Consider the following 144179-nt stretch of genomic DNA (forward strand, 5'->3'; position numbering starts at 1 on the left):
AGGCGGCTGGGCCGGGCGTCGTGGCTCAAGCCTGTAATCCCAGCACTTTGGGAGGCCGAGACGGGCGGATCATGAGGTCAGGAGATCGAGACCATCCTGGCTAACATGGTGAAACCCCGTCTCTACTAAAAATACAAAAAACTAGCCGGGCGTGGTGGCGGGCGCCTGTAGTCCCAGCTACTCGGAGGCTGAGGCGGGAGAATGGCGTGAACCCGGGAGGTGGAGCTTGCAGTGAGCCGAGATCGCGCCACTGCACTCCAGCCTGGGCGACAGAGCGAGACTCCGTCTCAAAAAAAAAAAACAAAAAACTTTTCTCCAATTTATCAATTATTTTCCTAGGTTCCTTGTGCTTTAGGTACCATATTTAAGACATCATTGCCTAATCCAAGGCTATGAAGATTTACATCTATGTTTTCTTTTAAGTGTATAGCTTTACTCTTTATTTTTTTTTTGAAACGAAGTCTCGCTCTTGTCCCCCAGGCTGGAGTACAATGGCATGATCTCAATTCACTGCAACCGCCGCCTCCCGGGTTCAAGTGGTTCTCCTGCCTCAGCCTCCCGAGCAGCTGGGATTACAGGTGCCTGTCAGCACGTCTGGCTATTTTTTTTTTTTTTTTTTTTTGTATTTTTAGTAGACATGGGGTTTCACCATGTTGGTCAGGCTGGTCTTGAACTCCTGACCTCAGGTGATCTGCCTGCCTTGGCCTCCCAAAGTGCTGAGATTACAGGCGTGAGCCACCGTGCCCGGCAGCTTTACTCTCATATTTGGGTCTTTGATGCACTTTAATTGTTGTATATGGTGTGTAGTGCAAATCAAGATTCATTTTTTCCATATGAATATCCAAATATTGCAACACTAAGTGTTGAAAAGATGCTTCCCTCCTTCATTCGCTTTTGCAAGTTTGTAAAACAACAACAACAAAATCACTGGCCTCACTCTGTAACTGAGGGCTGCACATACAGTCTTCCTTCCAAAGAGTACAGTATGGAAAGTGGGGAAATGGTAACATCACAGTAGAGAAATCTGACAAACACTATCTCAGTTAGGTGATCAAGGTTGACATCAGCAGCGATAAGCGATGCTGTTGATAAGTACCTTTGATATGATGTGATGAAAATGACACTTTATCTCTATGATCTTCCTTCCCCAAATCCATATCCCCAGGCTAATCATGAAGAAACATCAGATGAATTCCAGTTAAGGGATATTCTACAACCAATGCAGTGGCTTACACCTAGAGTCTCATCTACTTGGGGGGTTGAAGCAGGAGGACTGCTTGAGCACAGGAGTTCAAGGCTACAGTGAGCTGTGTTTGTGCCAATGCACTCTAGCCTAGGCAACACAGCAAGACTCTTTAAAAAAATTGAACAAAGTATGAATTTTAATTACTCATGTGTTGATATTTCATTAATTTTAACAAATGCACTATACTAATGTAAAATACTAATAATAGGGAAACTGGATGTAGAAACTGGGTATAGGGTATGTGGGAAATTTTGGAACTATCTATAATTTTTCTGTAAATCTAAACTTTTTTAAAAAAAAATTTTAAAATACTGGCTGGGCCCAGTGACTCACGCCTGTAATCCCAGCACTTTGGGAGGATGAAGCAGGAGGATCACGAGGGCAGGAGTTCGAGACCAGCCTGGCCAACGTGGTGAAACCCCGTTTCTACTAAAAATACAAAAATTAGCTGGACGTGGTAGCGGGCGCCTGTAATTCCAGCTTCTCGGAAGGCTGACGCAGAAGAATCGCTTGAACCCGGGAGGCGGAGGTTGCAGTGAACCGAGATCACACCACGGCACTCCAGCCTGGGTGACAGAGCGAGACTCCGTCTTAAGAAAAACACACACACAAAAGTTTAAAATATCAATTAGATATATTTGTATTTATTTAACTGTTTCACGAATCTTTGTTTCTATCCTTTCTCCTATAACCCATTCTTTTTTTTTTTTTTGGAGACAAGGTTTTGCTCTGTTGCCCGGGCTGGAGTGCACTGGCGCGATCATAGCTCACTGTGGCCTCAAACTCCCGGCTCAAGTGATCCTCCAGACTCCCAAGCAGCTGGGACTACGGGTGCGCGCCACGACGCCAGGGTAATTTTTAAAATTTTTCTTTTGTGTAGACAGGGTCTCGCTATATTGCCCAGGCTGGTTTCAAACTCTTGGGCTCCAGCAATCCTCTAGCCTCGCCTCCCAAAGTGCTGGGATTACAGGCGCGAGTGGTCGCTGGGGTTCTTAACTTGGGTCTTTGAATTGTCTCAATAAGTGTCTCTGAATCTGGGAATTCCAAGTAATGTTTCTGTGAGAACCTTCACACCGTTCATCGACTCTTCGAAGAAGAGTATGGACCGAAAAAGGCATAGAGCACTGCGCGTAGAGAAAATCAGCAACCCCTGCTCCCCACCATCAACCTAGAGGTGCCTACCTCCACGTGGGTCAGGAGGCGGAAGCGAAACCAGACAGAAAAAACCTTTAGATATATGAGGCAGTTCAGGTCCCCAGTGACATGAGCTAAAGAGAACTTGGACGCCAGGAGGATCCCATCACTGTACGGACTCTAGCAGACAGAATCCAGCTTAGGGGTTCAGATCAATCGCACGGAGGAAAGAGCCCACAAGTTCTACCCCGCCGCGGTCTTCCCGCAACAGCGCAGGCGCTAGGACTGCTAGGACGCCGCGCGCCTACCGCGATGCCCCGCCCCGGCGCGAGGCAGGACGGGAAAGTCAAGATGGACGCGTCCATTTGAACGTCTCGCATGCCTTCCTGCCATTAGCACTCGCGCCGGGTGCTGTTGCCCATTCTTCCTCCGGAATAGGGGAGGGAGAGGGAATGAGAAGCTGCCGCGGCCGAGGAGTCACTGTGACGGACCCCGCCGCTGCCCTAGGGCCTCCTCGGCCCCTGCGCCTCCGGGGAGCAGCCGGGGCTCGCCGCGCCTGACGCGTCCCGAGTTATACAGGTGCGGGCCCTGTACCGCAGCACTTGGTGGTCTGTCGCGCGCCGCGTGACTCTTGCATCCGCCCCGAGGCCTATCCTCCCCTCGTGGCCGTAGGTCTGGGAACCCGGGGGACTGGGAACCTGAGAGAGGGCGTTGAGCTTGCCCCGGGGCTGAGGGGGCTCCTTCCAGCTCATTGGTTGCCAACGTCTTTTATGAGCTGCGCGCAGCATATCCATGTGCAGCCTCAGCTTCTAGATTGGCCCCCAGTCCCTCTGAGCTGATTTTCTGAGGCCCGAGCTCTTAGCCTGTTTTCACCGTCCTCCAGAACGGCTGGCGAAGCTCTTCCTTTTTTGTGGAGACTGGAGACTTAAGCTCCCGTTAGTGTGCATTTGGGACTTTTTTTTTTTTTTTTTTGGCAGGGTAGTGTTTGTAGGAATCATTGCTGATACTGTTATTTATAGCATATGAATTTAATAGTATTTTTATGTATAGCTGTTTATGTTGCCCCTAATAAGTAAAAACATGTCTAAAAGTTTGGGGTACTGTAAAAGTATTAAATATGTGGCTTAATAGGTACAAAATGATAAATCTTTAACCATTCTGTGATTTTCTCTCAGTTATAAGAAAATAACATAAAATTGCAGAACTAAAGTTTCATAAAGTCAAAAGTTTGTTGATGTTGGTTGTCCTGTTGAATAAAATATAGGAAGACCAGCTCAATTTTGTTGTTTTCTTTTAAGTTTTTTTTTTTTTTTTGAAACAGAGTCTTGTTCTGTCGCCCAGGCTGGAGTGCAGCGGTGTGATCTCGGCTCACTGTAACCTCCCACCTCCGGCTCCCGTGTTCAAGCAATTCTCTGCTTCAGCCTCCCGAGTAGCTGGGATTACAGGTGCCCACCACTAGGTCTGGCTAATTTTCGTATTTTTAGTAGAGATGGGGTTTCACCATCTTGGCCAGGCTGATCTTGAACTCCTGACCTCGTGATCCTCCCGCCTCGGCCTCCCAAAGTGCTGGGATTTACAGGCATGAGCCACCGCGCCCGGCCCCTTGTAAGTTTTATAAGGCACTTTTTGGTTGTGTTCCAAGTTCAAGTGTTCCCAGTACTCATTTATTTCTAGCAGAAAGAAAAACAAAACTTGTATCATGTTTTGTGACATAATTATATCAAGAATAACTTTTTTTTTTTTTTTTTGAGACAGAGTCTCGCTCTGTCGCCCAGGCTGGAGTGCAGTGGCTGGATCTTAGCTCACTGGAAGCTCCGCCTCCCGGATTCACGCCATTCTCCTGCCTCAGCCTCCTGAGTAGCTGGGACTACAGGCACCCGCCACCACGCCCGGCTATTTTTTTGTATTTTTTAGTAGAGACGGGGTTTCACCGTGTTAGCCAGGATGGTCTCGATCTCCTGACCTCGTGATCCGCCCGTCTCGGCCTCCCAAAGTGCTGGGATTACAGGCTTGAGCCACCGCTCCCGGCAACTTTTTATTTTCGAGAAGGATTTTCGCTCTTGTCCCCCAGGCTGGAGTGCAATGGCGCGATCTCGGCTCACTGCAACCTCTGCCTCCCAGGTTCAAGCGATTCTCTTGCCTCAGCCTCCCAGGTAGCTGGGATTACAGGCGCCCACCACCATGCCTGAGTAATTTTTTTTTTTTTTTTTGTATTTTTAGTAGAGTTGGGGTTTCACCATGTTGGCCAGGCTTGTCTCGACCTGACCTCAGGTGATCCGCCTGCCTTGGTCTCCCACAGTGCTGGGATTACAGGCATGAGCCATGGCGCCCAGCCAAGAATAACATTTAATTCACAGTGAAAATAACTTGTGGCTTTGGAGGAGCTGCAAAAGAACTACATAGGCTTTGGGTGGTTTGTGTAACCATATAGGTCTCTTGCCCTATAAGCAGCAAGTCAATACACGGAAACAACGGGGATTGCAGCAGATAAAGTGTTTTACTTGCAGGGCCACTGAACTAGGAGACAGGAAACTTCAAGTCAGTCTCCCCAAAGAGTTTTTTTTTTTTTTTTTTCTGAGACAGAGTCTTGTTCTGTGACCCAGGCTGGAGTTGGAGTGCAGTGGTGTGATCTTGGCTCACTGCAAGCTCTGCCTCCCGGGTTCACGCCATTCTCCTGCCTCAGCCTCCCCAGTAACTGGGACTACCGGCGCCTGCCACCGCGCCTGGCTAATTTATTGTATTTTTAGTAGAGACAGGGTTTCACCGTGTTAGCCAGGACGGTCTTGATCTCCTGACCTCGTGATCTGCCCGCCTCAGCCTCCCACAGTGCTGGGATTACAGGCGTGAGCCACCGCGCCTGGCCCCCAGTCTCGAGGTTTTAAAGAGTTTGGAGGGTAGTGGGCTAAGGTATTGATTGGTCAGAGAATGAAGGATGAAGTCATAGGACAGAGAGATAAATCACATTCTCATGCTAATGTGGTTCCTTGATGGGGTCTTAAGACTAGCTTGTATCAGCTCAAAAGTCTTAGGCTCCTAACATTAAAAATACTATCTGTAGGAACGTGGTATATATAAGCAGGTACAGGAAAGTGGGTCAAAGGGTAGTCTAATTATGCTTATCTGTACTTTTGTCTAAAGCCTGACTTCTTCCTAACCTTGTGATGAAGGCTTTAACAGTTTATCCACGTTTTTTTTTTTAGTAATAAACTGTACTGTAATCGATTAATAATTAGATTAATTAGATATAATAATTAATTAAAACCTAGTACCCTTAAATCTACAAGCATAACTGTTCCATGGCTAGAGTTATTCATGCCTCAGTTCTTTGGGTTTTGACCAATAATTGAAATTGATTGTAGTTATATATTTAGGTGGGATTGGGGGTATCACAGCTACTTACGACATTTGATAACTTATGTCTTTTGTAGATTGGTCACCTGAAAGCAGTTCAACCTCTGATGAATTAGAGTAATATGTTATTTTTTTATTGTTTTATTCCAACATGAGAGCGATCCCTTAGATGTACTTTTCAGATGAGGTTCTGGCATCTAACCAGAAATGATCTTAAATGTTGAGAAGCCATGTAGTTATGGGACTATAGAATACAACTTGTCTAAATACTTCATATATAAAGTATGGAAAAATTAGCATATAGTAGTAGGAAACATGGGATAGGTGGTGCGGGACATAATTACTTGTCGCATCTCAGTGGTTTCCTATAGTGGTAACTGTCAGTCTGTGACTAAAATGTGATAATTGCAGTTGTCTGAAAGAATCAGATCTAAAACACCCTTTTATGTCATGATCACTTATGTACTTACCAATCTGATATAATTACTTGACACCCTTGTAAGGATTAATGACTTACGTGTTTATGGTATTTTTATTCTAGTTTTGAGTCTGGAAGCTGACCAGAATGTGTTTGAATTCATACAGAAATAATGTTGATATTTGGAACCCATGTCGAACTTCTATGAAGAAAGGGCAACGATGATTGCAGCCAGGGATTTGCAGGAATTTGTTCCTTTTGGTCGAGACCACTGCAAGCACCACCCTAATGCTTTGAACCTTCAACTTCGCCAGCTGCAGCCAGCCTCTGAATTATGGTCTTCTGATGGTGCTGCTGGCTTGGTGGGATCCCTTCAGGAGGTTACAATCCATGAGAAACAGAAGGTTCCATTGAGTTTCCCATTGCGTTTTTGAAATGTAGAGTGATATAATCTACTTGTAATTTAAGGCTACTGAGAGGCAACTGAGGGATCAGTGTGATGCCACTTCTAGGGTAGAGTTAAGGTGTGGTAATTTCAATACATGTTGAAAATAATGACTTTATTATATTGTCATAGCAACTTATTTAGATACCCTCTATAACTTGTGATTTTATAATGTGAGGTTCAGTAGTATGATTGTCCATTTTAAACCTTTTTCTTTTCTCTTAGTATGTGGGGACCAGATTTCATGTTATTTAATGATTAAATGGTAGAGATTAGAAATAGTCCCTGCTGCAGAAGATTTACATGTTTCTAAAGGAGAGAAGAAATGCCACAAAACTAGGTAGAGTAATCATTTTTTTTGTTTTTTTTTCTTTTCTGAGACGGAGTTTCACTCTTGTTGCCCAGGCTGGAGTACAATGGCACAATCTCAGCTCACCGCAACCTCTGCCTCCTGGGTTCAAGCGATTCTCCTGCCTCAGCCTCCCGAGTAGCTGAGATTACAGGCATGCGCCACCATGCCCAGCTGCTTTTGTATTTTTTTAGTAGAAGTGGGATTTCTCCATGTTGGTCAGGCTGGTCTCAAACTCCAGACCTCAGGTGATCCGCCCCCCTCGGCCTCCCAAAGTGCTGGGATTACAGGCGTGAGCCACTGCGCCTGGCCGAGGAATGAGTAGTAAGTAGGGGAATGAGATGTAAGTGTGTGGCAGAAAATGTATACCTCCTGCCTTATTCCATTTTCATATCCCTTTGGGATACTAAAATCTCAGGAAGGGAAAGCCTGTGTAGTTAAAAATGGAAACTTCTTCTTATCCATTCATTTTGGTGGGTGGGACAAAGGAAAAGAAGGTGAATATATATGTGGCTGCGAAGCAGGAAGTCTGCCTTGTTCATAGATTTGCCGAGTGATTCCCATGTGCACCTCACTGTCCTTTATCTGCCCTACCTCATGTACTTAATATGTCCTTTTAGTCTCCCAAACATGTGATTTGACTTTTGGAACGGTAGAGAAGGTGTACTTTTTGTTCATTTTTGTTTTTGGCAGAGTAATGCAGAGGAATAATATAAAACATTCAATATAGAGAATTATTGAGTAAATTCTTCATGAAATTCTGTAATGTAATGCCTATATCCACATCCTCTGTTAAACAGTATACGAAACTTTCTAGTTGTGCTTACTCCATGAGCAAATAAATTTTGTTCCAGATTTTTGAAAAACAGAGTGCTTGAATATGTTTTACATGTGTTAATTTTTAAGGAAAGCTGGCAGTTAAGGAAAGGAGTGAGTGAAATTGGAGAAGACGTGGACTATGATGAGGAACTCTATGTTGCCGGAAATATGGTGATATGGAGCAAAGGAAGTAAAAGCCAGGCATTGGCAGTTTATAAAGCGTTTACAGTTGACAGTCCTGTTCAGCAGGTGAGTTGATTTGAATTTTAGCATTTGATTCACTATTTAATGCAATTTAAAAAAAATTCTTTTTTTTTTTTTTTTTTTTTTTTTTTTTGAGATGGAGTCTTGCTCTGTCGCCCAGGCTGGAGTGCCGTGGCCGGATCTCAGCTCACTGCAAGCTCTGCCTCCCAGGTTCACGCCATTCTCCCGCCTCAGCCTCCCGAGTAGCTGGGACTACAGGCGCCGCCACTTCGCCCGGCTAGTTTTTTGTATTTTTTTAGTGGAGACGGGGTTTCACCGTGTTAGCCAGGATGGTCTCGATCTCCTGACCTCGTGATCCACCCGTCTCGGCCTCCCAAAGTGCTGGGATTACAGGCTTGAGCCACCGCGCCCGGCCTAAAAAAAATTCTTGTTTTAAAATTTAACAGAAATGATAAAACCAGCATAATGATCTCAACAGCTGGATGTACATTGTAACATGACATAATGTAATGTGAAGATAATGGCAGGAAAATAAAAATTTAATTTTATATATCATTACTTTTTTTACACTTTCCTTTGTCACTTAAATGATAATCTTTAAACACCCTGTCCTTAAGTAATTCAATTTGTTATTGCCAGCAAAAACTTATAAAACATTAAGGGTACAGAAATATTTTAACACGTGATTACTATAATTGATTGCAAAGATTTGAATAAATAAAAATTATGGGGTTCATAATGATAGAGAGAAAGGAAAAAATCTGCTTTGCAACCATTGCAGTTGACTATTATAACCATTCTGAAAGTTGATAATGAAAGGGAGAGAATTAAGCGTTTGCCATATTTTTTCAGGAAGACATGCAGTTCATCTCCATTTGAGGAAGGAAAACACTTACAGAAGAATGCTAGCTAATAAATGTAAAAGGAATTGTAGAATTAGAAAATCACCATTTTGTAACCTCCAGTGCAATAACTGATTCAAACAAGGATTGTAAATGGATACTAACACTGTTGGTCGAAAGAATATTACCATGGCACCAACATACCACCCTGTGGATTACTTGGTAAATGTGAAGGAACAAATGTACCTCTACTTTGGAGTTATTTGTCAGTCTCCACCTCAATCAAGTGATTGAGTTTAGCATAATTAATAGTGACGTGAAGGGATATTATGTGCTTCTAGCTGTAATGCGGAATGAAGTACATGATGTCATCTACTAAGTTTTCTTCCCCAAAATATGAATATTTAGACCTAACTTCCTGTTTAAGGAAATATAGGCACTAGAGGATTATATTTTAAAATATCATGAGATGAGGAAATAGATGAGATAGGAATGGCTAAAGCTTGATTATTATTTATTTATTTATTTTTTGAGATGGAGTCTTGCTCTGTTGCCAGGCTGGAGTGCAGTGGCGCTATCTCGGCTCACTGCAAGCTCCGCCTCCTGGGTTCATGCCATTCTCCTGCCTCACCCTCCCGAGTAGCTGGGACTACAGGTGCCTGCCACCACGCCCAGCTAATTTTGTTTTTGTATTTTTAGTAGAGCTGGGGTTTCACTGTGTTAGCCATGATGGTCTCCATCTCCTGACCTCGTGATGTACCCACCTTGGCCTGCCAAAGTGCTGGGATTACAGGCGTGAGCCACCATGCCCTGCCAAGCTTGATAATTATTAAAACTGGCTGATGGGGATTCATTATCCTATTCTATTTACTTTGTATTTATTTGAAATTTTCCACTATAAAAAGTTTATAGTCTACATTTCGGTTTCTTTTAAAAAGTCATGGAGAAGGAGAAAAAGGTGGAGACTGTTCTACATTGAAAGAGACTAAAGAGACATCACCAAATGCCGTATTTTTTGAATCTTGTTAAATGAACTTTGATTGAGTCCTGGTTTTAGAAAACTGGCTAAAAAGATATTTTTGGGGAAAATTTGGGAAGGTTGAAAATTACTGGCCAGTAGCTGATGTTAGAGAAGTGTTATTTTTTTCTTAGGGATGATGGTTTTATGGTTTTATAGGAGAACATCTTTATTTTTAGAAAAGGCATGGTGAAGTATTTAGAAGTGAAATGTCATGATGTGTGTGCGATTTGTTTTTAGACAGTCAGCATTCCCGTTCCAAAAATCCCATATATACACAAATGCACACACATAAACAAATACGGCAAAATTTTCATGACTGTTGGATTTAGGTGAAATATGTTTGCTGCATTATTTCAACTTTTCTTACTGAAATTTTTATAACAAAAAGTTGGAGGAAAAACTAATGCATTTATAGTAGTTGAATTAGGATTGACAAGAGGTTTTGGAGGCTTTGACTAATGTTAAGTTTCATTTTTGTAAATGCTGAAATCTTTGTGTCTGGACACTGCTTCCTTCCACTCCTCCCACCTGCCATTAACTCTTTCCTGATGAGCACTGTATTCTAACTATTTATTGGAAAGGATAAACTGAATCATTATTCCAACATTTGAGGGCGTATGTAAAAGCATTTGTGTCCTGGAGTGTTGAAGCCAGTGATCTTTTTGATGGTAATTTTTTTCCCATATAATTCTTATAGTTAGTATAGATGTGAAAAGTGCATTTGATGATATCCAAGTAGTTCTTTGCTTCTATATTTTCATCTTAATTTCTCCAAGAACAGTTGCCTATTTACTTGATTCTATGGAAGTACAGTTAGATGTATCATCTCCTTTATCTTAAGATCACTTGTAAGTGTAATTGTAAGATTTGGAATTTCAGTCTTGTTATTTAATTTTCTTGCTAATATGGAGAAAGGTAATTTTCTATTTTGTTTGTGAAATAATACCAGGTATATGTGACTCAGATTTTATCTATTCATTGTTTTACTTATCCTGCAAGTATTTTTTTTTTGGTGGTTCTTTTTATTTTTTCATTTATTCTTTTTACTTTTCAATAGAGATGGGGGTCTCACTATGTTGTCCAGGCTGGTCTTGAACCCCTGGGCTCTAGCGATCCTCCTGCCTTGGCGTCCTAAAGTGCTGGAATTACAGGCGTGAGCCACTGTGCCTGGCCTTCTGCAAGTATTTAGTCTCACTCTGTTTCAGATTATGCTAGGGCTACAAAGGTGAATGTAGTTTCTGCCATTGAAGGACTCATCGCCTAGAAAGGAGAACAGACAGATCAACTGAAATGCTGTATTCTGAATACTCTATAATAACTGCATGTCCACAGAGTGATGAGCGCCCAAAGGACTGCACGCCAAAGGGAGGGTTTTTCAAAGAAGATGCTATTTGTATTATAAAATGGTGGCAGAAGGGCATTCTAGGCAGAGGAAATCGCAGCAAAAAGATTTATGGAAAAAGATGACTTTTTAAACTTCAGAATGGCTGTACACAAAGTGTGGGTGTGGAGAGATGCAAGTGGATGCTGGCAGGATACAGACCAAAGGGCCTTGTATATAAACCAAGGAATTTGGATTTTAAACTGCATGCTGAAGGGAGCCTGCTGAGGATTTTAAAATGGAAGTGATCAATTTTGTGTTTTGAGAAGAGATTGCTTTGTTAGCAATATATATATAGGATTGACTGGAGAGTAGGGAGACTGTTGTCAGGGGCATTATTTTGTGATTGTTCAGGTAAAAGATTGGTGCCTTGGCAAAGAAGAGGTGATAAAGCAGAGGGAGATGTGGGAGGGGTTAGTGACCTCTTAGATATCAGGGATAAAAGAGATGTTAAAATATGTGCTTTTAGAGGCTGAGGGGATGGGATTTCATGAAAGGAAGTTGAGACTGTAATAGGTGCAGTGTAGATTTTGGACATTTCAGGTTGGAGCACAGCTCTTATGCATGGTTTTCTTCATGAATTTTCATTTTTTTTTTTTTTTTTTTGAGACGGAGTCTTGCTCTGTCACCCAGGCTGGAGTGTAGTGGCCGGATCTCAGCTTACTGCAAGCTCCACCTCTCGGGTTCACGCCATTCTCCTGCCTCAGCCTCCCGAGTAGCTGGGACTACAGGCACCCGCCGCTTCACCTGGCTAGTTTTTTGTATTTTTTAGTAGAGATGGGGTTTCACCGTGTTAGCCAGGATGGTCTCGATCTCCTGACCTCATGATCCGCCCGTCTCGGCCTCCCAAAGTGCTGGGATTACAGACTTGAGCCACCGCGCCCGGCCGAATTTTCATTTCTTAACCATTAAAATCTCCCACAACTCAACAATAAAACAAACTACCCAATTAAAAAATTGGGCAGAAGGACTTAAATGGACATTTTTCTAAAGAAGGTGCACACATGGTCAATAAGCACATGAAAAGATGCTCAACTTCACTAATCATTAGGCAAATGCAAATTACAGCCACAGTGAGATACCACTTTACTAGGTTGGCTATTATTAAAGAAACATAACAAATATTGGTGAGGGTGTCCAGAAGTTGGAACTTCTTTGCATTGCTGATGGGAATGTAACAAAGCTGCTGTGGAAAAATTTGGCGATTTCTCAAAAAGTTATACATATAGCCAGACGTGGTGCATGTCTGTACTCCCAGCTGTTCAGGAGACTGAGGCAGGAGGGTCACGTGAACCCAGGAGTTCTAGGCTGCTGTGAGCTAGAATCATGCCTTGCACTGCAGTTTGGGTGACAGAGTGAGACCCCGTCTTTTAAAAAAAACTTATACATAGAATTACCATTATGATCCAGCAGTTCCACTTCTAGATATATGCACAATTGAATTGAGAACAGGGACTCACAGATACTTGTACACCAGTGTTTACAGCAGCATTATTTATGATAGCCAAAAGGTAGAAATAACCCATGTCCATTGACAGATGAATGGATAAATAAATGTGGTATATGCTAACAGTGGAATATTGTTTAGCTTTAAAAAGGGATAAAATTCTGATACATGCCATAACATGGATGAACCTTGAAAACATTATGTTAAGTGAAATAAAACAGATATAAAAGGACAAATGTTGTACAGTTTCTCTTACTTGAGATACCTAGCACAGGTCCTTTCATAGGGAAGGTAGAATAGAGGTTACCAGAGCTCAGGGCATTGGGAAATGGGGAGTTACTGTTCAGTGGGCCTGGAGTTTCTGTTTGAGATGAGGAAAAAGTTCTGGAAATGTGCAGTATTTTACAGGCTCACAAATTGTACTAAACTCGTCAATTTAATGTTGTTAATGCCACTGAATTGTCTACTTAAAAATTGTTAAAATGCTAATTTTCATATTGTGTATATTTGACCACAGTTAAAAAAAAAAACAAAATGCTATTAAATAATTTAATAAGTGATTGTCAGGTTTGTCAGTTAAAGTTTAATAGCTTTTCCTAGTTTATATTTTGTAAGATGGGCCTTTAAGAACGGGAGGAGTTAATTTTTCTAAATAGTTTTTCAAAAGTCAGTCTAGAGAGAGTCTAAGAATAAGAGCAATTGTTTAATCTAGAGATTATAAAGTTTGAATAATCTTTAGTTTTGTATAGGATGTAGGGTTTAGTATGGTTTGAGCCACTATTTGAATTTTTGCTGCAAGGTTTCTCTCTGGCGGGTTTTTTGAATCTGCTCTTTTTGTAAAATTTATTTTTTTAATTTGAAATTTTAATTCTTGTGGATCTTTTCATAAAATTTAATTGTAAGCATATTGTGTCTTTCCTTATTATATTTATCATTTATTACTGTAATTTATTTTTTCTTCTTCTTTTTGTTCCCATGATTGTACATGTTGAGCTGAGGAGGCAAAGTTACTGCATAGATGCTATTATTATTATTCAGATGCCATTAGTTAATAGATGATTATTTAGATATAATTTTCTTAGGTAAGCATTTTGTTTTGATTTTAGGCATTGTGGTGTGACTTCATTATATCACAGGATAAGTCTGAAAAGGCCTACAGTAAGTTTCTTTTTGAAATTTTATTTTTCTTATGATTATTCCAAATGTTTATCTCATTGTATTTTTCATTCAAATGAAGTAGCCACTAGTAATAGTGGTTTACCATAAGCATCTTTATATTGTGCATTAAATAATTTGTGCTGTAAGGATTGAACTCCTTTGGGGGAAAAAAACATAAGTATTGTTGTACCCTTTCTTTTCAGGTAGCAATGAAGTAGAAAAATGCATATGTATATTGCAAAGCTCATGTATTAACATGCATAGCATAGAAGGAAAGGATTATATAGCTTCCTTACCATTTCAGGTAAACAAGTGTTTCAAATTTTGGGGGGGTTTTGTTGGAGAACATTTTTGAATTAATTGGTTTTAGAGGCATGTCTTATGTTTCATGTTTCATAGTAGTCAAAAATGTTATTTTTACTCAAAATAACTAAATTTTGGCAGCTTTAGTGGCTTACCATTTTTCTGTACTTCACAAAAAAATAAGTTATTTAATGAAGTGAATTAGGAAGCCTTCTGTGGTATGTGTTTGTCGGTTTAAATGATATGTAAGAACTTTTGGTTATATTAAATAAGGCATATGAATAATATTAGTCTTTTTTTGTTACTTGTCGTCTTTTTAATGCCTAGTGCTATTGTTAACACATTGTCATTTTGTTCCTGATACTGGCCAGTGGCAGGAATTTCACATTGAGCAACTCCTCTTTATTAGATTTGATTTTATCTTAGGGTTGCTTATTTGAATTACTTTTTAAGAAAATGCTGTATTTAATGATTATGTTACTTTGTAAAGCTATTAGTAAATTGGAAAATAAAACATTCTGTAATGTTTCTTTAAAATATTTTATAAAGGGGTAGGTTCTCTTACTTCTGTCTTTTCCCACCCTTTTACCTGAAAGGTTGCCAATGTTTGGCCCACTAAATATGGATTGTTGTTTGAGCGAAGCACTTCTTCACATGAAGTACCTCCAGGTTCACCCAGGTATTCATTTTATTCACTTCAGAATATTACTGCTTGGGATTTGTGTGTGTGTGTTGGTTCTGAGGTTTATCTGAAAGTTTGAGATGATGATAATTTTCATGCTAACAGTGTAGATATATGCCATTTTCTCTCATCTCAGTACAAGTTGAGTATCCCTGATCCAAAAACCTGAAATTCTCCAAAACCTGCAACTTGTTGAGCTCCAGCATGACACTCAAAGGAAATGCTTATTGGAGCATTTCAGGTTTTGGATTCTCAAATTAGGGTTGCTCTCATCAAAAAGATAATACATCATGATCAAGTGGGTTTCGTCTCAGGGATGTGGGGATACACAAGTCAATAAATGTGACACTTCACATAAACAGAATTAAAAACACATGTGATCATCTCAATAGATGCAGAAAAAAGCATTGGATAAAGTTCAGCATCCCTTGATGAGAAAAACAAACTAGGCATAGAAGGGACTTACTACAAATTAATAAAAGTCATGTACAACAAACCCACAGCCAACATCATACTGAATGGGGAAAAGTTGAAGGCATTCCCCCTGAGAACTGGAAGAAGAGAAAGACGCCTGCTTTCACCACTTCTGTTCAGCATGGTACTGGAAGCTCTGGCCGGAGCAGTCAGGCAAGAGAAAGAAAGAAAGGACATCTAGATTTGAAAAGAGAAAGTCATACTATCACTATTTGCTGGTGATATGATTATATACTTAGAAAACCCTGTAGACTCCTCCAAAAGACTCCTAGATTTGATAAATAAATTCAGTAAAGTCTCAGATTACAAAATCAATGTACACAAATCAGTAGCACTGCTATACACCAACAGTGACAAAGCTGAAAATCAAATCAAGAACTCAAGTCTCCCTTTTTTTTTTTTTTTTTTGAGACGGAGTTTTGCTGTTGTTGCCAAGTCTGGAGTACAATGGCGTGATCTCGGCTCACCACAACCTCCGCCTCCCAGGTTCAAGCGATTCTGCTGCTTCAGCTTCCTGAGTAACTGGGATTACAGGCATGAACCACCACGCCTGGCTAATTTTTTGTATTTTTAGTAGAGACGGGGTTTCTCCATGTTAGTCATGCTGGTCTTGAACTCCCAACCTCAGGTGATCCGCCCGCCTTGGCCTCCCAAAGTGCTGGGATTATAGGCATGAGCCACTGCGCCTGGCCAAAAATTCAGTCCCTTTTACAAGAACTGTAAAATACCAAAAACAAAAAACCTGTAAATATACTTAACCAAGGAGGTGAATGATCTCTATAAGGAGAACTACAACACACTGCTGAAAGAAATCATAGATGACACAAACAAACGGTAACACATCCCATGATCATGGATTTGAAGAATAATATTGTGAAAATGACCATATTGCCAAAAGCAATCTATAGATTTCACCGTAATTCTCGTCAAAATAAGATCATTTTTCATAGAATTAGAAAAAACAATTCTAAAATTCATATGGAACCAAAAGAGCCCAAAATAGCCAAAACAATCCTAAGCAAAAAGAACAAATATGTAGCCATCACATATACTACAAGTCTATAATTTCCAAAACAGCATGGTACTGGTATAAAAGTAGGCACATAGACCAGTGGAACAGAATGGAGAACCCAGAAATAAAGCCAAATACTTGCAATCAACTGATCTTTGACAAACAAGCATACAAAAACATAAATTGGGGGAAGGACATCATCCTGTTTAGTAAATGATGCTAGGAAAACTGACACCTTTTTTAGAAGAATGAAACTGGATTTTTTATCTCTCACCTTATACAAAAGTCAGGTCAAGAGGGATCAAAGACTTTAACAAGCCCTGAAACCATAAAAATTCTAGAAGATAACCTTGGAAAAACTCTTCTGGACATTGGCCTAGGCAAGGAATTTATGACTAAAACACCAGAAGCAAATGCAACGAAAACAATAAATAAATGGGACCTGATTAAAATAAAAAGCTTCTGCATAGCAAAAGAAATGTCAGAATAGACAGATAACTCACACAGTGGGAGAAAATATTTGCAAACTCTGCATCCAACAAAGCACTAGTATCCAGAATATATAATGAACTCAGATCAGCAAGAAAAAAACTCAAAAAGTGGGTAAGGGATGTGAGTAGACAGTTCTCAAAAGAAGATATACAAATGATCAGCAAACATGAAACTGCTCAGCATCAGTAATCATTAGAGAAATGCAAATTAAAACCACAGTGAGATATCACCTTACTCTTTCAGGAATGGCCATTATTAAAGAGTCAGGAAAACAATAGATGTTGGCATGGATGTGGTGGAAGGGGAGTGCTTATACACGGCTGGTGGGAATGTAATCAATGTGACATCTGTGGAAAACAGTATGGAGATTCCTTAATGAACTAAAAGTAGATCTACCATTCAATCTAGCAGTCCCGTTACTGGGTATCTACCCAAAGGGAAAAAAAAGTCATTATATGAAAAAGACACATGCACATGTATGTTTATTGCAACACAATTCACAATTGCAAAGATAGGGAATCAGCCTAAGTGCCCATCGACCAATGAGTGAATAAAGAAAATGTGTATAGTCGGGTGCGGTGGCTCAAGACTGTAATCCCAGCACTTTGGGAGGCCGAGACGGGCGGATCACGAGGTCAGGAAATCGAGACCATCCTGGCTAATACGGTGAAACCCCGTCTCTACTAAAAAATACAAAAAAACTAGCCGGGCGAGGTGGCGGGCGCCTGTAGTCCCAGCTACTCGGGAGGCTGAGGCAGGAGAATGGCGTGAACCCGGGAGGCGGAACTTGCAGTGAGCCGAGATCCGGCCACTGCACTCCAGCCTGGGCGACAGAGCAAGACTGTGTCTAAAAAAAAAGAAAATGTATATATACACCATGGAATACTAATCAGCCATAATGAGGAAATGAACTAATGTCTTTTGCAGCAAGTTAGATGGAATTGGAGGCCATGATTCTAAGTGAAGTAACCCAGGAATGGAAAACCAGATAACTGCATGTTCTCACTTAGAAGTGAGAGCTAAGCAAGGAGTATGCAAAGGCTGTATGCAGAGTGTTATAATGGACTTCGGAGACTCAGAAGGAGGAGGGTGGGAAGAAGATGTGGGATAAAAAAACTACATATTGCGTACAACATACACTAGTCAGGTGACGGGTGCACTAAATATCGGAATCCACCACTATATAATTCTGTGTCACCAAAAGCCACTTGTACCCCCAAAAGAATTAGGGTTGCTCAACTGTTAATGTAAGGCAAATAATCCAAAACACTTCTGGTCCCAAGTATTTCAGATAAGGGATACTCAACCTGTATGTACACTCATGAGCTCTACGCACTTGGCACTCAATTAGCCTTTTTTCTTTTTTCTTTTTTTTTTTTTTTGGGGACAGAGTCTCGCTCTGCCGCCCAGGCTGGAGTGCAGTGGCGTGATCTTGGCTCACTGCAAGCTCCGCCTCCTGGGTTCATGCCATTCTCCTGCCTCAGCCTCCTGAGTAGCTGGGACTACAGGCGCCCGCCACCTCGCCCGGCTAGTTTTTTTGTATTTTTTAGTAGAGACGGGGTTTCACCGTGTTAGCCAGGATGGTCTCGATCTCCTGACCTCGTGATCCGCCCGTCTCGGCCTCCCAAAGTGCTGGGATTACAGGCTTGAGCCACCGCGCCCGGCCAATTAGCCTTTTTTCCAATCCAAGTGGTAAAATTGAACATGCAAATAAATGGCTTAAAAAAAAGATTTGGCCAGGTGTGATGGCACACACCTGTAATCCCACCACTTTGGGAGGCTGAGGCGGGTGGATCACCTGAGTTCAGGAGTTCGAGACCAGCCTGCCCAACATGGTGAAACCCTGTCTCTACTAAAAATACAAAAAAATTAGCCAAGCGTGGTGGCGGGCACCTGTAATCCCAGTTACTTGGGAGGCTGAGACAGGAGAATTGCTTGAACCTGGGAGACGGAGGTTGCAGTGAGCCAAGATTGCACCACTGCACTCTAGCTGGGTGATGAGCGAAACTCCCTCTCAAAAAAAAAATAAGTAAATAACAAGATTCAATTCTTAGCTCTGCCATTTTCTCATTGTGCTAGTTTGAGCAGATCATTAGTGCTTTCTTCGCTATAGTTTCCTTATGTATTACAGGAATATTATCATTTACCTCTTAAAACTATCATTTACCTCTTAGGACTTATGCAAAGTTAAACTAGCTAAATGTGTATAAGCTTTGACACAGGGCCTAGTAGGTATTAAGTATGCAATAAATGGTAGATGTTTATTAGTAGTGTGTTTATCTTGTCCTATGAATTGTGAGCACACCGAAGGGCAGCAACATACAGCACCTGTCATGTTGTGGTGCAAGAGGTAGACACTTGCTAAGTCTTAAATAAATTGCTTATAGATTTTAATCTCTTTCTGCTTTGAAAGAAAGCCTCTCTTCACTCTAAAAAATATCATTCCTTAAAAAGTGTAGGCTTTTGGCCAGGTGCGGTGGCTCACACCCGTAATCCTAGCACTTTGGGAGGCCGAGGCAGGTGGGTCACCTGAGGTCAGGAGTTCAAGACCAGCCTGGCCAACATGGTGAAACCCCGTCTCTACTAAAAATCCAAAAAGCTAGCTGGGCGTGGTGGTGTGTGCCTGTAATCCCAGCTACTTGGGAGGCTGAGACAAGAGAATCGCTTGAACCTGGGAGGTGGAGGTTGCAGTGAGCCGATATCATGCCCCAGCACTCTAGCCTGGGCAACAGAGTGAGACTCTGTCTCAAAAAAAAAAAAAAAAAGCAGACTTTTAATTTACTTGAAGTAGTTTTTTTCTTCCTTTTTTAAAAAATGCACTCCTTTATCAGCAGGTGTGGGAGAATAAATTTCTTTGTTAGCTGCCAAAGAAACACTGCCAGTAAGAGAGGAATAAAAAAAGACTGCTTTATGTACATGACTCCATTTGTTCTGTAGTGTGATGACTGCTGTTTGCAGAAATTCCCTGGGCTATATTGATTTCCCTCTGTTCGTGCATTGATAGAATTATTCCAAGGGGAGAGATTTCTAGGAGTGAAATAGAAGAGAATGTGAAAAATAGTATGTACAAAGTTTAGAAGATTGCCTTTTGAGATAGTAGGTTTCTAGTTGCTTGTGTAATCTGGAGAAGACACTTCTTTGCAAGAGACGTGCAAAATTTGTGCACAGACATATTCATATTGTATTGGTAATTAATTGATTATTTGTTTATTGCTAGAGAACCTTTACCCACTATGTTCAGCATGCTGCACCCACTAGATGAAATAACTCCACTTGTTTGTAAATCTGGAAGTAAGTGTATTTTTATATTCTTTTAGATAAGCTCTTTTTTTTGACTTTGGTGAGGGAGATTATAAAGGCGCTTATATGAAAACTGACTTATAAAAATAATACAATGTAAACATTTTACAAAAGTAACTTCTATTTTGAATTTCTTGAGTATCATGGTATTAACTGCTCAACAGTAATTTTGAGTAAAAATAAGGCATGTAAATCAATGAGGAATACTGATATATTTATTAACCTACCTGTAGATCACTTTGTTCTTTAATAATTAATAAGTAAATAAATGATACTTGGGTGAAGTAAAGTTTTTTGTTGTTGTTGTTTTGGGGTTTTTTTTTTTTTTTTGAGAGGGGTCTTGCTCTGTGGCCCAGGCTGGAGTGCAATGGTGCGATCTTGGCTCACTTGCAACCTCTGCCTCCCAGGTTCAAGAGATCCTCCCATGTCAGCTTCCCAAGTAGCTGGGACTACAGGTGCGCTTCATCTCACCTAATTTTTTTGTATTGTTTGGTAGAGATGAGGTTTCCCCATGTTGCTCAGGCGGGTCTCAACCACCTAGGCTCAAATGATCCACCCGTCTCAGCGTCCCAAAGTGTTGGGATTACAGGTGTGAGCCACTGCGCCTGGCTCAAGTTTTTTTCTGAGGGGAAAAAAAAATAGAGCCTTACATGTATGCTGTGTAATTTTTTTTTTTTTTTTTTTTTGAGACGGAGTCTCGCTCTGTTGCCAGCCTGGAGTGCAGTGGTGCGATCTTGGCTCATTGCAACCTCTGCCTCCCGGGTTCAAGGGATTCTTGTGCCTCATCCAAGTAGCTGTCTGTAGTCATGTGCCACCATGCTGGCTAATTTTTGTATTTTTAGTAGAGACATGATTTTGCCATGTTGGCCAGTCTGATCTTGAACTCCTGACCTCGAGTGAACCGCCTGCCTCAGCCTCCTACAAATATTTCTACATGCTTATCTCTAAATTTTTAAGTTTGGCCAAACGTAGGACAATGAGGACTTGAAGGCTGAAAAAAAATTATATTCTTTGACATTTTTATTTTAGGACTTTATTCTAAGTACATACTCTGAAATTTCACTGGGGCTTTTTATGTTTTTTTTTTTTTTTTCTCCCCCGAGACGGAATCTTGCTCTGTCACCCAGGCTGGAGGGCAGTGGCGCGATCTCAGCTCATTGTAACCCCTGCCTCCCAGGTTCAAGTGATTATCCTGCCTTAGCCTCCCGAGTAGCTGGGATTACAGGCACATGCCACCATGCCTGGCTAATGTTTTATATTTTTGGTAGAGATGGGGTTTCATCAGCCAGACTGGTCTCGAACTCCTGACTTCAGGTGATCTACCTGCCTCGGCCTCCCAAAGTGCTGGGATTACAGGCGTGAGCCACTGTGACCAACCAGCTGCTTTTTATCTTCTATACTATATCTGGGCAAACTGCAGGCCATGGGCTAAATCTGGCCTGCAGCATGTTTTTGTAAAGCTTGTGAACTAAGAATGGTTTTTTTTGAGATGGAGTTTTGCTCTTGTCGCCCAGGCCAGAATACAATGGCACGATCTTGGCTCACTGCAACCTCCGCCTCCCGGGTTCAAGTGATTCTTTTGCCTCAGCCTCCCAAATAGCTGGGATTACAGGCATGTGCCACCACACTCAGCTAATTTTGTATTTTTAGTAGAGATGTAGTTTCACCATGTTGATCAGGCTGGTCTTGAACTCCTGACCTCAGGTGATCCACCCGCCTCGGCCTCCCAAAGTGCTGGGATTACATCGTGAGCCACCGCACCCAACATAAGAATGCTTTTTACCTTTTAAAGGGTTGTAGAAAATAACAAAGATGTGATAGAGTCAATACGTGGACAGCAAACTAAACTATTTAGTCTTTGATCTTTTACAGAAAAAGTTCAAATTTTACATTATTACTAATTGCAGACAACCTGAATAAACATACTAGGGCCTGGGATTAAATGGCATGCAGCCCTTTCTTTTCTTTTCTTTTCTGTTTAAGTACAATTTCCGTTTTACTTTTTTCTCTGGAGAATAGTCTGTCTTCAGTCTTTTTTTTTCCTTTTTTTTTTTTGAGATGGAGTCTTGCTCTGTCACCCAGGCTGGAGTGCAATGGCACGATCTCAGCTCACTGCAGCCTCCGCCTCCCAGGTTCAAGCGATTCTCCTGTCTCAGCCTCCCTAGTAGCTGGGATTAGGCACATGCCATCATGCCTGGCTGATTTTTTGTGTTTTAGTAGAGACAGGGTTTCACCATGTTGCCCAGGCTGGTCTCGAACTCCTGAGCTCAGGCAATCCACCCACCTCGGCCCCCGAAAGTGCTAGGATTACAGGCATGAGCCGCTGCACCTGGCCTTGTCTTCAGTCTTTAAGGACTCAGCTCCTTACATGGGCTTTGGTGAGGGTTGTAGGGCAGCACCGGAAGATCTAAATCAGGGTGGGCGTGTTTGGTCCTTGTGGGCTTTATGAGATGGATTCTTGACTACTTTTCTGTGAATTGCACATCTCACACAGTAATTTAGCTTCACATACAGCTTGGGAAGCACATAGGCATTGAAGACACTTGCTTCAGAAATGTCCCTGACTACTGCATCCTCTACTACGTTTCGAATGATGAATTTCTTTCTTTTTTTTTTTTTTTTTGAGACAGAGTGTCGCTCTGTTGCCCAGGCTGGAGTGCAGTGGCGCAATCTCGGCTCACTGCAAGCTCCACCTACCGGGTTCATGCCATTCTCCTGCCTCAGCCTCCTGCGTAGCTGGAAGTACAGGCGCCTGCCACCACACCCTGCTAATTTATTTTTAGTGGAGACGATATTTCACTGTGTTAGCCAGGATGGTCTTGATCTCCTGACCTCGTGATCCGCCTACCTCGGCCTCCCAAAGTGCTGGGATTGCAGGCGTGAGCCACCGTGCCCAGCCTCGAATGATGAATTTCTTAATGGCCTTGTCCTTGGGCATGCGTCGGGTACAGTTTGTGCAATGAATAGACTGCACGTGGCTGTGCCCCTTTTTGGCACAATTATTGTTCATTCTTTTCTTTGTCATCTTGGAGGCATGGACTGGAGAGAGGAGTGCAGCCATTATTGATCATATTTTTGAATAACATTTAGTTAACTAGAAGTTGCTTATTTGTAATGTCAAGTAGGATACCAAACTTTAACACAGTGTGATTATAATTTTGTAAAAATGTATAAAGTGTGTATATATGTATGAAGAAAACCAAAAATTCTCTGATGTATTAATAGTAGATATTTTGATATGGTGGCATGATTTTTATTTATAAAGTATTTCTTATGATTATAAAATCGCATTTTTAAATTTTTCAATATTTTAACTGAGTGGGAAACATTTCCTGTTAAATAAGGATATGGAGACCAGTCCATGGTACTTTAGATTAAAAGCTGAACTCACTGGGAAAAACCTTGTTTTGCATGTGTAACTAGTAAAGCAGCAACAACAGTGTACTGTTCAGCACTGTCTGAATAGTAATTATAGAGTACAGCTTTCATACAGAAGAACAGAACCAATAAGGAAGTCAAACTTGACAGAATAGTTTAATGCAATTTATAAATAAGTAAGTTGTTGAAGAAGTCATCTACCTTTTACCCGTGGCTGATTCGTTTAATGGTGAGAGTCAGCACAAGTCTTAACATTTAACAGCATGTATGTGAAGCTGAAACTTGTGATGCTGTCATCTTTAATGTATTTTAAGGAAGTTGATGCCTAAAGTAAATTTATTAAAAATTCAGAGTTAATTATTTAAGATATTAATAGATTTTGTGCTCTCTTTGCCTTGGTTGTTCTTTAACAATTTTAAGAGCTCTGTTCATCAGTATCAGTCTTGTAAAGCCTATTGTTCTATACCTGATTTTTCTATTTTATTTTTAAGGTATTTTTGGTTCATCACGGGTGCAATATGTTGTAGATCATGCAATGAAAATTGTTTTCCTCAATACTGACCCCTCTATTGTAATGACTTACGATGCCGTTCAAAATGTGCATTCTGTGTGGACTCTCCGGAGAGTCAAATCAGAGGTAAGGAGAAAGGCAAGTCACTTCTCCTTAATAGGAAGGGGTAGGCCGGGCGTATTGGCTCACACCTGTAGTGCCAGCACTTTGGGAGGCCAAGGTGAGCTGATCACTTGAGGTCAGGAGTTCAAGACCAGCCTGGCCAACATGGTGAAACCCCATCTCTACCAAAAATATAAAAAATTAGCCAGGTGTGGTGGCTCCTGTAATCCCATCTACTCGGGAGGCTGAGGCAGGAGAATCACTTGAACCTGGGAGGTGGAGGTTGCAGTGAGCCAAGATCGTGCCACTGCACTCCAGCCTGGGTGACAGAACGAGACTCCATCTCAAAAAAAAAAAAAAAAAATATATATATATATATATATATATATATGAAAGAATAGTTAATACTTCATACCCTCACTTTTTTTTTTTTTGAAAAATCACTTGTGAATAGTTGTTTTATTATCATCATCATCATCATCATCATCACATCATCATCTTTAGAGATGGGGCCTCACTCTGTCACCCAGGCTGAAGTATAATGGCACAATTATAGTTCACTGCAGCCTTGAACTCCTGGGCTCAAGTGATCCTCCTGCCTCAGCTTTCTGAGTAGCTAGGACTACAAGTGTGTACCACCACTCCCAGCTAATTTTTAATTTTTTGTAGAAATGGCATCTTGCTATGTTGCCCAGGCTGGTCTTGAACTCCTTGGCTCAAGCTATCCTCTTGCCTCACCCTCCCAAAGTGCTGGGATTATAGATGTAAGCCACTGCACCTGGCCTCATTTGAGAAACAGATTGAGCTTCTTAGGAAAGAAGAAATACTGTATCTTTAGTAACTGACTTCAGCTTGCATTCTTACAAGGAAATTGCTATTTTATTCTAATTATTGTCTTTTTTTTCCTTTTTCTCTTTATTTTGACTTAAGGAAGAGAATGTTGTTTTAAAGTTCTCTGAACAGGGGGGAACCCCACAGAATGTGGCCACTAGCAGCTCCCTCACAGCACATCTCAGAAGCCTCTCCAAAGGAGATTCCCCTGTGACTTCACCTTTCCAGAATTACTCCTCCATTCACAGTCAAAGTCGCTCAACCTCATCACCCAGTCTACATTCTCGCTCACCTTCTATTTCCAACATGGCAGCTCTAAGGTAGAAGGGTTTCCTGGTTTTTCTTTTTAAGCTTTCTCTTTTGTTTTGAAGGATTTAGAATTTCTGTTGACAGCTTTTTTTAGGGGAAATATATTTAGGGGAGATATTTTTTAGGGGAAATAGCCATTATCCCAATTGAACCACTTTTTTTTTTTTTTTTCTTTTGAGGTGGAGTCTCGCTCTGTCACCCAGGCTGGAGTGCAGTGGCACGATCTCGGCTCACTGCAAGCCCCGCCTCCCGGCTTCACACCGTCCTCCTGCCTCAGCCTCCAGCTGGGACTACAGGCGCCGGCCACCATGCCCGGCCTATTTGTTTTTTGTATTTTTAGTGGAGATGGGGTTTCAGTGTGTTAGCCAGGATGGTCTCGATCTCCTGAGTTTGTGATCCGCCCGCCTCGGCTTCCCAAAGTGCTGAGATTACAGGCGTGAGCCACCGCGCCCAGCCCTGAGCCACTTTTACTATGATAGCTAAGTTTACCATGCCACATTCTTTCGAATGTGTCTTTCCTGAGTCGTATTTGAAGCTGCCACATTCTTTCCTGAGTCATATTTTGAAGCTGCCTATGCTCGTCCTAAGATTAGTTGCCTCGTTTCTACCACTATGTGGGCAACAGTTTGATGAATATTAATTCCCAAAATATTGTGGCACTATTTTACTTTTGCCTTAATTTATGTTCGTTTTTCTTTTTTCTTTTTCTTTGTTATTTGGTACCTAAATGTATCTGTCCTCTATATAGATATATATTTAAATCACCAGCTATCTATGTCTGGTGCTACAGGGACATTGGTTTGCTGATATATATATATGTCTGACTATACAGGGACATAGTTTAGAGCTTTTTGAATAATCAGTTCGTTTTCTGAAAAAGAAGATGATCTAAGTTTTAGTTTTAAAAGATGAGTTCTAATAAGAATTCTAAATCTTTGGAATATAGTAAAGCACATTGACATAAACCATTTAAATAGCTACTCCTTTTTGAAAAATTTTAATTTCTGACCTGGATTATGCCATGAATGCTCTTCTGTCTGTGGAATTTTGGGAAGTGTCATTGGAGTGTGTGTCATAGAAGCCTGCCCTGCTAACTGTGATGTACTCTGTCCTCTGTTTATTTTGCAGTCGTGCTCATTCTCCTGCCTTAGGAGTGCACTCTTTTTCAGGGGTGCAAAGGTTCAACATTTCAAGCCATAATCAGTCTCCAAAGAGACACAGTATTTCTCATTCTCCAAACAGTAATTCTAATGGCTCCTTTCTTGCACCAGAAACTGAGCCAATTGTTCCTGAACTGTGTATTGACCATTTGTGGACAGAAACGATGACTAATATAAGGTTCGTTGTATATATTATTGTATTCAAAGAAAAATGTTGCTAAAAGTCTTGGGAAATATATGGCATTTTGTTTACAGTTTCCTTTTAATATGATCAGTTGTTTTTTTTTTTTATTTTTTTTTTTGAGACGGAGTCTTGCTCTGTCGCCCAGGCTGGAGTCCAGTGGGGCGATCTAGGCTCACTGCAAGCTCTGCCTCTCAGGTTCACGCCATTCTCCTGCTTAAGCCTCCGGAGTAGCTGGGACTACAGGTGCCGCCACCATACCCGGCTAATTTTTTTTTTTTTTTTGTATTTTTCGTAGAGACAGAGTTTCACCGTGTTAGCCAGGATGGTCTTGATCTCCTGACCTGGTGATCCGCCCGCCTCGGCCTTCCAGAGTGCTGGAATTACAGGCATGAGCCACCGCGCCTGGCCATGATCAGTTATTAATATATGTAAAAATATATAGAGATATGTATTAAGGTCACCTCAGTTTCAACAGAGGATATTAATGATATTAAAGTGATCATAGGCTGGACGCAGTGGCTCATGCCTGTAATCCTAGCACTTTGGGAGGCTGAAGCAGGTGGATCACTTGAGCCTAGGAGTTCGAGGCCAGCCTGGCCAACATTGTGAAACCGTGTCTCTACTAAAAATACAAAAATTAGCTGGATGTAGTGGTGCACACTCGTAATCCCAGCTACTCAGGTGGCTGAGACAGAATTGCTTGAACCAAGGAGGTGGAGGTTGCAGTGAGCTGAGATCGTGCCACTGCACTCCAGCCTGGGTGACAGAGTGAGACTCTATCTCAAAAAAAAAATAGTCATCATAAAAATATTATTTTGTCATCTGATATTTCTTCCTTTATAGTAATAATCTCTCAGATTTCAGGTGTTTTTTGTTCTAGGGAGAAACAATTTTTTTTTTTTTTTTTTTGAGACAGAGTCTCGCTCTGTCGCCCAGGCTGGAGTGCAGTGGCCAGATCTCAGCTCACTACAAGCTCCACCTCCTGGGTTTACGCCATTCTCCTGCCTCAGCCTCCCGAGTAGCTGGGACTACAGGCGCCCACCACCTCGCCGGGCTATTTTTTTGTATTTTTTTAGTAGAGACGGGGTTTCACCGTGTTAGCCAGGATGGTCTCGATCTCCTGACCTCGTGATCCGCCCGTCTTGGCCTCCCAAAGTGCTGGGATTACAGGCTTGAGCCACTGCACCTGGCTTGTGTTTTGTTTTTTAGAGACAGAGTCTTGCTCTGTTGCCCAGGCTGGAGTGCAGTGGCCGGATCTCAGCTCACTGCAAGCTCCGCCTTCCGGGTTCACGCCATTCTCCTGCCTCAGCCTCCCGAGTAGCTGGGACTACAGGCGCCCACCACTTCGCTCGGCTAGTTTTTTGTATTTTTTAGTAGAGACGGGGTTTCACTGGGTTAGCCAGGATGGTCTCGATCTCCTGACCTCATGATTCGCCCGTCTCGGCCTCCCAAAGTGCTGGGATTACAGGCTTGAGCCACCGCACCCGGCCGGGAGAAACAATTTCTATCAATGAGGAAATTTTAGCATGTTTCCTAAGTTTTATGTTCATATTAGTTGAGTGCCAGCTTTACTTTCTGGGAAACATAGCTTAGATCTCTGTTCTGGGTGACCTTTCTTCTTTTATATTCTCTTTAAGAATTTATGTGTTAACTTATATGCCAATGTATATGCTAGTTAACAATCTGATAACTCACTGTCCCTGTCCTCAAAAGGGACTGAAGGATGGTGACACTGGAGGGACTACTTTTGCTGGTAGGGCTTTGAAAGATGAATAGGTATTTCTAGGCAGGTAAGTTGGGAAAGGCCACAGATGGCAGCTGAGATCAGAACAAAAGTGCTGGTGAATGCGTGGTGTGTTTAGGGAATTATAAGTACTCCCACTCTGGTTTGTGCAGAGGGAGGGAAAAGGCTAATGAAGAGGAGGCTTCCTAGGCGCAGTGGCCCACACCTGTAATCACTCACTTTGGGAGGCTGAGGCGGATGGATCACTTGAGCTCAGGAGTTCAAGACCAACCTGGCCAACGTGGTGAAACCACATGTCTACTACAAATACAAAAATTAGGTGTGATGGCGTGCATCTGTAGTCCCAGCTACTCTGGAGTCTGAGGTGAGAGAATCATTTGAACCCGGGAGTTGGAGGTTGCAGTGAGCCAAGATCATACCACTGCACTCCAGCTCAGGTGACAGAGTGAGACTGTCTGGGGGATAAAAAGAAAAAAAAAAGGAGGCTTGAGAGATTACTGATTGTCCTTTCGGCCTCTGGTCTATTTGATGACAGCGGTAAGAAGGCACTTTATAAGTGTGTTGGAAGTTTGAGAAAGAGCAGAACAATAAATGTGGAATTGTCAGCTCATAAGTGGTGATTGAGGTAAGAGAATTGGACTAGAATTGAAGAATTATTGTATTCAATAATTGTGTGTACATGTAGTATATAGACCTTTTCCCAAGGAGAGGGTTTTAACATTCCTTAGATTCTCAAAGGGATTTGTGGCCTCCTAATAGTTAAAATCCAGTGGTGTAGAATTAGAAGAGGGCTAGGAACTGAAGTCCTGGAAACTTAAGATTTGGGGAATGGAAAGAGACAAAACTGGCACAGAGAGACAAAGTAAAAGAGGTCAGATGGGAGAAGGAGCAGGAAATACAGAACACATAAAAGAGAGAGCATTTCAAGAATACGGAGATGCCAGTACTGCCAGGTACTGGTGAAGTGTGGCCATGAGAGTTGAGCCCAGAGAGGAGGTGCCTGGGTGGCAGTGGGTTCCTTGGTGACCTTGGCCAGAGCATTTTAAGCTGGGAGGATGGCGGGGGAAAGTGGGGTAGAAAAAGTAAATGGGGACTGAGAAAATGAACATAGGCATACGGACTATTTTAAGGAGTTTGCCTTTGAGTGGGATTGAAGATACAAAATTAGAGGGAGTCTCGGTCAAGGAGAGTTTTGTTTTTGCTGAACTATAATAGAATTAGTTTTCATGATGTCTTGCCCCAGTATTTTCTTTTTCTCTTTTTTTGAGACAAGGTCTCACTCTGTCGCTCAGGCTGGAGTGCAGTGACTCAATCACAGCTCACTGCAGCCTTGGCCTTCTGGGCTCAGGTGATTCCCCCACCTCAGCCTCCCGGGTAGCTGGGACTATAGGCACACACCATCATGCCAAACTAATTTTTTGTAATTTTTGTAGAGAAGGGATTTTGCCGTGATGCCCAGGCTGGTCTCAAACTCCTGGGCTCAAGCAATCTGCTTGCCTCTGCCTCCCAAAGTAATGGGATTACAGGTGTGAGCCACTGTGCCCCCGACCCCCAATATTTTCTTACTTGACCACAGTATAAGTTTTATATCCAGTCAAATTGACAAGGTCTTTTATATACTCTAATGTTGAGTCCATTTTATATTTTAAGACTTTTAATGTGAAATAGTAGGCAAATGGACTATACTCAAGGGAAAGCACTGAAAATGCAGATGAGAGGAAATGATTGATGGAACAAGTAACCAGAAAGGTGCACAAGTGGTGAGATTAGGCTTGGGATAAAGAAGTGAAGGTTGATCAGATACGTAAGGCAGGAGGTTGAGCTCAAAGCTTAGAGCCTCGTTTTATCTGAAATATAAGGCAAATGCATCCTCTTAGAGAGAATGGAATGGGGGATAGGTAGTCTGAAGAAAGTAAAGATGTGGATACAATGTTGAAGTAGTCTCTGGTTTGTTTCTCATATATAAAATAAAAGTATCCTACAATTAAAAATCATTTTTCTTTAAACTTATTTGTAAGTTGAATATATTATAGATTCTTATTTTTTAGATTTATGGGTCTTCTGTAGCACTTTATTTGTTTATTTTTTGAGACGGAGTTTCACTCTTGTTGCCCAGGCTGGAGCGCAATGGCATGATCTCGGCTCAACACAACCCTCCCAGGTTCAAATGATTCTTCTGCCTCAGCCTCCCGAGTAGCTGGGATTACAGGCACGTGCCACCATGCCTGGCTAATTTTGTATTTTTAGTAGAGACGGAGTTTCTCCATGTTGGTCAGACTGGTCTCAGACTCCTGACCTCAGGTGATCCACCCACCTTGGCCTCCCAAAGTGCTGGGATTACAGGTGTGAGCCACCACACCTGGCCTTCTATAGCACTTTAGAAGGAAAGATTTGGGAATTAGATGATTTCAAAAAGAGATGTGAAGGAGGCCTAATCTGAGAAGGAGAGAGGGGTAGATAGGAGAAATAGCATTATGAAAGATCTGACCCTTTGAGGGATAGGAATTCAAGTTTGCATGCATTACTTTACAAGTAGTAGCTTAGTTTGCATTACTTTACAGGTAGCTAGCTTACATTGTATGTAATTTAAAAGTTCATCAGTAATTGTTAAATTTATTGTAGATTTCCCCAACAAAGCTGTCTAATGAGCTCATAATCAAAGAACTGAAAGGATCTTAGAACATGATTAAAACATAATCAAAGAACTGAAAAGATCATGAAGTTTAATTCTTTTTTTTTTTTTTTTTTTGAGACGGAGTCTCGCTCTGTCACCCAGGCTGGAGTGCAGTGGCCGGATCTCGGCTCACTGCAAGCTCCGCCTCCCGGGTTCACGCCATTCTCCTGCCTCAGCCTCCCGAGTAGCTGGGACTACAGGCACCCGCCACCTCGCCCGGCTAGTTTTTTGTATTTTTTAGTAGAGACGGGGTTTCACCGTGTCAGCCAGGATGGTCTTGATCTCCTGACCTCGTGATCCGCCCGTCTCGGCCTCCCAAAGTGCTGGGATTACAGGCTTGAGCCACCACGCCCGGCCTGAAGTTTAATTCTTAGAAATGTTTGTGTCTTCAAGATTATTGCTTGACCTAAGTAGTTTTTAGATTTCTTGCAGAATATTTTCAAAGACTTTTTTTTTTTTTTTTTTTTTTTTTGAGATGGAGTCTTGCTCTGTCACCCAGGCTGGAGTGCAGTGGCGTGATCTCAGCTCACTGCAAGCCCTGCCTCGTGGGTTCACACCATTCTCCTGCCTCAGTCTCCAGAGTAGCTGGGACCACAGGCGCCCGCCACTGTGCCTTGCTAATTTATTTTGTACTTTTAGTAGAGACGGGGTTTCACCGTGTTAGCCAGTACAGTCTGGATCTCCCGACCTCGTGATCCCCCCGCTTCGGCCTCCCAAAGTGCTGGGGTTACAGGCGTGAGCCACCACGCCTGGCCTCAAAGACCTCTAGTAGTTAGTTACTGTGGTAGATTCTTGGACCAGTGCTGACAGTTACTTTATTAATGTATCTATTATAGAGAGAAAAATTCACAAGCCTCAAAAGTGTTTATTACATCTGACCTATGTGGACAAAAGTTCCTGTGCTTTTTAGTGGAGTCCCAGCTCCAGTTACGGTAAGTGTATGTGTTTCCCATTGTTTCTGTGTAAATAACTCAGCACTCCTTTTTCTTTTTCTTTTCTTTCCTTTTTTTTGGCTAAGTAGTTTTATTTAGAAATAATTTACCTGTCATAAAATTAACATGTTTTAACTGTACAAATAAATGATTTTTAGTAAATTACAGTGTTACACAACCATCACCACAACCCCAATTTTACAAGATTTATATCACCATACAAAGATTTCCTTGTGCTTGTTTGCAGTCAGTCTTGTTCTCATTTCCAGTGTCAGGCAACCATGCTAGGCTTCTGCCTTTATAGATTAGTTTTTTCTGGACATTTATATATATATAATGTATGTACACACAGTGTATGTAGCTTTTTGTGTTTAGCTTTCACTTAGCGTGATGTTTTTAGGATCTACCATTTAGTAACATGTACCATTATTTCATACCTATTGCTATGTAACAGTCCATTGTATAGATCTACTGTGTTTTGTTTATCTGTTCATCAGTTGATGGACTTTTGGTTTATTTCCACCTCTTGACTACTGAGAATTATGACGGTATGAACAGTTGAGCAAAGGTCTTGAGCAAAAATGTGGACATATGTGATTTTATTTTTCTTGAGTAAATACCTAGGGTTGGGTCGTTGGGTTGAATGGTAAATTCATGTTTAACTTTTTAAGAAATCACCAAACTGTTTTCCAAATAGCCTGTATCATTTTATATTCCCACCAGCAAAATATGAAGGTTAATGTCCCTTTATCCTTGACAGGATTGGATATCATCACACTCTTTGATTGTAACCATTTTCTAGTGGTTGTGAAGTGGCTTTAATTTGCTTTTCTCTATGCATTCTGATGTTGATCATCTCATGAAGTTATTAGCCATTCATTTATCTTCTTAGGTAAAATATCTATTCAGATCTTTTGCCCATTTATTTACCTTCATATTTTGAAATACGATAGATCACAGCAAGTTACAAAATAGTAAACAAGTCTTGTGTACCTTGCATTCTTTTTCCCTCATAGGTAACCTCTTATATAACTATTTAATACATTATCATAACCAGGAAATAGATGATCTACACACTTTATTTCAAATTTCATCAATTTGACATGTGCTCATTTATGTGTATATATGATTCTATGCAGTTTTTTCACATGTGTAGATGTGTGTAAATACCACCACCATCAAGATACAAAACATCTTTGTCTGTCTTATGTTAACTCCTTATAGTCACATACGCCATTACCCACCAATCCTGGCAGCCACTAATTCTCTATGTTGATAATTTGACATTTGTGAATGTTACATAAATGGGCTCATGCAGTATATAAACTTTTGAGATTGTCTTTTTCTGTTCAGCATAATACTTTTAATACCCATGCAGGTTGTTGCATGTATCAAGTTTCTTTTTTATTTTATTATTTAGCTGTGTAAAGTTTCAAGAGAGTAATGATAAAACCCAGCTCATCTTTGGTTCAGTGACCAACATACCAGCAAAGGATGCAGCACCAGTGGAGGTAATGTAGGCACATTTGAGAAGTTGAAAATTATTGTGCCTCATCAGATTTTTCAGTCAAAAAATCTGTTAATTTGCTCAGATTGGGAAATAAATTTTTCGTCTTTTTTTTTTTTTTTTTTTTTTAGAAAATAGACACCATGCTGGTCTTGGAAGGCAGTGGAAACCTGGTGCTATACACAGGAGTGGTTCGGGTAAGCAAAAAATAGCACTCCATGCATTTAGTAGGACTTCAGACTGCCTCTATGAATATTTTTAATGTTACTTTAGATTGATATTTTAAATTTGTTGTGTTCCTGCCTGCACAATTTGGCAGAAGATTTTTGTTAATAATTCTCAGTGAAGCTTCCCATTCAGGTGGGTCCTAATTTGGAGGGTTATGGCTCACTGCTATTAAATGCATTGGCACTCTAAACCTGTCACAGATGGGAAACCTTCAATGAGTATAGGTAGATTTTTTTTTTTAAAGTTAAACTAGTTTTGAAATTGAAGCATGGGTACCTTTGGTAAGTACTAAAGTTCTGGTAAAGTTTCATTATATTAAATGTGGTATATGTTAGCTGTATTTTTTTAACATTTGTGAAATATACACAGAGAATGTACATTTTACAAATTTAAATTATGAAATTTAAATACATACAGTTTGAATAGTAATGAAGTGAATATTCATCTACCCAGTATGCTGGTTGAGAAATAGAATATTGCCAGTGTCCTTATTTTTATTATGTTCTTTTCTGATTACGTCCCATCTTCCCCTGCCCTCGAGATAGAAGAATCCTGATTTTGTGATAAATCAGTTGTTCATGTTACTAGTTTTTACGGTTATGTATGTATCACTAAAAGATGCATTATTTAGTTTTCCTTGTTTTTGAATTTTTGTATGGAAAAGATACCGTGTATTCTCCTCTGATGTCCTTATTTTGCTCAACATTATATTTGTTTTAGATTTGTCTGTGTTGATGCGTAGTGTTGTTTACTCATTCAGTGTTATGTATATATTTAATAGTGTTCCATTGTACCTCGTTTTGTGCTTTGTTTTATTGTACTTCACAGATAACTGCATATTGTTTTTACAGATTGAAGGTTTGTGGCAACTTTGTGTTGAGCAAGTCTGTTGGTCCCAGTTTTCCAGCAGCATGTGCTCATTTTGTGTGTCTGTTTCATATTTTGATAATTCTTGTAATATTTCAAACCTTTTTGTTATTAGTTTATCTGTTATGATGATCTGTGATCAATGGTCTTTGATGTTACTATTGGAATTGTTTTGGGGCACCATGAACTGTACCCATATAAGATGAGGAACTTGATAAATGTTTTGTGTGGTCTGCCTGATCATTTGACCCCTTTCCTGTCTCTGTCCCTCTCCTCCTGTCTCCCTGTATCCTGAGACAAAACAATATTGCAATTAGACTAATTGGCCGGATGCGGTGGCTCACGCCTGTAATCCCAGCACTTTGGGAGGCCGAGACGGGCAGATCACAAGGTCAGGAGATCGAGACCATCCTGGCTAACACGGTGAAACCCCGTCTCTATTAAAAAATACAAAAAATTAGCCGGGCATGGTGATGGGTGCCTGTAGTCCCAGCTACTTGGGAGGCTGAGGCAAGAGAATGACCTGAACCCGGGAGGCAGAGGTTGCAGTGAGCTGAGATTGCGCCACTGCACTCCAGCCTGGGCGACAGAGCCAGACTCTGTCTCAAAAAAAAAAAAAAAAAAGAAATTAGACTAATTAGTAGCCCTGTAATGGCCTCTAAGTTTTCAAATGAAGGGAAGAATCATAAGTTTCTCACTTTAAATAAAAAAACTAGAAATGATTAAGCTTAGTGAGGAAGGCACGTTGAAAGCCGAGATAGGTTGAGAGCCAGACTACTTGTGCGCAAGAGCCAACTTATTCATGCAAAGGAAAAGCTCTTGAAGGAAATTAAAAGTGCTATTTCAGTGAACATGGCAACTGATAAAGCGAAGCAGCCTTTCCACCGATATGAAGAAAGTTTTAGTGTCTGGACAGAAGATCAAACAAGCCATAACATTCCCTTATGCTGAAGTCGAATCCATAGCAAGACCCTAACTCTCTTCAATTCTGTGATGGCCGAGAAAGGTGAAGAAGATGCAGACGAAAAGTTGTAAGCTAACAGAGATTGATTCTTGAGGTTTAAGGAAGAAAGCCCTCTGCATAACACAGAAGTGCAAGGTGAAGCAGCATGTGCTGATGTAGAAGCTGCTAAGATAATTGACTCAGGTGGCTACACTAAACAGATTTTCAGTGTGGATGCAACAGCTTTCTTTTGGAGGAAGATACCATCTAGGACTTTCATAACCTGAGAGAAGTTAGTCCCTGGCTTCAAAGGACAGTCTTACCCTCTTGTTAGGGGCTAATGCAGCTGGTGACTTTAAGTTGAAGCCAGTGCTCATGTACCATTCCAAAAATCTTAGGGCCCTTAAGAATTAGGCCAAGTCTGCTCTGCCTGGGCTCTATAAATGGAGCAACAAAGACTGGATGGCAGCACGCCTGCTTATAGCATGGTTTACTGAATATGTTAAGCCCACTGTTGAGACTATTGCTCAGAAAAAAGATTCCTTTCAAAATATTACCGCTCATTGATAGTACACCTGGTCATCTAAGATCTCTGAGGGAGATGTACAGGAGATGAATGTTGTTTTCATGCCTGCTGACACATCTGTTCTGCAGCCTGTGAAGGAGTAATTTTGACTTTCAAGTCTTACTATGAAATACATTATTCAACTAGAACTGCCATAGATGGTGATTCCTTTAAGGGATCTGGCAAAGTCCATTGAAAACCTTCCGAGCCGGGTTCAGTGGCTCACGCCTGTAATCCCCCACTTTGGGAGGCCGAGGCAGGCGGATCACAAGGTCAGGAGATTGAGACCATCCTGGCTAACAGTGAAACCCTGTCTCTACTAAAAATACAAAAAATTAGCCAGGGGTAGTGGTGGGAGCCTATAGTCCTAGCTACTCGCGAGGCTGAGGTAGGAGAATGGCGTGAACCCGGGAGGTGGAGCTTGCAGTGAGCCAAGATCGTGCCACTGCACTCCAGCCTGGGTGACAGAGCGAGACTCCATCTCAAAAAAAAGAAAAAGAAAAAGAAAAAGAAAACCTTCTGAAAGGATTCACTTTTCTAGATGCCATTAAGAATCTTCATGATTCATGGGAGGAGGACAAAATATCAACATAAACAGGAATTTGGAAGAAGTTGGTTCCCACCCTCATGGATGACTTTGAGGGGCTCAAAACTTCAGTGGAGGAAGTCACTGCAGATGTGGTGGAAATAGCAAGATAATTAGAATTAGAAGTAGAGCCTTAAGATGTGACTAAACTGCCAAAATCTTATGATTAAACCTGAACAGAATTGCCAAACTTGAACAGAATTGCCAGAATCTTATGATCAAACTTGAAGAGTTGCTTCTTCTGGATGAGCAAAGAAAGTGGGAATATACAGAAAACAAATATTAAATGGCAGATTTAAATCCCACTAGGCCACTAATTAAATACAATGGTCTAACACACATAACAGACTAGCAGAAGGGATTAGAAAATACAGCCCAACTATATATGTTGGTTATAAGAAGCTTTCTTCAAATATAATGACATAGGTAAGTTAAAGGATGGAAAAAAGATGATATATTATGCAAACAATAATCAAAAGATAGCTGGAGTCACTATAAAGTGGGAAAAAAAAATGACCAGGAACAAAGAGAGACTTTAGTTAAAGGGCCAAATCACCAAGAAGGCACCCTTGAATATTTTATAAATGTCAGTTCATTCCATTTGGTTGATAATGTTGTTCATGTCCTCTCCATCCTTGGCAATTTCTTTTCTTTTTTTTTTGATACAGTGTCTCGCTCTGTCACTCATGCTGGAGTGCAGTGGTCAGATCACAGCTTACTACACCCATGACCTTGTGACTCATGCAGTCCTCCCACCTCAGCCTCCCAAAGTGCTGGGATATTACAGACATGGGCCACCGCACCCAGCCTGGCAAACTTTTTATGTAGGAGTTCAGACAAGTATCTTAGCCTCTATGGGCCACACGCAGTCTCTGTTACATATTTGTCTTTTTTTTTTTTTTTTTCCTTAACCATTTAAGTACGTAAAACCTATTCTTAGCTCACAGACTGTACAAAAACAGGATACAAGCCAGATTTGGTCATGGAACATAGTTTGCTGACCAAGGATCTAAATAGATGCAGAGAAATCATTTGATGAAATCAAATATCTGTGATAAAAAAAATTCTCAGCAAACTAGAAATAGAAGGGGGCTTCCTCAAATAGATGAGGGACATTCAAAATTTTCACTGTGCCTCCTGGTGAGGAGGAAGGGAGGGCCATGACTTTTTTCTTGGTGTTTGCAAAGAGTAGGGCAGGTATAGTGAAAAGTTTCTGTCCTGATTGGACACTCTTTTCCCAACACTTTGGCTGGAAAGAGTAAGAGTTTCTTAGTGCCTATTTTGTCTGTGAACATTGGAATGTCTGTGTTGCAGACACTTTGAAAGCCTGAGGCGTGGTTATGTAAGGAGTCAAAAAAACCAAAAACCTAGGGAATTCATCATTAGGTCATTCCTGGGTCTCAGGTTACTAGCCAGTTGGTCTTCTTTTCTTTACTTTTTCAGAATCTTCTGTTAGTTGCATTATAAATTTTTTTCAGTTTTTTTTTTCTTTTTGGTGATTAATGGGGGAAATAGCATGGTATGTGCTTATCCCATCTTTTCATAAATTAGGGGTCTGAGATAGCTTTTAAAAAATTATGCATAACTAGTTCTCACTGTTATTTTTGTTTTTAAGCCTAAGGATTTTATTGGTGCAACTCCTATTATTTTGTTAGCTTTTGAGTAGTGTATTAACATGAATATGTATATTGTTAAGATCTCATTTTAGTTCTGAGCATCTCCTTTTTAGTCTTACCACGTTTTCAGCCTGTACAGATGTGAATTTCTGTTTTTCCTAAGTACCCTACAGATAGCCAAAATAAGGAGTGGTTAGCATGAATTGTCAACTCATTCTTTTTTTTTTTTTGAGACGGAGTTTCGCTCTTGTTGCCCAGGCTGGAGGGCAATGGCACAGTCTCGTCTCACTGCAACCTCCGCCTCCTGGGTTCAAGCGGTTCTCGTGCCTCAGCCTCCCAAGTAGCTGGGACTACAGGTGTATGCCACCATGCCCAGCTAATTTTTGTATTTTTAGTAGAGATGGGATTTCACCATGTTGGCCAGCCTGGTCTGGGACTCCTGACCTCAGGTGATCCACCTACCTCGGCCTCCCAAAGTGCTGGGATTACAGGCATGAGCCACCGTGCCCTGCCGACTCATTTTTTTTAAGATCAAAGAATTTATTCTAATTTATATAGAGTATTTTTGAGGAAGAAGTAATTGAGAGTTTATTATTGAAGACAGATTGTGTGCTGGAGAGCAATTTGAGTTAGGTTGGATTTAATTTCTTGAGCATTACCTGACCTTATTTTCTAAGCCCCTGGGGGATAATTGGTGCTCTTTCTCTCAAGGTTTGAGACTTCTAAGATTGTTGCCTATAGTCTCTGAAAGCTTAGTGTTCTTACTGTCTTTATGACCAAAAGGTAGAAGAGTGCATAGTGTACAGATTTTTATAGAATGTGTTGACTATATTAACATTCCCCTCCTTGCCTGCAAAAAAGTCTTCAGTAATGAAGAGAAGGAATCCAACCAAGAGAAATTATACCAAGCTGTGGGAGACCTAGGTGGGCAGATCGCTTCAGCCCAGAAGTTCAAGACCAGCCTGCATAACATGGTGAAACCCTGTCTCTACCAAAAAATACAAAATTAACCAAGTGTAGTGACATGTGTCTGTAGTTCCAGCTGCTCTGGAGGCTGAGGTGGGAGGATCACTTGAGCCTGGTAGGTTGAGGCTGCAGTGAGCTGAGATCATGCCACTGTACTCCAGCCAGGGTGAAAGAGTGAGATCTTGTCTCAAAAAAAACAAAAACAAAAACCCAAAATTATACCAAAATATTTGCAGTTGGATGGTGGAATTGGATAGATTATTGACATTTGAATTGTTTCTTTGTTGTGTTTGGTGAGCATAAACTTAGAAATATCAAAAGAAATATATGTTTATGTTCCTTAACATTTTATTTAAGGATATGATGCATTAAAAGCAATATTTTTTTTCCGCATGTTTCTATTGCTTAAAGGTGGGAAAGGTTTTTATTCCTGGACTGCCAGCTCCTTCTCTGACGATGTCCAACACAATGCCCCGGCCCAGTACTCCACTTGACGGCGTTAGTACTCCAAAGCCTCTTAGTAAACTCCTTGGATCATTGGATGAGGTAAGAAATGGACTAGGTGTTGTCAGAAAGTTAACATTTTTTAAAGAAGTTTGGTCAAATATTAGTTCTTTCCATGGTTAACTTAATTTTAATTAGTACTTGGAGAATAAATGTTTTCAAACAGAAGTGATTCAGTTAACATACATTGACCTCCCTTGTGATGTGTGTGATACTTTTTGAAGGTGCTGGAGAGATGGAAGTGATACATTCTTTTCCATCTAGGGATCTCACAATTGTGTGGAGTTGATGTACTGTCTGCATAAGAAATTAGAATTTAAGAAAGACTCATGACTTACGAATGAGGAAAAGAGAGTACCATCGTTGATTGACTGATGGGAAGATAACATCCAATGGGAGGACATGGCAAAATCAAAGCCTCATCTCTGAGGCTGTCAGTCTTGGTTTGGACCTTGGGGATGAGTAGGATATCTGTAGGTAGAAAGGAACATTCAGGGCAAGGGGGAATCACACAGGCACAGGCAGGAAGGCCAGATAATGTGGAACATTTTTTAATGGATATTTGTATCTTCATCTCCTAATCATTAGTTAAGGACTCAATAAATCTGTAGAATAAATACTTATAAAAGTACAAGTAGGGTGCGGCAGGATAGAGTTTGGATAACAATACTCTTTTTTGAGCATTTTCTATGTGCTAGGCATTGTTCTCAGTGCTTTATTAGTATTATTTCCTTAGAACAGCTTTATTGAGAAGATACTACTATGAAATGAATCTTTTTTTTTTTTTTTTTACAAATGAGAGGTTACCAATGAAATAAACCTAATAAGTGGTAAAACTGGGATTTATACTCTTACTAATGTGCTCTTAAAGGAAGAAAGGATGAAAAGGTGGTTTTATTCTGAATGCAATTGCCAGGGCCTTACAGGATTTTGAGAAAGGAGTTGCGAGGTTTTGGATCTGTGTTGTAGATAGGTGTATTTTGGGATTAAAGATAAGGAGACCAGTTAGCCTCCAAGTGAGGTTGTCTGTGTCAGTGTAAGAAGTATGAAGAGGGTCTGAATATGTGTGGAAAGGAGGGAATCACATGAGAGGCCTTGAGACGTAGAAATGAGTTTGACAGCTGATTGGTTTTGTGCTCCTGGGCTGGGGAAAGGTGATGTCACATGAGGCTCCGAATTTTCTGAATGACCTGGGAAGGTACCTGGATTTACCAAGTTAGGAAGCCTGGAGAAAAGTGGTGTGTATTTAAAGAACATGTGAGTGTGGATGTTTAGGGACAGTTCAAAGGGAAGGTTATTGTTATCAATTGTATTCGATAATGTCTGTGTCTTCATTATATTTTTAAACATGTGCAACATTGAATTTTTTCCTTCACACCAGCACATTTGCAGAACATTCAAAGGGGAACTGGAGAAGTGTCAGAGTGTTTTGTGTGATTCGGAAGAATTTCTTTTATAATGGAAAATGATTTCCAACTTTTTTAGAATTCTATAAGCCTAGTAACAATTAGTGCCTTTTTGATAGGTGTAAGGTCATGGAAATAATAGTCTAACACATTGGCTGATGGCTTTTCCACTTCTCTGGAAGATTTTGCTAGTAGACTTAGAGCCAGGACCAGTGGAGCTGAATTTTTCCTGGTGACTTTTAGAGTAGAATCTGGAATAGAATAAATACATCTTAGTCTTGATTGTCAGTGTTGACAAGATATTCACTTAGAGATATATAAATTGAATTAAAGGAACCAAAAAAGGATCAGTGGTCATGACTGGAGATTAAGATTGGAAGCATCTGCATGTAGATAGTAACTAAGATTATTTAAATTTTTTGTTTGCATATCTGTAGTAGAGCAAATACATACTGTTCCTGTATTTTTGAGTAAATAATTGCCTATAAGGGAAATGCCACGAAATGCTGGTCTCATTTGTTTGCTTTTTCATTATTGTCCTTTCTTCCTGGGCTCTTAGTGCCTCAGCTGCCTCAAATCACAGTTTAGTTTTTTTTTTTTTTTGAGATGGAGTCTTGCTCTGTTGCCCAGGCTGGAGTACAGTGGTGCAATCTCACTGCACTGCAGCCTCCACCTCCTGGGTTCGAGCAATTCTCCTGCCTCAGCCTCCCATATAGCTGGGACTACAGGCGCCTGCCACTATGCCTGGCTAAATTTTGTATTTTCAGTAGAGATGGGGTTTCACCATGTTGGCCAGGCTGGTCTTGAACTCCTGACCTCAAGTGATCCGCCCGCCTCGGCCTCCCAAAGTGCTGGGATTATAGGCATGAGCCACTGTGCCCGGCCCACAGTTTAGTCTTTAGCCCTGTAAGGTTGCTAACGGTGCTGCTGGCTTCTCTCCCTCTTAGCTATGACTTTCCTTGCATATTGTCAGCCTTTCCATATATTCCTCTTACCACCAAAATTTGCAGATGGCCAGAGCAGGAAAAGCAAGGTTCCCCAAGAACGCTGGCCCCTTCCCTGCAGTTGCTTTCTTCAGATGAAAATGTTGGCCCCCTTCCCTGCAGTTGCCTTCTCTCCTAGATCTTGGTCCCTCAAGTCCAGGTTGCTTCCACAGTTTTCCCACAGCCATCAATTAGATGTTTTCCTTTTACCTACCTTTTCTAGTTGTTTTCTGTGAGGACCTTGGTTTGCTGGTACTTCATTGTATCTGGAACAAAATGTTTTAAAGAGCCAGGGTCTTGCTGTGTCACCCAGGCTGGAGGGCAGTGGCTATTCACAGGCTCACTACAGCCTCAAATTCCTAGGCTCAAGTGATTCTTCTGCCTCAGTCTTCGCAGTAGCTGGGACTCTACAGGTGCGCACCAGTGTGCTTGGCTTGGAGCAGAATGTTTTTAAATCATTACATCTTATTGTTTGTTAGACCATGTGCAAAAAAGAAAGAGTTAAGTTTCCTTGTCCTTAATTTCTCAGAAAACAATTCATTTGTGTTATGTTTATGACTTTTTACAGGTTGTTCTGTTGTCGCCAGTTCCAGAGCTGAGGGATTCTTCAAAACTTCATGATTCTCTCTATAATGAGGATTGTACTTTCCAACAACTTGGAACTTACATTCATTCTATCAGAGATCCTGTCCATAACAGAGTCACCCTAGTAAGTATAAACATTTGGTAGCTTTCCAAGAGGTGGGCTGGCATTTCAAATTTGACAGAATAGAAAATTTTATCTGAAAAATGACAACAAACATTTCTCATGATTTAAAAAAATCTATTGTGTCATTTTTTGGCACTATTTTACTTTTTACTATACAGTAATTCTGCTTGTTTTCTACAGTTTCTGTATTTTTAAAAACAGTGAAAATGAAAGCTTGTTGAGTCAGTTGAGTTGTATATTGATATGATTTTTTGTCTTTTCATTAAAAGTAAATGTCCTTTTGATGATGGTGACTCACTGTATAAAGATTAGACACTTTTTATTAAAACAAGCATTTTGGAAAGCATTTTGCAAATAATTACATTTAAAGTTTCTGAAATTTGGAAGTGTTCATTTCTGTTTGAAATTGTTTTTCATTTATTTTATTGCTTTGATAGGCGAAGTCTTGTACCAGCTATTTTTAAGACATTCAAAGACTTAGAATGCACAGATTTTATTTACTTTCTGATTTGTTTCCATCTAGGAACTGAGTAACGGCTCCATGGTTAGGATCACTATTCCTGAAATTGCCACCTCTGAGTTAGGTACGACTGAGAAGTTTCATTTCTAAGACATGAAGTAATTGTGATTTACATTAATAATTGGGGTTTTAAACATTATTTTGCCATTTTTGAAGCCGCTGGATCAAGTTCTTAGCTTTGTAGAGGAGCTTTAAAGAGCTAGGGAGTGCTTTGTGATGTCTACTCTATGTGTGCTCTAAGGCTGGAGTACAGGTGAAGGATGTGCTGGTTCTGTTCCTCTGAGATTCTTCTGTTGAGGAATATAATGCAGTGTAATAATATATGGACATGCCGACTGGGCATGGTGGCTCACACCTGTAATCCCAACACTTTGTGAGACTGAGGCGGGCGGATTGCTTGAGGTCGGTAGTTCGAGACTAGCCTGGCCAACATGGTGAAACCCTGTCCCTATTAAAAATACAAAAATTAGCTGGGTGTGGTGGCGCACTTCTGTAATCCCAGCTACTCGAGAGTCTGAGGCAGGAGAATCGCTTGAACCCGGAATGCGGTGGTTGCAGTGAGCCAAGATCATGCCCCTGCGCTCCAGCCTGGGTGATAGAGTGAGACTCTGTCTCAAAAAAAAAATATATATATATATGTATACACACACACACACACACGGACATGCCTCTTGCAAGAACATCTGGGAAACAAAGCCTAAGCAACTAGGATATTTCTTGGCATATTTAATTTTTTTTTTTTTCCTGTAATGTATTAATGATGTTTTTAATCTTGAATATCTCAATTTTCAGATAAGTTGTGAAATTAACATAATTGCCTTAATTGAATAAAACTTAGTATTATTGTCAAAATACAATCAGAATTATCTTAATAAATATTGGATTCTGCTTGAATTATTCCTGAAATGCAGTTTCAAAATGCTAGAGGAGAGTATTTCTGAACATAGAATAGTAAACAAAATATTAGAATTCAAGGGATTTGCCAACAAACGTAGGTTAAGAAAAGAATGCCTGTATGATATAAGGAACTTCATGACATCTCTTGGTTTCAAAATCTAACTGTCAAAGCGGGACATTGGCAGATTGTAGACTAGAATGACTTTTTCATTTTAGGAATTTTCACTGGGTGGTAAATGGTATTCCAAGTTGGTATAGAGATTCTTTGCCTTTTAAAAGGTATTTCGTCATCACAAGGCCAGGTACCTAGAAGTATTATAAGCCTAAGCAAAATATATAAAAACAGATAATAATGGAGGAAATTAAATAAATAAAAACAAATTTTATCCCTTTAAAGCCAAACAGAAGCCCCGTAGCTTATGTACATACGTTTATATATTTCACCTACAAAGGGTTCTCACACACTCATGCAGCATTGGATTTACACTTATTTTGGATTCAGCTACGACATACTCGGTTATTTGGTATTTTAATATTATTTGCTTCCAATCTGTGCTGTGTGAGTGTGCACATTGCAAACTGATGGGACAGAGGATGTGTTGCTGAGGATGGGCCCAGTGGCATGACAGTGGAAAGGGAAAAAGGAATCCTGGAAGAGAGGATATGTGAGTACAAAAACTTTGCAGTTTGGGATTATTTACTACTAAAAGTAGATTTGGGTCTCTTCACAGTGGTAGCCCTGGCCACTCTGAGGGGCTCATTGTATGCCAGTGTAGTGCTATAATTGACGTGGAGCCATTGAGAATGGTATAAAGCCAGGTGTGGTGGGCTCGTGCTTGTAATCCCTCCCCTTTGGAAGGCTGAGGTGAGGGGATTGCTTGAGTCCAGGAGTTTGAGACCAGCCTGGACAACATAGACTCTGTCTCTATAAAAAGAAAAATAAAATTAGCCAGGCATGCTGGCATGTATCTGTAGTCCTTGCTACTTGGGAGGCTTGACCTGGTGGACCACTTGAGCCCAGGAGTTGGAGGTTACAGTGAGCTATGATTGCACCATTGCACTCCAGCCTGGGGACAGAGGAAGACCCCGTTTCCCTTTACCAAAAACAGAATGGTGTAAATTATGTAGTATTAACTCTTAACCCTTTTCAGGCAGAGAGCATGTGAAACATTTTAGAAACTGAACAATGTCAGGAATGAAAGTTATAAAGCTTTGGTTCATAGGCATGTTTACTCATTTAGAACATCATGTAATGCTAGCTAAGCATTGCTATTTGTGGATGCATATATTGAATATTATATATTTACTGAAGTATTTAAGCAGTATTTATATAAATGTATAAACATAGAAGTTGTATGTTTTTCATAGTGACTTTTTTTTTTTTTTTTTTTTTGAGACAGTTTCACTCTAGTCACCCAGGCTGAAGTGTAATGGTATGATCTCGGCTCACTGCAACCTCCGCCTCTTGGGTTCAAGCGATTCTCCTGCCTCAGCCTCCCAAAAAGCTAGGATTTCAGGTGCCCGCCGCAATGCCCAACTGATTTTTGTTATTTTTAGTAGAAACAGGGTTTCACCATGTTGGTCAGGCTGGTCTCGAACTCCTGACCTCAGGTGATTCACCTGCCTCGACCTCGCAAAGTGCTTGGATTACAGGCGTGAGTCACCGCGCCTGGCCCATAGTGACCTTTAATTTGTTACCTGAGCTAGAACATCTTTAGAGTGAAAGGGGGAGAGCAGTTAGTAATTGCTGAGGCAATGGGTGTAAATCAGTACTGTCTCTGGCAAACTGGGCTATTTGGTCACTTTATTTCTGATTCAAAATTAATGATCGAAAAGCTGTCCTCGGCTGGGCACAGTGGCTCACACCTGTAATCCCAGTGCTTTGGGAGGCCAAGGCAGGCGGATCACGAGGTCAGGAGTTTGAGCCCAGCCTAGCCAACACGGTGAAACCGCATCTCTACTAAAAATACAAAAAATTAGCCTGGCACAGTGGCAGACACCTGTAATCCCAGCTACTTGGTGGCTGAGGCAGGAGAATTGCTTGAGCCCAGGAGTCAGAGGTTGCAGTGAGCCGAGACTGCACCACAGCACTCCAGCCTGGGCAACAGACAAGACTCCCATCTCAAAAAAAAAGAAAAAAAGCTGTCTTCAGACCTCTTTTAAGCCCTGTTGAATTCAGTAGTTGGTTTTAGTTTCAGATGATTGGTTAGGTAATGTTTGTATCTCTTTGGCTCTTTAGTGACAGTTTTCTTTTCATAATAATTGGCCTTTACATAGTAGAAATTTAAAAACTTGATTATTGAAAGGGAAAAGAAATGCATGCAGAGTAAGAATACTAAAATTAATCTTTGCTTTTAATAGTACAAACGTGTTTGCAAGCAATTAAGTGTATCCTGCCAAAAGAAATAGCAGTTCAGATGCTTGTCAAGTGGTACAATGTCCACAGTGCTCCAGGAGGACCCAGTTATCACTCAGAGTGGAACTTATTTGTGACTTGTCTCATGAACATGATGGGTTATAACACAGACCGCTTAGCATGGACTAGAAATGTAAGTAAATACAATTGTTTTCTTTATGAGTTATTCTGTTAATGTAATGGTTGCATAATTGGTAATGTAACATTGGCATACCATATTCAAAATAATAGAATAATATTAAGGTTTATTGTATCTATATATTGTAAATCAAATCTCATTTAATATTTAATATTAACGTTTTACTAGTAATTATAATTACTGAGCTTTAGAATGTTAAAGCATATATGACTATTTCTTATTTCACCTTTGTAAGATGACTGCAAGTTATGCTAGGATTAGTGATAGTCTTGGTTTTATTGATGAAGAAACTGGATCACAAAGAAATCACAGATCTGTGATTTTTTAAAAAACTATGACTAGACTGCATCTTCTGACTCCTTGTTTAACGTTGTTTTCTGAAGACAAGATTGTCTTTTTACACACATGTTGTTTGGGATGTGAGGAGGAAGGTTTGATTTGAAGGGGATTTAAAGTACTTTAGCCTGAGTATCTACTCTGTTAATGGTATAAAGCCTTATCTCTCACCCTCTTCCCCCAGAAACATCCTTACAGGCCCTTATTAGATTATTTACAAAATCAGCAGAGTGGTGTCTTCAGTATTGGTGATCTCTTTCTAGCTCTGGAGATCCCTTGCAGGACGACCTTGCCTGGGTCACTCTGAAAAAAAATCATTCTAGATTGTGATTACCCTTTTTGCAGGTAACTCAGCTCTTCCATTCTATACGTTTTAGCCTTGTACAGCAAATCCATTTTTAAAACTTGCTTTTGTCTCAGTTATAAAAGGAAAATGTGGAAAATGGAGGAATTAAGAAAATAATTATACTACTCAGAGATAACCACTCTAAACATTTTTGAAGTTACCTTCTGTATAAAAGTATCAATGAAAATTTCCCGTATCATTAAAAAATTTTTCTAAAAAACCTCCATCATTTCATCATAGTGTAGTTTTGTCATAATTAACCCATAGCTAATAATTGTACCTTGTGAATCTTTTGTTTTCCTTATTGTGAGTAATTTATAAACATCCTTTTTCATGAATCTTTTTTTTTTTTGAGATGGAGTCTCGCTCAGTCGCCCAGGCTGGAGTGCAGTGGCGCCATCTCGGCTCACTGCAAGCTCCGCCTCCTGGGTTCATGCCATTCTCCTGCCTCAGCCTCCCGAGTAGCTGGGACTACAGGTGCCCGCCACCACGCCCGGCTAATTTTTTGTACTTTTAATAGAGATGGGATTTCACCTTGTTAACCAGGATGGTCTCGATCTCCTGACCTTGTGATCTGCCCACCTTGGCCTCCCAAAGCGCCTGGCCTTGTTTTTCATGACTCTTTAACCACATCTCTAGTTACTTCCCAAGAACGAATCTTAAAAGAGAGACTGTTGGGTCAAGTAATGTTTGGAAAGGGGTTCCCAGGTGACATTCTTACCAGCATCATTTACAAGTGCCATTTCCCCATAGTGTTTATTTGTGGTGTGGTGAACCTTTGCTAGCTTACTGAGAAATTTTATCTTATTTCTGTATAAGTGAATGGGAATTTTTTTTCAAAATTTCATCAGTTATTTATAGTTCTTATTTTTTGATTTGTATTTCATGTCCTTTGTCTATGCTCCAGTCTCTTCTCAGTCCAGTGGCCAACGTAATCCTGTTTGATGAAGTCAGGTTACGTTAGTTGCGCGTCTGCATAGGATCCCCCAGTGACTTCCCATGCCACTCAGAGTAAAGGCCATAGGCTTACAAGATGCCATGTGACCTAGCCCTTGCTTACCTTCCTGGTCTCATTTTTTAATGCTTTGCACACGTCATCCCAGCCACATTGGCCTCAGCTCTGTTCCCTGAGCACTGCCAGCATGTTTCTGCCTCTGAGTGTTTTCACTTGCTGTTACCTCTGTGGAGAATGCTTTACCCCGCTCTCCGACAAGACGTCCTTAGGTCTTTATTGAGATGTCACCTCAGTGCTGCCTCCTGTCTCTCTATGTAGCATTACACCTGCCTCCATACCTTTAGTGCCATTTACCTGTTTTTTTTTTCTTCTCACTTAAATATAATATAGTATATGTTTTACTTGTTTTGTTTTGTGTCCCTCCTCCCCTAGCTGGAATGTAAATTCTAGGAAGGCAAAGATTTTTGCTTAGTTTTGTTTACTACTGTCTCTCTCCAGGACCTGTGGTATTGCCTGGCATAGAAGGATACTGAGTGAACATTTGTTGAGTGAATGCCGTTTTCCATCTGAGTGAGATACTGTTTTTAAGAGTTTGTGTCTATTTCAGCACATGAAGGAATTGCCCTCTGCAATTTCCTTGAGAAAAATCTTACGGGAAAATAGGGACAATTTTCTTTTCTTTTTTTTCCTTTTTGAAGACGGGGTTTCGCTCTGTCGCCCAGGCTGGAATGCAGTCGCGCTATCTTGGTTCACTACAACCTCTGCCTCCTAAGTTGAAGCGATTCTTGTGTCTTGTGTCTCAGCCTCCCGAGTAGCTGGGATTACAGGCATGCACCTCCACGCCTGGCTAATTTCTGTATTTTTAGTAGAGATGGGGTTTCGCCATGTTGGCTATGCTGGTTTCAAGCTCCTGAGCTCAAGTGATCCTCCCACCTTGGCCTCCCAAAGTGCTAGGATTACAGGTGTGAACCACAGCGCCTGGCCTTCTTTTCTTATTTTAAACAATTGTATCAATGTGACATTATCCTCAATTTTTCTGTTCCTTATTGCATGTGAAAAGATTAAGCCTCATAGAAACTGTAGATTTCTACATTATGTAAAAGCACGTCAGCTTTCTGTAGTTCTGTATATCATTGTCCTTGGAACTTGTTGATGAATACAGATTGTTGTGTCCTAGTCTCTGGCAGAGAACCTATGCCCCTCACGTTTCCATGTTTTGGGGAGGACTGAGCACCTACTTATTTTTTCCTTTGCAAAGAAGGACATGGCTCTTTGACTTACTTATTGCATGATAATTATAAAGGAAGGAATAAGGAAATCAATTCTTGAGGCCAAGTTGCTTTGCCATTTATTTATAGGACTACATGGTTAAACCCTTGCTATCTTTTGTCCTCATAGTCAAAGCTTAGGATGAAATGGTCCTCATTGGCAGGTGGTTTTCATTTTGCTCTGTTCAGATTTATTCTTTTTGTTTTTGTGGAGTACAGAATTTCTGCCAACGACTAGTTACACAATTTTTGGCATTTCTTTGTGCTTTCTTTAATTTGCTGATGTGTTAAATGAGCGCACTGGACTGTACATAGTAAGAACAGTTGCATTTGGGGTTAACTTTTTGTAGCTTTTGGGCTGCTCTTTTTTTCATTAGCTAAATATTGAATCCCTGATGTGGGCCAGGCATGATGCCAGGTTTCTCACATATACCCTAAACAAAACAGACTGTTCCTCTGGAATTGACTGTCCTGGGGGAAACAAATAATATTTGATACATGTGTTACGATAGATGAAGGGTAGGGGTCCATAGGAGCATATAACAGGGTTGGCTAACCTGAGACACATTGAAAGAATGAAGATTAAACAGATCCATGTATGGTACAAAGAGCCATCCTTATCAGGCAGTTTCTACTTTCTCATAACTCCAGGCCTTATGAATCTGATAATTATAGCAGGGACATTCTTTTTGACTGTGGGACTTTGTGTGTGTTATATTTTGGTTGAAGTTTTAGGTAAGATAGCTACTGTTTTATTTGTTGCTTTGATTTCACTGTTATTACCAGGTTTTTTATAATATGTATGAGTTGGGCTGCTTTTTATTTGAATGCTTCACAAGCAAACCTCTATCAATAACATTCAGTTTTAAAAATCACTTTATTGCTACCTATGTTTAGTTTTTATATAGAAATCAGCTCCGTTTAGGTGAGGGAGTTGATAAATATGTAAGTTTTTTAGCATAGGAAAATAGCCATTGCCATTTATAGAGTTACAGTTTATTAGTTGATAGTCAGTGCCCATGTGAAGTAGGTGGGGCAGCAAAGATTATGCCAGGGGAAATTGAAGAAGAGCAACTTGTAGAAAACTGCTTTTATGTAGTTGTATTAGTTAGAAGATAGGCTCACTATTGTAATAGAAAGGCCTCAAAAGATACAATGGCTCAAACAAAATGTCTGCCTTGCTTACATAACAGGGCTTAGCAGATAAACAGGCCACACAGTTATTCAGAAACCCAGGTCGATGGAGGATCTTTTGTCTTCAGTTCAAAGACTGCCATTGGTTGACTGCGTCCCAGTCAGGTTGAAGGGGCAAAGAGCCTGGGGGAGCAGGTATAGGACTGGACTGGTCCTGGAAGTGGTGACAGTGACTTCCATCTATAATTAACTCTGTCAAAGGGTCACACCTAACTTCAGAGGAAGCAGTGGTATGTGTATAATCTGACTATGGGTTCAGGAGAAAGAGGAGAACAAAGATTTTCCAGAGTAGCTGCTTGTCTCTACCATAGAATTGTTAGGTAGTTTACTGTATATGGACTGTAAATAAATGTTTGCTTAGTTCTAACATTTGACTGATACTGGGTTGATCCTTTGAGACTTCTATATATATATATTGTGGATATGTCTAAAGTTTCTTTTTCTACCAAAGATGTGATGTGATCTGTGTCGTTACAGAAGTAGGAGAGGGAAGGGAAAACTACCATTAAAATCAGTACTTAGGAGCCCAGGCACCGTTCTAGATGTTTGCACATATTAATATGATTTCATTTCATCTTCACAGTAATCTAGAAGAAAGGTATTTAAATAATGACTTTCCAGTTCAAAAATGAGTTTTGATGGCTTTCCTCAGTTTCCATAATTGGCAGAACTGATTTCTGAATCCTTTAAGTTGATCAGTTGACAGGAATGAGTTTATGATTTTTATCTTTTCTTTTGGGGTTGCTTTTCAGTTTGACTTTGAAGGATCACTTTCCCCTGTCATTGCGCCCAAAAAAGCAAGGCCTTCCGAGACTGGATCTGATGATGTAAGCATTATTATTTCTTGGTAATCCAAATTAATTTGTGGAAATTCATACTAGTCTCCCACTTCTTGGTATTCCTGACAATTCCTCTATCTTTCCAACACCTTTCACTTTATTTATTTTAATACTGAGTAACAATTATTTTGAAAAGTAGGCTCTGTTACATTTTCTGTGGCCTTTAATGATTATCTAAAAATTAATGTATGTATTACTGCATGATTTCAGTTTGGGTTTGTAGACATTTTATTATCAACTGATCACCTGAAATGACAGCATTTACCTTTTTTATGCAGTGTAAATTTTTAAATTAAAGTTCTCAATCATATCAGGTTCCGTGGTATATTCTTTTTTTTTTTTTTTTTTTTTTTGAGACAGAGTCCTGCTCTGTCGCCCAGGTTGGAGTGCAGTGGCTGGATCTCAGCTCATTGCAAGCTCCGCCTCCCGGGTTTACGCCGTTCTCCTACCTCAGCCTCCCGAGCAGCTGGGACTACAGGCGCCTGCCACCTTGCCCGGCTAGTTTTTTGGCATTTTTTAGTAGAGACGGGGTTTCACTGTGTTAGCCAGGATGGTCTCAATCTCCTGACCTTGTGATCCGCCCGTCTCGGCCTCCCGAAGTGCTAGGATTACAGGCTTGAGCCACCGCGCCTGGCCTCTTTTTTTTTTTTTTTTTTTTTTGAGACAGAGTATAGCTCATGTCGCCCAGGCTGGAGTGCAGTGGCACGATCTGAGCTCACTGCAACCTCCACCTCCCAGGTTCAAGCAGTTGTCCTACCTCAGCCTCCTGAACAGCTGGGATTACAGGTGTCCGCCTCCATGCCCAGCTAATTTTTGTAGTTTTGGTAGAGACAACGTTTGACCATCTTGGCCAGGCTGGTCTCGAACTCCTGACCTCAAGTGATCCGCCGCCTCGGCTTCCCAAATTGCTGGGATTACAGGCATGAGCCACCGCACCTGGCCTCCATGGTATATTCTTAAGTGGCCCAAATGTATTTTTTAAAATTATAGTATAATTTACAAAAATGAAATACATCTTGAATTTACAGTTTGATCAGTTTTAATATATACACACTCAGGTAACCCACACTCCTATAAAGACACAGAATATTGTTATAACGCCATAAAATTTCCTTGTTTGGTTTTTTTTTTGAGACAGTGTCTTGCTTTGTCGCCCAGGCTGGAGTGCAGTGGTGCAATGTCGGCTCACTCTAACCTCTTGACTCCTGAGTTCAGGCAATTCCTCTGCACCTCCAGCCTCCCAGTAGCCCCTAGAATTACAGGCATGTACCATGAGTACACCAGCTAATTTTTTTGTATTTTAGTAAGGGTCTGGGGGACACGCCATGTTGGCCCAGTCAGTCTCAAGCTCCTGGCCTCAAGTAATCCGCCCATCTTGAGGTCTCTAAGTGCTCTGTTCTGGCTCCCTTCCACCCGGCCATATATATATATGTGTGTGTATCTGTATGTATGTGCCTCTTTCCCTTCCTTCCCTTCCTTCCTTCTTCCCCTCCCTCCCTCCCTCCCTCCTTCCCTCCCTCTCTCCCTCTCTCCTCTCTCCTCTCTTTCTTTCTTTTCTTTCCTTTCTTTTCTTTCCTTTTTTCTTTCTTTCTTTTTCTTTCTTCTCCTTTCATTTTGGCTTCTTTTCTTCTTTCTTTCTTTCTTTCCTTTCATCACTTTCTTGCCCTCTTTCTTTCTTTTCTTTTCTTTTCTTTTCTTTTCTTTTCCTTTCTTTTTTGAATAGAGGATCCCACTTTGTTGGACTGCCAGGCTCTGCTGTGGCTATTTGGATCTCAAGACTACCAGGCTCTCAAAATACATCCTCCTACCTCAGCCTCTGAGTAGCTAGGACTACTGGTATGCACCATCATGCCTGGCTAATTTTTAAATTTTTTTGGTAGAGACAAGGTCTTACCATAATATGTTCCCCAGGCTGGTCTCAAACTCCTGGGCTTCAGCAGTCCTCCTGCCTCTATCTCCCAAAGTGCCGCGATTATGGGTTAAATTTAATTTCTTTTAAATTAAAATTCACATCTGTAATTTTAATTTCTTTTAATTTAATTTCTTTTAAATTAAAATTCATGCCTGTAATCGCAGCACTTTGAGGGATGGGGCAGGAGGACTGCTTCAGCTCAGGAGTTTGAGACCAGCCTGGACAACAGATTATAGTAAGACCAGTTCTCTACCAAAAAAATTTAAAAATTAGGCAGGCATGATGGCATACACCTGTAGTCCTACTACTCGGAGGCTGAGGTAGGAGGATGTTAAACATTCTTTCATGTGCTCATTAGCTACTTATGTATCTTTTTGTGAAGTTTCTGTTCAAATCTTTACCTACTTTTAAATTAGATTTTAAAAAATATGTAAGCTGTTGAAGTTCTTTCCTGTTCTAGACATGAGTTCTTGACCATATTTTCCCTTAGAATGTGGCTTTAACATTGTCTTTGATGAGTGGAATTTTTTATTTTAGTTATCCAATTTATTAGTTTTTTCTTTTATGGTTAGTTCTTTCCGTATCCAGTCCAAGAATTTTTAAGTTAGAATAACACACTATATTAAGCCTTATAAAAACACCAGTAAGTTCCAAGATCTGGAAATAGCATAAACCACATTCTCTGAACCAAATGCAGTAAATCACAAGTAGAACCAAAATAGACTGAATATTTGGAAAATGTAGTCTAATCAGTCTGAATATAAAAACCAATTGATTATTAGATTATATTACTAGCCCTGGCATCTTATACATGTGGAAAGATGAATACATCAGCTGAATGCAGGTGGACCTTCCCTCTTACCAAAACACAGTTCAGTGTAGTGGCCCACTAACCTGCCATCTACTTTTCCTATAAAACCTAGCTTGAGATAATCTTAAATTTTCTCTCTCAATCTCTACCTAAATAGTATAATTCTTCTTCCAATGTCTTTCCTAAAAGGGCATGGTAAGATTTTTTTTTAATGTGTTTTAAAGGTGGCTTGCCTTAACATTTATAATTGGCATCTGGAAGTTGCTTGCTATTTTATAGTTACTTCATTCTTAGCATTGTCTTTTTTTTTTTTTTTAATATACTCTTAGATCAGCTTAATGTGAAAATGAAACTTGAATTGTTTTAAGTGAATTAATTATTAATTTTCTTTTCTAATGATACTATAAGGAGGTATTATTTTAAAAAATTAATATTCTTTTTATTCTTCTCAGGACTGGGAATATTTACTAAATTCAGACTACCACCAGAATGTTGAGTCTCATCTTTTGAACAGATCTTTATGTTTGAGTCCTTCAGAAGCTTCACAGATGAAAGATGAGGATTTTTCACAGAATCTCAGTCTGGATTCTTCTACACTTCTCTTTACTCACATACCTGCAATTTTTTTCGTTCTTCACCTTGTGTATGAGGAGCTTAAGTTGAATACTCTAATGGGAGAAGGAATTTGTTCACTTGTTGACCTTCTTGTTCAGTTGGCAAGGTAAATTTGTTTGTAGGTTAGAAACTGCCAGGAAGTCCTTAGATGACTCTCTTTTCCATGATATCACATGGGGACCTTGTAAATAAGTTTCTGAAATCTACCTTCTCAGAAAACTAGGGCATCTCCTGTAAACCACAGAGTTGTTTGAAAATACTGGTTTTATAAGGGCCTGTGAGCCATGCAGGGACTTTTAGTCTCTGTCCTGAGATTAGTGGAAGGTCACGAGAAAATGGAGATGACCTGCTCAGATTTTCGTTTTGACAGGATGGCTGGCTATACTGTGGTGGGAGTTCTAGAATAACATCTGCTGTTTTGTGTTAATATCCACATTCAAATTGTGCTTTATAGTTGACAAAATCATAATTTACATATAAAGTCTCAAACAAGGTAAGTTTCCTATTTTAGTTATGAGGAAATTTGCCTAAATTTGTTTCCAGGGATATGAGTGTTTGATAGTTGCAGACTCATTTTGTTACGCTATCTTTGCTGCAATCTGAGGTTGTCCCTGTCTTTGAGGCATTCATAGTGGATCCACAGAATAATATGTTTCAACACTTTTCAACAGCTTTGAAGCACCTTGTGTATGGCTCAGAATTCTAGGGTCATATTTATGTGTTGTTTGACCTTTGTGACCTTTGGTGATAAAGAAGTTGAATTTGAATTGAAATGTCAACCTCTGAGCTAAGACATAGTACGTTTTCTAATTTCTGTTGTCTTTTTTGAGATCTTGAAATTCATTCCTGAGACACGGCAATTTTAATCAATGGTAAATATCTCTTAGGATGTCATTACTATCATGAAAATTCTTTTGTAATTAATTTCCAAACCATAATCATGGCTCTCTGAAATAAGTAATGTGTATGTTGTTTTATATTTTATCAGTTTTTTTTTTAACATATTTTATCTTATTTAATCTTTAAAATTTCAGAGTAAGTTAGCTGGTATTGCCCCATTTTCTAGAAGAAAATACTGAATTTTATAAACATGACTTATAGAAGGTCACACAGCTAGTAAATAGCAGAGGAAGAGCTAGATCACGGTGCTTTTACTGTAGTTTTACTTCCACAAAATTTAACTAGCAAGAAGAGATTGGGTTGCATTTGTCACACTGGGCACTTTAAAGTCCAAAAATACAATAAAGAGACTCTAGATTTGGTTATCTTCTTTCTCATAAGTAAGTTTTTAAATTGAAAGATTCAAGTAATGAATCCTTCCAACTCTGTTGGGAGAAAGTGCTGTAATACCTTCTTTTTTACATGCTCTTACTGTTTTAGGGACTTAAAATTGGGACCTTATGTAGATCATTACTATAGAGACTACCCAACACTTGTCAGAACTACTGGACAAGTGTGCACAATTGATCCAGGTAAGTGGTTGTGCTTTTAAAGATTTTCTATACAGTGCAGTGACATTTCCTTGTATCTTTCTCAATGAATAGCAGAGGATGTATTTCTTACCATTAGCTTCTAAGTCAGGGACAATGTCTTTCCACCAGGCAGATTTTAGTTTGTAGTGCTTGTTTTCTGACACATAGTAAGCCATAATATCTTCAGTGTATGGGGAAAATTTTACCCATCCCTAAGGTTCTGACTTGCAAAAGCTTAGAAAGAGCTTCCAGTGCCAAGGATGCTTTCTTTTTCTTTTTTTTTTTTTGAGACGGAGTCTCACTCTGGCGCCCAGGCTGGAGTGCAGTGGTGCGATCTCGGCTCACTGCAGGCTCTGCCTCCCGGGTTCATGCCATTCTCCTGCCTCAGCCTCCTGAGTAGCTGGGACTACAGGCGCCTGCCACCACCCCTGGCTCATTTTTTTGTATTTTTAGTAGAGACGGGGTTTCACCGTGTTAGCCAGGATGGTCTCGATCTCCTGACCTCGTGATTCACCCGCCTCGGCCTCCCAAAGTGCTGGGATTATAGGTGTGAGCCACCATGTCTGGCCGCCAAGGATGCTTTTAACTTAGACTTGTACTGTCCAATTAGTACCACTAACCATATGTTACTTAAATAAAGCATGTATTTCCTCAGTGCACTAGCTGCATTTTGAGAACTCAGTAGCCACATGGGGCTAGTGCTACCATATCGGACAGTGCAGATACAGACACAGAACATTTCCATCACCACTGTATCATCCTAGACCCTGAGCTAAAGGTACTGAACGTTGGGGCCCAGTTGTTGGAACAGAGTTGAATCCTGGATGATTCTTTTGTTTTTTTTCACCTTTATGGTTAGGACAAAAATTTTGGTTAGATTCTTTTTTTTTTTTTTTTTTTTTTTGGAGACAGGGTTGTACTCTGTCACCCAGATGGGAGTACAGTGGTACGATCTCGGCTCACCACATCCTCTGCCTTCCAGGCTCAAGCAAGTCTCCTGCCTCAGCCTCCCAAGTACCTGGGATTACAGGTGTATGCCACCACGCCTGGCTAATTTTTGATTTTTAGTAGTGATGGGGTTTCACCACGTTGGCCAGGCTGGCCTTGAACTCCTGACCTCAAGTGATCCTCCTGTCTCAGCCTCTGGAAGGACTGGGATTACAGGTGTTAGCCACCGCGCCCAGCCTTTAGTTAGATTCTTTATATGCCTTGGGAACAAGAGTTTGCTAAATTTCCACCCAGGATGAGATAAAATATAAGTCATTTAAGGTCTATGTTTAATAACATAGTCACTTATTTACTGTGGCAGAAAACATGAAGCATTTTGGAGAATATGGAAAAATATTATTCCTTTTTTTTTTGAGACAGAGTCTCTCTCTGTCTCCCAGGCGTGATCTCGGCTCACTGCAACCTCCACCTCCCAGGTTCAAGCGATTCTTCTGCCTCAGCCTCCCAAGTAGCTGGGACTACAGGTGTGCACCACCGGGCCCAGCTAATTTTTTTTTGTATTTTTAGTAGAGACAGGGTTTCACCATTTTGGCCAGGCTGTTCTCTAACTCCTGACCTCGTGATCCACCTGCCTTGGCCTCCCAAAGTACTGGGATTACAGGCGTGAGCCACTGCACCTGGCTGGAAAAATATTATTCTAGTTGTTTCAGAATGACAGATAACTGTTGATCTTCTGTTTAAAATAAAATAATGTTGTCTTAATGTATTTTTGTGTCTTTTTGAATATTTATCTGATTTTAAAGGTCAAACAGGATTTATGCATCATCCATCATTTTTTACTTCTGAGCCACCAAGCATTTATCAGTGGGTGAGTTCTTGTCTGAAGGGTGAAGGAATGCCACCTTATCCTTACCTCCCTGGAATCTGTGAAAGAAGCAAACTCGTAGTCTTGGTATGTATGAGGAGTGTTACTACCTATCTCCTTTTTCTTTTAAAATTTAGTTTTAAAAAGTACACCTAATATTAAGTTTTTCTTCCTGTGTATAGTTCTGTGAATTTCAGTATGTGTATAGATTCATGTGATTACTGCAATTGGGATAGGGAACGTTTACATCACCCTCAGAAATTTCTCTCATGATTTTGAGATTCATCCAAGTTGTTTCCTGTATCAACAGTTCGTTGCATTCTATGACCAATTAGTAGTTTATTGCATGAATGTGCCATGTTGGTTTTCCATTCAAGATAATTGGGTTGATTTCAGTTTTTAGTAATTGTAAATGTAGATGCTGTCAGTATTCATATTCAGGGTTTTATGTGAATGTAAGTTTTGCTTTCTTTAGGACAGGTACCTAGGAGTAGGATCGATGGGTCATATAGTTAAGTTTATGTTTTGTTTTTAAAGAAACTGTCAGCTGTTTTTGAGTGGCTCTTCCATTTTACATTTTTACCAGCAATATTTAAGAGGTCATTTACCTGCATTCTTGTTGGTGTTTGGTATTGTCACTCGTTTTGTTTTTTTCTTTCTGAGAGATGTGTAGTTATACCTCATTGTGGCTTTAATTTGCATTTTCCTAATGGCTAATGATGTTTTGAGGGTTCTAGTTATGACGTCTTGTCAGATATGTGGTTTGCAGATATTTTCTTTTAGTTTCTACCTTGTCTTGTTTCCTCATTCTCTTAATACGTCGAAGAGCAAAAGTGTTTAATTTTGATGAAGCTAGTTTATCTGTATTTTTCTTTAATGGATGTTGCTTTTAGTGTCATGTCTAATAATTCTTTGTTTAACATCAGGTTTTGAAGATTTTCTCCTGGGTTTCTTTATATGTTTTACATTTAGATCTCTAATCTATTTTGTTAATTTTTTATAACGTGTCAGGTTTTAAGTCAAGGTTTTTATTATTTCATTTGGATATCCAGTTCTTTCAGCACTATTTTTTGAAAAGACTATCCTTTCCCTATAGCATTTGCACTTTTGTCAAAAGTCAATTTATGTGTCTATTTCTGGACTTTCTATTCTGGTTCATTGATCTTTGTGACTGTCTATGCTGTAATTACTGTAGCTTTATAGTAAGTCTTAAAATTGATTAGCGTTACTCCTCCCTTCATTACTCTTCTTGCCTTTTCATACTGATTTTATTTTTATTTTTATTTTTGAGACACAGTCGCTCTGTCACCCAGGCTAGAGTGCAGTGGCGTGATCTCAGCTCACTGCAACCTCCACCTTCCAGGTTCCAGCAATTCTCCTGCCTCAGCCTCCCAAATAGCTGGGATTACAGGATCCCGCCACCACGCCCAGCTAATTTTTTGTGTTTTTAGTAGAGACAGGGTTTCACCATATTGGCCAGGCTAGTCTTGAACTTTCAACCTCAAGTGATCCGCCTGGCTCAGCCTCCCAAAGTGCTGGGATTACAGGTGTGAGCCACCACATCTGACCCATACTGCTTTTATAATCAGCTTGTCTATAGCTACCAAAAAAATCCTGCTGAAATTTTTTTCAAAGAAACACATCTTTATTTATTTTAATTATTTTTTGTTTACTTTGAGCTGTAAATCTCATTATTTATTTATTCTTAGAAATTAGTTTGTTGTTACTGGTTAATACATGTCCAAGATCAAACCTTCATATAGAACCAAAGGGCTGTAACAGCAGGTAAGGAAAGTTTCTTGGCATACCTGTTCCTCAGTCCCCCCATCCTGGAGCAACCTGCTCATAGGCCCCTTGTGGGCCTTTCTAGGTGGAATTTTTCCAGGCTTGCAGGAGAACCACGTGCTTTTGTCCCTTCTCTCAAATGTTGGCAGACTGTAAATGTCTTTGCCCCCTGCCCTTCTTTTTCTTTACGTTTTGCTCTGCTTCATGGTGAGAAGCGCTTCAGAGTCTCCCGATGGCTCCAAAACAGACATACAGAATGGTGGTTCTGTTTAAAAAACACAGATTTTTTTTTAATGATAGCAAAATATATATAACGTAATATTTGTTGTTGAAATTGTTATTATTTTTTGAGACGGAGTCACTCCGTTGCCCACACCGGAGTGCAGTGGCACAATCTCAGCTCACTGCAACCTCCGCTGCTCAGGTTCAAGCGATTCTCCTGCCTCAGCCTCCCGAGTAGCTGGGATTACAGGCGTGAGTCACCAAGTCTGGCTAGTTTTTGTAGTTTTAGTAGAGATGGGGGTTCACCATGTTGGCCAGGCTGGTCTTGAACTCCTGACCTCAGGTGATCTGCCCACCTTGGCCTCCCAAAGTGCAGGAGTTACAGGCATGAGCCACTGTGCCTGGCCTGAAATTATTTTTGAGTGTACAATCCAGTGGCATTGAATACATTCACATTGTTATGTAGCCATCACCACTGTCCATACCCAAGACTTTTTCATCATCCGCAACATAAATTCTGTACCTATTAGACAGTGACTCCCCATTCCCCTTCCTCCCAGGCCCTAGTAATTCTGTTCTGTTTCTTATGAATTTGTCTCTTGTAAGTACCTGGTATTATGGGAATCATACAGTGTTTGTCTCTCTGTGTCTGGCTTATTTCAGTTAGCATAATGTTTTCAATGTTCATCCATATTGTAGCATCTATCAAAATTACATTGTTTTAAAGGCAGTATTCTATATACTACTGTATTGTATAGATATACCACAATGTATCATTTTATCTGATGATGGACACTTGGGTTGTTTCCACTTTTTGGCTATTATGAATAGTGCTGCTGTGAACCATGGGTGCGCAAATATCTGTTCAAATCTCTGCTTTCAATTCTTTTTAATATATACCGGGTGGTGGAATTGCTGGGTCATATGGTAGGTAGTTTGATGTTTAACTTTTTGAGGAACTGCTAGACTCATTTTCGTAGTGGCTATACCATTTTACATCCTTACCAGTAATGCAAGAGGAAGGGTTCCAGTTTCTCCACAGTCTTGCCAACACATACTATTATTTCCTATTTGTTTTTTAAAAATTATAGCCATCCTAGTATTTATGAAGTGATATCTCGTTGTTTTGATTTGCATCCTTAATGATTAGTGATGTTGAACATATTTTCATGTGTTTATTGGCCATTTATGTATCTTCTTTGAAGAAATATCTATGCAAATCTTTTGTATATTTGAAAATTGGATTTTTATTTTTGAGTTTAGGCATTTTTATGCTCTAGATATTAATGTATCAGATACATAATTTGCAAATACTTTCTCCCATTCTGTAGGTTTTTCTCTGAATGTCTTTTCTGTAAAACTGGCATGAGTACTCAGTTTATCTCTCTGGCCTTTCATCTTAGTTTTATCCTCTTGGTATTCCTTTATAACTTGTCAGCTCAGAGATCTATTTATAAAAATATGAATTTATTTTTATTTATGAAAATAACTATAAAAATATGAACTTTTTTATTTTTTTTTTAACTTCTGTTCTTTTTTTTTTTTTTTTTTGGAAATGGAGTATTGCACTGTTGCCCAGGCTGGAATGCAGTGGCACAATCTCCGCTCACTGCAAGCCCCGCCCCCCAGGTTCATGCCATTCTCCTGCCTCAGCCTCCCGAGTAGCTGGGATTACAGGCGCCTGGCTAATTTTTTGTATTTTTAGTAGAGGCAGGGTTTCACTGTGTTAGCCAGGATGGGCTCGATCTCCTGACCTCGTGATGCGTCCGCCTTAGCCTCCCAAAGTGCTGGGATTACAGGCATGAGCCACCATGCCCGGCCGAATTTATTTTTATTTATAAAAATATTCTGAAAATATCAACAGAAGCCCTTGTTGATAGGTTTTTGTTTTCATCATTATATGTTTTATTGGACTTTTTTTTTTTTTTTTTCCCCTAGGCAAGATCTTATTCTGTCACCCAGGCTGGAGTGCAGTGACGCAATCATGGCTCACTGCAGCCTCAGCCTCCCTGGGCTTAAGCAATCCTTCCACCTCAGCCTTCTGAGTAACTGGTGCCACAGGTGCATACCATCACACCTGGCTAATTTTTGTATTTTTAGTAGAGATGGGGTTTTGCCATGTTGCCCAGGCTGGTCTTGAACTCCTGACCTCAAGTGATAAATTTTTTTTTTTATGTGATGTTTAGCTAATGAGACATTTCTAGTAACCTTCTAGCTTATGGTGGCTCTTTTCTATTGAGTCACTTGTATATGTATATATGGGAGGCTGAGGCAGAAGGATTGCTCCAGGTCATGAGTTTGAGCCCAGCCTGGGCAACACAATGAGACTCCGTCTTTACAAAAAATAAAAATAATAAATAAAAAAATTAGCTGGGCATAGTGGTGCATGCCTGTAGTCCTGGCTACTCTGGAGGCTAAGGCAGGAGGATTGCTTGAGTCAAGGAATTTGAGGCTGCAGTGAGCTCTGATTGTATCACTGCACTCCAGCCTGGGTGACAAAGTGAGATGCTGTCACTGAAAAGAGAAAAATAATGTTAATTTTCTTCTTTTGCAGAGTATTGCACTGTACATACTTGGTGATGAGGGCTCGGTTTCTGATGAATCCTCACAGTATTTAACCAGAATAACTATAGGTAAGTTGGTATAATGTTAGGCCTTTGGAAACAAATTTTTGTAAATGTCAATATCAGAATTGAAAAAAGAATTGAATTTTTCCTGTTTGCTTTAGCAGCCATGTCTTACCTTTTTAGTACTGTTCTGGTCTGTTGTGGTCTGTTGTCCACAACTGATTTTCAGGTATCAGGATTACTTAAAAATCTAACACATCTTGTATTTTCAGTGTGGGTAAAAAGGCCTATTTTAGCCTCAAGGAAATTATTATGCCATTGACTCTTGAACAACATGAGTTTGAACTGTGTGAGTCCACTTACAATGAAATTCTTTTCAGCCAAATGCAGATAGAAAATGCAGTATTCTCTGATGTGAAACCCATATGCAGGTTCCGCAGGGCCTATTGCAGGACTTGAGCCTGCACGGATTTCGGTACACATAGCGTGTCCTAACCAGTCCCCTGAGTATTCTGAAGGCCTTGACTGTAGTTTTCAGCCTGCCATTGTATTGCTTATTTTATTATTTTTTTAGATGTTGTTTGCTAATGGATTCTTATTTTCAAATGTCTTCTGCATGTTACATGTTTTCTTTACCAGGATGACTATCAAAATTAAGTTTCATTTTGTTGCCTTTTAGCCCCCCAGAAGTTGCAAGTAGAACAAGAGGAAAACAGGTGACTTTTATTTAGACTGTGCTTTTATGTCAAACACTTAAAACAATATTATTTACTGTTCTGCTTAATAACTTTATGTTTTATTCTCTTACAGGTTTAGTTTCAGGCATTCTACGTCCGTTTCTAGTCTAGCTGAAAGATTGGTTGTCTGGATGACTAATGTAGGTAAGAGCTTCTTTGTTACCTCCTAGCTAGGCTCTGCTTCCTCCAAACTAGCTAGAACTGGAAGGCATGAGGAGAGAGGAGCTCTGGCTTTGTGAAAAGGCCTCACAAGATTGAGAGGTTCTTCAAGCCATATTCTTTTTTTCTCGACAATCTCAGAAGTTCCATATAATAATATTTGGGATACCAGCTTTTTATCTTGGTGCATAAGGTATCTTTATTTGCCATTACATTGGACCATTTGAGGCGGTGGCTATGTAAGCCGGTCTCTGAGAATGGAGAACTCTAATCACCCTACATACACACCTGAAATCATTGTGATACTCAGATATCAGAAATGGGTGGTTTTGGCAAAGTCTAAAAGCAATAATATATACATTTCAGGGTATACTTTTGAAGGATAAATGCACTTTTGAAGGGATTTCAGGCACCAAGATGAACATTAAACTGGGAAGAGGAAGAGGGAGGAAAAGAGTTCTATATTCCCTATTCCCCAAACCTATGCTCCTTGGTTTTAAATTAAGTAAAATCCCAAAGAAATTTTTTTTTTTTTTTTTTTTTTGAGACGGAGTCTGGCTCTGTTGCCCAGGCTGGAGTGCAGTGGCCGGATCTCAGCTCACTGCAAGCCCTGCCTCCCGAGTTCATGCCATTCTCCTGCCTCAGCCTCGCGAGTAGCTGGGAGTACAGGCACCCGCCACCTCGCCCGGCTAATTTTTTTTGTATTTTTTTAGTAGAGACGGGGTTTCACCGTGTTAGCCAGGATGGTCTCGATCTCCTGACCTCGTGATCCGCCCGTCTCGGCCTCCCAAAGTGCTAGGATTACAGGCTTGAGCCACTGCGCCCGGCCAAGAAATTTTTTTTACAAAGAACTGAAAAACATAATTAAAAATTACTGCCACAAAGACATGATTTTAAAAATGAGGATGCTATATGGGATGTATGTTAAAAAGTAAAGTTTTAGTGAATATTAAAAGATGTTTTTGAAGTCTTATCTAAAGTATGTTTTAAATGACATTTCTGACAGGTTTTTTTTTTTTTTTCATTTCACCTTAAAAATGACAGTAACTGTTGCATACTGTACATACAGGATACCTATGCTGAAAAATACTGGATGAATTCTATCCATTTGTATATTGCATAATATTTAAAAAGTGTTATTCTCATATAAGGAACATTTTTTGCCTCAATAATCAACGTTTTAAAATTATGAATAATGCATAATATTATAAAATTTAGAAAGTCATTATAAGAAAAACATGATTTAATTAACCTGAGGATAAAAAAATTTTAAATATGAAATATGGTGTACTTACAAAATAATATGTCAGACGTATATGTTTGTTTTAGAGAATGGTACAAAAGTGAGTATTGATGTACTGGTCACCCACCTCTAGAAAGAGGACATTACCCACATAGTAGAAGGTCCTTACATATCTGTTCTTGGATGTTCCCCTCCTGTCACATACCCCAATATTATAGGGAACCACTGCCCTACCTACATTTTGTGTTACTTTACTTTTGTTTTTCTTTATAGTTTTACATCTTTATAAGTTGCTAGGTTTTATGTAGTTTTGAACATACATAGATGGAAATATATGTTCCTTTTTCTTCACTCAACTTTATTTTTTAAAGAGTCATCTATGTCGACTCATGTAGCAGTAGCAGTGGGTCATTCATTTTCTCTGATATATAGATTACTTTGTTGGAACATATCACAATTTAATTACCCATTCTATTGATGATAGACAATGGGACTCGCCCCTTTCGCCACCTCTTTTTTTTTTTCCGTAACAAAACAGTATTGCTAATGAATATTTTCATACCTGTGTCTTAGTGTACATGGGTATAAATTTCTGTATGGCTGTTGACAGATCAAATGGGTGGACCTACCTATATATATCAACTGTTTTCCAAAGTGGTTGTACCAGTTTACACTACCGTTGACTATTTATAAGAATTATTGTTGTTTGGGCCATGTGCGGTGGCTCACACCTGTAATCCCAGTACTTTGGGAGGCCGAGGCAGGTGGATCACGAGGTCAGGAGCTCGAGACCATCCTGGCTAACACGGTGAAACCCTGTCTCTACTAAAAAAATACAAAAAAATTAGCCAGGCGTGGTGGTGGGCACCTGTAGTCTCAGCTACTCAGGAGGCTGAGGCAGGAGAATGGCGTGAACCCAGGAGGTGGAGCTTGCAGTGAGCCCGAGATTGTGCCACTGCACTTCCAGCCTGGGTGACAGAGCGAGACTCCGCCTCAAAAAAAAAAAAAAAAAAGAGAAAAAAGAATTATTGTTGCTCTACTACCAACACTTGGTATTGATTGACTTTGACATTTATATTTCTCAGTGGCTTTAATTTGCATTTTCCTGATCACTAATTAGGTAGAGCATCTTTTCATATACATTTTGCCCATTTATGTTTCCCTTTCTAGGAAATGTCTTTTTGTCCTTTATATTTTTCTATTAGATTGTCTTTTTTTCTTCAGGTTTTTACAAGTTCTTTCAAAGAGGCTGCTTATACTAATCCCTGATGTCAAGACATTAGTCTGGTAGTAAGATGAATAAAATGAATTTATTTGTCAGGATAGATATTGTTGCCAACTTCAGTCAGGATAATTGCAATAGTGGCAAATCTAAATTAAAATTTTTTCTCCTTTCCTTTAACTATAAAGGATTCACTTTAAGAGATTTGGAAACTCTTCCCTTTGGAATTGCTCTTCCCATCAGAGACGCAATTTATCACTGTCGTGAGCAGCCGGCCTCAGACTGGCCAGAAGCTGTCTGTCTCTTGATTGGACGTCAGGATCTGTCCAAGCAGGCCTGCGAAGGAAACTTACCCAAAGGGAAGTCTGTGAGTATCAACATGGAAAGTTCAGAGTTCCAATTTTAGCCTGAAATAAAATCATAAAGTAGAAATGTTCTTCATTTTCCTTTAAGGCTTTTTCTAAGTATATATATCAGCTTGTCTTTTATATTATATGCCATATGGGGTTTCTAATTGTATGCATCTTATTAATTGTAAGTTGAGCATAGGAGCAGGAGATTTTGTGAATGTTCTATCTTGTGCCTGGATCTTTCTTTGCCTTGAGTCAGGACAAGTCCTGAGTGTAGTCGTGGAGACTACCATGGCTGTTTCCCTACTTGTACCACATTAGTAACTAACCACTTTGTAATTATTACATAGGAAAAGGGAGAGCACATATATCCTGAATTTGGATGGGTAATTATATATAAATATTTTCTACTGCGTATTTTTTGATGTGTTGAATTTTTTGAATTTAACCTTTTAAATAGGTGTAAACATACTTGTTTAATCACATAAAACTGTAGCCCCAGGGAAAACATGTGTTTTTTTCACTAGAGTTGTTTAAAAAGATGTCTTAAGCTATCCCTCCTAAAATACTGTCTTTCATCAATCTTCAAGTTTGTTTTTTTTTAAGATGCATTCTAGGAATCCTGCAAGTAGAAAGTAAAATTATTTCATTACTCTCCAATTATCTTTTTAAGTCATCCTCTCTTAAAAGTTGAAAAGGAAACTTTTAAAACTTATTCTAGAATTCTAGGTAACTTTAAAAAATAAACAGTAGAATCTCATCAAGGAAGATTCAGGAATAATAATTCCACTCCTGGTGACTCTTTTATGTTCATGTCCGTGAGAAGACAGTGTGGGAATTTGGCCTTACCTCTTCGTAGCTTTTGAATCAATACATAATAATCAGTACATTGTAACTATGAGTCACCTTAGGTCTTATTACTGCTTCTTCAGAGCCTATATCAAAACTTATTCCTAACCTCACAGTTGCCTAATGAGTACCCATGCTGGAGTCAGTTTCCATGGGCATCTGATTCTCCAGCAGGGTCATCCCAGTGCATCTCTCCCTTAATCTGCGTCTCAATCACAGCTGTTTGTTGAATTAGTATTTATATCCTGTTTTAAACAGAAAACAAATCTTTTTGCTTATAATATGGCTTTCCTGTGAGAGAGAGCAGTTCAGCACCATTAGCATGAAAACATTAATCTGTATTTGAATGTCATTTTAAGTAATTCTGTCTAAATACAGTTTGTTCAGTTATTTGAGGCTACATTTTATAACTAATCCCATCTAAATTTATTTTGTCACTATTTGAGACTATATTTTATAGCTAACTCACCAATTAGAATATAGTTTTTTAAAAATTAGATATTTTATAGGAACCAAAATGAATTTTTAGGAACTAAAAGTGATTATTTGGTCATATCTACTTTTTTTTTTTTTTCAGGCTAACCTTGTTGTTTTCATATTAAATGTTGCAAAACTTTAACATTTCAACTCGGAGTTAATCTTTTGTTAAAAGAGTATAATACTGTTTTTCAGGGAATATGATATGATTCCATGCAGTTCACATCTGTGTTGCAGTTAGGTTTAATTATTTGGACTGGGAAGCGCCATATTAAAGCACATGCTGGGCTTATGAGAACATGATGACAGTCAAGGAATTTACCCTCTTACTTGTTTTGCTGCAGTTCAGTACTTTTCCTTCTAAGAAATTTTTATTGGAAACACATTTTGAAAAAATAGTGAAAACTGGCTTGGTGAGGTGGCTCGTGCCTGTGATCTCAGCACTTTGGGGTGGCCAAGGTGGAGGACTGCTTGAGCCCAGGAGTTTGAGACCAGCCTAGGCAACATAATGAGACCTTATCTCTACTTAAACAATTTTTAAAAAAAGTTTAGCCAGGTGTGGTGGTATGTGCATATAGTCCTAGCTGTTTGGGAGGCTGAGATGGGTGGATCTCCTTGAGGTCGGGAGTTCAAGACCAGCCTGGTCAACAGGGCAAGACTCTGTCTCTACAAAAAACAAAAAAAATTAATCTGGATGGGTGGTACACATACGTAGTCCCAGCTACTTGGGAGGCTAAGGGGGAAAGATCGCTTGGGCCCAAGAGGTGGAGGTTGCAGGGAGCCATGATCCCACCACTGCACTTCCGGCCTGAGTGACAGAGTAAGACCCTGTCTCAAAAAAAAAAAAAAAAAGAAAAAATAATGAAATCCAACCATGATCCTATCTATTTAAAGTGTAAAGTAAGAAAGTATTTTATTGTGTGACTTCCCCCAACCCTTGGTGTATATCCTTTCAGGCTTTTTTCCTTCTCCTTCTATTAATGAACAGACAGTATTTAAATTAGCATTATTAGCAGTGACTAGTATTCATACTCTACTTGCAATAATTTGTTTCTTTTTTAAAATGATCAGGATGTAGTTTTTTTTATAGTTTATTCAGAATATTTCTCTGCTTGTGTCCAGCCTCTTGACTGTTGTCCTAAATTTAAATTTCCCCCCTTATTTCACGTAGCAAATATTTCTAAGTAGGGAATATAGTACTTTTGTTTGTTTGTTTTGTTTTGATTTTTGTTTGTTTGTTTGAGACAGAGTCTCACTCTGTCACCCAGGCTGGAGTACAGTGGCGTGATCTCGGTTCACTGCAACCTCTGCCTCCTGTGTTCAAGTGATTCTTCAACCTCAGCTTCCCCAGTAACTGGGACTACAGGAGTGCGCCACTGCATCTGGCAAGCTAATTTTTGTATTTTCAGTAGAGACCAGGTTTCACTGTGTTGGCCAGGCTGCTCTGGAACTCCTGACCTCAGGTGATCCGCCCGCCTCGGCCTCCCAAAGTGCTGGGATTACAGGCGTGAGCCAGCAATATAGTACTTTTTAAAAAGATTTGTAGAGTCGAGTCCTGGTATACATTGCGGCCCCAACCCATCCCTGCTTTGGAAAATGTATTTTCTCTGTGCTTACTGTAGTCATGGAACATCAGCCTATATATTTTCGTGTTCAGTAAGTGCATGTTGACTGCTTTTTAAATTATTATTACAATAAAGTCTGTTACTCAGGTGCTCTCATCAGATGTTCCTTCAGGAACAGAAACTGAGGAGGAAGATGACGGGATGAATGACATGAATCACGAGGTCATGTCATTAATATGGAGTGAAGATTTAAGGGTACAGGATGTGCGAAGGCTTCTTCAGAGTGCGCATCCTGTCCGCGTCAACGTAGTGCAGTACCCGGAGCTCAGCGACCACGAGTTCATTGAAGAAAAGGAAAACAGGTGAAAGAAAACACTGTACACTATCTCTTGTCATGTTTTATTGTTACATTTGGGTCTTGTTTATATTTGTTTTTCCTTCAAGTTTTTAGCATTTAAAACCCTAAAGAGATTTAAAAGATACTTTCAAGTTAAAATGTGCCCTCTGTTTTAAGCTTTCATCCAACTTCAACAAACCACGTGTGTTAGCAAAATATCTTTGGCTTTTGAGGACATAATGGTTGTATTTCAGATCTTCCTCCTCTTGAAATACGTATAACAATTTACTCTTTAGAAAAGGTGAATGTAAAACCATTTTGCCTGGTAGTTCCCTTAAGAATTTACAAACAAAGAAAACACTGGCCTTGTTTTTCTGTGTCTTGATCAGGATAGATTTTGAGGTTAGTGGGGTTTTTAGTGTAGTTTAAACTTACATCAGTATTTTTTTTTTTTGATATGATAGGTAATACTCCAAATAAATAGATAAGGCAAACTAGATAAGCCTTTCTTCTGCTACTCCCCTGCACAGGATACATGCTTTGATACATTTTAAGACTCAGTGGTAAACGACATCACATGCCTGTGACATTCCAGAGCTATTCTCTTGGGACACTTCTATTTTAAAATTCTCTCCTGTTCTTTTATCTGCTTGTGTCTATTGTCTGTCATTCATCTGCCACTGTTTTCTAGTTCTCCTTACTTTTTTTATGGTACTGCTTTGAGAGGAAGGGTCACCCACATTCAGCCACAGGCTGCTGAAGATCTGAATTAGTTGTGATTTCCCTATCAACTGTTTCTTCCCCACAAGTCCCCAGTTATTAGTCGCCTGTGAATAAGGAGATGGAGTGACTTAAGAGCTAGGATTTATGAGCATGACCTCTAGAGCCAGGCATGGCCATGCTGTGCTGGGTGACTTTGGTTAAATTACTTTACCTCTTGTTGCCTCAGTTGCCTCATCTGTAAAAATAGGCATTCCTCATGGGATGGTGCTATGTATCAAGTGAATTATTTTTACATAGCACTTAGAATACTGCCCAGTACATAGTAGAGCTCAGTGCAGTCAGCCATTAGTAGTAGTAGAGTGCATTGATTCTAAGATGCAAATTTTTTCACTTTTTAATATCTCTGAAATCAGATGTGTATTTCAGTGAATAGGTGTAATACTTTAATTGGCAGTGCTTTTTCTTTCTTAGTATCTCATGAAATAATGATACATCTTATCAGTGGCATCTTATATTCAGGGGATATAATATTGTTCTCATTATAATTGTGTTACTTCTGCAAAGTTGAAGTGAATTATGTATACGATTTCCCCAAAAAAAATTCTATGGGCTGCAGCAGCCTCTTGACTTTGAATTTTCCTGATCCCAAATTAATGTGGCGGTTGTGTTCCCAGAGAATCTTTAAGACAGAAAAATTTTTCTTTCCAGTTAGCTAGAAAAGCAGTTATGTGTGTCCGGTTAAGGAGGGAGTATGCTTATGAATAGCTTTGTCTGCAGAGAAGATGTTCGTCACTTGTTAGCCTCTAAAGGGATGTTTCTGTGTCTTCAGATATAACTTGTGTAAGCATTTCTTAGTTATAAATGCCCTACTTCCAAAATTTCTGTTAGTTTTTTTTAAGTAGCTATATGGAATGTTAAGCTGTTTTAACATAGGAACAAGTTGAAGAGTGGTACATTAATTTCACAGTAGAGCCCACAGAAACCATTTTAACCTTGAACATACCGGATATATAATGGTATTAGTCCTATAAATCTAGTCATCATGTAAGTGAAACCAATCTGTATTTCCTGTGGAGACACCATGAAATCCATTCACCTCTAATATAGGGACCTTGTTTCTTTTCTTGTGTACAGGCCACAGAAATGGCACTTCTGAGGCTGTATTGGCAAAAAGGGATGGGAGGAGGATCCCACATGTACTGAGGACAGCTAGACTGAAATTAACACAGTGATAAAAACCCCAAAAGTACTATATTTTCCTTTGAGAAGGTTAGCATCCGTCGGAGTGGAATTTTAAATTTCTTTTTTTTGAATGCCTAGAGACAGTTGGCTTGGTTTATAGGCCAGGTGGTTTTCATTCAATGTAAATATGAAACAAAACAAAGGAAATATGTCTGTCCCTAAGAGTGTAACAGGAACAAGAATATTAAAATGAAAATAATCATGTTTGGGTGGTTCACTCACATCTTTGTATTAATTTACTTTGAGACAACTTCATCTTACATAGAATACCTTTTGAAATATTTACAGATGATATTTCAATTGTGCTTTGCTTTAAAAATTTTCACATGTTGGTTTTTACTTTAATTACAGATTGCTCCAATTGTGTCAGCGAACTATGGCTCTTCCTGTAGGACGAGGAATGTTTACCTTGTTTTCGTACCATCCTGTTCCCACAGAGCCATTGCCTATTCCTAAATTGAATCTGACTGGTATGTTAAATTCTGGACTCAATGAGAAAGGAAAATGATTAAGTACATGCATTAAGTGTAGTTCTTTAAATTAGTTAAGATGAAAGAAATGCTTCCTGTATCCCCAGTGATTTTAAATATTCCTAATAGCTGCTATAGTGGTTATCAAAGCTCAAATACCACGTCAAACTAAACCTCGAGAGAAGCAGATTATAGCTCATTACTCATTTTTGCTTTTTAATGAGGTGATTTCAAGATATAAAAAGTCACTTGGAGAAGTTCAGAAAGATGATAATGACGAGTATTAAATTTTGAATAATCTTAAGTATAATATATAAAAATATTTAGTCTTAAAATGTCTTATGTCATAGTTTGAACAGATGATCATTGTATAAATCAGGGAATGTACTAAACAAAAAGAGAAAAAAATGGTTACTTACAGTATTCCCACTCTTCTGCGTCACTCCTTTTAACATTTTAGTATATATGTTTCCCAAGTTTATTTCCACATATTTATAATTTTATATTTGTTTAATTATCAGAAAATTTAAATCTATTTTAGTTATTTTTCTTAAAATTTACAGTGAACATCCTTTTATATTTAGCAAATGTATGTGTTTATAATTATGTGTATGTATTGTATACATACACGTGTTTTTAATTGATACATTCATTTTTATTTGCTTCCGAGTATTTCATTCAGTGGATATACCATAGTTTACAGAAGCAGCCTGGTATTGTTGAAAATTACAGTTTTTTGATATTATAAACATTGTTGGGGCATATTTGTCCTATGTACTTAGACGCAATGCTTAGAAGTAGAACTCTTAGGACACCAAGATGAATGGTTTTAAGGAACATGTCAAATTGCTTTTCTGGTTGGCATGAGTTTTTATTTCTGCCATATATAACTGTAGTTATAGTCTTGATTACAGTGAGTTTTATAGTGCATGTCCACCTAATGCTGATTTGAATGTGTTCTGAAGGTGACAATTGCATAGTTGAAATTACCATTGAAACTCTATTATAGTATATATGGTTTTGTGAAATCTGTACAAAATGTATGTATAATGTATGTAGTAGTGTATAATATATATAGTAGTATATAAAGTATAATGTAATATATAATAGTATATAATATATGTGAACATAATCGTACAGTATTTTAAATTGCATACTTTAAAAAAATCCAGAGTTCCACTCAGGTTTGTGAAAAGCTTGTGCTTTGAGCAGCATGCAGGAAATGAGACTGACTAAGTGAAGAACACATTCCCATCTCCATATCATGCTTATTCTGAGCCCTAATCTCATTAAGGAACATAGTGAGCAGAGTTGCTTTTAATATTTAAATTGTCTCAGAGGTAACGCACCTGTGGCAAAATCGTAACAGTTATTGATTCTTGATGGAAGACATGGTATATAGATGTTCATTTTAGTAGTCTTTCCAACTGTCTTATATGAAAAATTTCATATAATAAATGTGAGTTAAAAAGAAAATCTCATGCAAAATTGGCAGATGTTAAAATGTATTCAATCTGGGTGATTTAGTACTCAAGTGATACTTGGGTGGGTTCTAAAAAATATATACATGCATCTTTTTTTCTGAATACATTTAATTGAATTTGCATGATTTAAAATGTGCTTATGACATTAATCCAATGTTTTATTCTTTTAGTCATTCTGGTAGGCCAAAAAGAAAGGTTACCTGTTAATTTAGGAAAAAATATTTTCTTAAATAGTTGCTTAACCCACACTAATGTGACCTGTTGTACTTTTGTATGTTGTCATTCTCACTGAAGGAAATTTACCTCACCCTTTGCATTTTATTTTCTCTCGTGTGTGAGTGTTATGTCTTATGCATATGATGAATGAAAGTTTTAGAAAGGTTATTCAGTTTTTCCATATTGATATGTCTGCCTTTTTTGAGAAAGTGCAAGTGTAACTTACGAACTTATCACTCATTGTGGTGCTGTCTAACACTAGCAGTTGAGTTAGCTTTTAGGTACAAAAAGCGTTTAGTAAAGACAAATTAGTCTTACTTTGTGCTTTATGTGTATATGTATACATGCTACAAATAAGACACTGTACATCTACTTAAAATTTATTTTACATAACATCTTAGAACTCTTTTAAAATGGTATTTTCAAAGCTCCAGTGAACTGGATAACTTTATGCAGTAGTTAAAATATTTATGTTAATTATTTTATCTGTGACTTAAGACAATATTCAAAATATATATAAAAAGATTCAATATTTGCTGTATATAATGTAGATCAAAAAGAAAAGAATCAAGAAAAAATTCATAGAGAACATATAGCATTGTGAACATATAATTTACATTGCTTTTAAATAAATGGACCGTAAAAGTAAATCTAGTGAATGCCCTTTTGAAGTTCACTGGGTGACTCAAGTCTATAAAAGGATGCTTTTTACAAAGCTATCTCTAAACATTTTAAACAATAGCATATAATTAGATGTCTGTATCTGTATGTATATAGAGAGAGAGAGAAAAAGGGGGGGCATATATAGGTAAGAGCTGTAGCAGATTTATTTAGGTTCTTTTTTTTTTTTTTTTTTTTTTTTTTGAGATGCAGTTGTCTGTTGCCCAGGTGGGAGTGCAGTGGCATGATCTTGGCTCACTGCAACCTCCACCTCCAAGGTTCAAGTGATTCTCGTGCCTCAGCCTCCCAAGTAGCTGGGACTACAGGCGCGCACCACCAGGCCTGGCTTTTGTCTCTTCTTAAGATGTCATTTTTCCTTAATGTCCATGGAAAAATATGGGATAGAACATTCGAAATTAACACCAATGTCATCAGATGTTGGGATTTATAACTTGCATAGTTTAGCAGTGATGTTAGTCTTCATTTTGGTTTCTAAGCTCTCTACTGTTTGAAAGAAAGATTTCAAAGCAGTGATTATCCCAATCGGCTCTGTATAATGTTAAATTGGTATCAGTTATCTCATTATATAGCCTCATACATTTTAACAAAAAGGACCATGAACTATTTAGACAGTGAAGGTTTTTCCAGTTTGCATTAAGTTTGACTCACATGTACAAAAGTTGTAAGTGGTCATAGAGACCTAACATTCCAGGCATTGATGGTTTTGAATGTAGAAAATGTAAGTAATCTTGGTCTCAAAGATCTAGTCTTGGTTTTGTGAATTTTTGTTCTCTCAATGTTAAATTTTGTTTGGCTGGATAGGGCGTGCCCCTCCTCGGAACACAACAGTCGACCTTAATAGTGGAAACATCGATGTGCCTCCCAACATGACAAGCTGGGCCAGCTTTCATAATGGCGTGGCTGCTGGCCTGAAGATAGCTCCTGCCTCCCAGATCGACTCAGCTTGGATCGTTTACAATAAGCCCAAGCATGCGGAGTTAGCCAATGAGTATGCTGGCTTCCTCATGGCTCTGGGGCTGAATGGACACCTCACCAAGCTGGCGACTCTCAATATCCATGACTACTTGACCAAGGTGAGAGCCTGTGCTCCCAGTGCCTGGCTAGCAGTAGCTCCTAATTGCTCTGTTTGCTCTTCTTTCTTCATTCTTGTATTTCTAAGTCCATTTGTCTCACAGTACACGGAATAATCTTTCTAAAGCGTAAATCAGAGCATGTCACTTCCTTGGTCAAAGCCATTTAATTAATGATCTCCCATTGCTTTTTTTTTGTTTTGAGTAAGGCGGAGTAGAATTTAATGAGTGACAGAAAAGCTCTCAACAGCGAGAGGGGACCCAAAGGTGGGTTGCCGGCCACAAGGCTGAATCTAGGGGTTCTTATAGGCGTGAAATGAGCGTGCATGCTGATTGGTCTGTGGGTATGCTTGAGAAAGCACCATTGAGAAATAGGCACGATAGTGTAGAGGACCAACTGGGGAAGGACAGGTATATGTAAAGTAGGTGAAGGATAAGGACCAATCAGGAGAGAGCGTGCCAAACGGGAATGAGAGCCCTCTAGTCCATGGATTTATCCAGAACTTGTAGCTTGGTTTTCTGGCTTTCGACTGTCTTTGGCTTGAAAGTTGAGTTTCACCTGAGAACTTACCTACCTCCTATCGCTATCAATCCCCGCCCTGAAGAAGTACATCTAACTGCCTTTAGGATAGGCGTGATGACTGTTCTAACTGCTTCATGCTGACAGAGGATGTTGTTTTGGGAAGCAGCAGTCAGGTCTCTCTTACAGGCCTATCTAAGGGTCCCTGGTAAAAGGGAGCCATCAGCCGAGGTTCCATTTGCATGACCATTTGGAGTTTGATGGCCTCTAGGCGAGAAAAAACACATTTTACAAGGAGGTTAAGTACACATGAACCACATGTGAGTATTACAATGAGAACACAAAGAGGAACTAAAAGGGGGAAAATCCATGCCCGTATATTAGGGAAACCTAGAAAGGACAGAAAGAAAACCTCTGAAAATGGAGTGTTCTATTCCAGGATTTTGCAAAATAGGATTGTCATGGGCATGTCCCCCTAGATCATTAGATATGTTATAATTAGGCATTGCAATGCCTTTAATTAGATTTCTGACCATAGGCTGCAGAATCCAGTAATGCCCGATAATCTCCTTAGTTAGCTGAGGGTCTTGGGGAGAGGGGAAGGAGAAAGTGGGTCCAATTCTCTTCTTGCCCAGTGTCCTGGTCCCTTCTGGCAAGACCAGGCCTAGGTTCTTCACTGAAGTCTGAGGGAGTTGAGCCTTGGACTTTGAAACTTTATGTCCTCCGTCAGTTAGAAATTTAAGAAGAGCCTTACTGCCTTTCTGAGAAATTTCCTCAGTTGGGGCACAGAGGAGAGTGTCATCTACATATTAAGACTTTAACTTGAGTTTGAAAGAACTCAGAGAGATCTTTTGACAATGCCTGCCCAAACAGGTGGGGGCTGTCTTGGAATCCCTGTGGTAACACCACCCAGGTTAGCTGGGTAGTCTGGTTGGAGGGATCCCTGAATGCAAACAAGTTTTGGGAGTTGGGGTATAACAGTATGCAGAAAAAAGCGTCTTTTAATTCCAAGAATGCAAACCATTTAGTTTCCTCTGGTATCTAATAAACAAAGTATAGGGATTGGGAACCACTGGGTAAATTGGTTCATTACACCAGTTACTCATTAAGGAGGTAGAGATCCTGGACCAGTCTCCATTCCCTGTTGGGTTTCTGTACTCCCGATATTGGGGTATTACAAGGACTGTTGCAGGGTTTAACAAGGCCCTGCATCCTTAGGTTATTAATGATGGCTTCTAGCCCTTTCCTAGCTCCTGTTTTTAGGGGCTGTTATCTTTGATTAGGGAAGGAGATGGGATCCCTGAGATGGATTTGGACCAGTGAGACTGTTGTAGCTCAGCCAGTTTTTCCTGAATTGCCCAAACCTCTGGATTAATATCAGTCTCCACCAGAAGGAGGCAAAGAGTCTGTCCTGGAGCCATAAGGATGGTGGTTCCCTTGTGAGCTAAAATATCCCTACCTCAGAGGAGTTGGGCTTTCAGGTATGATTAAAAAGCCATAGGTAAACAAAAGATCTCCCTAGGTACAGCTAAGGGGTTGAGAAAAATATCTGGTCAGAAGCTTTCCTGAGACACCCCTCACAGTTGTGCTAAGGGAGGAGGGGAAGCCCGGTTTGGAGAGGAGGACAGGAATGGCTGCTCTGGTATTGAGGAGGAAGTCCATCCTCTGAGTTCCTTTGACCTCCAGAATCACCCGGGACTGGTGGATGATAATACAGCCTGAGCTGTCAGAGCTGGGGAGGAGAGCCCTGGGACCCAGCAGTCCTGTTGGACCATTTGAGAAGCCGGCTCTGAACCTGGAGACGTACGTCTCTGGAGGCAGTTCATCTTCCAGTGGTCTCCCTTACAGATTGGACAGGGCCGTGGGGGCTGCTTCTGATACCAAGGGCAGTCTCTCTTTTAGTACCCCCACATTGATAACAGCTGGTCATAGAAGGAGAAGCTCCCTGGGGATCCAGAGGTTTATATGCCTGTATGGCAGCTAGTAGTGCCTCTGCCTTTTTTTCGTTCCTTTTCTTCCTTTTTCTTGGGCTTCCTCATGGTCCTGATTATAAAAGACCAGGGTGGTGACTTTCAGGAGATTCTCTAGGGTACTATCTGCTCCAATAGCTAAGTTTTTGCAGCATTCTTCTAATATCTGGGGCTGCTTGGGTTATAAAGTTGTCTTTCAAAATTAACTGTCCTTTTATAGAGTCAGGAGAGAGATGTGTGTTTAATTAAAGGCTGTCTCAGTTTTTCCAGGAAAACAGAAGGGTTCTCTTCAGACCCTTGGTTTATGGTTGATAACTTAATGTAATTGAGAGACTTGGCCCTAGTTCTCAGACCTTCCACTATGCATGCCTGAAAATGTTTTCTCTGCCACTTTCCTAGAGCAGTGTCTGAGTCCCATTGAGGATCTTTGGTGGGTGCAGCCTGTTTGACTGTCAGAAAGGGCTCCCTGATTTCTTCCCCTTTTTGGTAGGTGCCGTAATAAGATGCAAACATTTTATCTCCAAATGTCTCAGCGACCTGTAAAGCCGTCTGCTTCTCTGAAGCTCTAAAAGTCTGGTTGAGAAGTAACATGATAGCCTTCCATGAAAGCTCAAACACTTGAGTAAGGTTCTGAAAGGCTTCAATATACCTATGAAGGTCGACAAAATTTTCCTAGATTTCCTTTTATCTGCCTCAAATCTTGTGAAGAAAAGGGGACTTGTGCTTTGATAGGACCATATTCACTAGGCATTTCCTGTAAAGGAAGAAGTGATGCTGGAGCATATCCAGATAGAACTCTTCTAACAGGATGAGGGTCAAAAGGGGGCCTGGATAAGGGGGACAAGATGATCCAAGAGGAGCTGGGACCTGGGCTGGTGCAGGGGCCTCTGCCTCCTTTTCTAAGGAGGCAGACTGTTGGATTAAGTCTGCCTTGCTGGAGATCACTGCTATAAGTGCAGGGTCTGTTCTACATTGCTGACAGGGCTTGGGGTTATCCCACAGGGCAAAAAAGGCCTATACATATGGAATTTTTGACCATTTTCATTCTCTGCGGTAGAAGAGATCTAGCTATTGGATAGTATTATAATTAATGTTTTCCCCAACTGACTAGGTCTCCCCATCTTCCAACTTCTAGCTGGGCCAAGCCTTACTACTGATAAATGCCAGACATTTTTTCTTTAGAGTCTGAGGATCGAAGGAGTCCCAGTGTCTCAAGATGCACTTGAGAGGAGTGCAGGCTACCCATTTAGAAAGAGAGAGGGGAGAAAAACGCATCCTTAGTCTTTCCCTCTGCCGTCCTGGAGTCCAAGGCATCTCTCAGGCTTGCCTTGGTCGTGGATGTGCACGCAACCGCCATTCATGACCAGGGGAGGATCAAGCCAGCAGGAACCGTCCCGTTCGCTTGCACTCAGCCTTGACCCTCCTTGTTGACTGCCTTTGATTTCTCTGTCTGAATTCTATATAAGCTTGAGACTAAGATGAATCCAGGGGGTTCCTGCATATTATTTGTCTATAATGTTCATTTGGCTGGCAGTTTATTTAGCTTCATCAGGCATAACCCAGCATCCTGCCATGAAAAGAAGCAATTTATCAAAGAGACACATAACTAAGTAACATTTCTCAGAAAAGCAGTAGGGAAAACATGATAGGAAAGATTGGAAGTCTTTGTCCGACACCGGAACAGGCTGTCGGGGACTGGGGGCCAGTCTAGGGTCCTTCGGATAACACCAAGGTACCCTTGGCCAGATACCTTTAGTTGCCCCAGGACCTTATTCTGATCCCATACAATGGCTGAACTTCTGTGAAGGGAAACTGGTTTAAAACAAGGCCAACATTCCCAACACCAGAGGAGAAAGAGGGATCAACCATTGCTCTTAATATACATTCTAGGAGCTGGTGTGATCCTATACACTTCTGCAGCCCTAGTTGGTACCACTGTTCTTTTTTTTTTTTTGAGACGGAGTCTTGCTCTGTCACCTAGGCTAGAGTGCAGTGGTGTGATCTCGTCTCACTGCAACCTCCGCCTCCGCCTCCGCCGTTCAAGCGATTCTCCTTCCTCAGCCTCCTAAGTAGCTGGGGTTACAGCTGCGCACTACCACACCTGGGTAATTTTTGTATTTTTGATGGAATCGGGGTTTCACCATGTTGGCCAGGCTGGTCTTGAACTCCTGACCTCAGGTGATCTGCCTGCCTCGGCCTTCCAAAGTGCTGGGATTATAGGAGTAAGCCTCTGCACCTAGCCCCACTCTTCTTCTTGCTCCCCCACTCTCTAACCGTACAGATTGGATATTTTAGCTCCCTGGCAAACTAAACTCTTTCACTTCACAGCCTTATTTTTTTTTAAGGAATCTTTATTTATATAAATATATAAAATTCACATACCATACAATTCACCATTTAAAGTGTATAGTACAGTGGTTTTTAGTATATTCACAGAGTTGTGCATCCATCACCGCTGTTAATCTTAGAACATTTTCGTCACCCCATAAAGGAACCTTGTACCCACTAGCATTCCTCTTGTACCCACTCCCCATTCCTCCACCCTACCCCCACCTTCACTTCAGCTCCTGCCAACCATTTATCTTCCGTCTCTATGGGTTTGCCTTTTCCGGACCTTTCGTATAAATGGAGTCATACAAAATGTGGTCTTTTGGGATGGGCTTCTTTCACTTAGCCTGATAATTTCAGGGTTCATCCGTGCTGTACCATGTATCAGCAATTCATTCCTCTTTATTGATGAATAAATGTTTTATTTCATGAATGTACATTTTATTCATAAGTTGATGGATATTTGGGTTATTTGTACTTTTTAGCTATTACGAATAATACTGCTATGAACATTTGTATACATGTTGTTGTGCGGATGTATGTTTTCATTACTCTTGGGTACATACTTAGGAGTGGAATTGCTGGGTTATATGGTAACTCTGTTTAACTTTTTGAGGAACTGTAAACTGTTTTGCATAATGACTGCACCATTTTACAACCCCATCAGCTATACATGAGAGTTCCAGTCTCTCCATATTTTTGCCAACACTTGTGTTGAGTCCAGCCTCATTCTTTTGCATGTGTCTTTCCACTTGTCCCAGCACTGTTTTTTGAAGACTGCCCTTTACCTATTGAATTGTCTTGGCACCCTTGTGGTCAGTTAATGTCAATGCGAGGGTTTATTTCTGAGTTACCTCAGAACCATTTACATGCTGTTTTATCACCTGAAACAGTCTTCCTCACCTTCTAAACTTGAGTGTCCCCTTTCCTGCTACTGTTCCTGGCTAATTTGTTTTCATCCTTCAGGTCCTAATATAAATTTCTTTGTATAATCTTTAGAGATTTCATCCCTAATAATCCTCTAGTCCTTCCCAATCTAAATTAAGCTCTTTTAAAATACTCTTTCATAATACTTTGTACTTTCGTATTGTACTACTTTTTAATAATATATTTGTTTATATTTTTAAATTTAACACTTTTTTTCCTATTAAGACATTGGGTCCATGAGAGCAAGGACCATGTTTGTTTAGTTTACCACTATATTCTCGGTGCCTCTCATTGTGCCTGTCAACATAAAAGTACTTCTTGAAAGTGGCAGGCAGTATTTTATTTTAAACTACATATTTGTTTTGTTTCTATCTTAGGGCCATGAAATGACAAGCATTGGACTGCTGCTTGGTGTTTCTGCTGCAAAACTAGGCACCATGGATATGTCTATTACTCGGCTTCTTAGCATTCACATTCCCGCTCTCTTACCCCCAACGTCCACAGAGCTGGATGTTCCTCACAATGTCCAAGTGGCTGCAGTGGTTGGCATTGGCCTTGTGTATCAAGGGACAGCTCACAGACATACTGCAGAGGTCCTGTTGGCTGAGATAGGTATGGAATTAATAGTGCTGAATCTTCATAGGCATGCACTTTCCACTCCACATAAATCCAAGTAAAAATGATAGTAAAATTATAAAAAGTAAGGAAAGACAATAGTAGCTTTTGTGAGCAAAGAATGATCTAGTACTAATTAAAAAAAAAAATCTCTAATGTTATCCAAGGCTAATGTAACTGCAGGTGATTAACCTCCATATTTATTTGCTAGCTTATTACTGAATTCCAGTGGTCACATTTAATGAGGTACCTGTGGTTTTAATCACATATGAGTATGCTGTTTATCCTGCTATGTCTTTACCAGCAATGTCTAGCAGTGGCCTGCACTTGAAACTCAAAGAGTAGATTGTTTTGGTCCCTGAGAGACACTAAACTATACACATCACAGTGTTTACTGTGTTGGATACAGCACTTCCAATAGAAGTCAAGTAATTGACTCCTGCTTTCCTCCTTTACATGCTGGTGGGTATGTTGGTGATGAACCTGGAAATGGTAAGGTCCACACACTCACTTTAGTGAAGTGTCTCTGTTTCTTACTGGGTCCAAACTTTTTGGAAATCTGTATTATGTGTTGTCTTTTTCTGCCTAATGGAAGTGTTATTGGCATTAATATGCTCAACAATTTAGTTACATATTTGTATGTCCTATTCAAGATCTTTTCTATATGCATTTCTGAATATATTGTTAAAGATGTATTATTTAGTATAATGGTATCAGATAGCTATTGCCACAGTGATGCTTCATACATACAGGCATAACATTGGCCCAGGCAGCTCTGCTTTAGGCTATAGCTGTGTAGCTGGCTGCTCTGCTGCTGTTCTGCCTCACCTGCCTTATTCTGGGACCCAGGCTGGAGGGTGTGTTTCTCTCGTGGTGTTGACAGAAACCTAAGAGAGAACCAGTGAAGACCGGGACCCATAACTTAGTCTATTGTAATGATAGATGAAATTATTCCCAAAGTTGAAATGTTTCTGCTATCAAAATACATAGTAGCATAAGTTAGAGATCTGAAAAACACTTATTCAGAAAATATTCAACACTGGTTGTTAAAGCATGTTCGTCTGGAAAGTAGTTTACCATTCTTTGGCTACATCATGATTATGATGATGATGTCTAATGATGTCACTGCACAGTCTCACAGCTGTGGCATACTTCTTTCATACTGTATATAGAAGATTTCATCTTTAATTCATATGTATGTGCCTTTTTATAGGATTACTCTCAGAATGTACATTAAAAATTCTGTTTGTATAGATCATTGTTATAAGTGGTTTTTAAAACAAATTTTGTATAATACTCATTGAGTTGATGGTCTGTAAAATGCTTTTTTTTGTTAACTTTTAGAACTTTTTAGATTGTTTTAATAATCCTTTGTTGTTATGTATAAACATTACACTGATTACCTTTGTGTGATTTTTTTTTCTTTAATTTTTATTATTTATTTATTTATTTATTTATTTATTTTGAGACAGAGTCGTGCTCTGTCGCCCAGGCTGGAGTGCAGTGGCGCGATCTCGGCTCACTGCAGCCTCTGCCTCCAGGGTTCAAGCAATTCTCATGCCTCAGCCTACCAAGTAGCTGGGATTACATGTGTCTGCCAGCATGCCTGGCTGCTTTTGTAGTTTTAGTAGAGATGAGATTTCTCCATGTCGGCCAGACTTGTCTTGAACTCCTGACCTCAAGTAATCCTCCTGTCTTGGCCTCCCTAAGTGCTGGGATTATAGGCAAGGGCCACCACGCCCAGCCTTTTTTCTTTTTTTTTTAATTGCATTTTTTTCCTATCGGGATAAAATTTCAGGAGTGTGAAAATTTTTTTCAGAGGGAAGGGTTTTAATACATAGTACATTTTGTCATTTTCAACAAGGTAGCATTAGGGTTATAGGGTGCTTTTTAAAAGTATGAATTTTATATCCAGTCAGACTTCTGAGATCAATGCACAGAAATTCTGCCATAGTAGGGCTCATTATTATATAGACTCGAAATAAATGTTGAAACATAATATTCAACAACAATATAAGCAAGTGACCTCCTTATTCATTATCATCATTTGAACATGTTTCACCACATGTGATGAGTGAATTTGAAAGTAATGAAAGCAAAATGTAAGATATTTTGTTGTAGCTGTTGTTGCGATGTTGTCTCACTCTGTCGCCTAGACTGGAGTGCAGTGACCTGATTTCGGCTCACTGCAACCTCTGCCTCCCGGGTTCAAGTGATTCTCCTGCCTCAGCCTCCCGAGTAGCTGGGATTATAGGCACCTGCCACCCTGGCTAATTTTTGTATTTTTAGTAGAGACATGGTTTCACCATGTTGGCCAGGCTGATCTCGAACTCCTGACCTCAAGTGATCCACCTGCCTCGGCCTCCCAAAGTGCTGGGATTACAGGCATGAGCCAGCACACCCAGCCGAGATGTTTTTTAAAAAAATAAAACTTTTTTTTGAATACTCTTCCCTTTAAAAATGTTTTCTATTACTTGGTAATTTTTTTTGGTAAGACTCAAAGTTTCATAGTATTTGAATATCATTGCTTATAAAGACTTAAATTGGCAAATTAAAAACTATTTTGGGCCCTTTTTTTTTTTTAGGTAGGTAAACCTACATTTGTGGACACCATAGTGTCATAACTTTCTGAATGGAGTTATATTCCATTCGTATCGCCAGTGCAACTTGCTAGAAAGTTAATTCTAAGATTTTTATGAGTTGCGATTTTGAGAGGCTAGTTTGAACTGTGTCGCTTTTCTTTTTACAGGACGGCCTCCTGGTCCTGAAATGGAATACTGCACTGACAGAGAGTCATACTCCTTAGCTGCTGGCTTGGCCCTGGGCATGGTCTGCTTGGGGGTAAGCATAGTCTGTGCCTTCCCATGCTTCGGTTAGGACATCTACATGTTGAAACAAATAACCTTGACACCTAAACCTGAATACTGTCCCTTACTATGACTTAATCTGCTGCCCAGCTCTCTTGTCTTTTTGGATATTTTTCAAAGTACCAGATTTGCAAATGGAGAGAAACTGTGGTCAAGAGTGGGACTTTAAGATTTATTTTCCTCCAGCTTACAGTGTTCATGAACAAACTAAAGGGAATGAAGTTTTTTTTTCCCCAAGTGTTCAAGACATACAATGAATAAGTGACAGCCCACTATGATTGAAAACAGAAAACAGTGAAAACGTATATGATCGGGAGCCTTAAGAGTCTATAGTAGCTGCCTGAAACAAACCCTAACCCCCTTTTGCCAAGGGTTTTGTTCACTGTGTATCCCAGAATGTGTTCCCAGTAACATCTGCCTTGTGACAGAATGCAATATCAGATTGACCCGTCTTTAACTGCATCCAAGAGATGTGTACAGAATTACCAGAAACATTTCATTAAATGATTGTTTCACTTGAAATGTGGTTCCCCTTAGAAAACCACCAATACATTGTTATGGTCAAACTAAATGATATAAAGAAAGTTATAAGGCCGAGGCAGTCGGGTCACCTGAGATCGGAAGTTTGAGACCAACCTGACCAACATGGGGAAACCCCGTCTCTACTAAAAATACAAAATGAGCCAGGTGTGGTGACACATGCCTGTAATCCCAGCTACTCAAGAGGCTGAGGCAGGACAATCACTTGAACACAGGAGGCAGAGGTTGCGGTGAGCCGAGATCGCACCATTGCACTCCAGCCTGGGCAACAAGAGCGAGACTCCATCTCAAAAGAAAAAAAAAAGTTATAGTGGAAGGAATTTTTTCTCATGTGTGTTCTGAAAATCCACCTTGTGGTTGACCATCTGTTGGGGCCTTGAATTCACACTGGCACATGAGCTAAAGAGGCTGGTAGTATAATGGAAAAGAATTGGCTGGGTGTGGTGGCTCACACCTGTAATCCAGGCATTTTGGGAAGCCGAGGCGGGTGGATCACGAGGTCAGGAGTTCGAGACCATCCTGGCTAACACAGTGAAATCCTGTCTCTACTAAAAATATAAAAAAATTAGCCGGGCATGGTGGCGGGCACCTGTAGTTCCAGCTACTTGGGAGGCTGAGGCAGGAGAATGATGAGAATCCAGGAGGCGGAGCTTGCAGTGAGTCATGATCATGCCACTGCACTCCAGCCTGGGCGACAGAGTGAGACTCTCTCAAAAAAACAAGTAATCACACAGGAATTGCAGCTTGAATTCTGGTCCTAACTAGTGAGTCAAGTCATTTAACTACATTATTGTCTATTGCTTGATCAGCTTCATGGATTGTTGATGGCCATGTTTTATATGTAGCCCTGCAGCTTACTATAATAGCTGTATAACCTTGGGCTTAATCCCTCTGTGCTACACTTGCCTTATTTATAAAATGGGGTTTTAATAGTAGCTATTTAATATGGCTGTTCATTCATGTTAAACACACAGAATAGTACCTGACACAGAGCATACATTCAATAAATTACTATCATTATCATAGTTATTGTTGTTGGAAAAATTCTTACGTACAATAATGAAAGTATTCAGGTATTTACAGTTCAGGTTTCAATTATATAACTAATATTTTTCTTTATTGTTAAATGTAACTAACTCTAAAGCTCTTACATATTTTAAGACAGTACTTAAAGTTGAACATTCATGTATTAAAACTTTTGTGAGAATTATTAAACATTAATAACTCATGATTTATTAACTCATGATTAATGTTTGCTTTAAATTGGAAATAAAAAAACCCCAAACCTGAAATAACCTGCTTTGAGGTAAGTTAGTTCATTTTTATATTTGTTATGGGTATATGTTGTGGATCTTCCTCCATAAGATTTCTTTTGACTTGTCTGTTGTTGTCTTTTCCAGCATGGCAGCAATTTGATAGGTATGTCTGATCTCAACGTGCCTGAGCAGCTCTATCAGTACATGGTTGGAGGACATAGGCGCTTTCAAACAGGAATGCATAGGGAGAAACATAAATCGCCAAGTTATCAAATCAAAGTAAGTACACATCAAAGTAACAGATAAAAGTCTGGAAGCTAGGAAGTTAATTGGGAAATACTAGTGTTCATACTAACACTGGTAAATATGTTAATTTTAAGCATAGCTAGTATTCAGAGGAATTTTATAATAATTCAGAGCTCTTTTACATGCATAAACTCTTCTTTCAATAGGAGGGAGATACCATAAATGTGGATGTGACTTGTCCAGGTGCTACTCTAGCTTTGGCTATGATCTACTTGAAAACCAATAACAGGTATTTCTACCCACCCACCCTTCCTTCCGCCATGATAGTGTGATATCCTCTCTTACCTTGGTTGTAAAATTCAGTTATCTCGTGTGTTTATTTCTCCTGTACTGGATTAAGCTGATTTTCCTTCTTTCAAGTACTGTAAGTTTTTGGAGGAAAACTTGCAGTATTTGAAGTTATAAAGATTTTACCTAGAAATAATATATTTGGCTATTTTAATGGTATTTGACAATATAGTTTTCAATTTCTGTTCATTTCTGTTTTGTAGTTGATGTCAGTAACACCCAAACAATGCCCCTGTTTGTTTTCATCAGTTTAGCATATTGCTGTGAGGACTGGTTAAGTCAGAAGTACTTATCATTAGTCTGATCTTGGTTACCTGTAAAACAATGGTTTTTGCCTACTTCAGGAGCTTTTGAAATTACCAAACCATCTACCTTCCCAACTTGCTATATTAGTGCTGACGCTTGAAAGTAGACCTTTGGCATTTATGCTTACACTTTGCATAGAAGAGTAAGTTGAGTACAGGACATTATGCCATGTATTAAGTCTACTAATTAAAAAAAAGTTCTAAGATTCAAGGAACTTTTCAGTGTTCTACATTTCTCCCTTTAGAAAAAGTAAATGTGTGCAGAATTAACGAAGTGTTTAAAAATAGGTATTTATCATTTACTGTTTGGATGAATGTGCAGGGCAATGCTTCCTTGGCACTGGGGATATTTCATTGAGCAAAACTAAAAATATCTGCCCTCATGGAGCTTATGTTATAGTAAGACATACATGTACATCTATAATAACTATTACGTTAGAAGGTGTAAAGTATCGTGAAAAATGTGTAGAGCAGTAGTGGAGTGGGAAGAAATGTTTTGAAACAGATCTTGAGATTCTTGATTGTCTTGCTCTCTACTTGAGCAGTGTCCCTTACTGTTTTCCTCCACCACCAGATCTATTGCAGATTGGCTGCGAGCCCCTGACACCATGTATTTGTTGGACTTCGTGAAGCCAGAATTTCTCTTGCTTAGGGTATGCTTTGTCATTTTTCATTTGTGTTAACATGAGAAGTCTGTTTATGGTTCTTAAACTTAGCTTGTAAGCCAGGCACAGTGGCTTATGCCTGTAATCCCAGCACTTCAGAAGGTTGAGACAGGAGAATTGCTTGAGCCCAGGAGTTTGAGGCCAGCCTGGGCAACATAGGCTGGTCTCCATGAATGAATGAATGAATGAATAAATAGCAAACACAAATGTCTTTACAAGAGAGCCTTTTATTTTTAATTTGTCATGCATATCTAATTGGCAGTGTTCATTTGAAATTTCGCAAATAGGACTTTGGGAATCCCAAGAAAGGTAACCACATTGATATATAATACTTGGAGTGACGTTTCACTTTCTCACATTATCATTCAAAACTTCCTAAAAAGCAACAAATGATTAGGACTTTTTTACTGCTTTATTTTACATTTTTGGATTACTATCAGGGATGTAATAATACTGTTAAGGTTGAATCTAAAGAAAATAACAATTTGACTTAATTGTCTAAAATTTTCCCTGTAATTCTTTTTTTTCTGATGTTTAAACTGAGCATATGGAAGCTTTTAAATTATGATGTAGATAGAGCTATGATTCTTTCCTTTGTGATTTTTTTCTTTTCCAGAGTACGTTTTAAGAAGTACCCCCAAAGCCCTCTAAACTTTGATGATGTTCAACTCAATTTTAGTTTTTCTTTGTTAAAATTTAAATCTTTATTTTAGTGAGTAGTTTAGGTTGATACTACAGATGATTCCCAACTTAGGATTCTTAACTTAACCATAGTGTGAAAGTGGTACTCATTCAGTAGAAACTATATTTCCAATTTTGATTTTTAATTTTTTCTCGTACTCCTGGCGGTATGATGCTCTCCTGGTGTTGGGTAACGGCAGCAAGCTGCAGCTCCCAGTCAGCCATGCAGTTGTAAGGGTAAACGACCCATCCTCCACAGTTTACTATGAGAATTTATAGTAATTTCACTCAATTATAGGCTAATGTGAGTGTTTGGAGCATGTTTAAGGTAGGCTAGGCTGAGCTGTGATGTTTGGCAGGCAAGGTGTATTAAATGTGTTTTCTTTTTCCTTTTTTTTTTTTAATAAGATGGAGTCTCGCTCTGTTGCCCAGGCTGGAGTGCAATGACACCATCTTGGCTCACTGCAACCTTCGCCTCCTGGGTTCAAGCTATTCTTGTGCCTCAGCCTCCTGAGTAGCTGGGACTACTGGCATGTGCTACCATGCTCGGTTAATTTTTGTATTTTTAGTAGAGATGGGGTTTCACCATGTTGGCCAGGGTGGTCTCAAACTCCTGACCTGCAGTGATCTGCCCGCCATGGTCTCCCAAAGTGCTGGGATTACAGGCATGAGCCACTGAGCCTGGCCTAAATGTATTTTCAGCTTAAGGTATTTTCGACTTACAATAGGTTTATTAGTGCCTGTAAGCATTAGGGCACTAATGCTTAGTGCCCTAAGCATTTGCATATACTTATTTTTCCTGTATTTGCATATACTTATTTTTCAAAATTCTCATCAGTTGGGAACTGATTCTTAAATTGTCTGTTTATTATCATTGTTATAAAGTCTGTGAACTTTACCTGCTCTAATTAATTTTATCTCTGTTGCATTTTTAAGACACTTGCTCGATGCCTGATTTTGTGGGATGATATTTTACCAAATTCCAAGTGGGTTGACAGCAATGTTCCTCAAGTAAGTACATACAATAAATATTATATCTTTAGTAGCATAAAATTATGATATCTTATGGGATTTTTCAAAATTCTGTAAAATATTTTTTCTTATGAAGGCAATATTGATCATCAGGATACTTCTTAAAGACCTAAGAACTTTCATTTTAAGATTCTGTGCTGCACAGACCGCAGTCTTCTCTTTCAGCCTCAGGTCCCTAGAAATTGTAGTTTTTAAAAATTAAATATGAATATCGGTGTCGTGTGGGAGTTAAAAAATGAAAGAAAAAAACTAAACGTTTGCCAAAATACTCTAAAAAAGTGTTCCTGATATTTTTATCATAATTAAATACACATTTCTTTTATTTTTTATTTTTGAGACGGAGTCTCACTCCGTTGCCCAGGCTGGAGTGAGTGGCGCGATCTCGGCTCACTGCAAGCTCTGCCTCCCGGGTTCCCGCCATTTTCCTGCCTCAGCCTCCCGAGTAGCTGGGATTACAGGCGCCCGCCACCACGCCCAGCTAATTTTTTGTATTTTTAGTAGAGACAGGGTTTCACTGTGTTAGCCAGGTTGGTCTCGATATCCTGACCTTGTGATCCACCCTTCTTGGCCTCCCAAAGTGCTGGGATTACAGGCATGAGCCACTGTGCCTGGCCTAAATGCACATTTCTAAGATGCTATTTTACTTCATGACAATTTTAGATCTCCTAATATAATAACTCTTTTAATTGCTTTATATCATATTTATTTGATAAGGCAAATATACTAGTTAAAAATAAACGGATTTTTTTGGTAAAAACTCAAAATTGAATATTGTAACTAACCACTGCCCTTAGTCAACTGTCCATGCCCAGTGGTCTCAGTTTCTTTATGTAGATTGTTTCTTTCAGTATTTTCAGAAGAAAAATCTCAAAGGTTGAAAGAAGTTTATATGAACATCCACATCACCTATAGACTCTACAATAATATTTTATGATATAAACATGTTTAATCACTTATCCACTTATCTATTCCTCTACCTAATCCAACATTTTTTGATGAATTTCGATGTTAGTTCCAAACAGTAATATACTCCATCCTGAAATTGTACCATACATATTAACTGTAATTGATATTTATATTTTTTCCTTTTAAGATAAGATTTATATATTGTGAAATGCACCAATTTTAAGTATCCTATTGGATAAGATTTGACTAACTAACATATAGGCCTGTGGAAACCAGCCTCTGTCCCTTGTGCCCCTTCCCGCTTTGTGCATTCACCCCTGCCCCCAGGGTAACCAATATGAATTTTGTTTTTCCCCCAAAATGTATTAATTTCCTGATGTAGAACTTTATATTAATGAAGTCACATACAGCATATACCCTTTTGTATAAGACTTCTTTCAATGTTTTCAAGATATTGAGTATATTAATAGTTCATTCTCCTTTTTATTATTAGGTGATACAGATTGAGTATTTCTTATCTGAAATGGTTGGGACCAGAAGCGTTGTTGAATTTTGGAATACTTGAAATTATACTTACTGGTTGAGCATCCCTAATCTGAAACTCTGAAGCCTGAAATACTCCAATGAGCATTTCCTTTGGGCATCATGTTAATGTTCAAAAGGGTTCGGATTTTAAGCACTTTGGATTTTGGATTTTCGGATTAGGGATCCTGTGTATTCCATTTGCGGTCCTATTAGGTAGGGTTGGAATGACTGAGGCATAGGGTAGACGGTATATTTAGTTTTGTTAGAACTAATAAATCCTTTCCCAAAGCGGCTGTACCATTTGACACATTGACCAACAGTGTTTGAGAGTGTTGGCTGTTGCACATCTCACCGATATTTAGTGGTGTTAATTTCTTAAATTTTAGTGCTGCTGATGAATATGTAATGATATTCTCATTGTTGTTTAAATTTGCATTTCTCTGCTGGCTATTGATGTTGATAACTTTTTCGTTGGTTTATTGGTCCTCCATCTATCTTTTTGTGAAGTGTCTGTGCATGTCCTTTGCTTATTTTTTAAAAAATTTTGTATTTTTATTACTGCGTTGCTGGAGTTTTTTATGCATTCTGGAAACCTGTTCTTTGTCAGATTTCTTTTGCAAATATCCCTCCCAGTCTGTGGCTTGCATATTCATTTTCTTAGTAATAGTTTTGATGAGCATAAGATTTTACAGTGTTAAATAATGTCTGATTTGTCGATTTTTTCTTTTGTGGTTATTCTCTATTCCTATGAAAAAAATCATTTGTCTAACCCCATCATGAAGATACTCTCTTCTACTTCTCTGTAAAAGCCTCCAAAGTTTTAGTTTTTATGTATACTTACATAATTCATTTCAAAGTAATTTTGGTTATGATATGAGGTACAGGTTGAGGTTGCCTACCAGGGAAGCTCATCAGAGACTCAGTGCCCAAGTTTTTAATTGGGAGCTGACATGTAGGTAAGGTACCCTCTGCTTTGCATGTACTAAAGTTCCAGATTCTCAGGAGAATGTGTGTTAGCGTAAACCACATTGTTTGTAGTTCAGGCACAGTAAACCCAGATATATACATTTTGTTTTAAAGCAACCAATTGATTTACTTGGAATCAGATTGTCACTCTCTCTTGGTTGCTAGCTCTAATCTTGGTACACGTCTTTATCCTGTGGGCTGTTGGAGTCTGCCCTGTGCACACATTGTTCGTGGATCAGGCAGACATTTGCACAGAATTTATATACACAGAGCTTGGGGCCCTGTGTCTGTGGCTCTCTTCTTTGTAGTATTCTGTCCTGTCCTCCCAATGGGTGTGGTATTTTCCTGTATCCTGGTTGTTAAGGCCAAGAAGGTTGTGAGCTTTTAATTGTAGCTTTTGTCGTCTTTCTTGGCCCAGACAGACCTGCTTTCAGAGTGGAAACCAAGGAAAGGAAAATGTACCTAGTGTTGTTCCTCTCTTCCATGAATCAACTGTCCCCTCTAGAATCTGCTTGCTTTTGTTCTCACTCCAGTGCCTTGAGTCAGGAGTTGGTGAATTAAGCCCACCTGATTTTTTAGAAAGAAAATTTAATTGGAATATGGCCATGCCCATTTGTTTACTTACTGTCTGTAGCTGTTTTTTGTTACAAATGCATAGATCAGTAGTTGCTGATATTTACTATTTGACCCTTGTAGAAATAGTTTACTGACTCCTGCCATAGATAGTTTGGATTTTATATTTTGTCTAGGGTTTATACTTGTTGTATGAGTTGGACCCGATAGGAGTTTATTCATCTATTATTTGAGGAAGTAGAACTCCTAGGTTTGTTTTTATTTGTTTAGTTCTTCCAGTTTTGTTAATCACTGATATGAAAGAGGTGAGGAAGAATTGTTTTAAATGACTCGCTCATTTGTTACCATAATTTTGACTGCTAGCCTATTCAGATGTCAGAGCTTTTAGTTGGTTGGAAAGTGCTCTTTAAAATGTATATTGTAGGATGAAATGCTTTTTCTTTCACTCCTTCATTCAGCACATACTCATTAATCCTCTGTAAATGCAAGGCACATGCTAAGTTCTGTAATACATTAAAGATACACCAGACATGTAGAGTGTTCTCAAAAAACTTTATTAAATGTACTAGGTTTAGCTTACTGAGATTAAACACGTATACAAGTAACTGTAATTCCAAAGTGGAAAGTATAAATTCATGTCAGAGAGTGGTCTTTTTTGTGGCCTGGTGTAGTGGCTCATGCCTGTAATCCCAGCACTTTGGGAAGCCAACGTGGGCACGTCACTTGAGGCCAGGAGTTCAAGACCAGCCTGGCCAATGTGGCGAAACCCTGTCTCTACTTTAAAAAAAAAAAAAAAAAAAAAGCACAAAAACCAGTGGCTGTTTTTCATTTTTATGAAAATATGGTTTTTGGACTTTTAGTATAGAATAATCTCTTTTTTTACTTTGGACTTTATAATGTTATATTTGATCTTTACTACAACAGGGATACTACAAATAGGAGAGAGAACAATTTCACAGTTCTCCTCCTTGATATTTCCTATCAGCCTCCACTTTTCTTTGGGTTCTCATCTGGAGCTACATTGATTCTGGAGCAGGGTTCCTTGTAGTGAGCCACCTAGCGTTAAAAGGAGGATTTTTTTTTTTTTTTTTAAATGAAAGGTCACTTTGTAAACCATATGTCTGTTTGAACTTAGGGCATATGTAAAATAACAACTAGCATCTTCATAGCACTTTTTCTTTCATAAAAAAGTTTACACACAGGGTGCGGTGACTCACGCCTATAATCCTAGCACTTGGGGAGGCCAAGGAGGGTGGATTGCTTAAGCCCGGCAGTTCAAGACCAGCCTGGGCAATATAGTGAGATCCCATCTCTACAAAAAAATACGAAAATTAGCCAAGCATGGTGGTGTGCACCTGTAGTCCTAGCTAGTTGGGAAGCTGAGATGGGAGGATTGCTTGGTCTGGGAGGTAGGGCTGCAATGAGCCGTGATCGCACCACTGTACTCCAACCTGAGTGACAGAGGGAGACCCTGTCTCAAGGCAAAAAAAAAAAAAAAGGAGAAAGATATTTTAAGTCTGATTTGGTGATATTCAGTACCTAAGAAGACTATATTATAAGTGCCTTCTGAATATTTATTTACTTTATTTTATTTATTTATTTTTTTTGAGACTGAGACAGGGTCTCACTCTGTTGCCCAGGCTGGAGTGCAGTGATGCGATCTTGGCTCCCTGCAACCTCCACTTACTGGGCTCAAACGATTCTTGTGCCTCAGCCTCCTGAGTAGCTGGGATTACAGACCCAGCTAATTTTTTGTTTTTTTTTCAGTAGAAACGGGGTTTCACCGTGTTGGCCAGGCAGGTCTCGAACTCTAGGCTTCAAGTGATCTGCCTGCCTTGCCTCCCAAAGTGCTGGGATTACAGGCGTGAGCCACTGCGTTCGGCCAATATTTATTGTTGTATTGAAGAAAACATCCTGAAATGTTAAGAAATCTAAGAAATCTCAAAAGATTAAAAGAATAAATCTTAAATGCATTCATATATTTAGCAAATATATAGCTTTATCTTTTTTGGCTTTTTTTCTTTTAGGAGAAAAGGATCAAATCTGTTCTTGGTTGTTACAGCTAGATATTCTGTATATATCTTTTGATAAATTGTTCATTACCTATACTAAAAGGAAAAGAATGTCTTTTCTAAACAATAGTTGTAACGTAGCTGATAAACACATTGACAGTTTAGCTTAGCTTGGGTAATTAGCCTAGTGAATAACCTCACCTGTGGTAGGTATGTTGGATTAATACTGGAAACCTCCTGTAAAGAAGAATACGTCTGATTAGAGTTCTTTCCTATTTCTCTTTTCCTACTTCTTCCCTTCACCCCTGCCCCAATTCTAAAGCCATCATCTTTGTATTTCAGTTGACTGGTATGCAATATTATGACAGTGTTATTGATTCAGAATATACTTTCGTCTTCCTGTTTATATTTGTTCAGCCCTATTTAATTCTTCTTCTTCTTTTTTTTTTTTTTGAGACAGAGTCTCACTCTGTCGCCCAGGCTGGAGTGCAGTGGCGCGATCTCTGCTCACCGCAACCTCCGCCTCCCTGGTTCAAGCGATTCTCCTGCCTCAGCCTCCTGAGTAGCTGGGATTACAGGCATGCACCACCACGCCTGGCTAATTTTTGTATTTTTAGTTGAGACGGGGTTTCATCATGTTGGTCAGGCTGGTCTCGAACTCCTGACCTGGTGATCCGCCTGCCTAGGCTTCCCAAAGTGCTGGGATTACAGGTGTGAGCCACCGCACCCAGCCTTAATTATTATTCTTACTTAGCCCATCTTAGATTTGAAATTTGCATTCAATGTGGTTAAAATATAGGCTTTTGAGTGAAATGGTTTGGTAAAGCTTACTTTATATAAATATAGCTGTGATAAGCAGTGTGTTGTTCTTTAGATTATTAAATATTTGCAATGAGAACGTTGATATCTAAGTATTCTTGCTTTCTATATTGACAGATTATAAGAGAAAATAGTATCTCTCTCAGTGAAATCGAATTGCCTTGCTCAGAGGATTTGAATTTGGAAACTTTGTCGTAAGTGATGTATAATGCAAATTATCTATCCTAGCATCTATCAGATAAATAAATTGAAATATACTGTGTAGGAGTCATATTGTCCTTGATTTAAGTAATTCTGAATCCCAGGCGTTTCTAACCATTTTTTATCAGATGTTCATGACGTTGGTTAAAGCTCTCTGAAGTATAGAGCTCTTGGCCTCAAAAAATAATATTGGAGATTTAACTTGTATGTATTTGTCTTTTATCCTTTCCACTAAAACAAATTGGCAATAATTTTAAAAATTGTTTTTGCTGCATATGAAACTGTAGGCAAGGGGCAAACTTCACGAGTTAGGGTGACCCGATGCTTCTGAAAAAAAAAAATCTGAAAAAAAAAAGAAATCTGCTGACTGAGTAGAGGCACACTTGATCATTCCCAGAAAGATGTAAACTAACTTAGAGAACTGGAATATTTATTGTTACTTATTTCAAGTTAATTTTAAAGTAAAATAATGACTATTAAATTTCTTGTCACCTGTTTTTAGGCAAGCACATGTCTACATAATTGCAGGAGCCTGTTTGTCTCTGGGTTTTCGATTTGCTGGCTCAGAAAACTTATCAGCATTTAACTGTTTGGTAAGAAGTATTTTAGTTTACTGTGTTCTTTTTTTTTGTTTTGTTTTAACAAAGCCTTAAGATCTTCTTTTAACTTTGAATTTTTTCTTTTGTTTTTCTAGCATAAATTTGCAAAAGATTTTATGACTTATTTGTCTGCACCTAATGCTTCTGTTGTAAGTATTTTTATCATTCTCCTTGGGAATAAAATTAAACTTGAAAAAAATTTACTGATAATCCAGTTACTTATGTGTTATCAGATATTGCTGCTGTTTGTTTGAATGTAGAATGAGAGATTTGAAGAACCATTAGCTCATCTTTTTATTTTTGTTTTGGGATATTAGTGAGAATATGATTACACTGGAAGAAGGCACAGGTATCTAGTTCTTGTGACAAGAGAATAAGAAAGGCCATAATATTCATGGATTGTCATACCTCATGTAATTCTGTCTCAGTATTAAATATTGGGAATTTCCTTTTTAAAAAATATTAGTACTTAGTAAGGATTCAGTTGCTTTTGAGGCATTGCTTCTCTGATGACAAGACTAAGAGATTTTATTTCCTGGTAAAAACTACATAGATTTATGCAACACTATTTATAACATGGAAAAGTTACAAACATCAAAAACGTCTAAAAGTAGTTAATTAAATTTGATTATGGCATATATATGCATTCTTATACAGTGGAGCTACCAAAATTATGTTATACAAGCATTTTTTGTGGCTGGGTGCAGTGGCTCACGCCTATAATCCTAGCAACTTTGAGAGGCTGAAGCAGGAGGATCATTTGAGCCCAGGAGGTTGAGATCAGCCTGGGCAACATAGAGAGACCCCATCTCTACAAAAAAATAAAAAATTAGCCAGGTATGGTGACACACACATAGTCCCAGCTACTTGGGAGGCTGAGGTAGGTGAATCCTTTGACCCCAGGAAGTTAAGGCTGCAGTGAACTGACACTGCGCCACTGCACTTTAGTCTGGGTGACAGAGTGAGAGACCCTATCTCAAAAAACAAACAAACAAACAAACAAAAAACACTTTTTTTATGCGTGAAGCTTGCTTCTAATAGGTTATTTAAAAGGTTAAAAATATTGTGTAGAGTAACATCTCCATTTCATTTGGAAAAAATATGTGTAGATAAAGGAAAAATTCAGAGAAAAAGCCAAAATGTTAACACCAGTTACCTTTGGGTGTGACATTCCAAGTGATTTTTGTCTTCTTGATATTCAGTATTTGAAATTATCTCCATTGGACTTACATAATTGGGGAAAATATTTGTATTTACAGATTTTTTTTTAGTTCCAAACGTTTGTAGTCTTCTTATGATGGCTAAGTTAGTTCTGATAATAAAGAAATATAACACAACATTACAGTGATGTCATCTCTTCACCTTGCAGACAGGTCCTTACAACCTAGAAACTTGTCTGAGTGTGGTGCTGCTGTCTCTCGCCATGGTCATGGCTGGCTCGGGAAACCTAAAGGTTTTGCAGCTTTGTCGCTTCTTACACATGAAAACGGGTGGTGAAATGAACTATGGTTTTCACTTAGCCCACCACATGGCCCTTGGACTTCTGTTTTTGGGAGGAGGAAGGTAAGTGAATATGTATTTTTTCCAATGAAAAGATCTCATTGGTGAGATCTATAAGGGTGACTTGCTTTAATCTTGAAGATACATGAAAAATTTAAATTCCGACTAGCTCTTAGCTTATCTAGCAGCATTATTCCACTGATGGGCTTCTTTGTAGTTTAACCGTCAGCTTATGGTCTACTCAGTAGATTTACTTTCCTCTCTGACACACTGAGCATCACTGTTATTTCTCAGAATACTCTGTGCTCAGTGCTTCAGTGCATCACTGCTTGTGCCCAACTGGTTAAAAATTTTACCGCTCCACTAAACTACTTTCACAGAATGGTCACAAACAAAATCATATACAGATCCTGTGACATTTTCTTAGTTTTCAATGTTCTTGATCTTTTTCCAACATCTGTCATTCCTGACTACATCCTTTATAAGACTGCCCTAGCTTTAGATGATCCGTAATGAATAAAAACACATATACAAAAAAGTCTACACATCATAGGTCAAAGAGCTGTCTACCATAGAAAAATCTCTTTGTTATCGTGTAGATCAAGATTCCGTATAGCACTTGCAACTTATGACACCCATCTCTGCTTCTGCCATGCGCCCCTCTCAATCACTATTATCTTCCTTACCCCAAAGTTAGCCACTGTCTAGTCTTATAACACCTTAGATTGGTTTTGCCTGTTTTTGACATTTAAATTGAATTATACATGATGCATCCTTTTGCACTTTACTTTTGCTCAACATTATGTTTGTAAGATTCATGTTGTGTGTAGCAATGGATTATTCAAGTTTCAGTTTCTTGTATTACAAGTTTCAAGTTGTAATACAAGTTGTATTTCAAGTTGTAATTGTAATTCAAGTTGTATTACATTTCATTGTATGATTGTACCACATTTTATTGATCTCCCCCATTGATGGATATGCTCCTTGCTTCTAGTTTGAGGCTGTTATGAACAATGCTGTTAGGGAAAGTTGTACGTGTCTTTGATTTTGTTGTATATAGATCTCTGTGTGGAATTGGATCATAGGTTATAGGTGTGTATTCACCTTCAGTGAATAATACCATCAGTGCTGCAGTGCACTTGTACCATTTTACATACTCATGGGCAGGATGTGATATTCCAGTTGTTCCATATCCTTGTCAACCCTTGTTATTGTTATAGTCTTTTTAGTTTTAGCCAACTAGTAGGTATATAACAGGGTCTCACGGTAGCTTTAATTTCTGTATTTCTGAATCATGTTCTTGAGTACCATTTTATACTTTTAATAGCCAACGGCAAAACCTCTTTTGTGATGTCCAAGTCTCTTGCTACCCAGTTTTTGTATTTATTTTAAAATTTTTATTTGTGGTAAAATACATATAACATAAAATTTATCAAATTTTAAGTATGCAATTAAGTAGTGTTAAGTATATTCACATTGTTGTGCAACTAATCTCTAGAAATTTTTCATTTTGCAAAACTGACACTCTATACCCATTAACAACTCCCTGTTTGCCCTTCCCACCAGCCTCTGGCAGCCACCATTCTACTTTCTGTTGTGATGAGGTTGACTGCTCCACATTGGTTTAGCTTTGTATTGATTTCTGTGGATTCTTTAAACTATGTCCTAAGCCCTTGGTTGGTTTTGTTTGTTGCAGTTATCTTTGCCACCCCAGGGCTTGTTTGCCTTTTCACTCTCTCAGTGGTGTCTTTTGATGACATAATTATTAATGTTTTTCTTTTATAGTTTTTACTTTTTTGTCCTGCTTATGAAATATTTTCTTGCCCAGAGAAAAGGAGATATTCTCCTATTTTATCTTCTAAAAGTTTTTAGCTTTTCCATTCACATTTGGATCTAAAATCTACCTGGTACGGATTTTTCTCTGTGTTTTTTTTCCCACTGCTATTGAAAAGTTTATCCTTCTCCACTGCTCTGTAGTACCACCTCTATTATATAAGTTAAGTGTCTGTACACCTGTGTTTATTTCTGGGCTATTAGGGTCTACTGGTCTGTTTTTCTGTACTTGCACCAGTACTATACTGTCTTATGAGTCCTTGGTATCCAGTTGAGTAAATCCTTCAACCTGAGTTTTCTTCTTCAAAAGTGTGTTTTTCTCTTGGCTCCTTGCATTTTCATATAAATATTGGCATCTGTTCCATGCTATATAACCTGATAAAATATTGATCAGAATTGCCTTGATTCTATGTGTCTGTGTTAAGATTCTATGTGTCTGAGATTAGAACCTGTTACAGTATTGTCTTCCATTCTGTGAATATGGTATACCCCTGCATATATTTAGCTCTAGTGTGTGTGACCTTGGTCAATGGCCACAATGTCTACGTAGGCTAATTTTCCCCTCTTCTTTAAGACTGAGCTCACCATTGGAACTCATCTTTTCAGAAGTACAAAAAGTAAAGATGATCAGAAAGGTGTGCATTTCCTCTCAACATGTTTTGTGGAATTGTCTTTCTTTAATTGTCTAGAATTAATAATGGTTAAAGAAATATTACTATGAAAATTCTTACTTATTTTATTCTATGATTTTTGAAATTTTTTTCCTTTCAAAATGAGCCTCTCCATGTCTCTTACTCCACATCTTTCATTGTTCCAAACTGTATGACTCTCGTTGCTCTTCTTTCATATCGAATAGATTTTTCTACCATTCTGCTACTGCTTTGCTAGTGATTTTTGGTTTTTAAATGGTCATGTATGTTCTCTAACAACATTTAAACTTAGCATAGCTACACCATTATGTTTCTACCCAAAATTTCTAACATTAATATCTTAATATTTATCTTTGAATTTTGGTTTACCAAAATGGTACAAAGAAAATGGCTTATTCCATGTACATGCCAAAATAGATGTATTTCTTTGCTTAAAATTTGAAATCTCTTCTCTCTAATCCATTAAATACATAAGCATATGTAATGAATTATAAGTTCTTATTTAATACTCCAATTATTTTAAAAGACAGGGAAAGAGATTTGGGTATATGTGTGTACATGTTTGTGTGTAATAAAAATATTTATATTTAATAGTTAGAAGTGGTTTTATGTGATATCCTACACCATCTTTATTTCAAAATATTTTTTAGAAAAACTCTGGGACTTTAGATTAATTTGCCAGTTTGCTATACTAAATTTGAGCAACAATAAAGTAATTTAAGGAAAATTTTAATAGACCCTTTACCAAGAGAATATTTTAAAAGTCTATAAAACTTTATCTTAAAAGTGTATCATATTGGCGAGAAAAGAATTTATATTTGGAGGAATAGTTGTTTATACAGTCATTGTAAGTTTTTAGTGATAACTTTTGCCTTTTCATTTAGTCAGTCATTCTAAAGGAATCCTCATGCTTTACAGAAATTAAAAAAAAACTATATACATACCAACTAAAACATCCTGTATTTTTAAAAATGAGATTTATAATTGTATAAATAGGCATATATATTAATAAAATTGGATAAGAAGGTGGCATACTTGGTACATGAGTCTTCAATATTTATCATTTCTAGGACTGCATTCATGGTCTTCACTACTGTGCTATTGTATGTTAAAACCTTCCTTCAAGGGTTGAAATCTAACATTTATGGGATATTACTTTGGCTGTAAATAGTGATGATCTTGAAATGGCCTAAGGACTAAATGAAAAGTGGAATGTTCACACCACTGACACTCTTGTATTATGAGGGCATCTTATCAGTATGCCTTACTATACCCCAGTTTCCTGATTCTCAAGAATGCCTTGAAAGTATGTGCAATGTAATCGATAACATCTGTCCCCACCAAACTTACTTTGCAGGTACTCTTTGAGCACATCAAATTCTTCCATTGCTGCTCTTCTCTGTGCCCTCTACCCACACTTCCCAGCTCACAGCACTGACAACCGGTGAGTCTAGTGATTCTGTCATCAATGTGATACTTATTAAGTTCTCTAAGGGGATCATTTGGTTGTATTTTGGTTTCATGGAATTATTTCCAAATTAGCCGCCTTCTGTTCTTCAACTTATATTCATGGCTAAATCTTTTAAGAAAATTATCTCACAAAGTATTAGACCAGAGGATAACTTGGGACACCTGATGACTGACCAGTCTTCCGCCATTCTCAGATCTGTAGAACTGCTCTAAATCCAGAAGGAGATTAAATAAAGTTGTCTTTAGGGGAAAAATCATCAGGTAAAGGATAGTTGCCAAGGGAAGTTCAAGATACTTTTTTGTGCTGTAATTATTTAATTCCAAGAGAAAAGTTTGTCTGATTTAGTGGCAATGTCTGTATGAGTTCCTTTTTTCCCCTCTTTCACATAAATGGCGAGAAATTTTGTATAAATGACATAGAAGGGACAAGAAAAGCAACATACAGCAAAAAACCAGAGACAATTTAGAAGTGGCAGTGAGCAGTAGAACTTCAAACCATGTAAAAGCAGTTAAAAGCTCTGCATTTTAGGATACGAGGAACCACCAACACCTCAGTTTCCCTAGATATAGTTTGAGATATAGCAGATCTCTTGCATATGGGGGAAGGGAAGAAAATAGCCCCTTGTAAGACACCTGAGCACTGTGCTCAACTGAAGGCATCCCCTGTTGTCTCCCCAGAGACAGGTCAAGAGCTCTTTATTGTTTATGGGAGAAGGGTCAGGAGCACTTATCACAGTAACATAAGTCATCATTTTAAACTGCACTATAATGTATAATGAATGACAGAAGAAAGATAGCTGTTTTACAAAAGTACCCTGATCTGAAAACCACACTCTGATGGTAGGTGCAGCACAAGAATATTGTTGTTAATACACCTCTGACATGTGGCCTCATGCCTGTCATTTAGGAAAGATTTTTTGAGTTGTTAAAAGCCAGTTATTGGCTAGGGTACAGTGGAGAGCCACACTCACGTGCTGTTGGTCATAGCTATTTGGCTTAACTATTATAAACAAAGCCATTTGGTGACAAGAATCTTTTTTTGTGTGTGTGGGGGATGGAGTCTCGCTCTGTCGCCCAGGCTGGAGTGCAGTGGCCGGATCTCAGCTCACTGCAAGCTCCGCCTCCTGGGTTCATGCCATTCTCCTGCCTCAGCCTCCCAAGTAGCTGGGGCTACAGGCGCCTGCCACCACGCCTGGCTAATTTTTTGTATTTTTGAGTAGAGATGGGGTTTCACTTTGTTAGCCAGGATGGTCTGTATCTCCTGACCTTGTGATCTGCCCGCCTCGGCCTCCCAAAGTGCTGGGATTATAGGCGTGAGCCACCATGCCCTGCTGGTGACGAGAATCTGTATGTAATTTATTAGTGTCAGTTTTTTTCTGATCTTTATTGATTTTTACTTTTAATAGATATATAGAAGTAAATGCATTTGTGTAAGAAGAGGGAAGTTATTGTCTATAAAACTTTTTAAAATTGAAGTCTCATTTTATCCTTCTTTTTTTTTTTTTTTATTATTAGAGTCTTGCTCTGTTGCCCAGGCTGGAGCGCAGTGGCGTGATCTCGGCTCACTGCAAGCTCCGCTTCCCGGATTCACGCCATTCTCCTACCTCAGCCTCCTGAGTAGCTGGGACTACAGGCACCCGCCACAGCACCTGGCTAATTGTTTTGTATTTTTAGTAGAGACAGGGTTGCACCATGTTAGCCAGGATGGTCTCGATCTCCTGACCTCATGATCCACCCATCTTGGCCCCCAAAGTGCTGGGATTACAGGCGTGAGCCACTGCGCCTGGCCAATTTTTTTGTTTTTTCTTCTGAGAGGGAGTCTTGCTCTGTTGCCCAGGATGCAGTGCAGTGATGCGATCTCAGCTCACTGCAACCTCCGTCTCCTGGGTTCAAGTGATTCTCCTCCCTCAACCTCCTGAGTAGCTGCGATTCCAGGCATGTGCCATCAGGCCTGGCTAACTTTTGTATTTTTAGTAGAGACGGGGTTTCATCATGTTGGCCAGGCTCATCTCGAACTCCTGACGTCAGGTGATCCACTTGCCTCGGCCTCCCAAAGTGCTGGGATTACAGGCGTGAGCCACTGTGCCCAGCCTATCCTTCTTTTATGAGATCTTAAAATATGAAAACTTTGTTTTTACATTCTAAAATAGAAATCTTAAAGTTTAAAAAACTTTTTGAGAACCCCAAAGAAAAATATTGCCATAGCCACAAAGATGTTTGATGTACTGTATTTCAAGGACGTGTGTGTATATGTATGTGCAAGTTTGTACATGTAGAATAACTTTGCTGTCTGAGATGAATTGACATCCTGTCTTTCCCCTTCTTCCCTATCAATCCTTAAGGAAAAAGAAAAAAAAAAAAAAGAACTAGAAATAAATCTCTGAGAAGATAAAAACAGATGCCTGTGTTGAGTAGAAAGAGATTTTTGAGACTGATTGATTTTATAAGTGGTCAGTTTGATAGTAAATATTTTCATGTTATGACACTTTTTACCTCCCTGTAAAACCTCTTCACTGTGAAGACTAAAGTGAAGAATTATTGGGTCAAAGATCAGTTATATAAAATGTTTAAAAAATAATTTCTCCACTACTTTTTAATAGAATCTTATCTGCCTTTAAGATTTCTATTCATCTGAAGATATTACCTGAGCTTCTGTCCTGTCTTAGCTCATAGGCAACAGCAGATTGCAGAGCTCATATTGTCACAGTCGTTTGTTACCCACCCTCTGTCTTTTTTATGACCAGGTATCATCTCCAGGCTCTCCGGCACCTCTATGTGCTGGCCGCGGAGCCCAGGCTTCTCGTGCCTGTGGATGTGGACACAAACACGCCCTGCTATGCCCTCTTAGAAGTTACCTACAAGGTATCTCTCCCTATCATTTACTTGTAATTTTATTACCACTCATCCGTCTTTGCAGGTCATAATATTTCAAATGTGTTGTCCAGTAAAAGGTGACAAGTAGTCAGTTGAACTTTCATAAAAATGGAAGCTTCCAAAGTTATTGTATATCCTGCCAGGCCATTCATGCTTGTTTGTATTCTCTGGGTATCACTTTTTAGGGATCATCAGCTACTCTTTTGTCCTTAGAGCTTATAGTTTGAAAATGTCCCTGTTAACTTTACATGACTGACAGTAGTGTTCTATAAAACTAATTGAGTTAGACCCATTCTTAGATTTGTTAGCTGAATACTTGAAAACCCAAAATTGTGTATTTGATGACAGCTTTCATTTAGATGCACAAATAGATTACAAGTTTTATATCCTTCTTTCATTCAGCAAATTATTAAGTACCTTCTGTGAATCAGAACTGTACTAGGCTCTGGGGTACAAAATGAGATGACATTGTCATTTTCCTTAAGGAAGCTTTATCCCCTGGGGAGCCAGGCATGGATACAGTGAGAATAGAGTGTGATAATTGGAGATGTGTGTGGAATGCAGGGGAGGCAGCAAAGCACCCTCGCTTAGCTGTTAGCTGTGGGGTTGAGGGGCTGTCACAGCGGACGGTGTTTGGGCTAGGCCTGGCCCGCTGAGTGGAGCTCCTTCCGAACGGAGAAGGCAACATGCAGAAACCCAGCGCACTGGAGCATGGCCTTTGGTCCTGCTGGCCTGTGGGGAGCAAGGCTTGAAGTGCTGGGAAGTGACACATACCCTGTGGGGAATTTCGACATCAGTCCTTCAAGATTTGAGTACCAGAGAGGATTTTATGGCATTTTAAGGTCTCTGTATGAACTGCAGGGTTGGAGGGAGGTAGAGCGTGGAGATGTTTCTTCTTTGTTGTTTCCACTGACTACCTAGTGAACTGTAGCTGGACTTTTACGTTTGTAAAGGGCACTCAGTGGTATGAACAAACGAAAGAAGAATTGATGGCTCCTACCCTGCTTCCAGAACTCCATCTTTTAAAGCAGGTAAGTTGGGCATGGTTGGGAGATGGGTCCAAGCGATCAATTCAGTAGAACAGCATAGCGTTAAAGACAGCTAAATAAAAGCCTCTGCTTTCTTCATGTATTGTAGCAGATAAGAAAGCTGCAGCAAAAGGAAAAGTCAGAAAGAACAGAGCAAGTCTTGTCTTAGAGATCTTTATTGATAGTTCAGGTGGCCTCAGAACATGATTTACTTTCATTTTTTTGGTCTGGAAATGGAGCTTGTTAACCTCCAGATGCCTCTTTCTGGCTGTTACTGTTTCCTCTGAGAAACATAGGGTCCAGTTTGTCAAATGAATATATTTTTCAGCTTTGGGTTGACTACGTTTACATTTATCTTGGCAGATTAAAGTTAAAGGCCCAAGATACTGGGAACTGCTCATAGATTTAAGCAAAGGAACACAACACTTGAAGTAAGTACATTAAATTTCTCTGATTTACCTTTTAGGAAGTGAATAGAAGTATATAGGAAGGTATAAATTATAAATTATTATCTGGAATGTGACTCATCACCCTTTAATCTCATTGAAGACAATATGTAGGGTATGTCTTCTGTAAAACAGTCTGTATTTTTGAAACAGGACTTGTGTTAGAAAATGAAAGTTTTGGCCAGGTGCGGTGGCTCACGCCTGTAATCCCAGCACTTTGGGAAGCCGACGCGGGCGGATCATGAGGTCAGGAGATCGAGACCATCCTGGCTAACACGGTGAAACCCCGTCTCTACTAAAAATACAAAAAATTAGTCGGATGTTGTGACTGGCACCTGTAGTCCCAGCTACTCGGGAGGCTGAGGCAGGAGAATGGCACAAACTCAGGAGGCGGAGCTTGCAGTGAGCCAATATTGCGCCACTGCACTGCAGCCTGGGTGACAAAGCGAGACTCCGTCTCAGAAAAAAAAAAAAAAAGAAAGAAAATGAAAGTTTTAATTTTAAACTCCATCCCTAAATATTTATATTCATTTATTGAGAAACTTGCACTGACTTCCTTGTGACAGTAATGGACTTGTCTCTTGGTATATTAACATAAGATTTAGTTTAAGAAAGTGTGTTAGTCCATTTTCACACTGCTATAAAGAACTACCTGAGATTGAGTAATTTGTAAAGAAAAGTAGTTAAATTGACTCATAGTTTCGCCTGGCTGGGGAGGCCTCAGGAAACTTACAATCGTGGCAGAAAGCGAAGGAGAGGCAAGATATGTCTTGTATGGCGGCAAGAGTGAGTGAGAGAGGTGCTACACTTTTAAACCATCAGATCTCGTGAAAACTCACTATCATGAGAACAGCATGAGGGAAATCCGCCCCCATGATCCAATCACCCCCAACCAGGTCCCTCCCCTGACATGTGGGGATTACAGTTTGACATGAGATTTGGGTGGGGACACAGAGCCTAACCAGGTCAGAAAGTAAAGCTGATTTGTACATCCACAAAAGGAACTTTATTATATCAGTCAGTGTTTGTCAGACCGCATCTTTTGTTGCATCTCTTTACCATTCTTCTGTTAGAAAGTTCTCCTAAATTTAAGATTATTGTAGATAATATATACTACTCACCCAGTTTATTTTGGGTGGAAATAATCACATGCAATTATTTTAGAGTGTTGATAATTTTATACTGAAAGTAGCATGTCAATTAAGTCTTTAAATTTCAAGGAAGTTTAACAAGCATGTAAAAGTTTCTATAATTTGGTCCCAATGTGAGTTTTTCCAGACTATCTGTATATTAGCTGTTTTCTGTATTGTTCTGTCCTTAGATTTGCAGCATTATTTTCTTTTTGCTGCAAACCAATTAATAGATATTTAGTACCTCATGTACTCTAGACATAGAGCTAGGGGATATAGGGAATACAAAGAAATGTTAGGTAAAATGCTACCCTTGAAACTCATAGTTGAGCCAGTAGTCAAAGTGACTTCTCATTTAACAAGTTCCATGAATCTAGACACCAAAGAAAAACAGAACTTTATTCTAGGCTTTCTCATAGGGACTGATTTAATCTTAGACACAGTAAATAATCGTTTGCCTTAGTGGAAAATGGTAAAGGCTTCATCTCCCGTGAACATGGTATTAGAAGACACTATGTTTCCAGCCAAGAACTGCCAGTAATACCTTATATTAAATTCATTCATTTTTCTTTCAGGTCCATCCTTTCCAAGGATGGGGTTTTATATGTTAAACTCAGGGCAGGTCAGCTCTCCTACAAAGAAGATCCAATGGGATGGCAAAGTTTGTTGGCGCAGACTGTTGCTAACAGGAACTCTGAAGCCCGGGCTTTCAAGGTAGTATTATTAATTGGTAAAAACGGAAAGAAATAATTGTAAATTGCGGGCTTCCTTGCCCATTGCTGTAAACTTTAAAGGTGGATCTGCTTCCTTTTTCATTGTTGCGGATTGTAAACACTGCCTGCCCGTGACTCCGTTTGCTGTTTATGTGATGGGCATAATAAAATATAAATACAAAATACTCTATATAATAAATAATAAATATATATAATAAAGTAAAATACTCTAAGTTAAGATTTACATTCAGCAGCAAGGACAGTCGCACCATATCCTGACACTACAACAAATACTTTAGTAATTTTATTATTAATCCTCAAATCGGTGAAGATTTACTTAATTTCATAGCAAAAATAGAAAAGGAGTTTTGCAAGCTAGCAATTATTAGCTCCATTTAAAAACCACCATTTGTTTCCTTCATCTTGGTGAGGATAAACTGATGACAGACTCAGACTTCTTTTGTTAGTTTGCTTTATTATTTGCACAGTACTTGACTGCCAGTACAGTAGTGTTTGAAATAAGCAAATAGTTACGATAAATGAGGGTAGGAAACAATCTCATTCCCATGGCGGGGTCAGCACATATTTTGCTCGATATTCTTGACTCAGGTAAGTTTCCAACACTAGAAATTTGTCCCATAATCAGGCCTTAAGACTTCTGAATTTAACTTCAGTTTTCTGTAATTCCATGAGCAAATATGTCCCTGTTGGTGATACATAGTAGAGTAGTCTGAAGTAGTGAGGACCCTAAAGGATAATTAGATGGCAAAAGTGGGGCAGGCGGACTGGATGAGTGGCAGCCAAGGACTGAGTTAGCATCCTTTGTTCTTCCAAGTACGGAGACAGCAGTTTATTTTAATTCAACTCATATTTCATTTTAGGTCAGTTACTTGTGACCGAGCCTTTATAATGGTTCCCAGTATTGAAATGTATAAATAGTTCTCAGGGTTGACATTGGTGAATTTTGTTTGGCAGTATTCAGTAAGTTGTTTATGAAATATTTTTGAAAGATTTTTGGACACGGTTTAACTTAAATTTGTAGTATTGCTTCTTCTAAAAATCAGAGCATATCCCAAAGACTCTAACCCAATTTGTAAAGAAAATAGGTAACTTTAGACTTGAGTTCGAATGAAGAAAATATATAAAAATTAAAAGCTATCTCAATTTCCTGCCTACTGGAAGTTCAGAAATAAAATATAAACCTTCATATTTCATTTTCAGTCTTGAACCTTGAATGATACTGTTTTTTCCCAAGTTTAAAAAATTGTGGTAAAATGCACACAATTTATTGTCTTAACCTTTTGCAAGTTACAGTTCAGTAATATTAAGTGCATTCACATTGTTGCGCAACCATCACCACCATCCGTCTCTAGAACTGTTTCATCTTGCAGACCTGAAATCTATACTTGCAACAATAACCCCTCATTCTACTTCCCCTAGTCCCTGGCAACCACCATTCTATTTTATGTCTCTGATTTTGATTATACTAAGTACCTTATATATATGGTTTCATACACTGTTTATCTTTTTGTGACTGGCTTGAGTGATATTCTTTTTTCCTTACCATTTCAGTAACAATTCTAGTTTCTGGTAGGCTTTTTAGTTAGTCAGTGAAGGAAGGAAAAGCCTTTTGTGGATGAGTTGTGTAAACAGGAAGACCTGTTTGTTTATTGGCCTTTTGATAATTTGTAGCTCATGTTAACTTGTGCAAAAGCTTATTGTAACTTCTTAGCAGAACAGGTTGATGAGGAAAGTTTGCACCATCTGGGTTTTTTTGGGAATGTTGTGTGACAAAGGGGAGGTAGAGTTGTTAGAACTCCTTGTATTACAGTTTGAGCAATAAGGAAAATACTCTTTTTTTAATCTTATACTGTTGTGGTTGTTTGTTTTTTTTAGCCAGAAACAATCTCAGCATTCACTTCTGATCCAGCACTTCTGTCATTTGCTGACTATTTCTGCAAACCAACTGTGAACATGGGTCAGGTATATATTCTATGGTTTGCTGAGCCCCAGGACCAGCATTCGTTATTATGTCTATGTATGGGTCACCCAAAACATCTGTACTATCTGTATCTATCTTTGAGATTGATGACATACGTGAGTCACATGGGATGACTTTTGCTTGGCACGTGTAGATTTGCATAGCCTAAAACTATTACATTTAGCAACTTTCTATCTTGATAGAAGAAACAACATTTGTAAGACATTAATTTTGACAGATGATAGTTTCTGTCACCTACAAGAATGATGCCCATTCATATTCTGCTTTATGTTTTCAGTGTTTACCGCCTTTATCTTATTTTTATGTAATTGCATTAACTGTTTCATCTGTATATTATAACACTTCTTTTTCTTGTTTATACACCTGTTGCCTTCAAGATTCCAAGGGTGCTTAGCAGATTTTTCTTTATTTTTTTGGTTTTTGTTTTTTGAGATAGGGCCGGTTTTTTCTGTTGCCCAGGCTGGAGTGCAGTGACGTGATCATGGTTCACTACATCCTTGACCTCCCGGACTGAAGCCATCCTTCCACCTCAGGCTTCTGAGTAGCTGGACTACAGGCGTGTAGCCACCATGGCTAATTTATTAAAAAATTTTTGTAGAGATGGAGTCTCACTATATTGCCCAGGTTGGTCTTGAACTCCTGGGCTCAAATGATCCTCCCACCTTGGACTCCCAAAGTGCTGGGATTATAGACTTGAGCCACTGTGCCTGGCCCAGATCTTTGGTTTAATCCACCATACAGAGAAGGAAAGATTGGATATAGAATTAGATATCTAGGATTGATAGCCTATTGTCTACAAGTGTATATGGCCTTCAGAAAATTTCTCAGCCTCTCCAAAATGTAGTTTCCTCATTTCTAAAAGTGATTATAATAGAATCTACCTTACAGTATTGTTTTGAGGATTAAGTGAAATAACCTTCCCCTCTCTTACTTATTGAATCTTTACTATATATTGGATACTCTGCTAATACTTAAATGTCATTTAATTATGACCCTGAGGATAGGTATTTTATCATTCTGGGCTTACAGATGAGGAAACTGCCACTGAGAGATGTTACATGCCCAAGATCACACAGCTAGTAAGAGCTGGGCTGTGCACTCAAGGTCACGGGTCTCTAATAAAGCCCATGCCTGCCCTTAACCCCAGCTGGACTTGACTTTGCTGCCTCCCCTAAACTTTTTCTGGTCAGTGTTTTTTTCTTGCAGCTTTGTTACTCTGTTTCCTTTCTGGATCCTACTCTTCCCAGCCCAACCCAAGGCATACCTCTGTGATGTCCTGTCTACTCATTTTATCCTAGTTTGGTCCATTCCTCTCTTCTGTAGCACTTACTATCCTTAACTGTCTCTTGGGACTTAATTTTTTTAATTGTTTAATGTTACATGTGCTATGGCTTTTTAAAAAGATTATAATGTTACTTTTATGTGATTCATTATAGAACTTAAGAATGGGCTATAGTAGTACTATACAATTGGTTTTTGAATTGATTTTGGAATATACTTTGTGCTACAAAAAGCTTCTGATTTTCTGCAGAAACAGGAAATTCTGGATCTCTTTTCTTCAGTACTCTATGAATGTGTTACCCAGGAGACCCCAGAGATGTTGCCTGCATACATAGCAATGGATCAGGTATGGATCCAAAAACTTATACCGATTCTGGTGAAATTTGTCCTGTAGTTCAAGTAACTTACTGAATAGTGTGGTAAGATTCCTAGTGTCCTTCCTTTTAGTTTCCCATTTGCTTTTGGAAATTTAAGAAAGGAAACCATATAAAATTTGAAAGCTCTCAAAAATCCAAAAAGCTTGGGCTTTGTGTTGACAGGAGTGCCCCTTGGGAAGCTGTCTTCCTCTAAGGGTTCCCCTTCCTCCCTTTTATCTCCCCTGACTGGGAGAGGAGGAGAGCACTCCCTCCCTCTCTCCCATTTTATTTTTGCCTTCCTCCTTGCACTGCCTCTTTGTAGAAGTCTGCATGTGAGCAGTTAGTGGACAAACAGAGCCCTAGCGATGGCAGTACTATGAAATTAGACCTATGTGATGAAGCTTGCAAGAGGTTACAGAGTATATATGTAGTTATCTAGGGCGTTGGAGTTCATTTTTAAATTTCTCTTGTTATTGATGTTTTAAAAGAGCCTAAAGGGGTAATGCAGAAAGTAATGCTTAATACTGTTCTTAAAGGATCAGACCAATTTATTCACTTCAGGCAAATTAGTAATACATATGCCTTTTCATTATTATCATATCTTTCAGACCCAGATTTGCAGTTAAGCCAAGCCAGTAGTTTTCTAACCTGGCAAAAATTTGCCTTGGTATCTTAAAAATACAGATCCTCTAATTCCATGCCTCATCTGTTGAATCAGAATTTCTGGGGTGAGATCCAGAATCTAGTTTTAAACAGCTATTTAAGTGAATATAATAAGGTCACAGCTGAGCATCTGAGACTCAGTGTCTAAGAGAAACTACCTTTAGTGGTAAAATAATTTGCTAGAAAGCTGAATGGAGAAACATATTTCGTCAGAGGATAATTCCCCCAAACCAGAAAACACACAGTGTTAAGTAACATTGTTAATTAAAAGCCAAGTTCCAGTATAACTAAGTAGGCCCAGAATGCTATTATTGTCTGGAATCCACCCTTTTTTGGTTGGATAATATGGATATATGGCATCCATGCTGGCACTGCTTCTCACAGTACCTCTCTGTACAGCAGCCAAATAACAAGTTGTGTTTTTAAGTTGCTGGCTGAGAATGTGTCTTTTTACTCTCTGAACCCTCACACCTTCGCAGTCATGGGTGGCAGGTCTTTATGCATGAATATCTCCTCTGGTTGCAGCTGTAGTGACTTGCAGATGGATCCCAAGGGCACTATTAGTAGTGTTCCTTTGCCCTCTGACCTCCTGGATCCCTGCCATGTCATTGTACCCGGCTTGAGTTTTCCAGAGGTGACTGGCTGTGACCTTTTGGGTCTTGGTTGTTTGGAGCTGTTGAGCCAAGAATGAGCTCATTCACTTTTGTTACTTTTCTCTGCAAGCTGCTCATGTAGGGCCATACTGAAGGAGGTGAGCCGTGCACCTGTACCCAGTGACGGCTCCTCTGTGAGCAGACCGCTTCAAAACACAGAATGGATCCCCCACCACCCTTTATAATTACGAGCCACATTTAAAGAATACGCAGTTTACAACTCTGATGAAAAGACAGAGAACTCTTTGATTAAATGGATTGTTGTCCTCTTTCCTCTTCAAGGCTATAAGAAGACTTGGGAGAAGAGAAATGTCTGAGACTTCTGAACTTTGGCAGATAAAGTTAGTGTTAGAGTTTTTCAGCTCCCGAAGCCATCAGGAGCGGCTGCAGAACCACCCTAAGCGGGGGCTCTTTATGAACTCGGAATTCCTCCCTGTTGTGAAGTGCACCATCGATAATACCCTGGACCAGTGGCTACAAGGTAATAGTAGCATCGTAGCATGGCGCTCCTGTGCTTTTGAGATACATTCAGTTCAGGCTTTTCTGTTGTCACTTTTTTTTTCGTTGGTAAGCAAGATAAATCTGAGTATAAGCAAGAATGGCTATAGATTTAATGTTTCCAGCTAGATGAATTAGGCTTTGATTATCTGCTTCAGCTTCTTTGGAAAATGCATCTGACCCAGGCAGAGAATATTTATAGCATTTTAAATACCACTTGGTGCTCAGGACCTTGTTCTCTCTTCCCTAGCATCAGATCACATTTCCTTTCCGGTGCCTCTGTCTCCTGTTTCCTAGGTGTGTGGCCTGTCGCCTACCTGAGGCCAGCAGCCATTCCGTTTTTGTACTGGCACCCCAGGTACATGTAGAACTTGACGTGTGCTTGCTGAGTGAGCTTGTTGTACCAACTCAGTTTTGAAAACCTGGGATGGCACAGCTATGTGATGTCACAGTGGTGGCTTTCTATCAGCAGGATTTGTGATTGCAAGGAAATTGTAGTTACTCGTTAACAGTGTAGAAGTGATTCTGACTTACATGAGGCAAGTGATGGGGGCCTTTAGATTTTCGGAAATGTATCTTATGTGTTAAATACACCTGAAACTGATTTTCAGGAGTAGACTTCTTGATCTTTTCATTCTTTTTAGTTCATCCAAATGCTCCCAGTAAATATCTGACAGTTGCTTGCTTTGGGTTAATACTAACCTTAGTAATAGTAGTAGAAACAATTCTTGCTTTGATTAGTGAAAGCTATTAGTAATCAATAGACACTAAGTGTTTGAATACAATTCAGTTTATCCACCTGTAACACTAGGAAATAAACTTCTGAAAAAAATTAAATTGTAAACCAGGGTGTGAGGGATGTACTTGGAAAGCCTAATTTCAGACTCTCCATGTTTATATTTAACAGCTGCATTCTATTTGTCATTTCCTGTTCAGATTCAAAGATCTTATAGCTTCAAAATTATTTTGGTAGTCAATTTTATCCTCACTTTTGGGGAAAAACATGTTATTTCATAGGTTTTAGTGTTTCGTTTTTATTCAGTTTAACATTTGATCACCTGTGGCAGACCTTTGCTATTGATAAAAAATACTTCCTTAAATCTTTGCAGATTCCCTGATTTGCACATTTCGTATAATGTATGGAACTTTGGCAGTGACTAGAACATTCTCTAAAACAGGGCCCTGATTGTCTTGTTGCTCTTTAGTGCATTTGGTGGTTTCCAGTATTGCTGTGAGCCTCCATTGAATTTGACTTGCCGCTCAGATTTATCAAAAATGTGTTTATTTTCTAGTGAAAAACTAGAATTTTTTTTTAAAAAACCTCTTAGATATATGGTCTCCTCTCTTACAAGCGCTAGCAGTGGCATTGGGTTAGAGAACAATAAATTAAGTGAAAATTGGAAATTGCATTCATATTTGTGTGTGAGTAAAAATCACAGATGCATATGTGGACTTTCAGGGTCATTCACTAATAACTCATTAGATCTGATATAACCCATGAAATCACTACACTAATCTGAAAATGCAGCCAATTGATATTACATAAATGTCAGTTTTTTGTTTTGATATGGAGTCTTCCTCTGTCGCCAGGGTGGAGTGCAGTGGCGCGATCTCAGCTCACTGCACGCTCTGCCTCCCAGGTTCAAGCGGGCGTCCTGCCTCAGCCTCCTGAGTAGCTGGGATTACAGGCGCCTGTCACCACACCCGGCTAATTTTTGTATTTTTAGTAGAGATGGGGCTTCACCAAGTTGGTCAGGCTGGTCTCAAACTCCTGACCTTGTGATCCATGTGCCTTGGCCTCCCAAAGTGCTGGGATTACAGGCGTGAGCCATGGCACCTGGCCTATATAAATGTTTTGTATAGTATTTATCTCCTCAAATTACAGTCTTGGGCAAAGAAAGCGGGTTTCAAGTTTAAAAACTTTAAAAAGTTTTATTAACTTTTTCATATTTTGTTATGGAAATTTAAAGAATATACAAAGTAAGTAGACTAGTGTAATAAACCTCAACACCAATTTTAGTAGTTGCCAGCATTCTCCTGTTTTTGCATCGTCTGTACCTTCACCCACTGCCACACTCAGTTTTCCCAATTGTGCCATTTTACTTTCCCACCAGCAGTGGAATGCAATGCAATTTTTGGTATTGTCCTTTTTTTTTTTTTTTTTAAGACTTGTCAAGTGCAGTAGGAAAGCAAAATAAACCCAAAACAAGCAAATAAAGGCAGAAACTAACGAAACCAAAAACAGAAAAACAATAGAGAAAATCAGTGAAACAAAATGCTTGTAGTCATGAGAAAGTCATTGAAGAGAGGCTGAACCATGATGCTCTCCTTCATGATGAGCTGCTCAAAGAAGAATCTCATCTGTTCTTCTTTGATCTTTCTCCCTCTGCTGCCTCCCCCAAACCTAAACATTTCCCCCTCCCAGTAGACTGACATCCTCGCAACTGTGTTCAGTGGAGTCTACAGTTTTCATCTCACTCCATCTCTATAATGGTGAGGCTTTTAGCTACATTTTGCTTCTTGAGATGGGCCTCCCTTGACTTTGTCACAGCACACTTTCCCGTTTTAGAAAAATCTTATTTTGAAATTCTTTCTCAGTATTTGTCACCATTTCACTGTCATTCCTTTGTTGACCCTTTTGGAAGTCATCCTTGCTCCTTTCCCTCCTTCCCTTCTCCCCTCCTCTGCCATGACTGACCCATTGCTGAAGCCTTCAATCCTCATCATAGATATTTCTTGAATTTGTCTACATTTTACTACTTCTGCCTAGAACAGAATGATTATTTTGTGCCTGGACCACTGTTATAGCCTCCTAAATAGCCTCCTTGCTTTTTCTCATCTCCATTCTAATCATCTCAAGTTAACTGACAGAACAGTCTTTTAAAGAATGAACTGATCTAACACTCCTGCTTAAAGCTTTTCAAAGGCTCCTGATTCAGCTATGAAAGAAATCCCTACTGTGTGGCACCAGGACCTGTGTGACCTGCAAGGCACCTGTTTTCCTCAACAAAGCCTCTTTTACACCACTTGCTCCTCACACCACGCTGGCCCCTTCCACTTCCTCAAAAACACTGAACTCCTTTTCACTGTGGGGCCATTGAATATGCTGTTTTCCCTCCCTAGAAGCTTTTCCTCTCATTCTTCACCTGTCCAACTCATATTTATCCTTGCAGCCTCAGTTTTAATGACCTTGCCTCCCAGGCCTTCCAAGACCACTCTACCTCAGGCAGCTTTCCTGCCATGTATTGCCTGCCCGCTCATGCTCTCAACTTTTTTTCTGCATCTAAATGCCTTTGTTTGCAAGTAACAGAAGACCTGTCTTTAAACGGTAAGGACACAAATATGCTTATGTTATTAGAAGTCCACAGGTAGGGCATGTAAAGGGTCATCTTATTCCATTGTCTTCAACTCCGTTTCTCTGAGGTTCCATCAGCTACATTCTGTGCCATGACTTTATCCTCAGTGCTTTTTTTGGATGGTAATCAAATGGCTATAACATGTTCACCTCTAGCTCAGCGTGATGCCCAGAGGAAGAACAAGAGTTGCTTCTAGGAGCTTTGTGATGAGAATGAGGGGATTTCTTTCCCTGGAGCCTCCAGCAAGCATGTCATTAAGTACCTCCTCAGGTTTCTGGCTCGAGTTGCATCTCATGCACACCCTCAATCTATCCCTGTGGCAGAGACTGTCTCTTATTGAAAAAATGGCCTGGGTCTGCCTGTCTCTGAACTAACACCGTATCAGGGGAATGGGATTGCCTTGATCATCCAAGACCAGTGATTCTCAAAGTGTGGTTCGTGGAGCAGCATGACCTGGGAAGTTGTTAGAAATGGAGTTTTTCTGGCCCTACCGCAGACCTACTGAATCAGAAACTCTGTGCTCTGTGCTCTGTGTGGGGAGTGGGGCCCACTCATCTGTGATTTAACAAGCCCTCCAGGGGACTGTGATACATGGGAAAGCTTGAGAACCTCTGGCCAAGACTAATAAGGATCTAGTTCTGGAGCTGAAGTCTGTCCCATCAAATATTCTAATACATGGTGGAGGGTGGGGTGTGACAAGGGGTATTTTGGAGAGACAACCACAGTGACCACTGCCCCTTTATAGCACTCTCACAGTTCATAATTATGCATTCGTTTGTGTCATTATTTGTGTAATATCTGTCTTCTCCAACAACACTCTAAACTCTACAATGACAGGGACTCAGTCTAGCTTGTCACCGTAGCCTCAGTACCAGCTGTAGAACCTGCTTATAAGTTCTTGATGAAAAAGTAATAGAAAGAAGATATTTCTTGTGTCTCTCAGTTCTGTCGTCAGTTGGTTCAGTTCCATTTGTTTCTCTCACAGCCGGGGGTGATATGTGTGTGCATGCCTACCTCAGCGGGCAGCCCTTGGAGGAATCACAGCTGAGCATGCTGGCCTGCTTCCTCGTCTACCACTCTGTGCCAGCTCCACGGCACCTGCCGCCTATAGGACTAGAAGGTAATTGCATATCTGAGTCCTCTGTTCGGTACCTCTGTTACCTACCCCTTTATGTTCTAGTTTCTTGGTAGGAAGAGTTTCTAATTAGTTATTGTCCCTAGTTTGACTTTCCTCTTCATTAATGTTGCAGTGTCATTGCTAGGAACTGTTTTGGAGCAAAAAAGAAAAAAATTATCAACTTTTTACATGAATAACTTTCATTTTTATTCAGAAAAGGATGGATTCTTCTTCACAGAGCCCTAAACACTGGTCTAAAAATTTTTTTTAGTATATACTAAAATATATACAAAAAAAATTTTTTTGAGAAAGGCAGAGATTGTTCCATTTAATCATTTAAACTTGAAGTTTAATTACATTACTAGTTTTTTTGCTGTTTTGAAAGCCTCTGATAAAAGTTTACTATCTAGGGACTTCTAGTTATGGCCATGATGGAATTGCTTGTATTGGACTCACTTGCCCTCCAAAACAAGTATAAAAGCTAAAAAACCAAAAACCAAAAAACAAAAAACAAAAACATAAGAAAAGGGAAGTACAACAGGGAGAGCTTTCTGTTCACTCTAGCTTCTCCCCCAAAGGCATTTGCCAGTTCATAGCACAAGAAGTAGAGTCCCAGCAAAAGGCAGCAGTGCTGCAGGGCTGAGGAGCCAGAGGCTGGGTTTGTGATTGTCCAAGAGCCTAGAACTTGAGGAACAAAATCGCAGGCAGGAGAGAACAATAGGAATCATAACTCAAAATCTGGATGTACCTTTCCCTTGAGTTACTTACGACATTTTAGCCTTCATATATATGGGATAAGACTTCAAGAGATCTAGCAGAAGCCAGAAGGCCAAAAATGTAAGCAAAAGTGTCTGCAGCAGCATAGGACCGAGGAGACATAGGGTGGAATTCAAGACTTGTTGAAGTGAAGTGGCTCTGATCAGCATCCCAGCTCCTCAGGTGAATTAATAGCTTGGCCAGGCCCTAAGCCTGCTCTAGCCTATGTTTAGACCTGGTGTGCTTCAGTTTCCCTCCAAGCAGACTAGACCTACAATTAGCCTTGAGCAGAACTGAGGTGATCTGCATGCTTTGTCCCCACCTAGCAGAAGAAAACGTAACCTTCATAGGAGAAAGAAAACATACCCAGAGCCTCTGCAATTTCTGGTCTACAGGATTCAGTGTTGAATAAAAAATTACGAGACATAATACGAAAAAAAAAAAAAAACAGATAATAATAGAAACAGACCTATGTGTGATTCAGATATTGGAGTTATCATACTGGGACTTAAAATAACTATGACTAATATTTCCAGGAAAATAGAGAGAAGGATGGGAGTTTCACCAGAAACCTGGAATCAATAAAAAAGAGTTAAATGGAAAGTCTAGAACTGAAAAATGTAATAACTGAAATGAAGATCTCAGTATTGGATTATTTGAAGTGAACTGGAACACACTTATCTGCTGGAAGACGAGTAGAAAGTAAACAGACTGAAGCACAGAGGGAAGAATGGGTAGGAAATACAGAGAAGAGTACAAGAGATATGTAGAAACCGTGGGAAAAAAAATCAAATATGTATGGAGTTGGAATAAGAGAATAAGAGGAGAGAGAGAATGAGTTAGAAGCAATATTTGAAGAGACAGAAGCTAAGAATTTTGAAAAATGGTGTTAAATATTAACCCACAGTGAACCCTAAGCAGGATGAATACAAAGAAAACCATACTAGTCACATTAATAGTCAAACTGCTAAAAGTAAAAGGAAGACATTTTAAAGCATAGACTTTCTTTTCAGGCCAGGATGGACAAACAGGGTTGTTCAGTGGTCAACTGCATTAGAACCAGTAAAATACCACTTAGATAGTAATTGAAGGTAGACAGGCACTTTTGCTCATTATATTTAAAGAATTATATATATATATACACTTAAACAATATTAGTAGTTTCACATATAGTTATAGGTCACTTTCTGAAGTCTAGAATGGGTACATTCTATCAAATCATATTCAGGTTGAGTATCCTTAATCTGAAATCTGAAGTGTTTGAAATCGAAAACGTTTTGAGCGCCAACATGATGCTCAGAGGAAATGCTCATTCCAGCATTTTGGATTTGGGATTTTCAGATTAAGAATGCTCAGCTGGTAGGTGTAATGCAGATATTCCAAAATCCAAAAAAATCCAGAATCCAAAACACCTCTCTTCCCAAGCATTTTGGAAAAGGGATACTCAACTTACATTACAGTGTATTAGGGAATTTCATGATTTTAAATATTGTCTTTGGATAATCATTTTCAAAGGGAAAAATGCCTCTTTTCAACGTGACTGTGTTTCTGAAGCTTCCTTGAAAGGAGAGGTACGGCTGAATTTATTTAGAGATGTGACCTTCCCGCCCCATTTCCGTTTTAGGGAGCACGAGCTTTGCTGAACTGCTCTTCAAATTTAAGCAGCTAAAAATGCCAGTGCGAGCTTTGCTGAGATTGGCTCCTTTGCTTCTTGGAAATCCACAGCCAATGGTGATGTGACCGTGTCTGGTGGTGAACCTACCCTGAGACGTGACTTCTACACAAAAACGTGACCAAACATCAAAGCTAAAGCAATGTTTATAAAGTTTTATGGTATAACTAGGGGGAAGTGAGCTGCACAAACCTCAGTGTATTTTAAATCTGTTGCTGTGGTCATTAACATTATATGATACGTAAAAGCAAGTTACAATTTACTTTTGTAAATAAAGTTTTTGGTTTGTTTTCAAAACTCTCAATGATTGCTTTAGTTTTGGACTTAGAGAATAGAGCAGTGGGTGCTGGAGTGAATATTGATTTTTAAAGTCTTTGAACTGTGGTGGTACAGGTGAAGTGACTATGTTCAAAAACGCAGTTTTAAAAGAAGCTATATCATAAAGTTTTACTTTCTGTGGCAAAAGAGCGTGTTAGCATTTCCTCAGATGTCACAGTTGTCCCATCTAAAATAAGTTTGTACTTCTGGTGACAATGCCAGACATTCTCATGATGTGATCACCTTAAATGGGAGAAGGAGATTTTTGCCCTCAGTTGCTCAACATGAAGTACTATGGACTGAATTGTGTCCTCTCAGAACTGTATATTGAGGCCCTAATCCCTGTGTGGCTGTATTTGGCAATGGGGCATTTAGGAGATTACTAAGGTTAAATGAGGTCATCATAAGGGTGGGGTCTTAATTCAATAGAATTGGTGGTCTCCTAAGCAGAGGAAGAGAGATTTTTCTTTCTCTCTCTGCCACGTGAAGATGCAGTGAGAAGTCGGCCATTCTGCAAGCCAAGAAGAGCCCTTACCAGGAACAGACTTGACTAGCACCTCGATCATGGACCTCCAGCCTCCAGAATTGCAAGAAATACATTTGCCCTGTTGAAACCACCCAGTCTAAAAAAAAAAAAAAAAAGAAAAAAAAAAAGAAAGGCCGGGCGCGGTGGCTCAAGCCTGTAATCCCAGCACTTTGGGAGGCCGAGACGGGCGGATCACGAGGTCAGGAGATCAAGACCATCCTGGCTAACATGGTGAAACCCCGTCTCTACTAAAAAATACAAAAATCTACCTGGGCGAGGTGGCAGGCGCCTGTAGTCCCAGCTACTTGGGAGGCTGAGGCAAGAGAATGGCGTAAACCTGGGAGGCGGAGCTTGCAGTGAGCTGAGATCTGGCCACTGCACTCCAGCCTGGGCAACAGAGCAAGACTCCGTCTCAAAAAAAAAAAAAAAAAAAAAAAAGAAACCACCCAGTCTGTGGTGTTTTGTTATGGCAGCCTAGGCAGACTAATACATGAAACCTGCTCTAAATAGATAAAATAAGAAATTACTACAGAGGGCTCTTTAGAAATTGTATTTAAAAACAAGACAATCCATATTTACCCAAGATTTACAGAATGTACGTCTGTACACGGGAGGGATTTCTGGACTCGTGGATGATGAAAAATGTTCGTATAAAGGCACGTCCAGCTTCGAGTTGCCAACACAGGAGGAAGAATGCTCTCTGTTGTTCAGATGCTGATGTGTGTCCTGTGCTTCCTGGACGGCCAGTGGGATCATAAGCTGGTAGAAGCAAGATCTTCATCCACTGACTTCATATTTCTTCCACATCCTGAGCTGTGTTGTCTGACTTTAAAAATAAAGCAAATAGAAATGTTTCCATTGAGAGTTTGGCAAAACCCCACGTGGCATTTGTCTCTGCGGGCTAGACTTGGAAGGTATGCTCCTGGAGGCCCAGCGGTTTTCTCTGGCCTCTCCGTGTCCTCCCATTGGCGTGCCTGCCCCAAGGACTCGCTTATTCCCGGATGTGAAGCGGAGGCACGAAGGGGCTGACTGAGAGGCTGAAATGTGCTTCTCTTCACACTTACATAGTTTTCTTCTAATTAAAAATAAATTTTAAGTGGTAGATGATGAAAATTCCTTTTGAATCAAGATTTTAAAAATTCAATATCAAACCAATTGTTACTGTCTTCACTCTCCATTGTTTACGACTGTGTGCTTTTCCCTGAATAAAGAATGACTGGAGAGACATCTAGTTGTTTGCACACATATTAACTCATACTTAAGGGAGAACAGCTTTTAGAACATTGTCCACAAAAGCAAATATCAGCTTTAAAAGAGAGAGGACAGAAAGACTGCAGATGGTCTGGAAGCAGCATTTTTAGGCCGTCTGATTAGCTGGGAAGTCAGCCCTTGAGTAGGCCTGCTGGATCATCAGATAAATCCATTTCAGCTACTTCTGGACCCTCAAAAAATCCTGAGGGTATGGCTCTCACCATCCAGAACCTGCAGCCTCCTTAGAGCCATGGCTGTGAGGGAAGAGCTGCAGAAAAACATTTGGCTGTTAAGTGTTTTGGCCCAGAAACAGCACAAATCATTTCCTGTTAAAGCCTGTTGGCCGGAAGTAGTCACACTGCTCTACTTAGTGTGCCCAGGACTGGGAGGAGAGGCAGATGCTGGTGAGGATGTTATGCCAGTTACAGCATGGTTCCTCACTTACTAATTCCCTGTGTCCATCTTTTCTACTTAGATAGATAGAAATAGGTATCACTGCCTTCCATAGACAAAATTAAAGAAAGCATACAATTTACACATACACTCTGAGCGCTTGTTCTTTCCCCAATAGACACTGACGTCTGTGCTCCTCCCTTGTGGGTCTTCTGAAGGATCTAGCAGGAGACCCAGGTTGAAACCCTACAGAACCTTGCCATGTGCTGCCCAGTCTGCCTTGAATAAGGCCATTTTCTCACCCTTTGTCTAGTAACTAGCTGACTCCACAGCTCATGGTGAGGGGCATGTCTCAGCTCAGGGGGTCCCCTGACATCCCAGCGGAAGCAAGAAGGTGGGGGTCTTTCACCTCTCAGCCTGATGATCTGTGCACACCCACTCGGTGGGAGGCCAGGGTGCCTGTGGGCAGATGCGTCAGAGTGTGGGCCAGGATTTGGAGTAGAAGCCAGAACATATGAAAGTCCAAACCAGGAAGACTTTGTTGCCTCCCCCATGTGGGGTTGAAGGCCTCTCTTCTGAGGTCCCCCATCCTCATGCTGACCACATTTGGGGGGAAATGTCTCACTGTGTGAGGATCATGCCAATTAAGCTGTAGGGGAGGACACAGGATCTGATCCCCTCTGTATCCTTAGCGCATGCTATCTCCAGCCAGCAGGGGAAGGAAACAGAGGTGAGGTGGGAGAGGTGGCCACTCTGGACAGTGTACCTGGGCTGGCTGCCTCTCAGCACCCACGAGCACCCCACAGATATCCACGCCCGTGTACAAAGTTTCCCAAGTGGTGGCCTTTTCCTGCTTCCAAGAGCTGCCCAGGTTCCCCCCTCTCTGAAATAACATTGGTTGCTTCTCATTACGTCACAAGCTGCAGAAAAAAAAATTGAAATAAAAACCCTCTACAACTGTATCCTTAACTCTTACCTGTGGATAAGGATGGACTTGCCTGCCCAACATCCTCTATCTTATGTCTTTGGGTGAAAGGGAAGCTGGAATGGGCAGGAGGGGCTGCTCAGGGCAGTCAGGACCTTCAGGTTTCAGGCAGGGAGACCCACTGATCAGACACTTGCATCAAATGTCCGTGCTGACAGATCCCTTAGATGGCACCGGTCCTGCCCCTCCTCGAGTGAGATCCCTGTGGCTCAGGGAGGGAGGTTGACTGCCCCAGAGCACCCTTCACAACTGTGATGAAGCTGGCTTTCAACCATGCTTCCTATACCCCACCCTGAACCTGGTCCAGTACTGCCTGCATTTCCAGTCCAACAGACTCTTAGGAGGAAGCAATGATTAAATGTAAGTGAAAAGGACTTGGCACCAGGAAGAGTTCATGAACACATTTCAAAAGCAGACATACTCTTCTTTACACCTTTGGAAAAACAAAGGCTTTGTGTATCTTGGAATTTGATTAACTGAATTAATCTGTGTGTTGCTTTCTTGGTCACATAACAAGCACCTTGATTTAAATTTTTTTTTTTCTCATAGCTAAAAAGATTTCTTCCTAATTCGTATGGTACATTATTATAATATGAAATCTTAAAATAAGTTATTGATTGATTGAGACAGAGTCTCCCTCTGTTGCCCAGGCTAGAGTCAGTGACATGACCATAACTCATTCCAGCTCACTGCAGGCTCAACTTTCTGGGTTCAAGCAATCCTCCAGCCTCAGCCTCCTGAGTGAATGGGACTGCAGGTGCATACCACCACACCCAGCTAAATTTTTAAAATTTCTGTAGAGATGAAGTATTGCTATGGTGCCATCTGGTCTCAGACTCCTGGCCTCAAGTGATCCTCCTGCCTCAGCCTCCCAAAGTGCTGGGATTACAGGTATGAGCCACTGCACCCAGCCTAAAATAAAAATTTTATACCAAATTCAATACAATTTATAAATAACTGGAAAGTCTTAATTCTCAATGCTTGCCTTGTCTCTGTAGTTAAGGGATCTGTCACACTCAGGCACTCTTCCTTGTGACGCTGTAGGCCACGTGCTTCAAGAACTCAGGCGCACCAGCTCGTGATCCACATGGTTACATCATTAGGGGAGCTTAACATAGGGTGGAGGTTGGAAGTCACTCGGGTTTCTTTCATTTGTCTTATGTTCACTTTTGTGCATATCAAGAATATTTTAGGCCAGGCATGGTGGCTCACGCCTGTAATCCCAGCACTTTGGAAGGCCAAGGTGGGCGGATCACCTGAGATCAGGAGTTTGAGACCAGCCTGGCCAACATGGCGAAACCCCATCCCTACTTAAAAAAAAAAAAAAAAAAAATTAGCCAGGTGTAGGGGCACATGCCTGTAATCTCAGCTACTCGGGAGGCTAAGGCAGCAGAATCTTGAACCAGGGAGGCAGAGGTTGCAGTGAGCTGAGATCGCGCCATTGCACTTCAGCCTAGGCAATAGAGCAAGACTGCATCTCAAAAAATAAAAATAAAAGTAAGAATATTGTAAGTGCTGCTTACTGTACCAGTTCAGAAATTAAGGCAGTTTCATCAGCTGGAAACCTTTCTCACTCCATGTTCTGTGCAAATTTCTGTAAATCCACAGAGCAGGGCAGAGGTGGTGGCTCCAGCATCACTTCCCTCCTAACTCCCCGCTGTGTTGCACTAATTCATTTGTGGCTCATCTCTCTGCGCCCCATGGGTGGGCTGGATGTCAGTCAGCTTGGTGTCTTCACTGCCTCCTTTTGTCTCTCCTCAGCTTCCAGCTGTTTTTCACATGTAGTGCCAGATGAGAGTCTTCCAGTGGCAGATGCCCGTGCAGGGCCTGGAGGATAGAGGAGGAGGTAAAGCCTTTACTCTCCTGCACTGGCTACAGCAGACACAGGGCAGATGGCACACTCCTGGCTGCAGGAAGCTAATACCAGCTGTGGCAGGTGTCACCACTCCTGAGTTTCTGGAAGTTTACAGGAGCTTCTCTGTCCTCTGCCTCCTTCATTTCCTGTTTGGATCTCTGAACAAACTCCATGATCCCTTGAGGGATGCAATGACTCAGATGTAAACTCGTCCCCATCCCTGAGTCCCACCAAAACCACCCACTGCCACTCAGGGACTAGGCTTTGCTTCTAGAATTTCTAGCCCCCTGGTTACCTCCCCCAAGCTTCTAGTGCTGTTCACTTTTCTTTTCCAGTCTCAAATCCTCAGTTGCTCTCTAAAATGCCAAAATTTCTCTGCAATTTCCTAACCCCTGCATAGACTCACCTGGGTGGCACTGATCTCACAGCTGCAGCGGTGGGTCTCACTGTGCTTTCAGTACAGCCTTACATAAGTGTTCAGAGAAAGCCTGGACCGAGGAAATGAAAACCTGCCCTGCTACTTATCAGGCTGGTGATTCTTTATACAATCCATCAGTGGCAGGCCCCTGGGTTTATTCCATGTCTTTGCTATTGTGAATAGTGCTGGGACGAACACGAGTGCATGTGTCTTTTTGATAGAACAATTTCTTTTCCGTTCGATAGATATACTCAGTAATGGGATTGCTGGGTCAAATGGCAGTACTCTTACGTTCTCCGAGAAATCTCCACACTGCTTTCCACAGTGGCTGACCTGATTGACATTCCCACCAGCAGTGTGTAAGTGATCCCTTTTCTCTGCAGCCTTCCCAGCATGTGTCCTTGTTTGACTTTTTTTTTTTTTTTTTAAACAATAGCCAATCTAACTGGGGTGAGATGGTCTTTCATTGTGGTTTTGGTTTGTATTTCACGGATGATTAGTGATTAGTGATATTGAGCGTATTTTCGTATGTTTGTTGACTGCTTGTATGTCTTCTTTTGAGAAGTGTCTGTGCCTGTCTTTTGCTCACTTTTTTTTTTTTTTTTGAGACGGAGTCTCGCTCTTGTCACCCAGGCTGGAGTGCAGTGGCCGGATCTCAGCTCACTGCAAGCTCCGCCTCCCGGGTTCACGCCATTCTCCTGCCTCAGCCTCTCGAGTAGCTGGGACTACAGGCGCCCGCCACCTTGCCCGGCTAGTTTTTTGTATTTTTTAGTAGAGACGGGGTTTCACCGTGTTAGCCAGGATGGTCTCGATCTCCTGACCTCGTGATCCGCCCGTCTCGGCCTCCCAAAGTGCTAGGATTACAGGCTTGAGCTACTGCGCCCGGCCTGCTCACTTTTTAATGGGGTTGTTTTTTGGCTTGTTGATTTAAGTTTGCCGCTTCTTTGTCGGGGAAGGGGGGAGGTGGGGGAGGGCGGGAGCTACAAGAAAAGAGAGAAGGAGATCAGAGCACAGTGAAGGCAGACTCCTGAGCATGGCATCCCCTAGTGCCCGTCAGAGGGGAGCTTAGGTCGACTGTCTCTCCCCACTGCTCTTATAAGCAATGAGACCCATGGGGGGCCAACAACTGCTGTTTTTCTTTGGAGTCTTGAGATCTCAAATGAAAAGCATGTGGATGAATTGAACGTTATACCCAACTTGGTTTATCTCAGAGCACGCTTTATCTGCCTTCTTCTCTCCCCATTTCTTTTCTCGTGGGGTCAGAATAGGTTCCATCACAGCCTGCAGCGTGGCAGGCTGTTCACAGGATCATTCTATTAAACCATGTGCCCAGGCAAAGTGTTCCTTATGCATTTCACTAGAGGTCTCCCCTCCACTTCAAGTAAATCCAAAGATTAAAAACTAAATTTAAACCAAAGAAATCAGGTGGGCACTGGTGGCTCACACCTGTAATCCCAGCACTATGGGAGGCTGAGGCGGGTGGATCATTGAGGTCAGGAGTTTAAGACTAGCCTGGCCAACATGGCGAAACCCTGTCTCTACTAAAAGTACAAAAATTAGCTGGATGTTGTGGTGCACGCCTGTAATCCCAGCTACTCAGGAGGCTGAGGCAGGAGAATCACTTGAACCCAGGAGGTGGAGGTTGCAGTGAGCCAGGATCACGCCACTGCACTCCAGCCTGGGTGACAGAGTGAGACTCTGTCTCAAAAAAAAAGAAAGAAAGAAAGAAAAGAAATCACTTCTAAAGGGTGTGATGCTAGACAGTGGATGATTGGTTTCTATAAATGCCTCATCTTTTATGTCTATCCTCACAGCTCGGTATGTGTGCTTTTTTCCATTTTGTTTCTAGTGATCCAATTTTTTCAGAGACCAGAGAGCCCTGGTTGCTCCTTCGGCCCATGAGAAGTGAGATCCTTCAAGGGCCTGGCTCAGCGTAGCTTGCTTCCCTGGGAGCAGCACACACACAACAGAGCAGGGGGTGCCGGCGTTCGTCTTTCTCTTTCCTCCCCGGAACCACCGTGGTGATGGCCCCTTTCCCACAAAGGATGAATCTCAGTGTGTTTCATGTATTTATGTTTAAAATTTTAACCTCAGATCAAAACCCTGCAGAGGTTATTACGAAGAACAGCATCTACAAGAGTTTTCCCTAAAAAATTGACATGCAGGTTGAGACCTGGTATTGCAGAGCACATGATTCCATAATCAAATTCATTTGGAGAATATAACACTTTCTTACCGCAGGAGTTCTCAAAGCCCTCTCTGTGCTAATATGCATGAAGAAACTCTAAAATAGGATGCAGGAGGGCCTCCACATGCCCCCTAGCCCAGAAGGGGCCTTCAGGAGTACAGAGGAAGGAGCTGGCTCGACTCTGCGCAGCCCCAGGCCAGGGCTCACACGCACCTGGACCATCTGCAGACCCATCCATGCCCCGCTGGTCGTTCCCTGGGAACCTAGGGGGCGTGCTGGCACACCCAACTCCAGACCCAGTGATGTGGATTCTGGGCCTGGATCTGAAAGGGAGATGCAGGGGAGTGAGCACTGGATGGGGGACCCGGCCCTGCTCTCATCCCTCCACCTCCCCAGCTGGCCAGCATCCCCCACACACCTTGCACACCTCTGGGGTGACCCAGGCTCGGTGCCCCATTGCCTGGAAGAACTCCATCTTCAGCGGCAGGAACTCCTTGTAGAGGTCTGGCCAGTGCTCCTTGCCCAGCAGGAACTAGAAGATGCTCCGCTTGGACGTGGGGTTGTCCTCCTCCATGTGGGAGGTGATGTAGCTGTTACAGGAAAAGACGGGAAGCTCACCTGCCCCTTGAGTCATGGCTGCCAGCCTCAGGTGGGACAGGAGGGAGAGGTGACATAGGAAGAACCATGAGCCCAGGCAGAGTGCATAGAGGAGAGAGGGTCTGGGGGAGCCTTCTCTGCCGTGTGACCCGGATCTATAGGGGCCCCAGGGTGTCCTCAACACCGAGCCTGTGGGGCCCGTGCTGTGCCCAGCCCGAGACAAGGTCCTGGGATTGACAAGGTCATTTCCTAGTGGCTTTTGTCTTCAGGTAACTCAGTCTCTGGGCAGCAAGTGGTGTTTTCCCCACTGCTTCCATTATCTCAGGGCCTTACTCATTGCCTTTCCTTCCTCACCACCTTCATGTGGCCTCTGAAGGTCTCATCTGCTCTGTGACCAAGAAGAACAACCAAGCGCAACCCAAGCACAAGGGCATGGCTGAGCTGCCCGGACAGGCTGAGGGAAACATGGGATTCAGGGATCTGGGAAGGTTTCAGAGCAGGTCCCTGAGGAGGTGCTTGCAGGGCCAGGAAGAAGTGGATCCGGTTGTAGCGGTGCCCAGGCAGCCTGATGCAACCGAAGTACTTCACCACCGTGGACAGCAGGTACTGCCGGAGACAGAGGCTGGTGAGGGAGGCCAGGGAGGAGCAGCGGGAGAGTGTGTGGCATGGGCCATGGGACCTTCCCCGCCCGAAGGACAGGGTGCAAAACAGCTCAGGGCGGGACTTGCTGTGGGTCTCACATATCTGTGCCACCTTGAGATGAGCAATGGGAAGGCAGGGAGGGGTTCCCAGTAACTCCAGGCAGGGCAGGGACAGGCAGCGTGCTCTTCCTTCTGGCATCGAGCGTGCATTTCTCCAGGGCTTCTCCTGCCCAGGTGGAAATTCTACTCTCTCTGCCTGTCCCCCATGGGGCGGTGACTCTGCAGACCCCTTGTCCCTGTCACTCCAGTGCTGTTGGTACCTTGTCAGACACTTTGAGGAAAATGTCAGCTTCCAAGAAGCTGTGGATAACGGGATCCTCTGCAAAGGAAGGAAGAAGTCATGAGGCCTTGGAGAGGCCCTTCAAGCAGGACTGAGTGTGTGGCTGTGGGATGTTTCAGAGGAAAGCAGGAAAACGTGAACCTTCTCTGAGTTCCTCTGTCATGGTAGGGGACCCAGCTGCCTTTCCTCCAGGAAGTGCTGGGCTTTGCCTCAGCAACAGCTGCTACTCCCCGCATTGACACACACAGGTTCGGTTTCAACTGCAGATGTGAATGTTGCTACTGTTATTTAACCCTCAATAGGGTCACAATGGGATGTGGTAAATTCGTTCACTGCAGAGATGTGACTTGGGTCTCAAAGTGTAACACATTTGCCTCAAGTGAAAAGCTTGGATGTGGCCTTGGGTCTCTGTTACCCCACGACCTCTCACTGCATCATACTGTGGCTGTGTCAGGCTCCCTGTCCCACTGCCACTGAGCACTGGGGCTGTGGTGGGGAACTTCATGGCCCCTGGGCTCACTGGACTTTGCTGCCTTCCGGAAGACGTGACCTGGCCTCTGCTCCTCTGCAGGAGGCCCATCTTTGATTCGAGGTCTTCCCTGGAGGGGCCATTTCCTAGAGAAGACCTGAGAATGCCAGGCCCCGTCTGTCCCTGCCTCAGGATGATGACCCTGGCACAGCATGAGGGTGGGTGGCTCACCGTCATCCCCTCCCTGCCTCTTCTCCAGTAAGCCTGGCCCTCGGAAGAGCCCTGTCCAGCAGCACTGTCTGTGATGGTGGAGATCCTCTCTACCTGGGCTGTCCTCTGCAGCAGCCGCCAGCCCCACGTGGCTGTTGAGCTCTTGAAATGTGGCGAGCGAAACTGATAAACTGAATGTTAAAAGTGTGTTTAACTCATCTAAAATTAAACATAAGTAGCTACATGTGGCTGGTGATGCTGTAGTGAATGGCATGACATCCATGTTGTCCCCAATCCTGCCACACTCATCCCGCCTCTGGTCCTGATGCCACCTTCTCGGACAGACCGTCTCTGAGTTTCCCATTTCATTAATGTCTCTGGCCTCACTCATGCTCCATCTCCAGTCGTCATGGCCTTGAAATAAATTTCCTTGTCTGCCTTTATCACTGGCTGAGATCAACTGATTTTTGTATACGCTGTTTGTTTTTTGTCTCCTCTCACTTTGAGCACAAAGAGAGCATGATCTCGTCTGTCCTTTCCTCACTAATCTCTAAAATCTTGACTGGTGGGGAATCACTGACTGGGTTTCTGTGGGAAGGGGGTGCAGCGCTTGGTGTTTCAGCCATGAGCCTCTTTTCCTTCCCTTCAAGAACCTGGAGGAAGGAAACCCCCATCACACCGCATTGGAAGAGGGGCGGCTCTGTGTACCGGCCTCCTGGGCTTCTCGGAGCCCCGGGAGGTTTGCGCATGCTCCCAGGGCCCTGGGCGCTCCACCATCTTGGAGAACACACCAAGCAGTCGATAGAAGGCTTCTTGGTCCTCAGGGCGGTAGCTGGGTCTTCTCCTCTTGTTCATCCTGACTTTTGTTCCCTCAATATAGTTGACAGTCCGTATGTTCCTATTGTGGTCCCTCCTCCGCCTGGACTTCAGCTGGGTGACAGCTCCTGAGGAGGCTGAGCCGGAGGCGGGAGGGCTGCCGTCAGGGGGAGCTGTGGAAACGACAGACTCCATTGAGCACAAATGTGACCCACCCGGGCACCCCTGGGCCTTCTGTACTGCTCACCCTGAAGACCAGCCCCTGCCTCGTGTGGACAAGGGGACAAGTGCTCACACACCAGTAATTGACCCTTCGTGCAGGGAAGGTGCAAGGAAGTGGAGGGATGACGGAGGACACACACCTGCCTTGATAGCCCCCACATTCCTCATCTTCTGGCTCCTCTTTCCCGGGGTTCTCTGCGCAGGGACAGCCACTGATGAGGCAGAAATGGCAGCCAGAGGAGCTGAAGAGAGAGAGGACCCCATGTGATCATGGATGGGACCCACGTGGTAAACGCTGGGCTCCTCCCTTCTCACTCACCTTCAGAAGTTTGAACGTGACATGTGAGGGGATAAGGGGAATGACCGTCGTCCCCTTTGCATTTATCTACACATAAGGGTAGGAATCAAGTTACCTACTTACCTTTCTCTGCCAGACAAAAGCTGCGCTCCTCTGCCTCTTTCCATGGCTTTTTCTGCCTGGAGGACTCCTCTATGGAGACAAATGTGGAATTATCTGGTCTTCTGTCTTCCATAACTACAAAAGTGAGCAGGAAAGTGACCTCCTGGCTCACCACACCCTTCCCCCTGTGGAATCTGACTAAGAGAGTTGAAGGAAGAAGGAGAGATGATGCTGGGGCCATGGTGGTCCATCGTCCTTCATTCATTCGGGGACCATGGGCTAAGGGCAAACCACTACACACACCTGCCTTCCCTTCCACGCATGCCCTTTCTTCCAGCCCTTCTTTGCTGGGTCTTGCGGACTTGGAGCAGTCTCTGAGCAGCTGATGTGCACCTCACAAAGATCCTGTCTTCTCTGGCTACCAAAAAATGTAAGGAACCCAACATGATTCCAACCAGGCCATGTCTTTCTGCTTAACCTGCTTCTTGTGAAACATAATAATAATTAAAAATTGCAATAATAGTAACTAACCATTATTGATTGCTTACTAAACACTAGATGTTGATCTGTGCACTAAGAATTGCCTCAACTTAATCTTTATAATCTATGAGGTAAGGTTGATAATGTACCTGATTCATAGATGAGAAAATGATGCCTTAACTTGTCTAGAGCTTCTTCTGTGACCTTGGTTAGTGTGCTTCAGATTTGGGATTAGGACTTGTGTTTGACAAGTGCTTGTGGTGGTGACACTTGAGCCTTGGTCTCATTTCCAGTAGGGTCAAACTGATGACATACTTATTTTCTATGCTCTCAGCTCTGCCTACATATCCCTGTGAACCACTGTAAATTCATGGGCAATCAAGCCTGGTCCAAAAATATGACCAGAGTGGCACAGACCTTCCTACAATAGCCCTTGAAGCTGACTGAGGCAGTACCTAGTGCCCCGCAAGAAGGCTGGTGACACCTATCCCTGTCTGAGGCGTCTTCCTCATGTCTGGTAGATGCTCTCTTCCTGCTCCTCCCCCATTGTCCCTGTGGCTCCCCATGGCTCTCAAGGCAGCCACTGATGGCCAGGTTCTCTGTGGGAGTTGGCTCTCCTGTCAGCCCTCCTTCCTTCTCTCTTTTGCCCACATGCCCTCCTCTCCTGTCTTCCCCCAAAATTCAAAAACTTTTTATTCCTGCTGCATCCCCAGTCATTCATCTGGAGACTCACGGGTGGCCCCTTCCCCATCCCCTGAGACTCCTTGGGAGAAGATAGTTCAGGATCCGAGACTTGGTCTGTTACAGGAATGAGTGATAGCTGCCCTGAGTGAGTGCCTTCATGGCTCTCTGGAGTTCCAGGCCCTTGAAGCGGAGCTTACACTTACCCAGATCACAGCCCCATGATAGTGTGAAAGAGCACTGGCCGTAGCCAAGCGTTAGGGACCAAATGCTTCCAAGATTCCAGAGCATTGGTCTAGATTCACTGATGACATCACATCATTCCACCAGGAATGGCTCTTTGATTTATAAAAGGCACTCAAGGAAAAGGTCGTGAGCCTCACAGGGAAGGGGGTTACTGTCCCAGCCTGAACACTGGAGTCACCTGCTCTTACTGCAACATGACCTTCATGTGGGGCCTCTTCTTGTGTTCAATCAAATCCGTTAATGATTTCAAATGAAAATGTTACATTCACATAGCAGAAAATTGAGAATATGCAAAATTAAAAGTTGATTAATCTCTCATCTATACTAAAAAATTACGAATATTATTTATTTTTATTGCCTTATTTGTGTTTAGTATCATATTAAAATTTAAAAATGTAAGCTTTAATATTTTGAGATAATCACAGATTCACATGTAATTGTAAGAAGTAATACAGAGAGGTTCTAGATAACCTTCGTCAAAATTTCTCCAATGGTAACAACTTGCATAACTATAGTTCAATATCACAATAGGAAATTGAGTTTGGTACAATCCATTGACCTTGTTCAGATTTCATCAGTCTTACATACACTTGCTAGTGTGTGTGCATTTTGTTCTATGCAGTTTTATCTCACGTGTACACTTGTGTGACCACCACCAAGATACAGAACAGTTCTATTATAAGAATCCTTCCTATTACTTTTTTATAGTATTTCCACTTCCCTAATCCCTGGCAACCATTAATCTCTACAACCTTATAATTTCATTATTTCAACAATATTGACCAGGCATGGTGACTCACACCTCTAATCCCAGCACTTTGGGAGGCCAAGGCGGGTGGATCACTTGAGCTCAGGGGTTTGAGACCAGCCTGGGCAACATGGTGAAACCCCACCTCTACGAAAAATACAAAAATTAGCCAGGCGTGGTGGTGTGCACCTGTAGTCCAAGCTACTTGTAGGGCTGAGTTGGGAGGATCGCTTCAGCCCAGGAGGTCAAGCCTGCAGTGAACCATGTTTGTACCTTTACTGGTGGTGAATCCACCTGGGTCTGCAGCAACCTCAGTTCTTGCCACCTCAGAGGAAAGAATTTGACTGGAGAGCATAAGAAGAAGAGACTGGGGCAAGTTTTAGAGCAGGAGTAAAAGTTTATTAAAAAGCTTTAGAGAAGGAACAAAAGGAAGGACAGTACACTTGGAAGGGGCTTCAAGTGAGCGACTTGAAGGACAGAAGTGCAGGGTTTGATGTTTTGACTTGGGAATTTATATGCTGGTATACTTCTGGGGTTTTGTGTTCCATCTCCCCTGATTCTTCCCTTGGGATGGGCTGTCTGCAGCACAGTGTGCTGACTGGAGCTGTATGCATGCTCACCTGAGGCATTCTTCCCTTACCAGCCGAATGCCCCTAGGAGGTCATACACCAGTTGAACTCTGCCATCTTGCCCTTAGTCTGTGTGTGTGAGTCTGCTTGTTCAACTCCTGAGATTTTAATGGTAAGTTGCTGATCACCAGGTTCAGGTGTTTTCTATTTATCAGGAAAACTGCCTTTCCCTGGCGCTGGCTCTAACCAATTACTATTTTAGAGAGACAGTTAACAACTGCTTGACCATCACCTGATGGTCGCTTGACATTCCTGGTTTGGGGTTGTGGGGGGGCCTCTCCTGCTCTGCTCAGACCTGACCAGCTACTTACTGTAACAGCACCACTGCACTCCACCCTGGGTGACAAAGTAATCCTGTCTCAAAAAAACAAAAACAAAAACAAACCCCCCCCCAGTATTACCTAAATGGAACCAGTCAGTATATAATCTGGGATTGGTGTTTTTCACTTAGCGTAATTCCTGATATCCAGCCAAGTTGTTGCATGAATCAATAGTTAATTCCTTTTTATTGCCTAGTGGTGTTCCCAGTCATGTAAGTGCACATTTACTTTTGTAAGAACCTGCCATACTTTGTTCTAGAGTGATCCTGCCCTTGTACATGCCTGCCAGCAGTGTCTGAGTGATCCATTTTCTTTGCATTGCCAGTGTTTGGTGCTATCATTATTTTTGACTTTAACCATATAAGACTTGGTTTTAACTGAAATACACTTTCAATAACATCACACAGATGGCAAATAATGTGTTTATCCTTTGCCCGTGTCTTCTAATTATGGAGCCATCATTTTTTTTTTATAGTAAATGATATTTTATTGGGTAAACGTATTTACATAACAATAAATGCCTTGTCTTTGTATATTCTAAATATAACTTCTTTATCATTTATATGGCTTGCAAATAGTTTCTCCCATTCTGTGTGTGTGGTTTTTTTTTTTTTTTTTTTTTTTTTGGAGATGGAGTCTTGCTGCCTGGGCTTGAGTACAGTGGTGCAGTCTCAGCTCACTGCAACCTCCACCTCTGGAGTTCAAGCAATTCTCCTGCCTCAGCCTCCTGAGTAGCTGTGATTACAGGTGCATGCCACTACATCCAGCTAATTTTTGTATTTTCGGTAGAGACAGGGTTTCACCATGTCGGCCAGGCTGGTCTCAAACTCCTGACCTCAAGTGATCTGCCTGCCTTGGTCTCTCAAAGTGCTGGGATTACGGGCATGAGCCACTGCACCCGGCCCTGTATGTTGCTTTTTCACTTGATTTTTGCGATTATGATCATGAGAGAGATGTGTGGAGGTTTTACTTTGTCTCAAAAAGGCTTTCTAACTCTGAGGTGCTGTGTTTTGGGGGGATGGTGGTGGTAGGAATCCATGTCTGTGTGTGAGTCAAGTTGAATAAGGGGGCCAAATTGCCTTTCTCTCTCATTTCAAGCAGACCAGCTTTGTTTGTGTCATTTTATTCCCTGGAGATCAGTGGAGAAATTTGTTTGAAAAAAGGAATAATTTAGTCATGGTGTATAATTAAGAAAAAATATATATTGCTGAATTTTATTTGTTGACATTTTGTTAAAGATTTTTATACCTATCTTCATAACAAATATTGGTCTGTAATTTTAAAAATATGGTCTTTATCTGGTTTTGGTATGAGGGTAATATTAGTTTCATAAAATAAATTAGGAAGTATTCTCTGAATTTTTTTTGTAAGAGATTTTGTAAAATTGGTGTTTAAACTTTTAAAAACATTTGTCAGAATTCTTGAGGGAAATTATCTGAACCTAGAGATTTCTTTTTTGTGAGTTTTAAAATTACAAATTCAGTTTCTTTAATTCAAATTATCTATTTCATCTTGAATGAGTTGTGGCAGTTTATGTTTCAAGGAATTGGTCCATTTTATCTAAGTTGACATATTTATGTTTGTAGAGTTGTTTCCAGTATTCTCTTATTATCATTTTAATGTTTGAAATATCTATATCTTTATCCCCTCTTTCATTCATGATATTGGTAATTTGTGTCTTTCTGTTTTCTTTTTAGACTTGCTAGAAGTTTATTAATTTTATTAATCTTTTAAAATAATAAACTCTGTTTCATTGATTCTCTACTGTGTTTCTGGTTTCAATTATATTAATTTCTGCTCTTTACTATTTCCTTCCTTCTTTCTGTTTTGGTTTTCTTATATTTATTTATTTTAGAGACAGGGTTTGCTCTGTCATCCAGGCTGGAGTGCATGATTATAGCTCTTCATAACCTTGAACTCCTGGGCTGAAGCAATCCTCCCACCTCATCCTCCTGAGTAGCTAGGACTCCAGGTGCATGCTGCCACACCTGGCTAATGCTCTTTATTTTTTATAGAGATGGAGTCTTGCTATGTTGCCCAGTCTGATCTCAAACTCCTGGGCTCAAGCAATTGTCCCAGTTCTGCCTCCCAAATCACTGGGATTATAGGTGTGAGGCACCCTGTTTTGGTTTTATTTTTATCTTTTTCTAATTTTTAAAGGTGGAAACTTAGATTATTGATTTGAGACTTTTCTGATATAAGCATTTAATGCTATGAATTTTCCTCTTCGCACTGCTTTAGGTACATTTCACAAAATTTTATGTGATAGTTTCATTTTCATTCAATTCTATATATTTTAAAATTTCCTGAGAAATTGAGGACTTTCTTTTTGACCCAGGGATTACTTATAATTGTGTTGTATAGTTTTAAAGTGTTTGAAGATTTTTCATATGTCTTTCTGTTATTGATTTCTAGTTTGATTCCATTATGGCAAGAAAATATACTCTGTATGAGTTCAATTTTAATTTTGTTGAGATTTATTTTATGGCCCCGGATATAGTCTATCTTGATAAATGTTTTGTGGACATTTGAAAAGATAATGTGTGCTGTCTGATGTCATTGGGGGAATGTTCTACAAATCTCAATTAGATTCTTTTCATTGGTACTGTTTTTGTGTTCCTCTAAATCCTTGCTGATTTTCTGCCTAGTTGTTCTTTTTTTAATTATTTTTTTATTTCTTTATTTGATGGTTTTGCCTAGTTGTTCTATCAGTTGTTGAGAGAGAGTGTTGAAATTTCCAGCTATAATGTGATTTCTCTCTTTCTCCTTTTCGTTCTATCAGTTTTTGCTTTACATATTTTGCAGCTCTGTTATTTGGTACATACACATTTAAGATTGCTATGTCTTCCTGGTAGATTGACTCTTATCATTATGTAATATGCCTTTATGTCTCTGATAATCTTCTTGCTCTGAAGTCTTCTTTATCTGATATTAATGTAGCCACTCCTCTTTGTTTTGACTGATACTTACATGGTAACATGGTATATATTTTTCTGATCCGTATATGTTCAACCTACTTATATTCTTATATTTGAAGTTAATTTCATATAGATAGCATATAGCTGGGTCATGATTTTTTAATCCACTCTGCCAGTTTTTTAATAGGTCTATTTAGACAATTTACATTTAATATTAATATTGATATATAAAGGCTAAGTCTGCCATTTTATCTGTCTGTGCTTGTTTGTGTGTTTATCTCTTTGTTTTTTTTCTCTCTTTTATCTTCCTTGTTTTCCTGTGGATTGTTTGAAAATATTTTATAGTTTCATTTTGACTTACAGTGTTTTTCGAGTGTATTTCTTTGTATCAATTTTTTAGTGGTTGCTCTAGGTGTTACATTCTGTACATGTAACTCAGGAAAGTCTATTTGAGTTGATGTCTTATCAGTTCGAATAAAGTATAGAAACTTCATCTCCCTTCAGGTACATTTACCCTGTCACATTTATAATATAATTATCTTAAATAGTTTCTTTCTCTATCTTGAGAAGTGTATTAGACAATGTTATAATTTTTGCATCAACCATCATAGTTTAGAAAACTTGAGAAGCTAAGTGTAGCATATATTTACCCATATTTTTTCTCTTTTTGTCCTTTCTTCCTTTCTGCTGTTAGAAGATTCTATCATTTTCTTTCCATCTCAAGAAATTTCCTTAGTTATTCTTTTAGGGTAGGTCTGCTGGCAATAAATCCTGTTTGTTTTCCTTTATTTGACAATATGTTGATTTCCCCTGCATTCCTAAAGGATATTTGTACTAGATATAGAATTAGGGGTTGACAGGTCTTTTCTTTCATTACTTGAAAAAAATCTGTCACCTCCTCTGCTCTCTGTTGTTTCTGATGAGAAACACATTGTCATTTGAATTGTTTTCCTCTTATAGGTAAAATATCATTTCATTGTTTTCAAGATTTCTTCCTTTAGTTTCAGAATTGTGATTATAATATGTCTTAGCACGGATTCTTTTGAGTTCGGGGTTTGGAATTTGCTCAGCTACTCGAATCTGTAGCTCTTTGCCAAATTTGTCATTTTTCAACCATTGTTTCTTTGAATACTTTTTAAGCCCCATACTCTTTCTCCTCTTTTTCTTGGTTTTTGATCATGCAAATGCTAGACCTTTTAAAAGTAGTCCCAGGGATCCCTGAAGCTCTTTCCTCCTGCCTTAGTATATATTCTTTTTCTGACTCAGATTGGGTTCCTTCTATTTTTCTATATTCAAGTCCATTAGTTCTTTTCTCTATCCTCTTTTTTCTGCTCTTCAGCCATATTGCTAAAATATTTATTTTGTTTATTGTATTTTTTTCAATTCTAAAATTTCTATGTGGTTCTTTTCAGTATCTTTTTTGCTGAGACGTTTTTATTCTTTCGTTTGTTTCAAGCATTTTCATAACTGCTCACTGAAGCTTTTCTATTTTAGTGAGTGTTCTCTGACATTGTGTTGGCAGAGGGGAAAAGGGCATTGCCTTCTTAGTGCCAGATGGGAGTGGAAGTCCAGGTTACCCACGTGGCACCATTGACACCTATACTGGGAAGGGGTTCCTTGCTACTGTTAGGTGGAGGTCAGAGTCTAAGATTTCCATGTAGCTTTCACCAACACTACTGAGGGGAAAGGGCATGCTTCATTAATGCCAGGCATGAATGAAATTCCTGGATCTCATTTGACTTGGTCCAACACCATTCTGGCTGGCATGGGATGAGTAGGGTGCTTTGTTGCAGCCAGGAGAGGGTGTAAGTCTAGATTCTCCACTCAGCCTTTGCTAACAAGTGTGGGACTGGAGTCACTTGTTTTCATGGTGTTTGACTGGCGTGCTTATTTTATAGACAAAAGTTTTCTGCGTTGTTAGGCTGACTTTTTTCTGGTCCTTTGGCTAGGGAGAGCAAGCTTTTCTTGGGCCTTTTTTTTTTTTTGTCTGTGCCTGTTGGTATTTCTAGGTTGCTGGTTTCTCTGGCACCCAGTTTGAGACATAAGAAGCCGAAAAGAGGCCAGGCACAATGGCTCACACCAGTAATCCCAGCACTTTGGGAGACCAAGGTGGGCTGATCACTTGAGGTCAGGAGTTCAAGACCAGCCTGGCCAACATGGTGAAACCCCATCTTTACTATAGACACAAAAATTAGCCAGGCATGGTGGCAGGCACCTGTAATCTCAGCTACTTGAGAGGCTGAGGCAGGAGAATCACTTGAATTCAGGAGGCAGAGATTGGAGTGAGACGAGATCACACCACTGCTGCACTCCAATTGGGCGACGGAGTGAGTGAGACTCTGTCTAAAAAAAAGGAGCCAGTCAGAGAGCTTATGATCATGTCATTCATTTCTTATGTCCTGGGATCCTTATTCAGTTTGTCGTCTTCTTTCTGTAAAGTCTTTCATGCCTCATATATAATGTCCAGTGTTTTCACAGCACTTAGAAGGAGGAATAGAGAGAAATTTATCTACTCCATCTTGTCCATAACCAAAGGTTCAAGAGAGTAATTTTATTTTGCCATTAAATTTTGAGTGTCTAGAGGCCATTACTGTTAGCAAACTTTCTTCAACAGAGGGAGTGTTTCCCCTGAAAGCTGCATTTATATAAAAAATAAGGTACCAACAAATCAGAAAGAAAAATGCAAACTGAGAGTATATGAGAACTTCATGTACACCTCTTTTTTATTTGTTCACTTTTGTACCTAAAAGTTATGAGAATAGAGAATAACATTAATAACGTTCTGACAGTCCTTGAAATTGTAAGAGAATATAAGACATCCCTCTCTCTTTTAAGAAAGCATGGAATACTGATCAGCAAAAAAAGAAATGACTTGGGTGGATCTCAAGGGAATTATTCTGAGTGAAAAAATCTCTGAGGGTTATATGCTGCATGATTCCATTTATATAGCATCATTGAAGTGACACATTTATGGAGATGGAGAACAGATGTGTAGTTGCCAGTTTAGGGAAGAGGGTAGGGAGAGGGATGGCTGTGGCTATGAAAGAAATAGCGTGAGGATTCCTTGTGCTTTGTTGTCTGTGGTCATGTTCATACAAATCTACACATAATAAAACCGTATAGACACACACACACACACACTGGAGTGCATGTAAAAGCGGTGAAATATCAATAGATAAAAGGATTGTATCAACGTCAATTTTGTAGTTGAGGCCACACACTACCCAGAGACGTCAGTGACCCTCCCCTGCTGGTGATATTTCCTATAGTCCTGCAAGTTTTCACCACTGGGGAAACTGGGTGAAGGGTGTATGGGAGTCTCTCTAGTATTTCTTATAACTGTATGTGTCAGTCTACAATGAATTCAAAAGAAAAAAGTTTTAAAAAACAAAGCAAAGCATTTTGCTGTTCTGTACTTTCTTCCTCTGCGGACTGCCCTACTCACTTCCCTGGTGCAAACAAAGAGGAATTGGACAGTCTAATGTGGCTTCTGCTTAATCATCTCTTGTGTGAACAGAGAACCTGTTTTTCCTAATTGTATAAGAGTCAGTTGCTCTTTTCTCCATGAGCTGTTGTTTGGGCTTTGAGTGAGTAAGGGGCGATTTGGTCCTCTTCTGGAGTTACAAGAGGGAGACTCTGACTTATGTAGGCACAATTGCTTTCCACTACTGTCCTTAATGGCCTTCTGAATAATCCAGGTGATTTTCTCTGCACAGTCCTGAGGCTACATCCACTGAGACTGGCTCTGTACAAAGACGCTAAACGCCAGACACTCCCCAGAGAACTCTGTGTCCCCTCCCCTATTGATGGAGAGCAGAAGAGATATGAGGCTTTCATGGACGCTGACATTGCTTGCAGACTTTGGCCTCAAGTCGTTGTCACGTGCCAAGGACAGAAGAAATACTGTGAACTAGAAACCTTTTTTGAGTATAAGGAGGAGAGAAAAATTAAGCCAGAGTTGCAAGATGCTTTATGTTGTTTTAAGTATGTTCCCTTCTCTAAAGGTAAACTATAGGAACCACCTGCTGGGGCAGGTAGGTGAGATTGCTGCATTAGTGAACTGTAGCATCTTTCATAGAGAATGGTTTTCATAGTAGAAATTTAGGTGCAAAAAATGAATGCAGTTATGGGAACTTTGCGATGAGATGCAAAATATCTGCGTAGAAAGCAGATAAATTACCCTCATTATGTGTTTCAGTGTAAAGCGGACATGATTACTAGGTAAAATGCACAGAATTGCTCAATTTTCATTGACTGTATGAAATGTCTCACACTCAAATGTCAGCAAGGGCCACAAGAAAATCTAAATATAAGGAGTTAGTGGATAAATAATAATAGAAAGTATGGGGCATTTTCAGTAAACTGGAGATCTTGGATTCAATATGAATGTTTTCAAATTCCAATTTTTAAACATTGTCATGGCTGGATAATCACGTCTGACTACAAATGGTCAGCAGCTGCTTCAGTATAAGTTGTGCTTGGCTTTTCTACATGATGAACCCAGAAATTAAGCTTTTCTGTATATAACAAAGGCACAAATATCAATGGCTTAAACAAGATTAGGTCACCTGCTTCTCGTTAGGATGTAGAAAGACATGAATGCTTTCCTCCCATGGTGATGACAAGAATGAACCATATAAAAATCATATGTTCATGGGGCTTTCAACGATTGGAAGACGTCAGGAAGCTCTGATGAACTGAATTGCAGAGGGCGCACCCTGTGTAGGTGAGCAGAGACCCTGGAGCTCTCTGGGGCAAGTGCCTGAATGAGTTCAGGTGGGAAAAGTAGCAGCTGCCTCCAGGCAGGAGGCTTTGCAGGGTTAAGAAGGAGCATCCTGCGTCAGGGGCAACATGTGGGTCTGGAGGAATTCCAAATGCAAAAATTCATCTCTCAGCCCAGCAACTCTCTTCCTTCCCTGGAATTTTGCTGGGAAAGTGGCATTGGAGAAGGGGTTGGTAGCAGGGGGAATACAGACAGCCTCATACATCTCTGTGAGGCTTGGGTTCTGGAGCCCAGCAGAAGGTGAACCTAAAGGTGAATCCAAACTGTCTGAAACAACAGCCACTCCCCAGCTTCCGAACACAAAGAAAAGGTAAGAGTCCTTTAGTTACAGCAATGCACGAGGCTGGGGTTGGGCTACCAGCGTTTCTCACATTAGATGTAAAGTGGTATGATATGAATTCAAGGTAGAGATTGCCGGACTGGATAAAAAAGCAAGATCCAACCATATAGCATTTACAAAGACACACTTTAAATATGACACAGATACACTGAAAGTAAATGGATGGAAAAGGAAAAACATGGTAATGTCCAGACTCAATGTGAGAGGGAACTTACACAGAGGTGTGGCTGATTCTGGTACTGGGGGCTGTGACTCATTGGCATTGGGAGACATGGGCCGTTGGCACTGGAAGGCATGGACCATTGGGACTGGGAGGTATTGAGCATTGGGACTGGGAGGTATGGCTCAATGGCACTGGGAAGCATGGACCATTGCTGGGAACCATGGCTCACTGCACTGGGAGACATGGACCATTGGCTGGGAGGTGCAGCTCGTTGCCCTGGGAGGTGTGGATCACTGCACTCTGTGGGCGGGGTGGGGGGGTGCAGCTTATTGCCTGGGAGGTGTGGATCACTGCACCGGGAGGTGTGGACCATTGCACTAGGAAGCATGAACCATTACACTGGGAGGTGCAGCTCATTGCCCTGGGAGGTATGGACCACCGCACTGGGAGGTATGGGCCACTGCACTGGGAGGTGCAGCTCATTGCCCTGGCAGGTGTGGACCACTGCACTGGGAGGTGTGGACCATTGCCCTGGGAGGTGTGGACCATTGCCCTGGGAGGTGTGAACCACTGCACTGGGAGGTATGGACCACTGCACTGGGACGTATGGGCCACCGCACTGGAAGGT

The 144179-nt window shown here is 40.3% G+C and overlaps 1 protein-coding gene across 8 annotated transcripts; it reads left to right on the forward strand.

Moving 5' to 3' along the window:
• Positions 1–2693: 2693 nt before the first annotated feature.
• ANAPC1 (anaphase promoting complex subunit 1) lies at positions 2694–120918 on the forward strand. Of its 8 annotated transcripts, none has more exons than XM_009184949.4 (48): positions 2695–2959; positions 6317–6553; positions 7850–8011; positions 13764–13815; positions 14019–14119; positions 14715–14797; positions 19996–20069; positions 23948–24093; positions 25000–25220; positions 26338–26547; positions 31808–31903; positions 33324–33414; positions 33542–33607; positions 39593–39727; positions 42643–42783; positions 43307–43367; positions 46562–46749; positions 51607–51681; positions 54869–55137; positions 56412–56503; positions 58255–58403; positions 62878–62956; positions 63570–63606; positions 63701–63771; positions 66440–66618; positions 69628–69854; positions 72146–72264; positions 75447–75718; positions 81838–82072; positions 84825–84916; positions 86883–87017; positions 87191–87273; positions 88212–88290; positions 89920–89994; positions 95934–96010; positions 96520–96610; positions 96712–96765; positions 97986–98179; positions 101957–102043; positions 104814–104931; positions 105897–105974; positions 106335–106402; positions 108123–108261; positions 110157–110243; positions 111794–111889; positions 113498–113696; positions 118055–118189; positions 120567–120918. In XM_009184949.4, exons 2-48 carry the CDS (start codon positions 6341–6343, stop codon positions 120680–120682), a joined length of 5847 nt encoding a protein of 1948 aa, XP_009183213.1. In that variant the 5' UTR covers positions 2695–2959; positions 6317–6340; the 3' UTR covers positions 120683–120918. The 8 variants fall into 8 exon arrangements, with proteins under 8 accessions (XP_021780891.1, XP_009183213.1, XP_017803349.1 ...); XM_017947860.3 differs by having other exon boundaries at positions 6273–6553; positions 120567–120905; XM_003909124.5 differs by having other exon boundaries at positions 2737–2959; positions 69640–69854; positions 120567–120897.
• The last annotated feature ends 23261 nt before the right edge of the window (positions 120919–144179 follow it).

Source organism: Papio anubis, chromosome 14, assembly GCF_008728515.1.
Source record: "Papio anubis isolate 15944 chromosome 14, Panubis1.0, whole genome shotgun sequence".
In the NCBI taxonomy this organism is placed as follows: Eukaryota; Metazoa; Chordata; class Mammalia; order Primates; family Cercopithecidae; genus Papio; species Papio anubis.

Bases quoted from the DNA above. Each gene is read 5' to 3' on its own strand.
- ANAPC1 (XM_009184949.4), top strand. From the start codon at position 6,341: ATGTCGAACTTCTATGAAGAAAGGGCAACGATGATTGCAGCCAGGGAT. The intron at 72,265-75,446 runs GTATGTTAAATT...TTGGCTGGATAG, and splicing joins TCCTAAATTGAATCTGACTG to GGCGTGCCCCTCCTCGGAAC. The intron at 75,719-81,837 runs GTGAGAGCCTGT...TTTCTATCTTAG, and splicing joins TCCATGACTACTTGACCAAG to GGCCATGAAATGACAAGCAT.